The 144,179-nt window shown below is 36.1% G+C and overlaps 5 pseudogenes; 2 read left to right on the top strand and 3 right to left on the bottom strand.

Annotated features, from left to right (window-relative positions):
* Positions 1-3,431, bottom strand: part of LOC124089364 (tripartite motif-containing protein 43B-like) — a 6,517-nt pseudogene extending 3,086 nt beyond the window's left edge.
* A 15,265-nt stretch (positions 3,432-18,696) lies between these two features.
* On the bottom strand, positions 18,697-22,730 carry LOC124089363 (tripartite motif-containing protein 64-like; annotated as a pseudogene).
* A 17,680-nt stretch (positions 22,731-40,410) lies between these two features.
* Positions 40,411-40,893, bottom strand: LOC124089343 (large ribosomal subunit protein eL21-like; annotated as a pseudogene).
* Positions 40,894-53,706: 12,813 nt separating this feature from the next.
* LOC124089362 (tripartite motif-containing protein 51-like) lies at positions 53,707-96,635 on the top strand (annotated as a pseudogene).
* A 6,927-nt stretch (positions 96,636-103,562) lies between these two features.
* LOC124089361 (tripartite motif-containing protein 43-like) lies at positions 103,563-105,432 on the top strand (annotated as a pseudogene).
* Positions 105,433-144,179: the final 38,747 nt, after the last annotated feature.

The following is a 144,179-nucleotide window of genomic DNA, read 5'->3' as shown; positions in this document are numbered from 1 at the left end:
ATTTTTTTTTTAATTGAGACAGAGTCTCCTAAATTGCTGATGCTGGCTTTGAACTCATGATCCTCCTATATCAGCCTCCTGAGCCACTGGATGACAAGGTTACTGCACTGTGCCTAGGTCAGGATTGTTCTAGTATTAAAAAATCTTTCTTACTTTTTTCTCTGCCTACTTCTCTCACTTATCACCTGGTAAAGACTATTCCATGCACCTCAATTTGTTTATGACTTGAAGTCTAAAATTATAGACAGCTGTCTTTAGAAATGTCTGCTTAAGTTCAGCTCCAGGAAGGGAAAAGCTATGTTTTGATAAAAAGGGAACAAGAAATCATATCCAGTAAAACACAGACACATAGAAGAAATGTACACTATCTCAATCAGTACTCTCTTCATTATCAGAAACACCTTGGTATTCACAGACTTTGTGGTGTCCCAGTTTGCATTAAAAGTAAAACTTAACATTGCCAATGTATCTTCTAAATTCTGTAAAGAAAAAAACAAAAAGAAAGAAAAACTTAAATTTCATCAGAATTAGCTATTCTACCATTAAGACTTTGTATTTGAGAAACTTAAAAAATTACAGACACCACCCCAACACTCCTTGTAAATCAATTTTCTATCATAAAGGTAAAACAGGAAGAATCTGATTTTTGCTAAATTCAGAACCCTGAGAGTTACTGTGTGAGGCTGCAAACCAGCAATATTCTGAAAAGAGGTCTTTTACAGGACTTGTTCACAAAGTGACATGTGGACATGTGCTAAGCACAATTTGAATGAAGGATATTCAAATCAAAAAAGAATGTAATATGTGTTACGTATTTTCAATTTTCTTCATGTTGCTCAACTGGACAAAAATGAAATACCCATGAATAAATAGCTCTTTCTATTTATTTTAAAAATATTTTTAGATGTTGATGAATCTTTATTTAATTTACTTATTTACGGATGGTGCTAAGAATTGAACCAAGTGACTCACATTGTCTAGGCAAGTGCTCTACCAGTGAGCCCTAGCCCCAGCCTGTTTCTTTCTATTTCTTAACCTACAAAAGGATAATTTTAGAAATAAACATATCCTGATGAACCCACGGTCACAATTTAATAAAGCTTGCTTGCTGTATGAAGATAGAAGTCAGAGTATGTCTATTATTCCCAAGTGGGGAAGATCTCACCAAAAATACAGAATGCAGAGAAATATATCTTTGGTACCAAATAATGTGGTCAAGACAAAAACCATTTTCAGTCACGTTCCAAGTCCTTACCTCAAACAGCTCCACATCTGTTTTATGGCACATTTTCATTAGCTCCTGATAGCCTTTCTTTAGTTGTTTCCTCTTTTGAAGCATTTTGGCTTTGCTTTTCTTAATTTGCTCTATAGTCATTTTGCATTCCTTCATAAGTGTCTCCAAATGTTCTTTTTCTTCCTCATGGACACTGGGATGCAGCATTCCATAAGCTGCCTATGTATTCTCTCTGTGCAGATACATACCACTGCAAGGACATGGATTTCTTAGATCAAATATCAGGTCAATTTTATCCTCCTCCACTTTATAACATCATCTATTCATTTTGACTCATGTCTTATGCTAGTAAACTATGTACATAAATTCATGTCTTTCTGCTTCTCATTAAGCATTAATTTATTCTTCTCTTCCCTTAATTTATTTTTTACTCATTATTAACTAGGTTAACATGCAGAGAACTCCTCTCTCAAACTCATCTACTTCATGACTTGTTGAAACAACTGGAAAGAAAGATTTTAATTGGTAATTTCTTTATATATCTTCTCAAATCAGAAAGTCTGCAATGCAAGCCATTTGGTATTCATGTATAACTCATAAATAATTGTATACAACACTTTCATTTCTGTTAGAAAATAAGTTAATAATATAAAACTTCCTGCTCCATAGCCCACAATTCTCCCTGAACATCAATGCTGTGTTGTACTCCAACAAGTAGAAGCTATCAAGAAAGATCTTCCTAAAATCCTGTGAAGATTCCAACTCACTTGATGATTAAATAAATGTCTATCTTTTCTGTCCTATGTTGATCCTGAGAGAAATAGACTCTCATACTTACAACCCATAGGTTAATTTTTCTGATCTCTTTCAGATTTCTCTAGTTTTCTTAGATCTTTTTCCAAAGAGATCTCATTTGTTTTAAAAACTTCTTCTGTAAGATAACAAAATTTGAGCACTGGACAATCAAGTTGATTATGATTTCAGGCCCACAATGACAGAGAATTTCAAGCAATTTAGATTGAAAAAAAATGTTTTAGGGATTGCAGAGGCTGGGGTTTCCCTGCTTGGTGATTGTAATTGTCAGTTTTAGGGGTTTCAGACTATGGAATCACACAATGTAATAAAACCAATTTCCTAGAGAAATTGGCAAATACATAGGCATAGTTAACTCTTAGGTAGGTGGAAATTTGCTTCAGAATTTGGATCTAATGACACTAATGTTCTGTGAGTTTCATTGTATATCTTATATAGAAGCCTTATGAATTTGTGGCACCATTTCCCTGCCCACCGTACTAGCAATTAAACCCAGGGTCTCATGGATGCTAGGAAAGTGCTATGCTACTGAGCAACAGTAACAGTCCTTTTTAAAAGTTATTATTATTATTATTATTATTATTATTATTATTTTTAGAGAAAGGGTCTCATTTTCCCAAGCCATCCTCCAGCTGATTATCATCCTTCTTCAGTCTTGTGAGTATCTGTGTTTGCAGGTGTGTACCACCGCAACCAGCAGAACATTTAGTTTTGTTAATTTAGATATTCTTTATAATCATGAGAACTTTAAAGTGCTATAAGCACTAAAACCATATCATCAATTTACTGAAATAAGTTATAATAAATTAATTTCCTCACTCTCTCAGTTTCCATGAATGTAGATACTCTCACATACTTTATTCATAATTTTATCACTGGTACCAATACTTGTATATGACACTCAGTAACAATGGTTCTTGTGTCTTATAGTCTTAGTCACCCTGCCCTCTAGCTATCTCAGAAGCATTACTTACCCTGTACTGCTCAGCAGCCTCTTCAAAGGGACAGTGTCTGTGAGCCCTGTGCTCCTGGGAGTTGGAGCAGAGCAAACACAGCAGGGTCTTGTTCTCTTCACAGAAGATCTTCTTTCTCTCCTTGTGGGTCACACACACATGGTCCTTAGAGCTCAGAAATGTCTGACACTGGCTTTTATGGCAATGGATACCAGATTCTTCAAACGAATATTGCTCTTGAAGTCAATCTGCTGTTATGGCTCCCTGTACATAGGGCAATGTGCAGGAGTTTGGGCTTCTTCCCAGAAAAGGCAGAGACAGGGCCAACAAAAGCTGTGCCCACAGCATATGGTGACTGGGTCTATAAGATAATTCATGCAGATGAAGCAGGTGAGTTCTCTCAGGAAGGCTTGAAGGATGTCTGACTCCATTTTTTTCCTTCTTTTTTTTTCTATTCTTTTAAAGGAAGAGAATCAGAACAATTTCATATATGTAGTCTGAAAAGACAAGTGTGCAGAAGTTGTTTTCCATCAGTTTACTTGATGTTTGATAATGCAGCAGATACAATCATAGGAAAGTTATGTCTATTTATTAATGGTATCAAAAATAAGACACGAATAGTTTCCTACTAAAGAAAAAAGACTTTGGGGTGTTTTCTGAAATAAACAATCGAAAAGTGTATATTAAATCACCCCTTCACAGGCGAAATGCCTTTAGTTTTCTTTTGTTTGCCAGTGTAATTTAAAGATTTCGCGGTGCTAAAGAGGGCATAGGAACCATTTTCCATACATAAATGAGTCTGATATTTCTCTGCTCTCTACCATTTCTTAGAGGAGGAGCAAATAAAGAGATTGATTAGGTAGACAATCATAGCCCAAGACATGAAAATGCCATTTACTGATCTGATATTTGAGGTTCTTTTATAGTGAATAATGGAATGATTCAAGGAGGACCAATCAATATACGAACCTTTCTGATGAAGTCAGCAATAGAATATCTGGAGACAATGATGCAACTGAAGATCCCCAGACATTGGGGAGTTATGTTATACTACCATAGGGCTCACCAACTTGCCATGCTTAACTTATTATGTGAAAAGGCCTGAGGATCAGGTTGAGGTATTTCTGGATTATGACAATGCAAGCATGAGCTTCTGTGATGGTAACCAAGGTTCCCTCATACACAGTTTTCTCTCCTTCCTCCTTCAGCTCCCCTCTGAATCTTTTTATTTTCTTTGGTTTTCCATAAAATTGAGGTTTTCCTGGGCATGATGTCACAAACCAATAATCTTTGCTACACAGGAAGGAGGACCACAAGTTTGAGGCCAGAATGGGCATTTAAAGGAGAGATAAAAATGGGGGTAAAAGGACAGGTGTAGCCTATCCTAATTATATCTGTAGCACTTTCTTAACTTGTGTTAGGCTCTAGGTTCATCCACAGTACTGAGGAAAAAAAGATGAAAAAAAAATTTAAAAGAAATACAAAATAAAGAAAATGAGAATTAATTTGTGAATGCCCATGTCTGAAGAAAATGTGTTCTTGGGACCTTTTCATGTTATTTTATAAGTCTACACTTGATGTCTGTGAGACTGTTTTAACTTAAGGAAATATAATAATTTTATTGTCATAAATTGTGATAACCATATTGAATTTATAAATTTGTTCATAATTTTATTTTAACAGTGTTTTGAAAGCACCATGATGTGATTTGAGGTTATTTTTTTTTTTTTAGTTTCTTCAAGGAAATTCAATACCTATTCACATTAACTCCCCATTCACACACAGTCGGCACCACATGGGAATTGCTTAACTATTTAAGTCTTTATGGATTTATGTATTCCAGAAAGTTCATGAAAATAAAATTATATCTGTCATTCTTTGGGTTTTCTTTCTATCATTTAGTATAAAACTTTCAAGACTCATCCACATTGCAAACTGTTTTAATCAACATATTTGAGCCAAGCTGTGGCTGAAAGATACTCTGACTTGTATCATAATTTCCTAAATGACAGAAAGCAGTTAAAGGTGCTTAAATTTCTCTCAAATCTGACCTAGCTGAGTAGATCCAGGTATCTGACAGATTATTATTTCTCCAAGTCATAGTCATTCATCACATCTCAGTTCAAAGGTTTTTCAAGGAAGCCATCCCTGCCTCTATAGACCATGATAGTTTCTTTTACTCCACACTCCAATTGTATTATACCATCTCCTAATATTCAACAAACTGTCATCAAATTGATAGTTACTTATTACTATTAGACTCTAAATTCCCAGATCAGAAGGGTAGTGTTTGTCCTATTTACTACTGTATTCTCATTACCCAAAATGTAATGCTTAGAAGGGTAGTACATGGTACAAATATATTGAAAGAGTGCATTATTTTTTAAAAAGTTAGTATTAATAAATACTATTATAACATTAAGAACACTTCCCAAACAATGCAGCTAACAAGATAGGAGATATGATAATAATGAATGATGTCAACAAAAAACAACCAATAGATTGATTTCCAGATTCATAGTCTCCATGGGTTGGATCTGAAAGAGCCATGTGTTTAAAGGCTCCTTCCTGAGATGTGCTGTTGGTTCAACAGGTATACAACCTTTGTTGTAGGCAAGATGAAAAAGGGTTCCCCAGGTGGGTGGACTAGCACTGTGAGTAGACACTTTAGGACTGAGTTGTAGACAACTTAAAAGTCTTGAATATAGGACACGGATTGTTGTCATGACAGTGAGACAGATCCCTGAGCCCTCATCATGTAGGCGCTCAGTGCACTTCTTGCAAATCCATGAAGAAAAGTTCCATTTCAACAGGATTGCAATTGCTTAAAAAGGAGAAGGCAACAACTATTTGCTGCCTCCTGTGGCCTCTAGCACCCCCTTTAGTAGTGACTGCATGTGACATACTCATGATTAACACTGAGAAGGAATCTGAGCTGCTGTTCTAAGAGGACCACATAGAGGAGGCTCAGGTCATCCAAATGTGGGGCAAGAGGGCTATGATCAAGAACGTATTTAGAGGATTGGTCTGAGGAAGCTCAGTGTCACCTACAGGTGGAAATTGATTTGGTCACACACCTTGGGCATCACAGTGTATGGTATCTGGAACTACTGGGATAATAGAGCCTTTGGCGTCCACAAGACTTCCCAGAGGATGCTGATATCTGAAGAAGTACATAGGGCCAGCCCTTCAGAATGTCCTGAAATCAGCCACCTGATATGTTTTGCTGGGCATATGGAGATTTTTATGCTAACTTGTAGGTCATAGACATTCCTTGCATTATCGCATTTGATCACTAGAAACATAAAGGTAAGAATATGGATACAAATGTAGCCATATGCCAAACAGGACTGATTGTGGAATCTGGCATTGAATAGTGATTTTGAAATAGTAGCCTTGGCAGTTGCAGAAACTGATCGTTAGGGGGCACCCGGTAACCTCAACTTTGGAAATGCTGATTTCATTTTTAGCTTTTTTTGGATAACATGTATGCAGAATTTTCTTTTTAACACATCGGAAAGATTATGAGACAGATATGATTTTCAGAAGTCACACACATGGAATCTACACTTTTATGGCTCTATAAGCACATGAAAAAAACAGTATCAATTATTTGATTTTGTAAAGACTTTATAAATGAAAGAGCTATGGCTGAGAAACATTTTTAAAAATGCCATGGTTGCAGTATATTAAATCCTTACTTTTCCTCGAGGAGACATTCTTTGATGTGTAAAAAAATATTTTTAAAATTTATTTTTATATTGGGAGCATAGGTTTGTCTTCCTTATTTATTTTTTATCATCAAATCCTCTACTAAAGAAATAATTCTCAGTGAGGTAGTTAAGCCTCATAACCACATTGAAATTACAACTCTCTCTCTCTCTCTATATATATATATATATATATAGAGAGAGAGAGAGAGACTAATATATATATTAGTCATGCCAGGAATGAATTCAACTCAGGGCCCATTAGGGCCCAGAGCTCCCTACATTAGGCAAGCACTCTGTCACCAAACCCCAGCCCCAGCCTATCCCATGCACCTTTAACAGATTTATCCAAACTGGGTTGGGTGGTACACACCTGTAATCCCAGCTGATGGGAGCCTGAGGCAGGAAGATTGCAAGTTCAAAGCCAGTCTCTGCAATTTAATGAGGAATTAAGCAATTTAGTGAGAACCTGCCTCAAAATAGCAAATATAAAGGGCCAGACATATGCTTTAGTGGTAAAGTTCCCATGGATTCATAGTCCTGTGAGCTCAAAAAAAGGAGAAAAATATTTATCCATCATGCAGCTTGTGGAACTTTTATTCTCTTGTTCTCCCAAGAACTGTTTTGAGATAATGAGTAATACTTGACAGAGTAAACCATCACATAACTAAAAAGCAAAGAAACACAAACAAATCTCTGAAATCTTTGTTTTTAAACTGAAGTCTCTCTGTGTTGCTCAGGTTTGTCTCAACTTCCCTGGCTCGAGGCTGGATTCAAGTGATCTTCCTGCCTAAGTCTCCACAGTAGATGGAATTATAGGCTGCCACTTCATTTCAGTGTTTCTTAATCTTTGGCTTGATCAGAATCCTCTTGTGGTATTTGATATACATAAATTGCTTTATTTCTGATTCAGTAGTTCAGGATTGGCCTGAGACTTTTCATGGCTAACAAGTTGCCAAGTGATATTGATGCTATTGGTCTAGAGATTTTATGCCAGGAACCGCTTCCCTAGATAATTCATACATTTTTTAATATATGGTTTGAAAAAGGGTAATTGTTTAGTTTGTTAAGTGTGAACACAAGAAATAATTCCAGGGATTACAGGTGTACACCACCATGTCCAGCCAATTTGCCAGATATTTGAAATTCTACAAAAATTAAAAGTCCTCCCCAAAATCAAACATTTTCATTCCTTTTTTAAAAACTCTGGCCTATTAGATCTAACAATAAGAATTAAGTTGTTTACATTACAAGGAAAACTAATTATAGAGATCATATATTCTCAATTTTATTTTGACCTAATTCTCTTTCATTTTACAAGAATTTCTTTTTTTCAATTACCTGAAGAATATTTTGAATCCATCTTAGAGAAGTTTCAGTTAACCAGATGCCTGAAAAAAAGTGTCTTAAGGTTCTAAAACTAGAAATAATTGGGAAAAAAATGTAATTTATAAGGTCTTGAGAATTAATGGCAAATTAGTTTGATTCAAACAGCAATGCACTATTTTCTTCAAAGGATGCTGGAAAAGTATAGCTATCAGGTCAAGTAGTTTTAGTGAGATTATTTTTTCCAATAGAAAAACCTATCTTGTCCACTTTCCAACTTTGAAAGAAAAAGTGAAAAGTTTTTCAACAATGTTGCTTTGTTAAGTGTGTTTTGCAAGATGGAAACGATACTGTTAAAAACTATTTTTTAGATACTGTTGGAAACTATAAATGGATAGTGCCCCTTCTGGTATGAGCTTAATTAAAATGGAATTTTGAATGCTTGCATCTTCTATTATTAACAAAAGGCAAAGATGTATTGAACAAGATAACTGGACTTTTCACATTGGATTGTCAAGAATCTGATTGCAGATGGTACATCATAGGGCATTAAGAATGTTCATATTTGAGGAAATACAGGCACTTCTGGAAATTGATACATTTAATTACATATTCATTATCAGTCTTCACATACATTTTAGGTTTTGTAAAGGAAATGATCATAATGATCACAATGAGTAGCATGCTGTATCTTCTCAATAAATGTTGGTTCAGTTAATAATATAATTTTTTTAAAAATTTTCTTCTAATTTGTTATATATGAGAGCAGACTGCATTAAAATTCATGTTACACATATACAGCACATTTTTTTTATATCTCTGGTGTATGTAATGTATTGTCACTTCATTCATGTCTTCATACATCTACTTAGGGTAATGATGTCCATCTCATTGTACTGCCTTTCTTACCCCCATACCTTCTCCTTCCCTTTGCACTATCTAGTGTTCGTCTAATCCTCCCATTTCCCCCTCCAACCCCATTATGAATTAGCATCCTTATATCAGAGAAAACATTCAGAATTTGTTTTTTGGGGATTGGCTTGCTTCACTTAGCATTATATTCTCCAACTCCATTCATTTGCCTGCAAATGCCATGATTTTATTCTCTTTTACTGCTGAATAATATTCCATTGTGCATATATACCACATTTTCTTTGTCTATTCATCTAATAAAGGACATCTATGTTGGTTCCACTGTTTAGGTATTGTGAGTTGTGCTGCTATAAACATTGTTGTGGCTGTGTCACTGTAGTATGCAGTTTTTAAGTCCTTTGGATATCAATGGAGGAGTTGGATAGCTGAGTCAAATGGTGGTCCCACTCCCAGTTTTCCAAGGAATCTCTATACTGCTTTGGATATTGGCTGCACTAATTTTCAGTCCCACCACCAATGTATGAGTGTGGCCTTTTTCCCCCACATCCTCACCTGTGGGGAGATTTGGATCACTGTATGTATGGAGTACTGCATACATGGCATATGTTAAGGGCGTCTGAGTGGCAGGCCACTCTCCTCCTGCTAGGTACATGAGCAGCAACCTGCTTATTCCATAGGCACAACCTTGGGCATGAGGCCATGTGTCGCTGCCCCTGGGCTTGCTCCACCGCCCACTCCTCGATTGGTTGCTGCTGGGATAGTTAGCAGAAATTGCATTGGTGCCTTCCTGTAATCTGCTTAGGTACTGCCTGAGTGTAGATATATATAGTAACTGTACAATAAAATTAGACCTACTTCCTGCTTAGTCATTGGAGGTCTTGATTAGCAACTCTACAGCCACACTTTCCTCTACCCTGTTCTGTGGACCTCCTTGATGGACAATAGAGAGCCACACACTCACCAACACTTATTGTTGTTTGTATTCTTAATAGCTGCTACTCTGACTGAAGTGAGATGAAATCTTAGAGTAGTTTTGATTTGCATTTCACTAATTGCTGGACATGTTGAACACTTTTTATTTTCATATATTTGTTGATTGATTGCATATCCTCTTCTGCAAAAATGTCTGTTCAGCTCCTTATCACAATTATTGTTTTTTTTTTTTTTCTGGTATTAAGATTTTAGGATTGGCCTCTCTTCTTTGTCTATGGAGAGATGGCTTTTATTTGTCAGCTTTGACAAACAAACTGTAGTGTATATCTCCAGTTCTTTATATAACCTAGAGATTAGTGCTCTATCTGATGTATGCATGGTAAAAATTTGCTCTCAGAATATAGACTCTCTATTCACCTACAGAATGTTTCTTTTGCTGAAAAGAAGCTTCTTACTTTGAATCCATCCAATCTATTGATTCTTGATTTTAATTCTTGTGCTATAGGTGTTTTATTAAGGCAGTCAGGGCTTACTCTGACATGACGGAGTTTGGGGCCTACTTTTTCTTCTAGTAGGATCATTGTCTCTGATTTAATTCCTAAGTTTGTGATCTACTTTGAGTTGAGTTTTGTGCATGGTGAGAGATAGGGGTTTAATTTCATTTTGTTGCATATTGATTTCCAGTTTTCCCCACCATTTGTTGAAAAGGCTATCTTTTCTCCAATGTATGTGTTCGGTGCCTTTGTCTAATATTAGAAAACTATAATTATATGGGTTAGTCTCTGTGTCTCTATTCTGTACCATTGATCTACAAGTCTCTTTTGGTGCCAATACCATGCTGTTTTTGTTACTAGTGCCTACACTTTAGTTTAAGGTCTGGTATAGTAATGCCATCTACTTCACTCGTTTTGCTGGTCTCTTAATTTTTCAGATATATTTCATGATTGATTTCCCTATTTCTATGAGGAATGTCATTGTGATTTTGATTGGGATTGCATTAAATCTCTGTAGTGCTTTAGGTAGTATGGTCATTTTGACAATATTAATTCTGCTTTTCTAAGAACAAGGGAGAACTTTACATCTTGTAAGGTCTTTTTAATTTTTTTTTTTTAGAATTCTGTAGTTTTCATTTTAGATGTCTTTAACCTCTATCATTAAGTTGATATCCAATTATTTATTTATTTTATTTTTTGAAGGTATTGTAAATTGGGTGGTTTTCCTAGATTTTCTTTCAGAGGATTTTTTCACTGATGTACAGAAATGCCTTTCATTTATGGGTGTTGGTTTTACATCCTGCTACTTTGCTGAATCCATTTATTAGTTTTAGAAGTTTTGTGTTGGAGTTTTCTGTATCCTGTAGGTACAGAATCCATGTTGTCAGGAAACAGTGATAATTTGTATTCTTGTTTTCCTATCCATTTCCCTTTAATTTCTTTCATCTAATTGCTCTGGCTAGAGTTTCTATTCTTCATTTAGAATGATGTTTGCCTGAGGCTTAGTGTACATAGCTTTTACAATGTTGAGATATGTTCCTGATGTCCCTAGGTGTTCTAGTGTTTTGAACATGAAGGGGCTGTATATGTGTAATATGAATTGAAATGCATTCTGGGGTCATATATAACAAATTAGAATAATTAAAAAAGAATTACAAATATATATATATATATATATATATATATATATATATATATATATAATTAAAAATAAATAAATTTAAAAAAATAAATTAAACTTGGGGAGTGCTCATTTCAGGAGACCAAGAAAGAAATTCAGAAAGAAATTGAGGCCTGATTGCAAGAGGACTATTTCTTACCTCTGAAGCTTTTCAGCATGTCCAAGATTCCAGTGATGTGCCCTGAAGTGAGCTCTCATGGTTTACCGGCTGAGGCATTTAAATTTGCAACAACTCTGTTCAGTAAAAATGACAGAATTTTTTCCATTTGGGGTTAGTTTTATATATATTTTATTCTAAACTCCTGGTGATATAAGAAATATTATGTTTTTTGTAAATTTAATTTATATTAAAATTTAATGCCTTCATTCTTCTCTGACATTATCCTACTTCTAAAATTATTTAATATCATTCCCTCCCTGTATTTCTCAATGGACATTGGAAAATACAAAGATCCTGGATATCTTACAGAAAGCAGAAAGTTCAGCCTTTACAACTTCAGTCCACAGAAGTCAACAATGACATAGTCATCAATTACTAAACGGGAACGTTCCTTGGATCAGAGACTTTACTCATCTTTGCCTATGGAAGGGTTCTAGTAGAGCATTGTATTCCTGATCCTGAGGGTTCTCAGGTAACCCTTCCACTTTGTGTTCTCCCTATACCTAGGGCATGCAATGATACAACAGCATCTGGATATTGCTACCATCTACCATCGTGATGACCCCCCACCCCACTTCTCATCCTTAGGGAATATTTCTTTTTTTTTTCTTTTCTTTTTTTTTTTCTTTCTTTTTTTTTTTGTGTGTGTATGTGTTCAACTTCTACTTCTCAAAAGTATGCGCTCTCTGGGGTTTCTGTGAACAAATCTCTTTTTATGACTGCTTAGGTGCTACTGGAGATGATAGTACAAGTGGGTGAAACCAAGCCCAGAATAAATAAGTATATTTAAATTCACCCACAAAAGGAGGAAATTTCTGAATCAAATTACCTATTACCTCACAGCCTACTTTCAGAGAATTTGTTAAATAGCCACAGAGAATGATTAATAATTCAAAACATAACTTCACTATCAACAAGAAAACACATTTCTCAAAAATCAGAGATCATGGTGTAAAAATACCTTTTCTATGTGCTTTGCAATTTCTGCAAGAAAAAAAAATAATGTTAATCAAGAGAGTTCTGTCCTTCTGCTTCTTTAGTATTACTTATTTATTTTAATAAGTATTTTTTCTTATTTCCTTGTAATTTTAGTCAGAGCTTTTACTGATAGAGAACTAGCCCATAAGAGACATCTTTGGTATGCACTGAGAATGAGGGAGCTCAGTAAGAAGTTGTACATTGAGGTGATGGGACCCAGGAACCCAGTGTCACTCATCTAACAGTCTTATTCTCAAGGAGAGGTCTGACCAAACTGACAACAATTAAAACCAAACAAGGAAGCACATAAAACATAAATCATGGGAATTGGTTACAAATTCTGCAACTTTGCTTAGGCATGGATGAATGCTCAGTGTCTTCAGAAATTGCTTTCTGGTCATACAAGAGAAGGTGTTGAATGAAGTAACAGAATTTGAGAAAAAAGAATGAAGTTAATCTCCCCTTAGCCAGAGTTTTCTGTATGAATAGTCTTCTGGACATAGAGAAAATAATTGTGTCCTGTGTTAGCTACTAAAAGGCCTAATATTTTCCAAGATTACCAGAATACACAGAAACAAGTGATTGACCCAATGTAGGGTTGGGTATGAACGATCCCATGTTTCTCCACTGAGCATAGTGGTCTGAGCAAGCAATGTTGCCCAAACCAGGATTTCTATCTCTGAGGATGGATCCTCTCTCCTCACCTGGAACAACTCATTTAGGGTTTGTGTCACATCTCATTCAACTGTCTCTACATTTGCTTCAGTTTTTCCTTCCTTGGGGCCAATCTGATTTCACTGCACTTGAAATTGAAAAATTTTCTTTGCTTCTCTGTCCAGTGTCACCAGTTGAAATTGCTCTTCCTCAAGGAGAAAGTGATGCATCATTTGATATTGAACTTGGATCATGTTCTTCAATAAAGACACACAGTCATGCAGAAATATTCATTTAAAAGGATTACATGTCTTTATTCCCAAAGAAACTTTAGTAGTTCAATTTTTTTCCTTAGCATCATCAAGAAAATAATTTATGGATTAGAAGAGAGGACCCAGATGTAAGCCCACACATCTAAAATCAACAGATTGTTGGTAAAGGTACCAAAATCAAACATTGCATGTTTTTAATTATATGAAAATTTATTTTCTCATACAGTATTCCTCTCTGAACAGTTCTTGGGAGAAAAACAAAAAAATATGTTTCATACGGTGCATGTTGAATAAATGATTGTTTTTTGTAGCAGGGATTGAACCCAGGGGTTTTTAATTACTGAGCCACATCCCCAGTTTCTCTCTCTCTCTCTCTTTCTCTCTCTCTCTCTTTCTCATATATATATATATATATATATATATATATATATATATATATATATATATATATATATATATACCATAAAGGTGCTCATCACCTTGCTAATTTGTGGAGGCTACCTTTGAAATTGCAACCCTCCTACTTCTAACTCCAAGCTGTTAGGGATTACAGGTGTGCAACACTCACCAGGCATGGCACAGAAAATTCTAAAGCTGAGCTCATTGATAGAGTGCTAAATCTAGAGAAGAGTGGATTCTGGTGGAACTGAGTTGAATTCATTTCCACCACCACTAAAAGAATAATAATAAAAAAAAGTCTCATGAGTTCTAAACATGGTCATGGGGCCTAATTATCTCACCCAAGGCTTATTTTAGTGGAAGAGTTGATGACAAAAAAATTAAGTAAAAAATGGTAAGCCTATAGTCCCAATATATACATATGGTAATTTTTCCATATAATAGAGTGTGTTCTCAAAGAAAAGTAACAGTTTGATGTGTTTGGAAACATGACTTTAAAAATTATATTTCTCATCTGCAGCTCTTCCAATCATAAATTGGAGATTATGTTTTCATTGCCATCCCTCACCATTTTCTAAGTCATTACAAAATTACACTGTTGACACTGTTTTTTTTTTTTCATATGGTTATAAGTCACTCAAAGTGTAGCATCCCTGTGTGTAATTTCTAAAAATCATACAGTTCACTTTACCTTTCTGATCTGTTAAAAAGAGAATGCTGAACACATGTGATACAAAAAGGCTAAAAATGAGATCAGCATTTCCAAAGTCAAGGTAACAGTGTGTCCCCTAGCATTCAGTTTACTCAATTACCAAGGCCTATTTCAAAATCGCTGTTCCAACTTGGGTACCACATTCAGTCCTGCTTGGGCATATGGTGACATTCACATCCATATTCTTATCTTTATGTTTCTAGTGATCAAATGTGATGGTTTACAAGTTTGCATAAAAATCTCCATATGCCGAGCAAGACATATAAGATGGCCAATTTCAGGACACTCTGAAGGCTGGCCTTATGTATGCCATAAGATTTTAGCTTCCTCTGGGAAATTGTCTGAAGGTGGAATGGCTTTGTTATCCCAGTAGTGCCAGATTCCATCCACTGTGAGATGTGTGAGAAAATCCATTTTTCCTTAACGCAACATGTAGCATCTTCAGTTCAACCTTCCAAACACATTTCTGGTCGTCAACCTATGCCCCACATTTGGATGACCTAGCCTTCCCTAGGTGCTACTCTTGGAACAGCAGCTCAGATTCTATCACAGTCTTACCCATGCTTCTATTTTTACCTCTATCCTCTGAGTATGGTGCATGGCAGTCACCTGATGGAGGAAGTGTGTGCCATAGCAATCAGGAGAAAGCAAAGTTGAGGTGTAGTTGTCTTCACCTTTCTAAGAAAATGCAACCAATTGGAACTGGCATGTTTTTCTTCATTGGATGTGGATTTATAAGAAAGTGAACAGACACACTTAGGTGAGGATGGCTCAGGGATATGACTCACTGCTAAGACAAAAATCTGCATCCCATCTTCAACACTTCTAAGTCATCTGCAGTTCAATCCCAGAGGGGCTATTCACCACGATGTTCTGGGCCACCTACCTGGTAAATCCTTTTTCTTTTTGCATACCACCAAGGTTGTATAACTGGTGAACCAATAGCAAATCTCAAGAAGGAGTCTTTAAACACATGGCCCTTTCAGGGACTTTCAGATCCAGCCCATAGAAGATTACAAATCTGGAAATCAACCTATTTCTTGTCTTTCATTAAAATTACTTATTAGTATTTTCTTCCCTTGTTAGCTCCATTTTGGGAAGTGTTCTCAATTCTATACTGGTATTTGTTGATACTAACTTTTATTAGTTTATTAAACTAATCCACTCTGTCACTCCATTGTATCATGTTTTAACTTCTAAGAACTGCATTTTGGATAATGAGAATATGGTAGTAAATATGACAAATACTACCCTTCTGATCTTGGAATTTAGAGTCTAGTGGCAATAAGTAAATATCAATTTGATGAGAGTTTGTTGAATATTAGGAGATAGTATAGTATATTTGGAGTGTGGAGTAAAAGAAACTACCCTGGTTTATGGAGGCAGGGATGGCTTTCCTGAAAAAACTTTGAACTGAGATGTGATGAATGACTAGGACTTTCAGAAATAATAATCTGTCAGATACCTGGATCTACACAGCTAGGTCAAACTTGACAGAAATCAAATTACTTGAGCTGCTTTCTGTTCTGTAGTAAGCTAAGATATATATCATTTCATCCTTCTGCCACAGGTTTGATTAAGAAAGTACATTAAACACATAGTTTGCAATGTTAATGAGCATTGGAGGTTTTATACTAAATGATAGAAGATACAAAGAGCAACACATATAATTCCATTTTCATGAATTTTCTGGATACACAAATCCATAATAACCTAAAGAGTTAAGAGAATTCCAGGTAGTGGGAAGTGGGAATGAATGGGGAGTTAATGTTAATAGGTATTGAGTTTCTTTGAAGGGACTGAAAAATAACCTCAAATCACATCGGGGTGGTTTCACAATATTTTATTAAAATAAAATTTAATAAACAAATTTGTAAATTCAATGTGGTTGTCACAATTTATTACCATAAAATGATTATACTTCCTTAAGTTAAAACAGGCCCCCAGACATCATGTGTGTACATGTAACATAACATGAGAAGCTCCCAAGAACACAGTTTCTTCAGACATGGGCATTCACCAATGAATTATCATTTTTTTGAATTTTCTCAGTTTTTCTTTTTTTAAATATTTTATCTTTTTTTTTTCTTTTCTCATTACTGTGGATGAACACAGAGACTTACACAAGTTAGGAAAGTGCTCTACTATGGTCTATATCTGACCTTTCACCCCATTTTTATCTCTCTTATAAATTCCCATTCTTTCCTCAACACTTGTGGTCCTCCTGTCACAGCTTCCTGTGTAGCAAGGATTAAAGGCATGTGACACCATGCCCAATAAAACCTCAATTTTATGGAGAACCAAGGAAAATAAAACGAGTCTGAGGGAATGTGAATGAGGAACAATAGAAACTGTATATGAGGGAACCTCGATAAACATCATAGAAGCTCATAGTTTCATTTTTATAATCCAGAAATACCCCAACTAGACCCTCAGGCCTTTGCAAATAATGAATTAAGGATGGGGAGTTTGTGGATAGACTACAGTGGTTGTTCTTCTTCAAGGAAAATAAGACAAAAACCTTTCTTACCTTCAAAACTGTCACTTGTAAAATCTTTTTTTTTTTTTTTTTAGAGTGGAAAGTAGAAGCTTTATTAAGGACAGCAGAAAAGACTTCTCCTGGAGGAAGAAGGGGACCCAAGAGGTGGAATCCCCACTTGCAAAATCTTTACAGACTACTATAATCCAGTTAGAGGTGTTCCCCACATCCACCTCCCAGTAGTGTCTACCAGAGGTAAAGGCCTAAACAACCCATATAACATAACTCTCCAGTATCTGGAGATTTTCAGTTGCACCATCACCTCCAAATATCCCATTTCTAACTTCATTAGAAAGGCTCATATAGCAATTGACCCATCCTTTAATCTTTCCACTGTTCACTGAAAATAAAATCAGATTAGTAAATGGTATCTGCATGCCTTGGACAAAGATTATCTACCTAATCAATCTCTCTATTTACTCCTCCTCTAAGAAACTGTAGAGAATAGAGAGATTTCAGCCTCACTCATATATGAAGAATGGTTCCTGGGCCCTCATTAGCATGAAGAAATCTTTAAATTATCCTGGCAATCAGAAGAAAACTGGAGGTATTCTGTGCTTTGTGAATGGGTGATTTAATATCTACTTTTGAATGGTTTCTTCCAGAAAAGAACCAAAAATCTTTTTTCTTTAGTAGAAATCTCTTCTTGAGTTGTTTTTAATACCATTAAAAAATAGACATCACTTTGCTATGATTGTGCCCACTTCATTATCACACATCAAATAATTTGAGGGAAAGCAACATATGCACCCTTTACCAAAAAGTATCTCTGACTTACATTATCTCCAGAGACCATACATTCAATCTAAGTTGGATTTCAGCCTTCTGATATCTAGACCTCTTCTCTAGTAGGACACCAACATGGCTGGGTCACATTTTCTGATCACATACCTTTCAGCTGTTTTGAAATCCATCTGATGGTATTAAAATTGTTCTATTTATGACAAATTTAGTCATTTTTTTGTTCAATAAAACTTATATTTTGGGGCTGGGATTGTGGCTCAGTGGTAGCGCGCTCACCTAGCACCTGCCCAACCCGGGTTCAATTCTCAGCACCACATAAAAAAATAAAGGCATTGTGTTGTGTCCATCTTCAAAAAATGTTCGTATTCTCTCTCTCTCTCTCTCTCTCTCTCTCTCTCTCTCTCTCTCTCTCTCTCTTTATAAAAAAACTTATATTTGCCTGTTGCATATCATAAATGCACTTGGAATAGGTTAAAACTGAAATAACACAGAATATGACAGCTGCTCTGAAAAGTAAGCATTGAACTGCTTAATAGCCTCAAAAATCCATGAATATTCCTTCTCTTGTACTGTCTGTATCAGAACTCAAATATATATCTCAGGTACTAGTTAACAAGTGTGGTCTTGATCATTGTATTATGACTAGACAGGGAAAGAAGATATGTTTCATGTCAGAAAATTAAAAATAGGAATCATCTTCTTTGAGGAGCCTACTAAAGTAATTAAACCTGACTGCCAAAGGTCCCTTTCTTATCTGGGAACTTATTCAGCATGTCCAGGATTCCAGTGATGTGTAATGAAGAAAGGTCTGGGTTTTCTGGCTGGGGCTTCTGCATCTCGAACAACATTATTCTATAAAGAATGACATCAGTTACACTTTTGAACCAAAGGTTCTCTACAAAATCATTACAACTATACCAGTTTGATTCCAATATATTGTAGAAATTACCTATTTGGGTGAATTAGGTATTTATTTTATTCAACACTCTTGGAATTATGTGATACTTTTTTCTAAATTTGATGTTCTAAAATACAGTCTTTTTATTCTTCTCAAACATTATAGAACTTAAAAAACATATTAATTGCCATCCCCTCCCTCTATTCCTGAATCAACCTTGGAAAATGCAAAGATCCTGGATATCTTACAAAGAGCAGAATGTTCAATCTTTGGGACTTTGGTCCACCTACGTTACCAATGATATAATCATTGGTTTCTAAAGGGGAAAGTTCCTTGAACCAGCAACATTGATCATCTCCGCTCATGGAAGGAATCTAGTACAACCTGTAGCACTGATCCTGAGGGTTCTCAGGCACCCCTTCCCCTCTGAGTTCTGCCCACACCTAGGTTGTGTGATGATACAACAGGATATGGGCATTGTTACTCATGGTAATGAAGCCCCATCTCTTTCCCATCCTAGGGAGTATTACTATATCCTATCTTGTTTACCTTCTACCTCACTAGAATTGGATTCTTTTCTGTGATTCCTCATGAAAATCTCCTTAGAAATGTTTATTGGGACTGGGCTAGAGAGGATACAAGAAATGGGTGAAACAAAGCCCAGAACAACAAATCATTCTTAGGTATGGTTAAATTCAGCCACATAAGGACATTTTTGAAACCAAGGAACATATTACCTCAGAGCCTCTTTTCAAACAAAATATTAAATATCTACAGACAAAGATGTTAATAACTGAAAATATAAAATTTCTGTTCTTAAAGATAAAAAAGTTTCTCATAAACCAGAGATTACTGCATAAAACTCACCTTTCAAATATGTTCCCTAAGTTCTAAAAGGAAAAAAGAAAGAGGTAATATTAATAATGGGAACACTGTCCTTCTGCATACTCTCTGGTACATTGGTGTGTGTGTGTGTGTGTGTGTGTGTGTGTGTGTATGTTAACATTCTCATTTTCCACTGAGAAATCATATGAGACCATGTTAATACCAAAGCCTAAATTAAATGTGAATGACAGCTTTGGGGTGCACTGAGAAGGATGGAGCTTAGAAAGAGTCTGTGCAGTGATGCAAAAGAACCTAGGTTCCCATGTCACTTGACTCCTGTTTAGTTCCCAAAAGAGATTTGACCATCTCTGAAAATTAAAACTAAATAGTGAACTATTTTAAAAAATAGTGCATTATGATTGATTAGCAAACTCTGTACAGCTTGTCTAGGAGAGGGGCAAAGCCTCACTGCTTTTGTTCAGGAGAACAGAGTGTGACAGTGGAGTTGGGAAACATAAACTGAATACTTCCTCAACAAAATTAACTTTCCTGTGATCACTGAGTTTTTGGATAATTCTTTGAGGGTAGCATAGTCTTAATGATGCAAGAATTTTGTCTAGTTTACCTTCTACAAGATTTAAAATCTCTCAAGATTACCATAATATACAAAGACAAGTGATTGGATAATGATGGGTGTAAAGGAGCTCTTGTCACTCAGCTGAGCACAATAGGCTCTGCAACCAACATTGCCCAGACAAGAATTCCTCTCTCTCAGGAAGGATGCTCCCTGGTCACCTGGAGCAACTCCATGTCAGATTTGTGGCACAACCCAGTCAGCTCTCTGTACATTTCCTTCAGCTTTTCTCTGTGTTGGGCCATTCTGATTCCACTGTCTCAGAGTTGCTGGAAAATTTCCTGTGCTTCTCTTTCTAGTGTCTCCAGTTGAAATCTCTCCTCTTCAAGGAGAAACCAATGCATCTTTGATATTGAACTTGGATCATGTTCTTCCTTAAAACCACATAGTCCTGCAGATATAGTCATTCAAAATGATTATATTCAAAAGAAAATGTAAAACTTCAAATATTATTGTCTTAAAATCAAGCAAGTACTTTATATACTTTCCATCTCATGTCTGCAAAGAATCTTAAGTATTTAATAATACTATCTACTGGACCTTCTCCTTCTTGTCTCTCTCCTGCTTAAATTAAAACCTCTGCAGGATCCCAGGCTAACTCCCTATGATGCCACTTCAGTGTTCTTAATGAATTATTTCCTCTTTACCTCATCTTCTCCTTTATTTTTGTTCCTTTGTCTAATTCTTCTATATATTGTAAAATATTTATATACACACTGTTTTGTAAATTTACAAAATACCCCACTTTTTCCAAAGCTGAAAATCTATTTCTCTCCTGACTCCAGAACTAAGTTAATTTGGTACTGTCTTATGCTCAGTTTCTGGGAAGATTTATCCAAATCTCCAAAGTTAGACAAGGAATACCAGTCATGCCTCATTCACCCCAGTTACTAGTATTCTTCACACTAGCTTGTGTTGGCCAGTATATTTGTAATATTACTGGATATCACTGCATTGTCTAAGAGGAAAGCACTATCCTTCAATGTTAACTCCACTTTAGTGGATAGCATCATTATAATCTGCATAAAAATAAAGAAAACCTTTTCAAACTTACCACAAAGGACTGAGATTTTCTAATTTCTTCATTTAGATTACCTTGCATCTCCTGAGTCATTTGCCATAAAGGATCCATTTTCTTTAGAATTTTCTCCTGCAAAATTACCATAGGCTTTAGTGATAAAAAAGACAGTCTTGTAGGTTTCATCTTTTGTATGCTAGAATAAAGCAGGGTTTTGGAGAACAGTAATCTTGAGTTTTAAAGAGTCAATTTTTACAAAAGAGTCTAAATTAATTTTACTATGGGGTATAGTAAAAGAAAAATAATAAGACTTTTAAAGGATCCCATAAATAATAGAGTCCATTTCCTGAAAAAGCAGTTTTTATATAGCCTCACTATGAAAAGGTCTAGGCTTCAGTAAAAGAAGTTTATATTCCTAGTGCTAGCCATCTGCTGTACTGCTGCTCCAATTCCACGTATTTGGGGAATATATTTACTTCTTTATTTATTTTTCAGTACTGGAGACTGAAACAAGTTTTCACACTTGTAGTACTCATTAATTTACCTCTGCACTATATACCAGCCCCTTAAAAAAAGAAGAAGAAAGAGGAGGAGGAGGAGGAGGAGGAGGAGGAGGAGGAGGAGGAGGAGGAGGAGGAGAGTGTCTTGCTAAGTTGCCCAGGTTGGCTGCAAACTTAGCATCCTCCTGTCTCAGTTTGCTGAAGAGCTAGGATTATTGGCATAGCCACCATACCCTGTTTTTTGGACAATATTTCTAGGGGGACTTTTCTTCATGAGCATTCAACTTATTTATGCTTTTAGTGTCAAATTGACCAGAATTTAAACATCATATTTACCTCTTGAGATTTACACTGAAACTTCACCACCTCTACCATCTGCATGCTCATCTCCCTCTTTATCATGGGTCTTCATCCTTCTCTTTGATCTGGACCCCACTGGTTCTAGGTTACTTCATGGCCATCACTCACCCTGTTTCCCTCCCTGCTGCACATGACACTGAGCTGTAGCTGTGAACCATGTGTTTGGGTGATTCAGAGCGGGGTGCACAGAGCAGACTCTTGTCCACCTTGCAGAAGAGCCCCTTTGTCTCCCTGTTTCTCCTGCAGAGCTGCTCCCCAAAGCTGCTGTCCAAGCGAGGTCTGGCCTGTCTAGCAAGGTAAGCTAGCTTCTTGAGGACGATGTTGGTCCTGAAGTCTGACTTCTCTGCTATTTCTCTGCACTCAGGACAGCACATTGGCATTTGAGATTCCTCCCAGCAGAGATAGAGACAGGGTCTTCAAAAGGTGCATCTACAGTCTATGGTGATGGGTTCTAAAAAGTAATTCATGCAAATGGAACATGTGAGTGCACTCTGGAAGTCTTGCAAAGCATGGGAATCCATTTTTCTGAAACCAAAAATACAGAGAGTGGAGTGAGAGTAAAGAGGGAGAGGAGAGAGTGTTATTCTTGTGCCTTGATGAGAGAACAAAACCACAAAAGGCTTTTAGTCACCCTGCTTGTTTAATTGAGTTGTGCCTAATCTTTCTATTAACTTCCTGCAATAGAAACCTAGATATGTGACAGAAAGGCTGAGTTTGCTTTATGACACAAATGACAAAATGAGATAAGCATGGTCTTCATTTTAAAAAAGCAACTCTCTCATTCATTTGGGCAAGTTTAGTATTGAACAAAAAAAGGCTTAGAATGGTTCCAGACTTACTTGCATTAGCTGATTGCTCCAGCTGCCCACCTAACATATTTCTTTCTTTTTTTTTTGTCTCTCTGACTCAATGATGGTAACAAACATAGAGACATTTAGTTTTCATGCGAAATGTCTATGTTCTCTGCCTCTCAATCCACAGATGGACATTTCTAAAATACAATTAAAATTAAGTTTAATTCTCTTGAAGATGGCTTGACTTAATCACTGTGGGGTTCAAATTTTAACCTTAATTGAATATATCTTTAAAAAAATAAAATGAAGTGGGGTTTATCAATGCATGTCTCTTGTCCCAGCTATTTGGAGGCTGAGGTAGGAGGATTGCAAGTGTGAGATCAACCTCAGGAATTAATTGAGATTCTGTCTCAGAATAAAAATTTTAAAAAAGGGGTTGAGGATGTAACTCAGTTGTAGAGCAACCCTATGTTCAATCTTCATTACCAATAAAGAAATTAATTATGTTTTTAAATTGAAAATTGGAATGTAATACTTGGGATGTAGTAAGTTGTAGAAAGCTTTCCTGGCACATGTAAGTTCCTGAGTTTTAGCCCAAGGACTGAAGAGGAAATCAAAAATTAAAATTTGTCAATTACTTCTCAATAAAGAAAATAATATTTCGCAGAATCAGTTGTGACCATCAGAGTGCCACACATGTTGTAGTAATAATCAGCAATAATTAATCCATTGTTATTTGAAACAAAATCAGCTGGAAAGCCCAGTACAGTGGCACATGCTTACTATTCCAGCTTTTGCGGGGACTGAGGGAAAAGGAAACTAAGTTCATGGCCAGACTGGACATGTTAGTGAGACCATTTCAAAGTGGGTTGTAATACAGTGGTAAATTAGCCCTGGGTTCAATCCTCAGTACAAAAATAAATAAATAAATATAAAAATAGAAATTGGTGAGAGAGAGAGAGACTGAGCGAGCACATAATTCAACAATGGTGCTTTCCTTTTCCTGAGACTACCTACCCTTCAGATTAGAGATGCAGCTGATGAAGCTTGATAAATTCATCTTAATTTATATTATTTTTCTCTTTTGATCAAATTTACCACTTGGAAACTTCCACAAGTCTGTTGCATCTACTGGAATACTTTTCAGAAATACCTGGCAAACTGAAGATTTTAAAGGGACAGAAGATAGGACTTTCATATCAAGAGTTTTACAGTCAAATCTATACATAAAAATTCTAAGCCAGGCCTGGTGGCACACACCTTTAATCCCAATGGCTCTGGAGCCTGAGTCCAGAGGATACAGAGTTCAAAGGCTGCCTCAGCAAAATTGAGGCATTAAGCAACTCAATAGGACCCTGTCTCTAAATAAAATACAAAATAGGGTGGGCATGGCTCAATGGATGAATCACTCTGAATTCAATACCTGGTACCCACTTAAAATAATCTAAATTGATGTGCATAAAAACTACTACATGCATAAAGTATATGAATATTTTAAGCATTTTATGGGTTCAAAAATTGATAAGAAAGCAGAAATATTTCATTTAAGACCTGCAAAATCTAATAAGACACAAGGTTATAGAATAATATTTACTTAGATCACTTTACAGAAACCAATATTTTAAAAATGGTCTAGTTATATGTATTTTAAACAGGAAAAAATACAAGTAGGCTTTTTACTTGGAGAAAACTTGCAATAAAGCAATCTTTTTTCCGACATGAAGGTATCTCGACCACCTTCAATTTAACCTTTTAAAGCCTTTTAATTATCATCTATACTGTACTTTTAAATGTACTTTTTCACCACCTACAACTTCACTCTTTTAAACGAGGCTTAGATTCTGTTTAAATCGCTTTAATGTTAGTTTACATGGCTGCCCTTCAACCAAAGGCTTTTTTTTTAACTCCATTGAGAAGCTTTGTCTCAATCTGCCATGTACAAATATCTTTTTCTTCTTTCTTCCTTTCTCAAGCTTTTAAATTAAGTCTAGTTTCCTCAAATTCTTTTTAAATGGCATTTTACAACTTTTTACTTTACCACACAGATTATATCATCTAGAATCATTTCTTTTTCCTTTAACCTTTTATATTAAAATATATTCCCACATCTTGAATCTTTTTATATCTCTTTTTTAACCGTTAACCCTTTTTACAAATTCATATTTTGAAACAACTCTTATAAAATTTCTGATTTAGACAAATTACTCCACTTTAATAAGATGAAAGACTTTCATGTTTTTGATACTATAATACTACAATTGAAACCCAACTGAAAATTCTTATACTCTTTGTATATAAATTACACATGATAGAATCTTAACACTTAGTAACCTTGTTTCAGCAAAGACACAGACACAAAGCAATATTAAACTTTTTCCATTCACCAATTTATGAAAACACACATGCTTAAATATATTACCTTATGTAACTTAATAAGTAAAGAGTGGTTGATGTTTCAACATTTTAGCTTTGTAAATTAATCAGAACTTTGTAGAAACCAAGATCTTAGACAAGTGTAGCAAACAGAACTAGCCATCTCTTTCTTGTTGAAGAAAAATCCTTCTACAGGATACCATGATGGTCCCATTGATATACTTAATAACTTGTCTTTAAAAAGCCATGGGCTACATTTTTGTATTGTATCAACATATGCCCTAATTGTTCTTGGTCTTACTGGGGTGCCTCCTTCCTCCAACAATTTATCTTGCTCGGAGGCGAACAACTTCAAACCTTGAGTCAACCATTTTCCCCAGTTTGCCTGAGAAAGTTCTAGGAACAGGCAACTTGAAATAAAAACAAAATAAATCAAAACAATAACACATTGTTTTTTGAAATGTTCACCCATTCTTTCTCTCTTCCTCAAGGGTGAGAAATTTCACTTACCTCTAATCTTCAGAAGTTCCCCGTACGGGCCACCAAATGCCACAGTCTGGCTGGGCACAAATGCCGCAGTCTGGCTGGGCACACAATCACGAGCCACCACACAGCTTGTAGATTCAAACAGCAACTCTTTTTTCCCGAACTCACACCAGCCGTCTACAATCACGTTCTGGAGAAATCCACGTTCTCTGCCCAAATCCACGTTCTCTGCCCAAATCCACCTCCACTGGGATTCTATCTCCAAAATATACTGTCTGAATCCCGTGAGAACTCAAGGGGAACTCAGGCAGCAGGATACGCCCTATTCCCAGCAGGAATAATCTTAAACCTTAAACCTGGAACCTAAACTGGGAACGCCCTAAACATGATTATCTTAAAACCGGGAACACCCTAATCTGCCTTGGTCCTTGAGCAAGGTCACGTACATTCAATGTCACTGCAACATGGGGTACGCTGGCAAGGAAATTGTCATACTTACTTGGCTAATGGCTCCCAGCAAAGTTGAAAAGTAAATTCAAACAATTTTTAGGAAAGAAAATAAACTTGAAAGCCTTCTAGATTTCCAACTCAGAAGAGTCAGCTCTGGGAAAACTCACTTCTGGAAGTGTGAAAATTTTGTCAGTATCACGGTATCAGTAACACTGAGGGCTCCAAAGCTCAGCAGCTGAAAATTCAGTTGGCTCCTTAGAAGTACCTTAGAAGAAAAAGCATTCTCCAGAGAAGTGTCCTCCTTAAACACCTGGGACTCATTTAAGACCACACCCACTTTCTGTTACCTCTTCTGAAAGTGGTGGAAAAGACTGATGAGATCACACTGATTAGGTTTTAAAAATATAGTAAACAACTTTGATAAGGTTTGGGGTCAGACACAAGAAAGTTCACATGACTTAGGATTTGCAAAGTGATATTTTAACCAAAGCAATTATTTTATTAAATAACACTTTGTTTTACAACAACTTCTCAGTTTTTTTAAAATTGATTTCTTCCTCTACTGATGTTTAAGTTTTAAAATATTTGATTTATTTTTATTCATTGCTCTTCCTTTCTTTCCCTCCCTCCCTCCCTCCCTTCCTTCCTTCCTTCCTTCCTTCCTTCCTTCCTTCCTTCCTTCCTTTCTTGGTGCTGGGAATTGAATCCAGGTGTTCTTTCCTACTGAACTACATTCCTCCTCTTTTATTTATTCATTTATATTTTTCATTTAATTTTTGATACAGGGCTTGCTAAGTTCCTTAGGAACTTGCTAAATTGCTGAGATCCATCTGCCTCAACCTCCTAAATTACTAGGATTTCAAGCATGTGCCACCACAACTGGCTATTTTTCTGCTTTAGATTTTTCATTCCTACCTCAGACATGTTTGCTGAGGACTTTTTGGTGTATTTTTTTTTAATTAAACTGAGGACAATGTTCTAAGATTAGGGACTAAAATTACAGTGAATGAAAATAGGTACTCCCAGTTCTTCCAGAAAATAAAGACCAGTGAATGAACTGTAGTGGCAATCATGCTACTTGGGAGGCTGATGGAGAAGGATTGAAAGTTTGAGGTCATCCTGGACAATTTAGCGAGTCCCTGACTGAAAATAATATGAAAAGGCCTGGAGATGTACCTCAGTGGTAAGAATGCATTCATAGCATGAACTTAAGGCCCTGCATTCAGTTGCCAGTACTGAAATTAAAAGAGAAAACAAAAACTGACATGAACTGCTCCTTATAAGGGCATTTTAGAATATATTTTCCACCACTACCATAACCTTTTCTTTGTGACTCTCTACCACTGAGCTTGAAAAGGAGCTACCTACATCATATAAAGACATTACAGAAAAAAACTATCAGGAAAAATTTGAATATTTACAACATGAATTGGATTTTAAAAAGACAAAAAGGAATTCGGTGTGGACACACACACACACACACACACACACACACACACACATGATTCCCAGCTACTAGAGAGGCTGAGATAAAAGGATCCTAAATGTGAGGGTAGCCTGGGAAACCTACTGAGAAGCTTTCTCAAAATAATAATAAAAAGTGGTACCCAGAGCATAACTTAGAGGTAGAACACTTGCCTTGCATGTGTGAATCTCGAGTTTCATCCCCAGCACTGGAAAAAAATAGTTTGCAGTGGTGGTACATGCATTTGACCCCAGTTATGGAAATGTAGCTCATGGGTAGAACATCTGCCTACCATACTGAAGGCTCTGGGTTTGATTGCAGCACCACCAAAAGTATTAAGGAAATAAACCTCCTCAAACCTACAGTAAATTTTGGGTGAATTTTTTTCTACTCAACTTTTAACAAATGCTTAGTTAACCAAAGGCAGACCTGTGGCAGAATTAAGTTTTAGACTTTCTTTCATTATAAACTGTGCTGGAGCTTGGCAGTGGGATAGATGTAAACTTTCAAGCTCATTCACCTTGTGCTTCTTTGGCATCTTACAAAAATCATTTTTTTATAAAACCAAACTGACATAGGTAATTTCATAAATAGAAAAATCTGCCCTAAATCTGATGGACTGATTTTTTTAAATTGCAGCTAGGGAAACAATAAGATACACCCACACATACAGTCATATATTACAAGAAAAATGAGGTATAAGAGTGTTAGAAACATAGTGAATGATTCTACTTCCATTAAAGCATCAGAACTATTTTTCAGTGTTCTTCATGTTCTCAAGTATTTTTCTTATTCTCAAATGTTTGATTATTTTTTTGTTTGTTTAGGGTTTGGGAACTGGTACTGGTCCTAGTGTTGCTTTGCCATTGGGCTACATCCCCAGCCAGTTAAAGTTATTTATTTTGAGACCAGGTCTCATTAAGTTGCTTAGAATCTCACAAAATTGCTTAGTCTGGCATCAAACTTGCAATCCTCTGTCTCAGCCTATTGAGTTGATGGAATTAAAGGCATGTAGCACCAAGCCCATCTCTAGTCCTCAGTCTTAAGTAAGACTCTGGTTACAGGTTTTCAGAGATGTAAGTATTAATGAGAAGCTTAATGAAGTGCTCCTATACTTGATTTTCTAAGTTAATCCCAAGACATTGTTGCATTACCAGGTAGACTTAAACTTTGTAGTCTCTCTTAATTTTTAAAAACTACCTTGTTATTTTTTTTCAAGCTTAATATCTTTTTTAAAATTTAATTCCTTCCTAACTTCAGTGCTTCAGAAAGGTGTTCTGAATATTAAATGAGCCAGGATTAATGCATTTCCTGGTACACAGTAAGCATCCTATAAACATTTAGCTGTCATTAAGACAGCAAAAAATGCTAGAGACTTTAAAATCATTTATTTACAGATAGAAAATTTGTTTTATATTGTATAATTAGTTTATGTTAAAGAACTAGAGCAACAGTTCTTATTTGATTCTGGCAACAAAGACCCCTGGAGATGATCTTGTGAGGTATTTATGAAATGGAATCATCCTTTTATGGTTAGGAATCTGAATATATATGTTGACAATCTGTGGGGCAGTGAACCTCTGTTGTCTGTGTAGCTGGGCTGCTCACTTACACCCTCTCAAGAGGGGAAAATGAGAATCAAATGACCCAAGGGCAAGGAATTATGACCTGCTCTAATAGAGACGGCAAGGTGTTCTGGCTCTGAGTGGAACACTGTCATCAGGATTGGCAGAGTTTGTCTTGGTGGAGAATCAGTATCCTTGTCTAGCAGTTGCTTAGGGAGCAGATTTCAAATTATTCCATTTAACCTAGACCCATTGGTACTTATTTTGTCAACACCTATGGATGACAGAGCATTAAGCACAACATCCTTTGAATTAAATTACAATAAAAGCATTGCCTAGAGTGTGTCAGGGCAGCTGTGCAGTAAAAACTTTTGTTTTTCCTTTACTGATTTTTGGCTTGTTATAATATTAACAAACCCTGGATTGAATTGTCAGGACCAAATATAAGTAAACAAATGCACGCATAAATGCTGTATTAATTCAAAGAAGTATCACTCTCTCCAATTACATGATTAAACTGATATCTACTGGAAATTAATGGTTTAATGTGTGCTGCTTTCATTGTAATTGAAGCATTTTTGTTAGTTAATATGCTTTTTATTCAGTGAGTGATAAATTGGAATGCATTCTTTTATTCCTTATTTAGTAACAACATGTTCTAGGCATCAAGGACAGAACCAGTAGAAAGGAGGCTACTCTGTAGAAACTAACTGCTCTCATGAAAGCTAACATCTACTTCTAGAGCAGGGCATTGAGTAGATATGGTATAGGAGTAATCAACTTCACTTTCAATAATTGAGTGTTCTGAAGGAAAATACTGGTCACAAGGTCATAAAAGGTGAAGAGTGTACCCAGACTAGTGTAAGAAAGAAAAATCTGACCTTAAAGAGAAAATATAATTAGGTATGGTGGTCAGGGATGATTAAGTGGGAGGAAGTGTAATTCAAATGACTGAACTAAACCATTGAGTGTGGAATGAGCTGACACAATACTGGAATAAAAGAAGGATATAAGGTTAGGCACCAGCCAGAGTATTCAGGACCATGCAAGTCCTTGGAAGTCGTTCACTTTTGAATATATTTTCCTAATTGTTTCATGTGTATAAAAATGACTCGTTAATACATACACACCCAAGAAGACAATGCAACCTAATTAGAGAGTGAGATCCTTGAATATTTAAATAGTTCATTCAAAGCAACAACTTAATTAAAATGGGCAAAGGATATAAAATATTTCCAAATACATGAAACGATGTTCCCTCTGATGCATGAAAGGACTCAAAATTTTCAAACACAGAACAGAGCAGAGCGGGAAAGACCCCGCGAAACACGGGTTCGGAGTCGGAGTGCACACAGAGCGCAGGCAGAACTAGTGCCCCTTTGCTGGACCCAGGATTTGGTGTCCTGCATTCAAACAGCTGCTGTGACACAACTATGGCTCAGCTAGCCCAGCCAAGCCCACGGGCTGTAACCTTCATATGGGAGAACCTGGAGAGCTCACTGCAGGAGAGCAGCGTTGCTGGGCTGCTCTTCTTGGTTGGGGCGGCAGAAGGAGTTTTATTTAGGAGTAGCCCCAATTTAGGACCCAGATCTGTGTGAAAATATGCAAATCATTGTACATTATTTGCTTCTGTCATCCACCCAGCTGCAACTTTTAAACAATCTTTATTTTAGGCTCTGGTTCTAAGATTTACAGGGGGAAAAAAAGTAACATGAGGGTTTGAGGAGATCATTGCCATGTAACAGTCCAATCTTTTCCTCATTTGTGTGGTGGCAGTAGACACCAGTGAAGAGTTCAAGGGAAAGTGAAACACACCTGAACCTGTCCTCTCTCTCAGATATCAGCCTTCAGATGCATTGTGGGTAAAAGGAACTTGGATAGATTTTTATCAGAGAAAGATGCTCCTTATTTCTCTAGGCAGAATTAAAAATTAGCTTTACAAGCTTTGAAAACTCTAAGTGAACTATGATTGTTTTCTCCCAAACAATGCAAACACATACTTAGATTTTACTTTTCAATTAAACAAGAACCAGAAACTAATTATCAGGATTTTTAAAAACACCGAAAAACACAATAATAAATTTAAATCCTTTTACTCTCAACTTCCCTACAGGAACTTTATAAATACTTTGGGAAAATACATAGTAGTTTCTTTTTTCTTTTCTTCTTCTTTTTTCCTCACCTAGGGGTGTTTTACCACTGAACTACATCCCAGACCTTTTTTACATTAAAAGTAATTTTATTCCTTTATTTTATGTTATTGGTACTGGGAATTGGACCCAGGGGTGATTTAGAACTGAGATACATCCCCAACATTTTGTGTGTTCTCTCTTCTCTCTCTCTCTCTCTCTCTCTCTCTCTCTCTCTCTCTCTCTCTCTCTCTCTCTCTCTCTGTCTCACACACACACACACACACACACACACACACATACACACACAAACACATATGAATATATGTGAATATATATTTTTATTTTTAAATTCTAAGACAGGATCTAACTCAATTTCTTCTGTTCTCTCTAAATTGCAGATGCTGGCACCAAACTTGTGCTTCTCCTGCCTTGACTTCCTTATCGACTGGGATTAAGGGCATGCACCACAACTCCTGCTTAGATTGTCTTAATAAACACAGGTTTTCATACTTTACACAGGAGTAATTGCTGCTAGAAAATTTGATTTAGAAATGGAAATAAAGCCTTTATATTTAACAATTATGGGCCCCCAGAGTGCAGCTGAGCTTTTAGAATCCAAGATCATTTCTAGAAAACACAGTTGTAGAAACTAGCCAGACCATAAATTGTATATGTACATATGTGTATGTTGGAAGACTAAAAGATCAGGTTAGCATTCTTATTCCTTCTAAAACCCTTGCATTCCCACAGCTGAATCTTGGTGTGAAATATGCTAGGAAAGAGAGGCACCCAGATTTAAAGATCATGTTTGGTAGGTTGGGGATATGATTTATTCCTTTTTAAAACAATATTGCTGAAAATAAGTAAATAAAGAGATTATTTCATATTTTCCCATTTTCCTTTCCTTTTTGTAAAAACAAGCAAATTACAGCTGTAACAGTTGTACACACCTGTAATTCCATCACTTCAGAGACTAAGGCAGGAAAGTGTGAAGTTTAAGGCCACCCTGAGCAACTTAGACTATATCAAAAAACAAACAAAAAATTATAATGTAAATTATTAATTAAATTGCCCCAGAAGGTTCCCTGAGCTAGGAATAATCTTGGCCTTTCTCCCACATACTCTTGACATGAGTCCCAGTCTGAATTCCTGTCCTTACTGAAGGCTTTGGGAAGCATGATATGGAATGGGAGGGCTGGAAAAAGTGTCCACTGTAGAGGGTCAAAGATATACTTGGATTAAAATTTTAAAAAATCAATAACTGCATCACTCTATACTGGACAGGATAGAATTAAAGCCGATCTGGAGCAAAATATTTCCAAATTTCCTAAAACACTTCTAAAAGCAGAAATCAATGACATTTCTGCTCTATCATTTCATAAACAAAAAATAAAAATATTCCAAAAAATTATACTTAAAATTGACCTTTGAAGTTTCAATTATAAAATCAATGGCTGTTAATAAAATAAAGTTTTACAAGATTTTTTTTTAATGGAGATTAACCAGGTTGTTCAATCAATCTTTATTTTTCAAAACCTAATGGATCACCCATTCAAGCATCTAATCCATGCTTCAAAAAATGCAATCTCTTGGTGGAAGTGGGTGTCGTTTTAGAGGAAACAGGAAAAAAAAATCTTAAAAAATAGAAAAAAAAATTAAAGAATTTTGCAATGTTAATTTTAATCACTCATAGTGCAGTTTTGATTTGTATTTGCCTGAAGGCTAAAGCTATTAAAATATTACACATTTCTTTTTTGTGTTTGAAGAGTGGGGAAGTACTACAGATTGAAACTAGAGGTGTTTTACCAATGAGCCACATTCCCCAATCTTTTTAATTTTCATTTTGAGACAGGGACCCATCATGTTACTTAGATCCAACTGCATTGCTGAAGCTGGTTTTGAATTTGCAGTCCTCTTACTTCAGCTTCTCCAATCTCTGAGATTACAGGTGTGCACAATGTATACACTGAGCATGTTTTCATATAATTATCCAGCCATTTGTACCTCTTTTGAGAACTGTCTGTTCAGTTCATATGCCTACTTTGTTAATTGAGGTTTTTGTTGTTGTTGTTGTTTTTTTTTTGTTTTTTTTTTTAATAGTGCTTAGTTTTCTCATTTCTTTCTGTTCTGGATGTTGAGCTTCTGTTAGAAGAAATGCTGACAGAAGTTTTCTCCTGCTCAATATTTTATTTATTTTCACTCTGTTGCTTCCTTGTTGTGCAGCAAGGTCTTAGTTTGATGCCATCTCATGTATTGGTCCTTATTTTCTGAGCTATGTGGGTACTGTTCAGGAAGTGTGGCAGACCACATTCTGGCAGAAAGCACTGCTTGTTTCCTGGAGTCAATTAGGATAAATACATGTTTTTCTAATATGAAGTGTACATTGCCGCAGTCTGTCTGGGCACAAAATAACCAAGCCAACACAAAAGCCTTGTAGATTCCAACAGCAACTCTTTATTCCCGAACTCTCACAGGCACTCTACACGCACGTTCTGAGAAAAAAAATACACTCCCTTCACTGGGTTCTGCATACCAATTCTCTCAGAACCCCCCCGGGGAACTCAATGGAAACTCAAGGAGCGGGCGCCTGAAGCAGCAGGATATGCCATATTCCCAGCAGGATGCACCCTAAACCCAGAGCCACCCTAATCCAGCAGGATCCACCCCTAAACCCGGAGCCACCCTAATCTAGCAGGATCCAACCTAAACCTGGAGCCACCCTAATCCCTGAGCAGGGTCACCTTTCAACCAAAAATGCCATGCGTCCTACTTGGCTATGGCTCTCAGCATCTCCCCCATTCTGATTAATTAAACAACAAGCAATGTGGCTTAGGGACAGTGCCTGTTAGGTTGTCCAATTCAACATATGGTTCTTACCCGTCATCAGATGAACTGACCTCTAGGCGTCAGCCTCCTGTCTTAGGTTGATACCACTGCAATTGGATCATACCCATCACTGACTACCAGTCCAGCATACAGCCATACTTGTGGATAGGCCTATGCACCAGTGGGGGGGGTGAGGTTCTTTGCCTCACCTCTGTTGGCCCCCAAATTTTAGACCATCACAAGCAGAAGGGAGGAGGATACAGAAATGCCACGACACCAAGCCAATTGATGGCTCCTTTGGAAAAATTGTATCACCGGTGACACCATAAGCAAAGATACCCCAGCACTACCACAATTCGCTGCACCAACAGATAGTTCACAATGCATACAAGTGATACATAGCCCAGGCAAGTTCTGCAAGCAGTTCAAAGCAGAGGAATCTATCAATATGTCCATTTCCTTCCAAAGTAAATTGACTCCTTGATTGAGCATTACTTGTTGAGTTATTATTCATTGATGCATCAGTTTATACAGTTTACTGTGATAGCTATCATAGAAGCTGTAGTTTGGTTTTATCTTTGTCTTCACCGGTGCTGGGATGAAGATAGGAATTCTGGCAATGATGCTAAAAAAACAAACAAAAAAAATATGTAACATTCAAACAGATACTAAGAAAACAATTTTCTGAACAATTTACATTATCCTGAACAGAATTATTAAATATAATGAAAAGTAAAGGTGAAAATAAACAAACAGATCTGTTAACCACCTTTAAATACAATTCTTAACAGCTGTTTACCTAATTTAAATTAAACCATTTAAATCACGTGAATTAAAAAAAAATCAGATCCATTTTTTTAGTGAGCACTCCTCATATATATGGACATACACACACACAGACATACAACACAAAACACAAGAGTGCACACAAACGTACAACACATAACACAATAGTAAAGGCCTTGTAGCTTTACACAGGTGAAATCTCCATTGCAATGTTTAAAAACTCCACAGTCAAAAAATAAAACTGATCAGAAAAATATTAACCTAGGTTTGTATGAGCTCAAAAAATAAAATAAAACTTTATGATGTGGGAAAAGGCAATAATAAAATAGATATTGAAAAAGGCATCCTGGTTAATCACTGTCGCAGATGTATTAGTAGCCAAGCTGGAGCTTTGGATATCAGCTGTTATGGATTTGAGTCAAATCATCTTCTTTTTGATCTGTAGAAATTGCTTTGGTTAGTCTCTCTGGAATCCAAATTGACTGCTGTTCTCCCTGTGGAAACACACAAACAGAACCCCGACTCCTGACAAACACTGGGTCAGGACATTTCCATTGTCCTGTTAGAATATTCTTCCAAAGTACCTTAGGGTTATGTACATTTTTTTGGACACATATGCCTTTCCACAGCACTGAGCCTTGATGAATCCAAATTTAAAAATTTTAGAGTAAAACGGGTTGTTTTAAGTTTATCTTTGGGCGATATATACCCCTTCCCAATTCCCTCTTTTTGCTTTAATAAGTACATTTTAATAGTTTGATGAGCTCTTTCAACTATGCCTTGTCCCTGTGGATTGTATGGGATTCCTGTTAAGTAAAACATTAACTAATTTTTCTTCAGGGATGATGTTCCAAATATCCTATATGCATCCTTTGGAAATTTAAAGATCCTTTTAAATTCAAGTCTTCCAAAAACATTTTGCCTTAGTTTTTAGAATTACTTTAGTCCTTTTAATTTTTTGATGTGGTTTTAAACCAATTTCCTTCTAGTTTAACGTTTTCTAAATTGGCTCTTGTCTATAAATTTTAACACCTTCATCTGAGACTTCTAATATCTGCACCACCAAAAATTAAAGTTGATGGGCTTTTTGAAAAAAATTACTAATAATCTTCTTGTTCTTCTATTTTATCCAAGATTTGACTTTAAACTTCTCTCTTCCACCTTTTTCTATCTTGAATGTCCATATTTAATAGTTGTCTTAGCTTTTTGTATTTTTTATCTGAAATACATTTATTTGACATTTTTAACCATTTTTTATCTTATTTCTATCTTCTAATTTTTTTTCCTAAGGTTTGTACATTCACCCTTAGTTGCTTTTTTTCCTCCTAGTTTTCTTTTGTTTCCTATTTTGTGGGTTTAAAATTCTTGTCTTCCTACATCCTCTCTATCTTCCTACATCTTTTCTATCTTTTTTTTCACCTTCCTGTACTTCTGTCTTCAAAGTTTTTCACTTCAAATTTCTAATATTCTTTCTCCAAATTGCTTTTATCCTATTATCTTCCCATTTTCATGTTTTTTTTTAAGTAATGCTTTTAAGATTAACTAGGCTTCTAATGACACAATCTTTCCTCTGTCATGAAGGCATCTTAACCACCTTCAATTTAACCTTTTAAAGACTTTTGCAAATTACTTAGACATTTTACAACTTTTTACTTTACCATACAAAGATTATCTCATCTAGAAACATTTCTTTTTTTCTTCAGCTTTCATATTAAAACATATTTCCACATCTTGAATCTTTTCATATCTCTTTTTTTAGCTGTTAATCCTTTTATAAATTCACATTTCTGTACTTTTAAATGTACTTTTTCACCACCTACAGCTTCAATCTTTTAAACGAGGCTTAGATTCTGTTTAAATCGCTTTAATGTTAGTTTACATGGCTGCGCTTCAACTAAAGGCTTTTTTTTTACTCCATTAAGAAGCTTCGTCTCAATCTGCCATGTACAAATATCTTTTTTTCTTTCTTCCTTTCTCAAGCTTTTAAAGTAAGTCTAGTTTCCTCAAAATCTTTTTAAATGGCGTTTTACAACTTTTTACTTTACCACACAGAGATTATCTCATCTAGAAACATTTCTTTTTTTTTAACCTTTATATTAAAATATATTTCCACATCTTGAATCTTTTTATATCCCTTTTGTAGCCTTTAACCCTTTTTAAAAATTTACATTGTGAAACAACCCTTATAAAATTTCTGAATTTAGATAAATTACTCTAAATATTTTCATTTTTTATGGTACTATAATACTATAATTGAAACCCAACTAAAACTTCTTATACTCTTTGTATATAAATTACACATGATAGAATCTTAACTCTTAGTAACCTTGTTTTAGCAAAGACATAGACACAAAGCAATATTAAACATTTTTTTTTTCATTTACCAATTTATGAAAACACACATAATGTTTAAATATATTACCTTATGTAACTTAATCAGTAAAGAGTACTTGATTTTATATTTAGTGTTTGATATTTTAAAACTTTAGCTTTGTAAATTAATCAGATGTCTGTAAAAACCAAGATCTTAGACAAGTATAGTAAACAGAATTAGCCATCTCTTTCTTGTTGAAGAAAAATCCTTTTACAGGATACCATGATGGTCCCATTGATATACTTAATAACTCATCTTTAAAAAGCCATGGGCTACATTTTTGTATTGTATCAATATATGCCCTAATTGTTCTTGGTCTCTAACAATTTCTCTTCCTCGGAGGTGAACAACTTCAAACCTTGAGTCAACCATTTTCCCCAGTTTCCCTGTGAAAGTTCTAGAGACAGGCAACTTGAAATAAAAACAAAATAAATCAAAACAAGAACACATTGTTTTTTGAAATGGTCACCCATTCTCTCGCCTTCCCTCAAGGACGAGTAATTTCCCTTACCTCCAAGCTTCAGATGTTCCCTGCATGGGCCGCCAAATGACACAGTCTGTCTGGGCACAAAATAACCAAGCCTACACAAAAGCCTTGTAGATTCCAACAGCAACTCTTTATTCCCGAACTCTCACCGGCACTCTACACGCACATTCTGAGAAAAAATACACTCCCTTCACTGGGTTCTGCATACCAATTCTCTCAGAACCTCGCAAGAACTCAACGGAAACTCGCAGGTGCCTGAGGCAGCAGGATAAACCCTATTCCCAGCAGGATCCACCCTAAACCCTGAGCCACCCTAATCCAGCAGGATCCACCCTAAACCTGGAGCCACCCTAATCCCTGAGCAGGGTCACCTTTCAACCAAAAATGCCATGTGTCCTACTTGGCTATGGCTCTCAGCAGTACATGATAATAATTTTAACCATTGGCTACACACACACACACACACACACACACATACACACATATATAAATATGTTGTAATTTGTGTGTATTTAGTTACAGAAGTATAGATAATAAAGGTAGGAGGGCATCACAACAGAATAATATGTTTTTCAGTAGATTTTGGCTGAAATTTGATTCATTTTTTATGTTAATGTTAATCAATAGCCCCCATGCATTTAGAAATTGTCTTGAGATAGTAGATTCTGATTGAAATACTATAAGAACAGCTACTACTACTACTACTACTATAACTACTGCTAATACTAATTATAATATCCAATACAATATTTAAATAAAATAACTAAGGTAAAAGTTCAATGGCAGAGCCATTTATTTTCTATTCTTTTTATGTTCTTTCTTTTTGTTGTGGTGTTGGGAACCAAATCCAGGGCCTCCACCATGTTGGACAAGGATCTGCCACTGAACTAAGTTCCTTGTCCTTACATGCCCTTTTCTATATCAAATACTGGCTATAATCATTATGATTGATGTTAAAAGTATTCATAATTCACACTATAAAAATGTAAATTGGGTCAAACACCCATGCTTGAAGCTATTTAGAAGAATGTCACCTCTCCATGAAAGTGAGGTTCTTTTTTTTTTTTAAAGTCAGTTTTATATCTTCATTTGACAATTGGCAGTTAGTTCTCATCCACATTGTCTGTAGGTTTTTTAATGGTACAACTGGGATATAGTTTACCAAAGTATAATTATTATTTGGTGAATCTTCATCCTCCTTTTGTTTTCTGGACAATTGAACATGGATAAAAATTTCACATATTTCATGGTATTCTTTTCTAGTCAGCTTTGCTAAGCAGGGTATCCATGTGCATATCTATAGTCTCCATCTCCTTCATAGCAAATATCTGGATCTTGAGTGCCTAAGGACATGCCTTGAAGCCCAGTTTCTGTATCGGCTTGTGATTGCTGATCGGGCATTCTGTGGTCACCATTTTCTTAATGGCAGAACAGCCCCTATACTTATCATGCTTCTTTGTGGTAGGCATTCTGCCTTGGACCAAGATAGAAAGGAAGAATACTAGGGATTATAAGATTCTATTTTATGCATAAACATATATGATGGGGATGCACATGACTAGACAAGCAATAGTGTTTTATACAGATTTTGAAACCACTCTTTGTGCCTCAATTTTCTGTTTGTGTTATAGGCAAAGTGAAGTCTAGTCTTCTTTAGACATAGGTTTATTATTACATCATAATTTGAGTAATTTTTTTCTTAGTTCTTTGTCTTTTCTAGGTAAAAAAATAAAATTGTTCTGATTTCCATCCCTTAAAAAATAGAAAAGAAAGCAAAGACAAAAAAAGAACAAAAATGGACTCAGACATTCTGCAAGCCTTCTAGAGAGAACTCACCAGTTCCATCTGCCTGAACTACCTTGTAGATGCAGTCACCATAGGCTGTTGGCACAGCTTTTGTCATCCTTATCTTTGTCTTTACTGTTAAGAAGCCCAAACTCCTGCCCATTGCTCTGAGAGCTGGGAGCCATCACAGCAGAGAGACCACAAGAGCAATATTCATTTGAAGAATCTGATATCTATTGCCAGATAGCCAGTCTCAGGCATTTCCTAAGCTCTAAGAAACACATGTGTATTACCCACAAGAAGAAAAAGAAGATCATCTGTTTGCTCTGCTCCAACTCTCAGGAGAACAGGGCTCACAGACACTGTTCCATCAAAAAGTCTGCTGAGGAATACCTGGTAAGTGATGCTTTGGAGGACACTGAGAAAGCTAGAGGTCAGAATGACTAAGACTGTAAGGCACAAGAATCATCATTATTTGCTGAGTACTACAAAGAGCTTGAGGGACCATTGATGAAATTGTGAATAAAGTATGTAAGCATATCAGCCTTCATGGAGCCTGGGAGAGTGATGAAGCTAGTTTATTACAAAATTATAATAAGTTGATTATATGGCATGCTGCTTAAGACACTTTTCATTTTTATAGTCCATGGCCCTTTATTTATTTATTTTTTACATTTATTATGCCATTAATTCATAGGGAATAGGTTCCCGCAGTTCAGGCACCTTTCCATTTGTTCTCACAAAATGTGCTTCTCTGGGTGGGGCAGGCTGGCACTTCAGCTGAACCCAGGTACCTTTCTCTTTGGCTTCCTTCTTTTTCTGATCATTTTTCCTTCATATGTTTCAGGAAGCTGTCTCGGTTCTTAGATGCTTAATATGCTCAATAAGCACATTAATTCTCTTGGCAAGAATCTTGCCCTTAACGTGCTTATCCACAACAATGCCAACAGCATTCTGGGTACCATTGTAGACTCTCCCAGTTTTGCCATGATAACATTTGTGGGGCATTCCTTTTTGAACAGTACCCATTCCCTTGATGTCTACAATATCACCCTTCTTGTAGATTCACATATATGTGGCCAAAGGAACAACTCCATGTTTTCTAAAATTCCTAGAGAACATGTATATGATTCCTCTCCTTTTTCCATTTGTGTTCTTCATTTTGGCAAATTACTGGAAGATGGTGATTCCCAATTACTGGAAGATGGTGGTTCCCAAGACACTTTTTAAATCTCTTATGAGTATAAAGATTTTCTAAACTAATAAAACTAGATGTTCCACTATATATAGTGTTGCTCAATGCAGTCACAGCTATTCATGAGACTGAGGTAGAGAGGAAAATAAGGGGGAAGATGGGAGGAAGCTTACACCTGTCTCTAAACAAAATAGTATTAACTTTTAAAAATGACTGGTGATGTAATCAGTAGTATAGCACTTTATTAGCATGCAGTACTTCCTGGGTTCTATAGCTAGCACAGTGGGTAGGGGAGTGGTACTATGAATTCAAAGTGCCTTCATATAGGATACAATACACTGGAACTCACAGAACATTAGTGTCAGTAGATCTAAATTCTGAAAATTGCCAAATTCATAAGAATTAACTAAGCTTATGTATTTGCCAATTCTCTAGGAAAATGGTTTTATTACATTGTGTGATTCCATAGTTTGAATCTCCTAGAATTGATAATTATGCATACTAAGCAAGGAAACACCATCCTTCTGTTCCCCCTAAAGCTTTTTTTAAAATCTAACATCACTTGAAATTCTCCATCATTGTGGGTCTGAAACCAAAATCTACTTTCTTGTCTACTGCTCAGATTTTGTTCTCTTACAGGAGAAGTTTCTAAAACAAATAAGATCTCTTTGGAAAAAAGATCCAAAGAAACCAGAGGAATCTAAAAGAGGGGAGCAGGAAAAAAAATGAGTTGTAAGCATGAGTGTTTATTTTCTCAGAAACACCTTAAGATGGGAAAGTTAGACTTTTATCAATTAATCAATTGAGTTGGAATCATCACAAGATTTTAGGAAGAACTTTCTTGATAGCTTCTACTTCTTGGAGCACAGCACAACACTGTTGCTCAGGGAGAATTGTTGGACTATGTAGAAAGAAAGTTTAATATTATTGACCTATTTACTAACAGAAAGGAAATTATTGCATGCAATTATTATGAGCCATGCATAAATTCCAATGGTTTGTATGCAAACTTTCAAATTAGAGAAGATATATGAAGGAATTATCAATGAAAATTTTTATTTCCAGTTTTTTCAGCAACTCATGAAGTAAATGAGTTTTAGGGAGGACAGTTCTGGCTCTTAATATAGTTAATAAGGAGTGAAAAGTAAATGAAGGGAGGAGAAGAATTAATTAATGGTTTATGAGAAGCAGAAATACATGGATATAAGTATAGACCTTACTAGCATAAGACATGAGTCAAAATGAATAGATGATGTTAAAGTGGAGGAGCATAAAGATGAACTCAAATTCAAACTAAGAAACCCATATCCTTGCAGTATGTGCATCTTCATGGAGAGATGACCAAGGCAGCTCATGGGATGCTGCATCTCGCTGTCCATGAGGAAGAATAAGAATATTTGGAGACATTTGTGAAGAAACAAAAAATGACTGTACAGCAACCTAAGAAAAGCAAATCCAAAATTCTCCAAAAGAGAAAACAGCTAAAGAAAGGCAATAAGAAGCTAATGAAAATTTTCCATAAACCAGATGTGAAACTGCTCAGGATAAGAATGGGGGCATACCTGAACATGTTTTGTGTTTTGAACACATTATTTGGAACCAAAAGTATATTTATATGTATCCTGAATTTTGAGTGGGATCTTCCCCATTTGGAAATAATAGACGCACTGTAGTTTCTATCCTCAGGCAGCAAGGAAGCTTAATTAAATTATGACAGTAGGTTCCTCAGGATATATTTCCATCTAAAATTATCCTTTTGTAGGATACTTCAGTAAGAAACACAAAAGAACTATTTATTCATGGACACTCCATTTTTTACTCCAATTAATCAACATAAGGATATATGGAAATTGGTAACAATTATTTCATTATTTTTGGTTTGAATATCCATATTTCAAATTGCCCTTAGTACATCAGTCTTTGTGGACAAGCCCTGCAAAAGACATTTTCTTTTTTTCAGACAGCTGCTGGTTTGATGCAATATACTGTCACTCTAAAAGTTCTGAATTTAGCAAGAATTTAGATTTTGCCTGTTTTGCCTTTATGGTAGAAAATTAATTTACAAGGAGAGTTGGGGTGGTGCTTCTATTTTTTAACTTTCTCAAATGCAAAGGCTGGATGGTCAAATAGCTAATTCTGATGAAGTTTACACTTTTCTTTCTTTCTTTCTTTTTGTTTTTTCTTTACACTATTTAGAAGACTCATTGACATGTAAGTTTAGCTTTCAACACAAACTGGAGCACTGTGAAGGCTGTGAATACCAAGGTGTTTCTGACAATGCAGAGAGTACTTATTGAGATAGTGTACTTTTCTCTGTGTTTGTGATTTAGTGAATGTAATTTCTCTTTTAAAATTAATTAATGCATTTAATTAATGAATTAATTAAATTATTAATTTCTTCTTCTATTTCTTTCATTTATTTTTTACTCCTTATTAAGTATATTAAAAGTCAGAGATGGCCTCCTTCAAGCTCATCTAGTTCATGAGTTGCTGAAACAATTGGAAACAAAAATTTTCATTGATAATTCCTTTATATAGTTTCTCAATATAATTTCTTCTTCCCTTTTAAAACATGTTTTTTAGCTTTCTAAAGTCAGCTATGTATGATTTAAGATTTCAATTCATAAACATATCGAGGTGCATGGAATAGTTATTCCCAGGTGATACGTAAGAGAATTCAGCAAAGGAAAAAAAGAAATAAGAAAGATTCCTTAAAACTAGAACAATCCTGATCTGGGCATGCCTGTCACCCCAATGGCTCAGGAGGCTGAGACAGGAGGATCATGTGTTCAAAGACAGCACTGGCAACTTAGAAAGACCCCATCTCAATAAAAAATTAAAAAATGACTGGGGATGTGTTCAGAACCTCAAGGTTCAATCCTTGGTACAAAAAAGAAAGAAAAAGAAAGAAAGAAAGAAAGAAAGAAAGAAAGAAAGAAAGAAAGAAAGAAAGAAAGAAAGAAAGAAAGAAAGAAAGAAAGAAAGAAAGAAAACTACAATAAGACTACCCCATGATTCTGTAGTTACAGTAAGTATCAGTGTTGGGTCAGCTGTTAAGCTATATAGGCACCTTCAGAGGAAAACACCTTTCCTTTCTTTCAGCTAAAATTTTTTGTGGAAATTCACAGTGACTCAATCATGTCAAAGATGGCTGAGTTTTCTTTTAGACTTATTATAACATTTAGCTGAGCAAGCCCAGAAATATCAGCCATCTTTAAGTGTTCTCATCTGCCATTTCAAGAATTTTTGTGCTCCATGACCTCCACTTAAGCATATCAAGGAATATATGCCATCTTTTCATCTTAAACTATGTTTCTTAATTAAGCATGCCCAGAAAGGTACATATTTTGGCTGGACACAGTGGTGCAAGCCAGTAATCCCAGCAATTTGGGAGGCTAAGGTTGCAATTCAGAAAGACGGCACATTTGAGCCCTGCTTCAGCAACTTAGTGAGATCTTCAGCAACTTAATGAGACTCTGTATCAAAATAAAAAGGGTTGTATGTGTCACTCAGTGGTAAAGAGCCCCTGGGTTCAATCCATGGTCCTAAAAAGAAAGAACAACCAAATGTCAGAGAAATGTACATTTTTCCCTTCTTTTCTTTTTCCTTTTTTCCTTTTTATTCATGGATATTGAAACCAGGGCCTCATACATGCCAGGCAAGTTCACTGAACAACATCCCCAGTTCAGAAATGTACATCCTAAAGTGAATATGTACAGTGTCCCCCAAAGTGATTATGTACAGACTTGCAGAATAAAGTGCCAAAGCTTTATTTCTTTGAGGAGAGTTTTGTTTTTCAGACAACTACCATCCTGTCCTTACTCTCTGTGGGTAATACATGTTTATCCATTATGGTGTGCTCCTTGACTTTGCATCAACAAAAATTCAAATGCTTTTAATTATGTTTCACTAGAATATAATTTTAATGAGGAATCTCCTGTTGAGCCATTATTTCATTCTTAAACACTGTTTGAATCCATTGATGAATTTGTTGGTGACAAAAAGATCAATTTAATTTCTTCCCTTGCAGGTGTGAGTTAGTGCTGCTGTACATACCCCAGTCTGTGAGGCCCCAACTCAGTGTTCAACCCTCACTGGACTGGGGTGATAGACAGACTTAACTACTTCCAAGTTGAGTGTTAGCCTGTTTGAGGTACAACTGCCAAGTGCCCTTCAATGATATTTTTCTGTGGGTGATCATGCTGTCTTTCTTAATCTTTCACCTAATAAAAGAGAACAGCTGGCAACTAAGAATGCAAATCCTATTTAGCGAGATATATACCATGTGATCATATGGGATAATGTAAAGAAAAATAAATAAATGAAGCTGGTGTAATGTCACCAAGACCTGCCATAAAAGTTATAATTAGGAAAAGGAAATAAAAAGTCACACTAAGACCTAAAAAACATCATCAATACAATATCAATTGTTCACTGAGTCACACTAATAGAGTCAATCAAGACATTTCTATTTCAAGTGCAATTAAACATAGTGATGGCTATATTGATTTTATATTTTAAAACTGCTTTCCTTTAATATTTCTCAGTAACTGAATTTATAATACATTACACTTGATATGATAAACAGTACAAAAAACATAAAATAAAAAATACATAGAACAATTTATGAACAATAATAAACTAAGTCATCACTTGGTGAAGCAGTATATGGAACTCCATTGTAGACTTAACCCTGACAGTTTAGTTTAGCAGAAAAAGATTAAGGGTCAAATGGAACTACACATAGAGGCAGAAAATTCTTAGAAGGAAACCAATTCTGAAATATTTAGATTTTCTTAAACATGAAATTTTGACTAAAATATTCTCTTAATATTAATGTTAAACATGAACATTTGACTGAAATATTCTCTTCTTTTCACAGTGAATGTTACTTTTCGTAATGAAAGAAACAACCTCAATGTAGTGCTGTGTGATTATTCAGGAACCTGACTTCTTTGCCTGGGAATCCATATTTGTTTCTTAACTAGAAGATTGTGATATCCCTCATACAATGATTGCCTTTATTTTGCTGTTATTTGTTTTTTTTTTTTCCTTTTTCTTTTTCTTAAGAAAGACAAACAGAGGTTAATTTCATTCCTATGGAGTTGAGAATGCTCAAGTCTTCAGATGTTGAGATGTCATGAACAGTAACCAGCAGAAGTAAGCTTTATAAGATCTGATTTGTTAAAAACTTAAGTTGTTGATAGACTTTTATTTTATTTATTTATATGCAGTGTTGAGAATCGAACCCATTGCCTCCCTTGTGACAGGCAAATGAGCCCCAGACTCAGCCCCTACAAGAGCTGACTTTTTAGGAATATTTCCCCCTGTTAGTAAATGTTCAGATTTGCTGGTAGCCCTTGAATCTGATGTTTCTCTAGTAAGAGCTGTTCCACTAATCCTTGTTTGTTTTTTTTTTTTTTCTTTTAAGTCTCTAAGTAGACTCTCATCTCATATAAATTTTAAAAAGAAAGGTTGACTGAAATATTCTCTTTTCAGAGTGAACCTTTCTTTTCATAATGAAAGAAACACTCTCAAGGTAGTGCTGTGTGATGGTGTGAGAAGACAAACGTTTGGACAAGACAATGAAAATGAATCTTTGAATTCTGACAGATCAAACTATTTTGCTGCATGGGGAGAGCAGGTCATTGCTTGTGGGAAACATTTCTGGAAGGTAGATGTGAGTGACTCTTGGAACTGGGCTCTAGGAGTCTGTAGGGATTCTGTGGTAAAGAAGAACCACACACTGAATTTGAGTATATGTTTCTCCTTTTATGTATGAAGAAGGATAAACATTTTAGTCTCTTGACCACCTCCCAGATATTTTCTCTCTATATAGAGAGATCTCCGGGACATGTTGGTATGTTCCTTGATTTTCAAAGTGAAGGTGTGAATTTTTTAAATGTTGCCAAGAGTTCCCAAATGTGGTTTATCCTACTGGGTCCCTGAATTTTCCTCTCAGGCCATTTTTCCCCCACAGGCCACACATAAGTAGGGATAATTCAGGCACCTGACTTCTTTGCCTGCATATTCCATATTTGAGGGACTGCTTCTCAGTGGAAACACAGCAATAATACTGTAGCTGTCTTTTTTTACCTATCTTAATGTAATCTCATCTTATTAAATATGAAGATAGGATATAATGCAAAATTTTGTTTGTTGGATCAATTATTCTATAATAAAAATCATATTTAGTGGCCCTTATCTATTATAGAGTCTGTGGTTAATTCAATGTTTGTTGACTTTGTGTGATGTCAAATCAATATCTAATGCAGAAACACATGAGTTTTCACATCTAGACAGAACTGGCTATTCACAATGCTCCTGTCAATTTGAAAAGACCACTGAATGAGGTAGTCATTCATGCTACTTGGGAGGCTAAGGAAGGAGGGTTGCAAGTTTGAGGTCAGCCTGGGCAATTTGGGAATATCCCGACTCAAAAAGAAAAAGCCTGGAGATGTAGATCACTGGTAAATAATCTTTCATAGCATGAACTTAAGGCCCTGCATTCCGTCATCAGTACTAAAATAAAAAAAGAGAAAACAAAATCTAAATGAAGTACCCCACACAAGAGCATTTTAGAATATCTTTTGCAACTAGAGGTCACAGGTGGACCACTAAAATAGCCTTTTGTTCATTACTCTCTATCTCCCAAGCTTGAAAAGGAGCTATCTATGTCATATAAAGAAATTTTAGAAAACTTACCAGGAGTAATTTGAATACTTTCAAAATGAATTGGATTTTTAAAAGAAAACAAAGGAGTTGGGTGTACACACACACACACACACACACACACACAAACAAACACACACACGATTTTCTGTTACCGGGAGACTGAGACATGATGATACCAAATTTGAGACCATCCTGGTAAACCTAGTAAGAACCTGTATTATAAAATAATAAAAAAGAGGAGTCCTAGAGCATAACATAGAGGTAGAACACTTGTGTTGCATGTGTGAGGCCCTGAGTTTCATCTCCAGCAGTGAAAAAAAAAAAATAAGTTTGGAATGGTGATGCATGCATTTGACCCCAGCTATGGAAGTGTAGCTCAGTGATAGAGCACCTGCCTAACATTCTGAAGGCCCTGGGTTTGATTTCAACACCAGAATAAGTATTAAGAAATTCAAACCTACATTAAATTTTGGGTAAAATTTTTCTACTCAACTTTTAACAAATGTTTATTTAACAAAAGGCACAATTTAATTTAGGGCTTACTTTCTTCAGAAACTGGAAAGGAGCTTAGAAGTAGAATATATGTAAACTTTCAAGCTCATCCAATTTGTGTTTCTTTGGCCTTCTTCCAAAAATCTGTTTGTATAAAACAAAAGTGACATAGGTAATTTCATAAAGAGAAAAATCTGTCATAAATCTGAAGAACTGATTTTTGTTAAAATTGCAGATAGGGAAAAATTATATATATACACATACACATACATACACACACACTCCTAGTCATATACTACTAACAATGATGAAATAATTGAAATAAGCATATTAGAAGCACAATGAATGATTCTACTTCCAATGCAGCATCAGAATATTCTTCAGTGTTTTTCTTGTTCTCAATTCATTGATTCATTTTTGTTGTTTGTTAGGGGTGTTGGGAACTGGTCCCACTGGTGCTTTGCCATTGGGCTATATCTGCATCCTGTTAAAATTACTTATTTGAGACCAGGTCTCACTAGGTTGCTTAGAATCTCATAAAATTACTAAGTCTGGTTTCAAAGTTGCAATCTAGAAGACAATACAGCCAGTTGAGATTCTTTAATACTCGGAGTTCGTACAAAACAACTTAATTAAAATGGGCAATGGATATAAAATTTTCCAAATACCTGAAAAGATATTCCATTTGATGCATGAAAGGAATCAATGTTTTTCAAACAAAAAAACAGCAGATCAAGGAGGACAGTGCGAAGGATGGGTTCCGGATCTAGGTGTGCCCAGAGAGCGGGCAGACCTCGCCCCCTCTAGTGGAGATTTAGTGTATTGCATCCAAACAATGAGATGACTCCACAATCCTAGCTCTTCAAGCCCAGCCTAGCCCGTGTGCCATAAGCTTCAAGTGGGTGAACCCAGGAGAGCTCGCTGCAAGAGAGCAATGCTGCTGGACTGCTCTTCATGGTTAGAGCCATGAAAGGAAATTCCTTAGAAGCAGCCCCAAATTAGTACCCAGTTCTTTCTGAAAATATGCATACTATTGTCCATTGTCGGCTTCTGCCATCCACTCACCTGCAACTTCTAAACAATCTTGATTTCAGCGTCTCTGGTTCTAAGATTTACGGGGGGGGGGGGGGGGGGGGAAGTAACATCAGGATTTGTGGAGATCATTGCCATATAATAATACAATCTTATTCTCATTTGGTGGCAGTAGATACTAGCGAAGAGTCCAAAGTAAAGTGAAACAAACATGAACCTTTCCTTTCTCTCTGATATCAGCTTTAATATCCGTCTTGGAAGGAACTTGTGTAGATTTTCTCAGGGAAAGGTGGCCCTGATTTCTAGACAGAATTAATAGCTTTACAAGCTTTGAAAACCATCAATTGCTTTCTCAGGGGGAAAAAAAAAAGCAGATATTTAGAGTTTATTTTGCAATTACACAAGAACCAGAAATTAATTATCAGAATTTTTTCAAATACCAAAAAAAAATACCCAAAATAATAAATTAAATCATTTTTTTCTCAACACCCCCACAGCAACCTTATAAATACTTTGGAAAAATAATAGGAGGTTCTTTTTTCTTTCATTCCTCTTTTTACTTTTTTTTTCCTTCTTCCTAACCCAGGGGTGTTTTACCACTGAACTATATGTATCCCAGCTTTTTATTACTTTAAAGTTCAATTTAATCGTTTTTGAATTTTTTATTAATTAATCAATTTATTTAGATACTGGGAACTGAACCCAGGGGTGATTTAGAACTGAGTTACATCCCCAGCTCTGTGTGTGTGTGGTGTGTGTGTGTGTGTGTGCGTTATTTTTAAATTTTAAGAGAGGATCTAGTTCAATCTCTTTGGCACTCACTAAATTGCAGAGGCTGGTCTGAAACTTGTGGTTCTCTTGACTTAGTCAGGGAGTGGCTGGGATTACAGGCTTGTTCCACAAGTTCTGCTCAGATTTTCTTAATAAATAGATTTTTATACTTTGCAGAGTAGTGGATCCTGATAGAAAATTTGATTTAGAACTGGAAATAAAGCCTTTGTGTTTAACAATTATGGGACTCCAGAGTGCAGCTTGTGCTTTTAGAATCCAAGATCATTTCTAGAAAGCAGAGTTGTGAAAACAAACCAGACCATAAATTGTATATATACATATATGTATGTTGGAAGACTAATAGGTCAGGTATGAATTTTCATTCCCTCTAAAACCCTTGTATTCCCACAAAATTGAATCTTCACACCAAAATTGAATCTTGGTGTGAAATATGCCAGTAAAAGGGAGGCATCTGTATTTAAAGATCAAGTTTGGTATATTGGCAATATGATTTAATTCTTTTTAAAACACTATTTCTCAAAGTCAGTAAATAAACTATTTCATATTTTTCCATTGTTCTTTCCTTTTTGTAATAATAAGCAAATTACAGCAGTCCCAGTTGTGCACACCTGTAATTTTACCACTTGGAAAACTAACACAGGAAGATATCAAGTTCAAGGCCAGCCTGAGCAACTCAGACTATATAAAAATTAAACAAATAAATAAATAAGTATAATGTAAATTACACATTATATTGTCCCACAAAGTTCACTGAGCAAGGAATAATCTTGGCCTTTCTCCCATGTACTCTTGAATGGGTCAGGAACTGCCAAATCAAATTCCTTCCCTTGATGGAGGCCTTGGAAGGAAGCATAATCTGAAATGTGAGGGCTAGAGATATCTCCAGTGTAGAGAGGGATCAAAGATATTCTTGGATTAAAAAAAAAAAAAAAAACATAAATAAATGGATAACTGCATAACTCTCTACAAGACAGGATAGAATTAAAGCCAATCTGAAGCAAAACATTTCCAAGTTTCCCAAAATGCTAGCTAAAAACATAAATTTATGACACTTCATTTCTATCATTTCATAGACAAAAAATAAAAAAAAAATATTCCAAAAAATTACATTGAACATTGACCTATGAAGTTTCAAGTGTTGTAAAATCAGTGGCTATTGATGAAAGGAAGTTTTTACAAGATTGTTTATGGAGATTAGCTAAGGAGCTTAATCAGTTTCTTTTTTGACAAACCTAATGGATCATCCATTCAAGCATCTTCCCCAAGCTCCAAGGAAAGCAATCTCTTAGAGAAAGTGGGTATGGTTTTAGGGAAAAAAAAAAAAAAAAAACTTGAAAAGCCCTACTCATTCTTCTCCAGAACCCACAGAGTGCCTTTTGGACTGGCTGGAAGATTTCTGAAGCCTGCCAGTACCATACACAATCTTCATATTATTACTTCTGCAGCAGGTATTGGTGAGCCCACACACATATTTCTTAGATTAGTATACAGAAGAGCAATTCCTCCTACTTTCCCATATCAAAGAAAGCAAATATGTGAACTTCAATTATAAGCAAAATAAACTTATTTTCTGTGAAGTGATATAATTTTCTTTCTTAGAAATGATTAGACTGCTGTTTTCTTAATTTTGTACATCCCTTGGAATTAATTTGATGATTAATTTACTTCAATAATTTATGTGTTGCATTATTGTTCCTTTGTATTTAAAAAAAAAATTACATCCTCACCAAAGGGTATAATATTTTCTTTCTTCACATCCCTACAAGAATTTGGGTTATTTGTTTTGTATTCTTGATAATTTCCATTCTCATTGGAGTGAGAATCACAGTGTATTTTTTATTTGAATTTCCCTGAGGGCTAAAAATATTAAATATCTCTTTTATCCTTCCTTGGTATTTTTTTTTATGAAGTTTGGGTACTAGAGACTTAACCTAGAGGTGTTTTAACACTGAGCCACCTCTCCAGATCTTTTTAATTTTCATTTTGAGACAGAATCTCAACAAGTTACTTAGAGTCTACTGAGTTGCTAAAACTGGTCTTGAATTTGCAAACCTCTTTTCTCAGCGTCTCCAATCTCTGGGATTACAGGTGCACATCCTGTTCACACTGAGCATATTTTCATATAGTTGTCAGACATTTGTATTTCTTTTGAGAACTGTCTGTTCAGTTCATATTCCTACTTTGTTAATTAGATTAGTTGCTTTTATAGTGCTCAATGTTTTGTGTTCTTTCTGTTCTGAATATTAATACTCTGTCATAGAGATGATGACAAAATTTTTCTTCAGTTCAGTAGTTTCTCTTCATTCTGTTGGTTTCTTGTTGTGCAGAAAGTTTTTAATTATCTGTCATCCCATGTATTGGTTCTTCTTTTTTGAGCTATGGGGTCCTGTTCAGAAAGTGTGAAAAAATACATTCCAGCAGAAAGAAAGCACTGATTGTTTTCTGGCATCAATTAAGATAAATACATATTTTTCTAATGTGAACATTACTTGATAATAGTTTTAATGATTTGCAAGATGTTCCTGTTGTAATTTGTGTGTATTTTATAGGAGAATATATAATAAAGGTAGGATTTTATCACAATAGATTAATATATTTTTCAGTAGACTTTTGTTAAAATCTGATACAGTTTTGCAATATTAACTTTAATCATTAGCCCTTAGACATTTAGAAATTGTTTGGGAGTAGGGGATTCTGGTTGAAATCATAATACTATCAAATTTAATATTTAAATAAAATAACTAAGGTAAAAGTTCAATGGCAGGGCCATTCCTTTTCACTTTTTTTCTTTTTTCACTTTCTTCATTTTTTTTTTTTTTTTATGGTGCTGGAAACCAAACCCAGGGCCTCCACAATGATGGGCCTGACTCTTCCACTGAGCCAAGTCCCTAGCCTTCACATACGCTTTTCTATGTGAATTACTGGCAGTAAGTATTATGGCTGATGTTAAGGGAATTCTGAATCCACACTATAAAATTTTAAATTGGGCTAAACACCCATGCTTAAAACTGTTTAGAGGAATGTCACATCTCCATGAAACTGAGATTCTTTTTTTTAAAAAAGGCAGCCTTATAACTTCATTTGACAACCAACCATTTGTTTTCATCCATATTGTCTAGGTTTTTGAATGGGACAACTGGAATGTAGACTACCAAAATATAATACTTGTTTGGTGAATCTTCATACTTGTTAGGTTTTCTGGACAATTGAACATAGATACAGAATTCAGACACTGTGTATTCTTCTTTTCTAGAAATTTTTTTCTGAGCTTGGAATCTTGGAATCCATGTACATATCTAGAGTCACCATCTCCTTCACAGCAAATTTCTGGATCTTGAGTGACTGAGGTACATGTCTTGAAGCCCACTCCCTGGATGGGATTGTGATTGTTGACAGGGCATTCTTTGGTCACCACTTCCTTAATGGAAATACAGCCATTCTGCTCACCATTCTTCCCTGTGGGAGCCATTCTGTCTCATCTTAATTTTGGAAAGGAAGAGCACTAGGGATTATATGAAACTGGTTTATGCATGAGAAAAATATAGAATGAGAATGTTGATGACTAGGGAAGTCATAGTGGTTTCTACAGATTTTGAGAGATCTTTTTATGCCTCAGTTTTCTGTTAGTGTCATATAAAAAGTAAATTCTATTCTTTAGACATAAGATTATTATTACATCATAACTTGAGTAAAACTTTTCTTAATTCTTTGTTTTTTCTAGGTAGAAAATTAAAATTGTTCAGATTTTTATCCCTTAAAAATAAAAAGAAAAAAGACAAAAGAAATGAATGGACTCAGACGTCCTGCAAGTCTTTCAGAAAGAACTCATCTGCTCCATCTGCATAAATTACCTTATAGACCCAGTCACCATAGGATGTGGGCATAGCTTCTTTAGTGCATGTCTCTGCCTTTACTGAAAAGAAGCCTAAACTCCTGACCATTGTCCTATGTCAGGGAGCCATCACAGCAGAGACACTTCAAGAGCAATATTCCTTTGAAAAATATTGTATCCACTGCCAGATAAGCCAGTCTCAAGCATTTCCTGAGCTCTGAGGATCACATGTGTGTGACCCATGAGACAGAAAGATCTTCTGAGAGGAGGACAAAAACCTGCTCTCTTCACTCTGCTCCAAGTCTCAGGAGCACAGGGCTCACAGACACTGTCCCATTGAGGAGGCTACTGATTAGTACCTGGTAAGTGATGCTTTGAAGTCACTGAGAAAGTTGGAGTGCAGGATGACTAAGAATATAAAGCAAAGAATCAACAGCTTAACTTAGTGTCCCATAGAACTGTAAATACCAGTGATAAAATTCTGAATAATATATGTGTTTGTATCTGCCTTTATGGAGATTGTAAGAATGATGAACCTAAATTATTATTCTTTATTATAATAAATTGATTATATGGCATACTACTTCAGAAACTTTAAAGCTATCATGAGTATTAAAGAGTTTCTAAACTAACAAAACTATTTAGTACAGCTAGAGGTGGTAGTGCACTCCTGCAATCCCAGCTACTCATGAGACTGAGGCAAGAGGTTACTCAGTTTGAGGATACCTTAGGGAGCTTAGACCTTAACTCTAAACAAAATAGTAATAACTTTAAAAAATTACTGGTGATGTAGCTCAGCTGTAAAGCACCTTCTTAGCATGCAGGAGCCCCTGGGTTCAATTGGTAGCACCATGGGCTGGGGACAGAATCAAAAGCCTTCTAAAGAGGATATAGTACATTGAAACTCATAGAACATTAGTGTCATTAGATCCAAATTCTGAAGCAAATTCCAAACTACCTAAGAATTTACTAAACTTTTGGATGTGCCTGTTTCTCTAGGAAAATGATTTATTAAGTTCTGCGATTCCGTAGTCTGAATCTCCTAAAATTGATAATTACCCATATCAATCCTGGAAACACCATTCTTCTGTTCCCCTTAAAACTTTTTTAAAAATCTATCATTGTGGCTCTCAAATAAATATCTGTGTGCTTGTCTAGTCTCAAACTTTTTTGTCTCTCAAGAGAATTTTCTAAAACAAATGAGATCTTTTTGGGAAATGATCCAAGGAAACCAGAGAAATCTAAAAGAGAAGAGCACAAAAGTCAATTAATGGTGTGTAAGTGTGAGAGTCTACTTCCTTCAGAAACAACTTAAGACAGGAAAGGTAGACATTTACTAATTCATCTCATGATTGGAATCATCACAGGATTTTAGGAAGATCTTTCTTGATGGCTTCTACTTGTGGGCATACAAAGCAACACTGCTGTTCAGGGAGAATGGTTGGGTAATGGATCAGGAAATCTTGATATTAATGACATATTTACTATCAGAAATCAAATTGTTGCATACAATTATTTATGAATTATTTGTGAATAATATAAAGATATGAAAACAAATATTTTCTCTCTAATACAGAGAGACCTCTGCATCATGTTGGTGTGTTCCTTCATTTGCATAACGAAAGCATGAGTTTTTTTTTAATAGTGTCAAAATTTCCTTTATATAGAAATATCCTACAAGGTTCCTGAATTTCCATGTTAGGCTGGGTTTTTTGTTGTTGTTGTTTGCTTGTTTTATTTTTGCTTTCTGTTTTTTGTTTTGTTTTGCACTTGACATATAATTAGGAATAATTCAGGAACCTGACTTCTTTGCCTCGTAACTCCATATTTGAGGTATCCCTTCTCAGTTGAAGCAAAGCAATAATATTATACTTCTATCTTTTCCTTATCTTTATCTAATCTTATTTTATTAAATATGAAGATAGGATACAATGTAAAATTTTGTTGGCTCAATTTCCCTTTAATAAATTCATCTTTAGTTGTCCATTATCCATAATATAGGTTGTGGTTGACTCAATGTTTTGTTACCTTTGTATGATTACAGAAACATGGATTTTTGATTCCAAATCAAATTCTAATACATGAACACAAGAGTTTGCGTATCTACCCAGATCTGGCTATTTACAATGCACCTGTCAGTGTGAAATGCCCCTCTATATCTAATAAATCCTAGTAATCAATTCACCCAAAATGGAGAAAAGGTAGTATAGGTGTGTGTGTGTATGTGTGTGTGTGTGTTTGTGTGTGCATATGTGTATGTGTGTGTGTGTGTGTGTTACAATCATGGTGGGTACACATAATCTTTTTATGTTAACTTAAGGAGCTAAGACTATAGCTCAGTAGTAGGGCAAGTCAAGAGGATCATAGTTCAAAGCCAGCCTCAGCAAACTACTGATTCCCTCAACAGTTTAGTGATACCCTATCCCTTCCCCCCCCAAAAAAAAAAAAAATCAAAAGGACAGAGGCTGTGGTCTAGTGGTTAAATGCTCTTGGGTTCAATCCCTAGAATTTAAAAAAAAAACATACCTTATTGAACTAAACATGAACTCTTTTGAGTGTTTATTCTATTGTAATTATCATTTTTTCCTTCTATATAAATAAAATCCCTGTTATTGTGAATGCAGCATATTCAGAAATATCTTGCAGGTTGGTGTGTCATAAGGATGAACTTGAACTTATAGGATGAAAACAGATATGCTGTGGAAAACACCAAGCCTTTTCCCAAATCAGGCCCCCTTCATCACAATATTTTTCAGCTTTCCTACTGGATGGCACATGGCAACAATTTGCCCATTTTTGCATCCACAGATAAAAAATCCAGTTGTTGAAAATCTTTCTTTTGACTATCTCCTATATTTGGAGAAAAAAGTGAGAACAACACACTTTCCAATTCTTTAAAATTGCCCTCTATGTTAAGGCAAATTGGCTTGTGCCCTAACAGAACCCATAAGAGGCTTCAACTTATGAGTGTCTGTGAGAAACAAACCATGAGGCCACATGTTCACATCTGTAATCCCAGTAATTTGGGAGACTTAGGCAGAAGAAGCACAAATTTGAGGCCACACTCAGCAGGGTAATGAGGCTTTAAAAGACCGTAGTTGGGGATAGAGCTCAGTGGTATAGCACCTGCTTAGCATATGTGAGATTTTGGATTTGTTCCATGCACTGCAATCAATCAATCAATCAATCAATAATCAAAGATATGTTTCTCATGTATATTCATTTCTTCTCTGCCCTCTCAGCTTACTCTCTGCTGAAGATTTACCTCAGGGCCTCATGTTTTGTAGGCAGGAACTCTATCACTGATCTGCACCATCAGAGAAATACCTGAATCTTTTTACTCTTTTTTTTTTTTTTTTTGAGTATTTAGGAGATCTTTGATGGTTTTGCTACATATATGCCAAATAAATACAATGAGACTAGAGTCTTCTCCATGTTAACCAGCCTTTCTTTAAAAAAGTGAAATTATATGCAATAAGTGAAAATTTTGATATTCTTGTGTTGTAAAGTGGGGGATTGGGGATGTGCTGTTTGTATTTTCATTTAATATAGAATTTTACCATGGTTGTGAACATACATTACACGAACTTTTTTTTTTGTGTGTATGTGTGTGTGTGTGTGTGGTACTAGGGATTGAAACCAGTATTATGCATGCAAGTCAAGCACTTTAAATTGCAAGGCACAAGGTGGCAGTAAGGCTGATAGCAGAGGTTAGAAAGTGATGTGTTTCTGGAAGGATAGTAGAATGAAACAGACATTATTGTTGCTGTGTGTATATATGTGACTGCATGACCAATGTGATTCTGTAACCTCTACTCTCAGAAAAATGACAAATTATGTCCCATCTGATTCAAATGTATGATATGTCGAGGTCATTGTACTTTCATGTGTAACTAATTAAAACAAATAAAAAAATTAAAAAAAGAAAGTGAGATATATGACTTCAAATGGAGCTCTTCATGCATTTTTAAATAATGCATTTTAGAATTCATTTAGCATCTATTGATTTTTAAACCTTGACCTCACTATATGGGATGCAAAGATAAAAATAACATTGCTGACATTACCACACACTAAGAGGCAGCTTTATTCATTCAATTAAGTACAATACTGTAATCCAAAAACTATAAACTTCTAAATTTGCTGTTATAAAAAGATGGCATTGCTTACAAGAATCAGCTCTTTGCTTATCTGTTTCTTAACTCATACATTCATGAATTAGACATAAAATTACAATTACATTTGATATAATATTATACTTTATGTTTATAAAGTGCTTATCTCCCAGAAAACATTAGGTTGATTCCTACCACAATTTCTTCCTTTATTCTACCCATCACATACATTTCTTTTTAATTCCAACAAAAAATCTTAAAGTAACACATAGTAAATAAAAAATAAATTACATTAAAATGAACAATTTTATCTCTTTAATGGATATGTCATAAAGAACTATAGCCCTGCTACTTCACTCAACTTTGACCTAAAGTAGTACTCAAAAACTTTTTAAAAAATGTACTATTGAAGCATACATAAACACACAGACAATAAAAAGAGAGCCTTATCCACAATAGCAATAGCACTTGGTAGAAAGTGCCCTGTATTTTTAAAAATGTACAATTTTTTTTTCAAAAAGGCAATTAACACAGTTTTTTCTTAATCAAATAAATGTTAATTAGGAGAGAAGTATTGAAAGTGATATGAAGACAGTGGCAACTAAATTCCCCAAACTTGCATAACAATTTCTACAATTTATTTATCCTAGTTATCTCTTGTGCACAACTTGTAGGTACTAAATGTGCTAAAAACATTAAGATCCAAGTTGTAAGAATTATTAATTCATATGTTTATAGTAGTTATATGTGGGAGTTCTGAAAAAAAAGAGATGTAGAGTACTTTTAAAACATTTCCAAATAGATAAATAGACATAAAAAGAAAAACCAAGTTAACAAAATCAAAGCCTATGAACCATGTCTATAATAAAACTGGAGTACAGCATGCTCTCCAAAATGCCAAAATGGGTGCAGGTACAGGCAAACCAAAGATATCTACAAGATCCATGGGGTACCAGAATCTTTTCAGGATGAAGCACAAGAACATAACAGAACATCTGGCAGATTTGAAAATGTCAAATTCAGCAACAAGGATTCATCAAAAAGTGTGGAGGAAAAATTTAACAACAGCTTAGTAGGGTCAGGGTTCATTCCAATGTGCAAGAAGTCCAGGATAACACGTGAAATGATTGGGACAATGTGGTTAGTATAATTCTCATACATAACTAGCCCTAAAAACCTTCCACAACAAATCTCTCTATGCAAAAAAAGGTACTAAGAGTAAAATGCATATTTAATGGAGGTGGTATAAAATAATCAGAGGTAGAAGATAATCTGACAAAATAAGTGGGAGAAAGAAACAGAATAAAGAGAGTGTAAAAAGTAAGATGTCAAATATTGGCATCTTCACAACAGGTTAGCTCTAATTTGAGGATCCTAGAAAAGCTATCTTGACAATCCTTGTCCCATAAAAGTTAAAAAGACTAATTTCATAAAGATAATTAGAATAGAGAACATTTTCATTCATACTTACAAAGATTGTAAAGAAAGGACCTTTCAAAAATAATAGACCTTATTTTTAGTAGTGGCCTCTAAAATTCCAGAAAGAACATATGATTATAATGATTATAATGAGGTTGTTGACTGCAGTCCCAATCCTAGAAGAATTACATTTGAGCCATCCTGTCAGTCCTCTTCTTGGAAACTCTGACCCCACTTCACTAGGTCAACTGTAATTATTCACCTCAAGCAGTTCCTGACAGTTAATTCCTGTACTCTTTCCTGATCTTCTCCTCCTCAAACTTCCTCTTTTAGTTCTTACTGCAATACACCCCACCCACACTCTTTCTACCTGTCCTTACTCAAAAAATACTTCATTCAAGAATCCCTGATATAGATCTCTATCTATCTACTATCTCCATCTATCCATCCATCATTCTATCCATCTAGATTCACATGTAGAGTGCACAGGATCCTAAATTATATGATGCTGCCACCCCCAGATCATTACTTTTCTACTTCATACAAAGAAATCTGGTATGTGTAACTGGAGATCAGAAATCAGCTCCAGCATCTAACCTGTAATTCTATCACAAGTTTTTGGATTTAGGAAATGATTCAAGTAAATCAGCTATCCTTGGATATCTGATATCTACAAGATATCTCTTTTAATCAATTTGATTACAAATCATTCCCAGGCCTTTATATCATTATATACAATATAATATTAGATTTTAAACTCTAGCCAACTAGAGGATTCAAAAATAAAAGCCAATAAAATGTATTTTGGGGTATTATTTTCCTTGCAGTACTGGAGATTGATCCCAGAACCTCGCATATACTAGGAAAGCGCTCTACCACTGAGCTACATCCCCAGGGGTTTTTTGTTTGTTTGTTTGTTTTGACATAAGGCCTCACTTAGTTGCTCAGGTTTGCCTCAATCTTGGGCTTCTGCTGCCTCAGTGTCTGCAGAAGCTGGTATTACACATGGGCACCGTCCCATACCTGGCAATAAAAAGTCTTAATATAAATAGTTTATTCATACCATGCCATAGAAGAGAATTTCCTCACTTCCTTCATTCATTATACTTTACCCTTGTAGTTTTTTGAGCTCTCATAAATAGTATGATTTCTGTTGGTGAAAAGCACAAATGCTCTCCAAGGGTGCATATGGTTACTATTTTCAAATTTCTAATCCAAATTATTGGTGGTTTTCATTTTTGCCTTAAAATGAGAGAAGAGAATGGAAAGGGAAGAAATAATTGACATGCAGCTGAGATGGTTGAAATCTGTGGAGTAGGCCAAGGAAACAAGGTTAATGGTCCTTCCTATGTGGCTGATTCTAAAGAGGAGCTTCACCAAAATCCATACAATTGAAAATGATATGAGCAGTATGATATTTTTGGCAAGGATGTGTGGAAAAAGGTACATTCATACATTGATAGTGGGACTGAAAACTGGTGCAACCAATCTGGAAAGCAGTATGAATATACCTCAGAAAACTTGGAATGAAACCAACATTTCACCCAGCTATCCCACTCCTCAGTTTATACCCAAAGGAGTTAAAATCAGCATACTACTGTGATGCAGCCACATCAATGTTTAAAACATCTCAATTCACAATACCTAAAGTATGGAACCAACCTAGATGCCCTTCAACAGATGAATGGATAAAGAAAATGTGGATGCACAATGGAATACTACTTAGCCTTAAAGAAGAATGAAATTGTGTTTTTTTACAGGTAAGTGGATGGAGCTGGGGAATATTATGCTAAGTAAAATAAGCCAATCTCCAAAATCCAGAGGCCAAATATTTTCTCTGATAAGCATACATAGATCCATAGTGGACTAGTGGAGGCAGGGAAGAATGAAGGAACTTTGGATTATATAAAGGAGAATGAGGGGAGATGTGGGGGGAGGGGATAGATGGTAGAATGAGACAGACTAATATTATTACCTTATATACATGTATGATAATACTACTTGTGTTACTCTGCATGTGTACAACCAGAGAATGAGAAGCTCCATTTGTGTACAATATATCAAAATGCATTCTACTGCCATGTACAACCAACTAGAATATATATATATATATATATATATATATATCAAGTGGCATAGAAGAAGTGAAAGAGGGGAAGTAGGAGAGATAAAAAGAAGATACTGGGGAATGAAATTGATCAAATTATTCTGTTTTATTGTGTACATGTATAAATATATTAAAACAAATGCCCCCCCAAATAAAACACACCCCCAAAAAACTAAGATGAACACCTTCCATTGAACTTAAGAAAATATGTTCAGCTTTATTACAAATATAAAAGAGCAAACATAAGTAGGTTCAGTCGCACATGCCTCTAATCTCGGTTTGAAGGCTGTGGCAGAAGGATCTCAAATTCTAGGCAAACCTGGTCAATTTAGGGAGATTCAGTCTCAAAATGAAATATAAAAATGGCTGGTCATGTAGCTCAGTTGTAGAGTGCCTCTGGGTTCAATATCCAGTACCAAAATACAAAAACAAAACAAAATTATACAAACAAATAAAACAAGACAAAACATGACATATCTAAGCAATTGCATATAATTTGTAAACAATGGGATTTCAATTGTTAAGAATTATTCCCACTGATACTTGGAATGAGATGATCAAGTCATCCTTTTACAAGCATTTGGTTGCAAACTGCCTAAGTGTTCTAAAAAGAAATAAAGGGAAGAAACAGATATAGATTCAGACAGAAAACTAAGGTTTAGGAATAATAATAGGATAAGACAAGAGATTAAAATAGAATTTCCCAAAAACAGATATGACATTTTTGTTTGGGGTATTTATTTTTTTTAATTTATTTTGGGGGATACCACTAATTGAACTTAGGGGCACTTGGTCACTGAAACACATCCCCAGCTATATTTTGTATTTATTTAAAGTCAGGGTCTCACTGAGTTGCTTACTGCCTCACTGGTTCTGAGGCTGATTTGAACTCATGATCCCCCTGCCTCAGCCTCCCTTGCTCATTTATTATTACATATAACAAATTGTGGTTTATGTAGATTAATTTAAGGGATGGCTTAATGCTAGAGATTGGATTTGGAAACTTGATTAAATATGTTAAAGGTTTTTTAATAGACTCTTTGAAATCATGGTGTGTCTGCCATTGGAAAATCTAATCCCATTCATCTATACTTTGATGAAATGGGTGTGGTCATTAGAAACCATAAAACCTTTTATAAATGACCAACTTTGTTCTTTTCTAGAGCTACTGGGTTTGGATTTGGCTGGACTGTGGATACCTCTGAAGTTTAGTGAAACCATTAGTTGAACAACTAAGCAGATTTTAACAGATTTCTTTTTGAATGACAGTGGAAAAACCCATTATCAATACCCACAGGTAAATGCATAATTTGCACAAAATGATTTTTCTGGATACGTTTTTTTTTTTTTTTTTTTTTTTGTACAAATAATTGAACCTAGAGGTATTATAACACTGAGCTACATAGACAGCCCATTTTTAATTTCTTTTTTTGATTTTGCTAAGTTGCTTAGGGTCTCACTAAGTTGTTGAGGCTGGCTTCAAACTTGGAATCATTCATCCTCAGCCTCCAGAATTGCTGGGATCACACACATGTGTCACCACATGAGGATGGGTTGTTTTCAAATTAAAAATTTAGTGCTTATAAATTCTATGTGCTTAGAGCCATAGCCAAGTAGGAATGACATAGCATTTTTGGTTGAAAGTTGATGCCAGCAAGCCATTGAGATGATAATGATTATGTTAAGATGGGCATTCAATTGGAAATTAGACCCCTGCTATCTGCATTGGCCTGCTACTTTGGAGCTCTCAAGGGACTCCCCAGAGAGTTCCCATTGGTTGGGGAAGTGCAGTAGGAGGGATTTCTGGTTGGAGTAGTGTGTCCCAGGAGAAGGCCAGGTGCTTGGCATTCCTGGTACTTTTGGAAATAAAGTTTGTTCCTGCTTGAGTGGCTCCTCACTTTGTGCCCAGCCAGACTGCTGCATATATGATTACTTTAAACTTAATTTTTGTACATTTGTAAATTTTTCTGTATATTTTTTAATATTCCCTTAGCCAGAGTTTTCTGTATGAATAGTCTCCTGGACACAGAGAAAAATATTTTATACTCTATTAGCTACTAAAATATTCCCCAAGAATACCAGAAGGCACAGAAACAAGTGATTGACCCAATGTAGGGTTGGGTATGAAGGAGCACATGTCCCTCCACTAAGCTTAGTGGTCTCTGCAAGTAACATTACCCAAAGAAGGATTCCTATTTCTGAGGATGGATCCTCTCTCCTCACCTGGAACAATGCCATTTAGGGTTTGTGTAACATCTCATTCAACTCTCTCTACATTTCCTTCAGCCTTTCCCTCTTTGGGGCTATTCTGATTTCACTGTCCCTGAGTTGTTAAAAAATTTCCTTTGCTTCTCAGTCTAGTGTCACTAGTTAAAATTGCTCTTCCTCAAGAAGAAAACGGTGCATCATCTGATATTGAACTTGGATCATGTTCTTCCTTAAAGACACATAGTCCTGCAGAGATATTCATTTAAAAGTGTAAGGGTAAAAGAAATTGAAGTTAAAGTGTAAAAGTTAAAGGGTAAAAGACCGGGTGTTGTAAAAGTTTCTAAGCTGCAAGGTCTGAGTTAAAATGTAAAGGAGGTATTGTTAGGTTTCTATGCTACCTGCAAAACCTGAAATTTCTGTAGCTGTTAAGACAATGCTTAGAACCGCCCAGTAAACATTTCCCCTGATTGTCTGGTTGTTTAATAACTGAAGGGGTCTGTGTGGTTGCACGTAGGCCTTACAGGGCCTGAACCAATCAGTTTGAATGACCTATCACTCCAGCCTGACCTGTTCCCGCCAATGAATGAACTAATCATGTTTAGGAGTTGTTGTTCAATTTTCCCACGCCTCATGATGATTTGTTCTGATGTATACAAAGCCCTCCACCCTCCCCAAAAAGTGTACTTAAGCAGTGCTCAGCCTCTGCTCAGGGCTCTGGGCTGCTTTCCCTTCTGAGTGGGCACGGAGCCCCAGCATGCTGGTTCAATAAATCCCCCTTCTGCCAATTGCATGAATGGTCACTTGGTGGTCTCTTTCTCCGACATTTCACGGGACCCTTACAAAAGCATTACATGTCCTTATTCCCAAAGAAATGATGAGTTCATTTTTTTTTCCTTGGAATCATCAGGAAAATAATTTATCAATTAAAAGAGAAGACCCAGACATAAGCACAGACATCTAAAATCAACTGATTGTTGGTAAAAGTAGCAAAATCAAATATTGTGTGTTTTTAATTATATGAAGGTTTATTTTTTCATATAGTATTCCTCTCTGAACAGTTCTTGAGATAACAACAGAATATATAAGTTTCATAAGGTGAATGTTGGATAAATGATTTTTTTTTATAGCATGATTGAACCCAGGGGTACTTCACTACTGAGTCACATTTGTGAATGGGTTTCACAGATGTGCTCAGAGCCTTGCTAATTTGTGGAGGATAGTTTTGAAATTGCAATCCTCCTACCTCTATCTCAAAGCTGCTAGGGATTACAGGGGTGTGCCACTCACCAGGCATGACAGAAAAGACTCAGGCTGAGCTCATTAGTGGAGTACTAAATCTAGGGAGCAGTGGGTTCCGGTGTAACTGAGTATAATTCATTCCCACCACCACTATAAGAATGATATAAACAAAAAAAATGTCTCATAAGTTTTAACATGGTGATGAGGCCTAATTATCTCACCTAAGGCTTATTTTAGTGGAAGAGTTGATGACAAAATTGAAGTAAAAAACGGTAAGCCTATATTCCATATATATAGTAATTTTTCCATATAATAGAGTGCATCCTCAATGAAAAGTAACAGTTTAATGTATTTGGAATCATAACTTTTTTAAATCATATTTCTCATCTGCAGCTCTTCCAATCATATATTGGAGATTATGTTTTCATTGACATCCCTCACCGTTTTCTAAGTCATTACAAAATTACATTGTTGACACTTTTTTTTTAATGCGGTTATAAATCACACAAAATATACTTTCTGTGTGCGCTTCTAAAAATCATGCAGTTCACATATCCTTTCTGATCTGTTAAAAAAGAGAATGCTGAACACATGTGATACAAAAAGGCTAAAAATGAGATCTGTTTTTCCAAGTCAAGGTAACTGTGTGCCACCTAGCGTTCAGTTTCCGCAACTGCCAAGGCTACTCTTTCAAAATCGCTCTTCCATCCTGGGTTCCAAAATCAGTGGCGCTTGGGCATATGGCTACATTCACATCCATAGTCTTATCTTTATGTTTCTATTGATCAAATGCGATCGCGAAACGGATTCCCATGGTCTACAAGTTTGCATAAAAATCTCTACATTCAAGAAAGACTTATAAGGTGGCCAATTTGAGGACACTCTGAATGCTGGCCCTATGTATGACATAAGACTTTAGCTTCTTCTGAGAAATCTTCTGTATGTGGAATGGCTTTGTTATCCCAGTAGTGCCAGATACCATCCACTGTGAGGTGTGCAAGAAAATCCATTTCTTCCTTAGCACAACACATAGCGTTTTCAGTTTAACCCTCCAAACACGTTTCTGGTCATCACCCTCTTGCTCCACATTTGAATAACCTGAGCCTCCTTCCTCTAGGTGGCCCTCTTGGAACAGCAGCTCAGATTCCACCTCAGTCTTATCCGTGCTTCTATTTTTTACCTCTATTCTCCAGTATGAGGCATAACAGTCACCTGGCAGAGCGGTGGGGGGTGCCACAGGGAATAGGAGAAACCAAAGGTGAGGTGTGGTTGCCTTCTCCTTTTGAACAAAACACAACCACTTTGAACTGGCACGTTTTTCTTCATTGGATGTGGATTTGTAAGAAAGTGAACAGATTTGCTTAGTTGAGGAGAGCTCAGGGATCTGACTGACTGCCAAGACAAAAATCTGCATCCCATCTTCAATACTTCTCAGTTGTCTGCAATTCTGTCTCAATAGGTCTACTCATAGTCCTGGGCCACCCACCTGGGAAACCCTTTTTCTTCTTGCATACCACCAAGATTGTATAACTGTTGAACCAACAGCCCATCTCAGGAAGGAGCCTTTAAACCCTTAGCCCTTTCAGGGACTTTCAGATCCAGCCCATAGAAGATTATGAATCTGGAAATCACCTATTACTTGACTTTTATTAAAATTATTTATTAGTATTTTCTTCCCTTGTTAACTGCATTTTGGGAAGTATTCTTAATGCTATACTGGTATTTCTTGATATAACTTTTATTGGTTAATTAATCCACTCTTTCACTCCATTGTATCATGTATTACCTTCTAAGAATTGCATTTTGGATAATAAGAATATGGTAGTACTACCCTTCTGATCTTGGAATTTAGAGTCTAGGGGCAATAAGTAAATATGAATTTGATGAGCATTTGCACAGGTTTGATAAAAAAATGTACATTAAACACATAGTTTGCATTGTTGATGAGCCTTGAAAGTTTTATACTAAATGAGAGAAGATACAAAAACAACACATATCCATTTTCATCAACTCTCTGTAATACACAAATCCATAAAAACCTAAAGAGTTAAGAGAATTCCAGGTATTGTGAAGTGGGAATGAATGGAAAGTTAATGTTAATAGGTATTGAATTTTTTTGAAGGGACTGAAAAATAACCTCAAATCATATCATGGTGGTTTCACAACACTTTATTAAAATAAAATTTAATGAACAAATTTATAAATTCAATGTGGTTATCACAATTTATGGCCATAAAATGATTACAGTTCCTTAAGTTAAAACAGACCTCCAGACATCATGTGTAGGCATGTAACATAACATGAGAAACTCCCAAGAACACTATATCTTCAGACTTGGGCATTCACCAATGAATTATCATAGTTTTTTTTGAATTTTCTCAGTTTTTTTCTTTCATTTTAATTTTTTTTTCTTTTCTCATTACTGTGGATGAACACAGAGACTCACACAAGTTAGGAAAGTACTCTACTAATTCAACTGTCTTTGATCCCCATTTTTATCTCTCTTTTAAATGTCCATTCTGTCCTCAAAACTTGTGGTCCTCCTGTCACAGCTTCCTGTGTAGCAAGGATTAAGGGCATGTGAAACCATGCCTAGGAAAACCTCAATTTTATGAAGAACCAAAGACAACAAAAGGAGTTAGAGGGGATGTGATGGAGGAAGAAAAGAAACTGTAAATGAGGGAACCTCGGCAAACATCATAAAAGCTCATAGTTTCATTTTCATAATCAAGAAAGACTCCAACTCGACCTGTAGGCCTTTGCAAATAATGAATTAAGGATGAAAGATGGGGAGTTGGTGGAGAGAATACAGTGATTGTTCTTCTTCAAGGAAAATAAGACAAAACTTTTCTTACCTTCAAAACTGTCACTTGTAAATTCTTTACATACACCTATAATCCAGTTGGAGGTGTTCCCCACATCCACCTCCCAATAGTGTTTACCAGATTTAAAGGCCTCAACACCCATATAACATAACTCTCCAGTGTCTGGGGATTTTCAGTTGCACCATCACCTCCAAATATCCTATTTCTAACTTCATCAGGAAGACTCATGTAGCAATTGGCCCATCCTTGAATAAGTCCATTGTGTACTGCAAAAATAAAATAAAAAATCAGATCAGTAAATGGTGTCTGCATTTGCCTTGGGCAAAGATTATCTCCCTAATCAATCTCTTTATTGACTCCTCCTAAAAGAAACTGTAGAGAGTAGAGAGATTTCAAACTGAATCATGTATGAAGAATGGTTCCTATGCCCTCATTAGCACCCAGAAATCTTTAAATTATCTTGGCAATCAAAAGAAAACTGAAAGTATTCTGTGCTGTATGAAGGGTGACTTAATATTTACTTTTGGATGGTTTGTTTCAGAAAAAAAAAACCAAGAGTCCTTTTTTCTTTAGCAGAAATCTCTTCTTGAGTTGTTTTTAATATTGTTAATAAATAGATATGACTTTGCAATGATTGTGCCCGCTTCATTATCACACATCAAATAATTTGAGAGAAAGCAACATCTGTACCCTTTACTGAAAAGAATCTCTGACTTACATTATCTACTCAGACCATACATTCAATTAAAGTTGGATTTCAGCCTTCTGATATCTAGACCTCTTCTCTAGTGGGGCAAACATGTCTGGGTCATGTTCAAAGATCACTTACCTTTCAGTTGTTTTGAAATCCATCTGATGATATTAAAATTGTTCTATTTATAACAAGTTTAGTCATTTTTTGGTTCATTAAAAACTTGTATTTTATAAATAGTAATTATTATTTGCTCATTGCACATCATAAATGCACTTGGAATATATAATAGATTGAAAACCACCAAAATCATATTTAAACCTTCAAAATTAGAATAAACTGAAAAACACAAAATATTGATGGCTGCTCTGAGAAGAAAGCATTGCATTGCTTAATAGCCACAAAACACCAATAATATTCTTTCTCTTGTACTGTCTGTATCAAAAATAACATATGTATCTGAACTACAAGTTAACCAATGTGGTATTGATCATTGTATTATGACTAGACAGGAAAAGAAGATATAAATGATTTCATTTCAAAAAATTAAAAATGGAAAGCATCTTTTTTGAGGAACCTACTAAAATAATTGAACCTGAATGCCAGCGGGCCCACTCCTACCTTGGAACTTATTCAGCATATCCAAGATTCCAGTGATGTGTAATGAAGAGTGCTCTGGGTTCACTGGCTGGAGCTTCTGCATCTCCAGCAACTTGATTCTATAAAGAATGACATCAGTTACACTTTCAAACCAAAGATCAAACACAAAATCATTACAAAATTACCACTTTTAATCCATGATATTGAAGAAATTGCCCATGTTGGTGAATTAGGTATACATTTTATTCAACACTCTTGGGATTGTATAATACTTTTTTTCTAAATTAAACGTACTAATATCCAGTCTTTATTTTTCTCAAACATTATCAAACTTAAAAAAATGGATTTTCATCCCCTCCCTGTATTCCTGAATCAACCTTGGGAAATCCAAAGATCCTGGATAACTTACAGAAAGCAGATTGTTCAATCTTTGGGACTTTGGTCCACAGAGGTCACCAATGATACAGTCATTGGTTTATAAATGGGAAAGATCGTTGAGCCAGCAACTTTGATCATCTCTGCCCGTGAAGGGAATCTAGTACAGCCTGGTAGCACTGATCTTCAGGGTTCTCAGGCAGCCCTTCCCCTCTGAAAAAGGGCTTTGCCATGATGAAACAGGATCTGGTCATTGTTACTTATGGTAATGAAGCCCCCTCTTTTTCCCATCCTAGGGAGTATTATTCTTTCCTATCTTGTTTATATTCTACCGCACTAGAATTAGATTCTTTTGTGTGATACCTTATGAAAATCTCCTTAGTCATGTTTATTGGGACTGGGCTGGAGAAGATAGAAGGAATGGGTGCAACAAAGCCCAGAACACCAAATCATTCTTAGGTATAGTTGAATTCAGCCACAAAACGACATTTTTGAGACCAAGGAACATATTACCTCAGAGCTTCTTTTCAAACAAAATATTAAATATCTATGGACAAAGATGTTAATAACTGAAAACAAAAATTTATCTTCTTCAAGATAAAAACAAGTTTCTCATAAACCAGAGATTAATACATAAAACTCACCTTTCAAATATGTCCCATAAGTCCTAAAAGGAAAAAAGAAAGATATAATATTAATAAAGTAAACACTGTTCTTCTGCATTCTCTCTCATACTTTGTTGTCTGTGTGTGTGTGTATGTGTGTATATGAGTGTTTGTGTGTGTGTGTGTAACTTTTTTTTTCTCTGAGAAATCACGTTAGACTATGTTAATACCAAAGCCAAAACTAAATGTGAAAGACAGCCTTGGTGTGCACTGAGAAGGATGGAGCTTACAAAGGATCTGTGCACTTATGCAACAGGACCTAGTTTCCATTGTCACTCAATTCCTGTCTTAGTTCCCAAAACAGACTTGACCATCTCCAAAAATTAAAACTAAACAGTGGCCTATTTGAAAAACAGTGCATTGTAATTGATTAACAAACTCTGTACATCTTGTCTAAAAGAGGGGCAAAGCCTCAGCTGCTTTTGGGCAGGAAAACAGAGTGTGATAATGGAGTTGGGAAACATAAACGGATATTTCCTCAACAAAATTAACTTTCCTATGATCACTGAGTTTTGGAAAATTCGCTGTGGCTATCATAGTCTTATTGATACAAGAATTTTGTCTTGTTTACCATCTGAATGACTTACAGTCTCTCAAGATTAACAGAATATACAGAGACAAGTGATTGGACAATGATGGGTGTAAAGGAGTTCCTGTCACTCAGCTCAGCACAGTGGGGTCTACAGACAACATTGCCCACACAAGAATTCCTCTCTCTCAGGAAGTACCCAACTTGGATACCTAGAGCAACTCCATGTCAGATTTGTGGCATAACTCAATCAGTTCTCTGTACATTTCCTTCAGCTTTTCTCTGTGTTGGGCCATTCTGATTCCACTGTCTCTGAGTTGCTGTAAAATTTCCTATGCTTCTCTTTCTAGTATCTCCAGTTGAAATCTCTCCTCTTCAAGGAGAAACCGATGCATCATTTGATATTGAACCTTGATCATATTCCTCCTTAAAACTACATAGTCCTGCAGATATATTCATTAAAAAAGATTACATTAAAAAGAAAATGTAAAACTTCAAATATTATTGTCTTAGCATCAAGCAAGTACTTCATATACTTTCCACCTGATGCCTGCAAGTTGTCTTAAATATTTACTAATACTGTCCACTGGACTTTCTGCTTCTTGTCTCTCTCCTGATTAAATCAAGACCTCTGCAGGATCCCAGCCTATCTCCCTATGATGCCACTTCAGTGTTCTTAATGAATTATTTCTTCTTTACCTCAATCTTCTCTTTTATTTTTGTTCCTTTGTCTGATTCTTCTACATATTTTAAAATATTTTTATACACACTGTTTTGTTAATTTAAAAACTACTCCACTTTGCCCATAGCTGAAAATCTATTTCTCTTCTGACTCTAGAACTAAGACTGTCTTATTCTCAGTGTCTGGGAAGATTTATCCAAATCTCCAAAGTTGTACAAGAAATAACAGTCATGCCTCATTCACCCTTTATACTAGCATTCTTCACACTAGTTTGTGTTGGCCACTACACTTTTAATATTACTAGATGCCACTGCCTTGTCTGAGAGGAAAACACTATCCTTCAATGTTAGCTCCAATTCAGCTGATAGCATCATTTTAATCTGCATAAAAATAAAACCTTTTCAAACTTACAACAAATGACTCAGATTTTCTAATTTCTTCATTTAGATTACCTTGCATCTCCTGAGTCTTTTGCCATAAAGGATCCATTTTCTTTACAGTTTTCTCCTACAAAATTACCATAGGTTTTAGTGATTGGGAAGACAGTCTTGTAGGTTTCATCTTTTGTGTGCTAGAATAAAGCAGTGTTTGGTAGAACAGTAGTTTTGAGTTTTAAAGAGTCAATTTTTACAAAATAGTCCAAATGAATTTTGCTATTGGGTAAAGTAGAAGAAAAAATAAGATTTTAAAGGAGTCCATACATGATACAGTCCATTTTCCAAGAAAGCAGTTTTTATATAATCTCACTATAAAAGGGTTTATGCTTCAGTAACAGAAATTCATGTTCCTAGTGCTAGCTATCTGCTGTACTGCTGTCCAATTTCACACATTTGGACAATATATTTACTTTTTAATTTGTTTTTTAGTACTGGATACTGAAAAAAAAAATTCTCACATAGTAGTCAATAATTTACCTCTGCACTATATCCCAGCCCTTTAAAAAAAGAAAAGAAGGAGAGTGTCTTGCTAAGCTGCCCAAGTTGGCCGCAAACTTAGCATCCTCCTGCCTACATTTGCTGAAGAGCTAGAATTATTGGCATAGCCACCATGCCCTGTTTTTTGGACAATATTTCTATAGAAAATTCCCTTCATGAGCATTCAACTTATTTATGCTTTTAGTGTCAAATTGATCAGCATTTATACAGCACATTTTCATGGAAACATCACCACCTCTACGATCTGCATGCTTATCTGCCTCATTATCAAGAGTCTTCATCCTTGTCTTTGATCTGGACCCTACAGGTTCTAGATTACTTCACTCACTCTGTTTTCCTCCACCATGCAGGCCACTAGGCTGTAGCTGTGAACAGCGAGTTCGGGTGATTCAGGGCAGGGTGCAGAGAGCAGGCTCTTGTCCACCTCGCAGAAGAGCCCTTTTGTCTCCCCATTTCTCCTGCAGAGCTGCACCCCAGGGCTGTTGTCTGAGCGAGGTCTGGCCTGTCTGGCATGAGAGGCCAGCTTCTTGAAAACAGTGTTGGTCCTGTAGTCTGTCTTCTCAGCTACTTCTCTACACTGAGGGCAGCACCTGGGTGTTTGGGCTTCATCCCAGCATAGGTAGAGGCAGGGTCAACAAAAGGTGTGTTCACAGTCTATGGTGACAGGTTCTAAGAAGTAATTCATGCAAATGGAGCATGTGAGTGCACTTTGGAATCTTGCAAGGCATGAGAATCCATGTTTCTGAAACCAAAAATATAGAGGGTGGAGCGAGAGGAAAGAGGGAGAGAAGAGAGTGTTTTCCTTTTATCTTGATGAGAAAAGTACAATTTTAAAAGGACTTTGGTCACTGCTATTTCAGTTGAGTCATGCATAATCTTTCTATTAGCTACCTGCAATACAAATCTAGATATAAAAAATATAGAGAGGTTGAGTTTTTTCTATAACACAAATGACAAAATGAGATGAGCATGATCTATATTTAAAAAGAAAAACAACTTTCTCATTAATTTGGGCAAGTTTAATACTGGGACAAAGAAAGTTTAGGATGATTTCAGACTTAATTACATTAGGTGTTTGCTCTGGATACCCATTTAAAATCTCTCTCTCTCTCTCTCTCTCTCTCTCTCTGATTCAATGACTATAGTAAATGTAAAGACAGTCTTTATGACATATGTCTGCGCTTTCCACTGCTCAACCCATAGATGTACTTTTCTAAAGACGATTAATATTAAGTTTAATTCATTTGAAGATTGCTTAACTTAATCACTGTTGGCTTCAACTTACAACTCCTGAAACTATAATCAGGTGAATTTATGATTCTAACCATAATTAAACAATATATTAAAAAAAAGAAAATGAAAGTGGGGTGTATCAGTGTACTTCTTATCCAGCTATTTTGGAGGCTGAGGCAAGAGGATTAAAAGTGTGAGGCCAACCTCAGCAATTTATTGACATACTGTCTCAGAATAAAAAATAAAGGGTTGCAAATGTAAGTCAGTTGTAGAGTAACCCTGTCTTCAATCCTTATTATCAATAAGAAATAAATTAAGTTTTAAATTGAAAATTAGAATGCTGGGAGCCATTAGCCAAGTAGGTATGACAATTTCCTTGCCAGCGTACCCCATGTTGCTGACATGTTGCAGTGACATTGAATGTAAGTGACCTTGCTCAAGGACCAAGGCAGATTAGGGTGTTCCCGGTTTTAAGATAATCTTGTTTAGGGCGTTCCCAGTTTAGGTTCCAGGTTTAAGGTTTAAGATTATTCCTGCTGGGAATAGGGCGTATCCTGCTGCCTGAGTTCCCCTTGAGTTCTCACGGGATTCAGACAGTATATTTTTGGAGAGAGAAGCCCAGTGGAGGTGGATTTGGGCAGAGAAAGTGGATTTGGGCAGAGAACGTGGATTTCCCCAGAACGTGTTTGTAGACGGCTGGTGTGAGTTCGGGAATAAAGAGTTGCTGTTTGAATCTACAAGCTGTGTGGTGGCTCGTGATTGTGTGCCCAGCCAGACTGCGGCATTTGTGCCCAGCCAGACTGCGGCATTAGAATATAAGTTCTGGGGATGTAATCAGTGGGAGAGCACTTGCCCAGCTTTTGTAATGTCCTGAGTTTTAGCCCAAAGTCTGAATAGGAAATTAAAAAGAAAATTTCTATTACTTCTCATTAAAGAAAATAATATTCCTCAGAATCAGTTCTGAACATCAGAGTGCCTTCATATTTTCAGAAGGTGGATGCACATTCTACAGTAATAATCAGCAATAATTCATCCATTGTTATTTAAAGAAAATCAACAGGAAAGCCCAGTGCAGTGGCACATGGCAACTATTCCAGCTGCTGGGGCGACTGAGGCAAAGGGACACTAAGTCCAAGGCCAGCCTGGGCACCTTAGTGAAGCCATTTCAAAATGAGTTGTAACACATTAGTAGATTAGCCCTGTGTTCAATCCCCAATAACAAAAAAAAAAAAAAAAAAAAAATTGGTGACAGTGAGAGATAGAGAGCATTAATTAACAATGGTAACATAGTGCCTTTCTCTCCAGAGATTACCCTTCAATTTAGAGATGCATTAATGAAGCATGATCAATTCATCTTAATTTCTAGTTTTCTATCTAGTGATCAAACTTCCCACTTGAAATATTCTACAAGTTTGTTGTATCTACTGGGATACTTTTCAAATCTAGTTTGCAAACTCAAGGTTTTAAAGGGACAGCAAATAGCACTTTCACATCAAGAGTTTTACAATCAAATCTATACCTTAAAATTCTAAGCCAACCATGGTGGCACACGCCTTTAATCCCAGTGGCTCTGGAGCCTGAGTCCAGAGGATGGAGTGTTCAAAACCTGCCTCAGCAAAAGCAAAACACAAAGCAACTCAATAGGACCCTGTCTCTAAAAAAAAAAAAAAAAAAAAAAAAAAAAAATACAAAATATGGCTGTTGTCATGGTGTAATGGATGAGTGCCTCTGAATGTAATACTTGGTCCTCACTAAAAAAAAAAAAATCTAAATAGATATGCATAATACTATTACATCCATAAAATATGTTGAACATTTTAAGCATTTTATGGGTTCTAAATTTGATAAAACCGCAAAAATATTTCATTTCAGACCTGGAAAATCTAATAAAACATAATATAATAGAATGAAAATTATTCAGATCATTTTACAGAAACAAATATTGTTGAGGGCCACAGCCGAGTTGGGATGACGCATGGCATTTTTGCCAGAAGTAGTTGTTGAGAGGTGATGCCAGCAAGCCATTAAGATGATGACTTTTGAGTTCTCTCGGAGTTCCCATTGAGTTCTGGTTGAGCTCTCATGGGGATTCCTGAAGAGTTTGCATTGGTTGGGGAAGTCCCAGAGGAGGGATTTTCCAGTTGCTGGTTCCTGGACGAGCCGCTTGGCATTCGGGGGAGTTCCCGGGAGCGTGTGTGGAGTGTGCTTGTGGAGTTCAGAAATAAAGTTTGTTCCTGCTTCAGTGGCTCATTATTTGTGCCCAGCCAGACTGCGGCATTTGGTGCCCTGTATGGGGAATGCCTGAGGGTAAGTTATAAGGTAAATTGCTCGCCCCTGAAGGAAGGCGAGAGAATGGGTGACCATTTCAGAAAACAATGTGTTCTTGTTTTGATTTGTTTTGTTTTTGTTTCAAGCTGCCTATCCCTAGAAATTTCTCAGGCAAACTGGGAAAAATGGTTGGCTCAAGGTTTGAAGTTGTTTGCCCCTGAGGAAGAGATAGAAATAGACCACAAATGCACATGTCAAGAAAATAGAAAAATTGATACAACTATTTTTTGTTCCGTTTTTGTTTCATTCTGTTTCAGTTTTGTTTTGTGTTATCTTGTTGGGTTGCATTATCTTTATTGTAGATTAGAAATTAGTAAAAAACAAACTGAAAGAATTTTAAGTAATTTGTTAGAGGTTCAGACCATGGAGAAAGACATTTTATATCAAGCAAAAGAGAAGGCCTCTTGAGCTAGTCAGATAGAGGAAGAAAATTTAAAGGAAGAAAGCTTAGAGGAGAAACAGCTATCGGGGGGAAGTTACAACAGGAGGTTGCTACTAACTCTATTCTATCACTAGAGGGTGTAATTCAACCAACAGCTTCACCTATGGAGACAGCTGAGTGGCCCTCAACCCCCATAGTTGATAGATGGGATCGTGAGACAGGACCTCAAAGATTAGCATGCCCTGTACTTGAGCAGGCAGGAGGGCAGCAAATTCACTGTGCTTTAGATTTCAAAACTGTGAAGCAATTAAAGGAGGTGTAACAACCTATGCTCCCTAAGCACCGTTCACTGTAAGCATAGTTGAATCCATTACCAACTTGGACATGACACCAGCAGACTTGGCTAGCATGTGTAAATCTGTGCTAAATGGAGGACAATATTTGTTATGGAAGGTTGCCAATGAGGAATTTTGCATGCAGCAAAGAAATCTAGATATGTTGTTAGGAAAAGGACCTTATGAGGGTCAACAGCAACAAATTGAATATGATCCTGCTATATATTCACAAATTGTTGCAGATGCAGTTAGGGCATGGAAGCCTTTACAAGGACATGGAGATTTACAAGGTCAATTATCTAAGGTAATACAGGGAGCTAATGAACCTTATGCTGAATTTGTAGATAGGCTTATCCAAACAGCTACCAGAGTTTTTGGGGATACAGAACAAGCAATGCCATTAATAAAACAACTGGCTTATGAGCAAGCAAATCATTGCTGCAGAGAGGTTATTAGACCATGGAAACATGAAGATTTAAACACATATATTAAATTATGTAGAGACATTAATGAACAAGGGCAAGTCCTGGCAGCTGCACTACAACAGGCTTTAGATGCCAGGCCAAAAACATGCTACAATTGTGAACAAACAGGACATTTTAAAAGGAATTGCCCCATAGGAGGAGGGTTTAACAAAACTAGGTATCAAAGGGATAGAATACCAGGTATTTGCCCACGATGCCATAGAGGGAGACATTGGGCTAATGAATGCCATTCTCAAATCACCATAGAGGGTACTCCATTATCAAAAAATGGACAAGGACCATGATATCATGGAGAAAGGCATCGGGCTCCATGGCCAAAAAATGGACAGGGGGGCCCAATGCTCTGGGGCCCATGACCACAAATATGTGGGGCACTGGAGGAACCCAGAAACACCATGGAGGAACCCAGCAACACCATCAGGGTAGTGCCCAAGACACATTATTCATCAGATCTCTCATCAGACAAACCAGAGGGAGCGCAGGGTTGGACATCTGTGCCTCCACCAGAGTAGTACTAACTCCAGAGATGGGAGTTCAAATCATTCCCACAGGAGTAAAAGGACCTCTTCCCCAAAGAACAGTAGCCTTATTGTAAGGACACAGTTCTTCTACTCTAAAAGAACTTATGATAAGTCCTGGGATAATTGATCCCCATTATGAAGGTAAAATAAAACTTATAACTAGTTCTCCAAAGTATATATCAGTAATTTCACCAGGAGAGAGAATAGCACAGTTATTAATAATACCCAGCCTACACGATAAATTTTCCAGTAGTACGATAGAAAGATGTTCCAAGGGATTAGGCTCCACATGTGTAAATTGGGCTATGCTGTCTTTAAACTTAGATTCTCACCCCATGCTAAAACTAAATATTCAAGGATATGAATTTAATGGGCTACTGGATACAGGTGCAGACCTTAGCATCATATCTCGTCAAGAATGGCTGAAACATTGGCCATTACAACAGGCCACTCAAACGCTTCAAGGCCTGGGAGTGGCAACTAATCCCCATAGAAGTGCAATGGTATTAGATTGGAAGGATCCTGAAGGATGTGAAGGAATTATACAGCCATATGTATTGGATCATCTTCCTATAAATTTATGGGGACAAGATGTCCTAGATCAATTAGATTTGACATTAACAAATAACATCAATCGAAATGTGCCCATTATTAGGGCTAGACAAGGTTTTAGGAAAGTAAAAAGATTAGGAGAACAAGAACAAGCTATAGCAGTACCAATTCAAATAGATCAAGGAATAGATAGACATGGATTGGGTTTTCAGAAGGGGTCACTGAGACAATAAAAATTACTTGGAAATCAGAAAGACCAGTATGGGTTCCTTGGTGTCCCCTGACTAAAGAAAATATACAAGCAGCCCATGACCTGGTCAAACAACAATTATCAGAGGGACATATACAACCTTCCATATCTCCCTATAATACTCCCATTTTTGTCATTAAAAAGAAATCTGGTAAATGGAGATTATTGTAAAATTTAAGAGCCATTAATAATGACATGATTATTATGGGACTTGCTCAATACAGGATTCCTCAATTGTCTGCTTTGCCAAAAACCTGGCCTGTTTTAGCTATAGATATTGAAGTTTTGTGGTTTTTTTTTTTTTCAATTCCAATTCATCCTGAGGATAGTCCACGTTTTGCATTTACTATCCCTGCACTGAATCATGAAGGTCCTGATCAGAGATATGAATGGAAAGTACTCCCTCAAGGGATGGCTAACAGCCCAACTATGTGTCAAATTTATATTAACAAAGCAATCCAGCCACTTAGAAATCAAAATCCTGAACTACAAATATTTCACTGTATGGATGATGTATTATTAGCACATGAAGATAAAAACACATTGCTAGAATGTTATGCCACACTTACAAATTTATTAAAAAATATAATCTAGAGATAGAAATAGATAAAGTACAATTAAATTTTCCAATTAATTATTTAGAAGTTCTATTATCCTCAACCATGTTCTTTCCACCAAAAATTCAAATACAAGTAGATCAACTCAAATCACTTAATGATTTTCAAAGGTTATTAGGAGACGTAAATTGGATAAGGCCTTATCTAGGCATACCAACAGGAGAGTTGGGACCTTTTTTTGATATCCTAAAAGGTCCATCAGATCCAAATTCACCTCAAATGTTAACACCTGAAGCAAGAAAGGCATGAAAAATTATTGAAACCTATATGGAAAATATGTATTTGGATAGAATTGATATAAGTTTGCCTTTATTATTTATTGTACTACCAACAAAAAATATTCCTACAGGAGTATTTTGGCAAGAAGGTCCATTATTGTGGATACATTTATCTTATTCTCCTAACACTATTCTTACTCGGTATCCTGAGGCTGTAGGACAATTAATACTCAAAGGAATAAAAGCAGGAAAGGAAGTGTTTGGAATTTCTCCCAATAAAATTATTACTCCATATACTATGGATCAAATTGATGTTAGCTAATGAGTTAAATATTTGGGCAATAATCATGTGTAAATCTAATATTTCATTTGATAGCCACTTACCACCTAATCCTTTATTGTCTTTTTGGTCTTCACATCCTGTAGTTTTTCCAAAAATGACAAGAAAAACACCTATCCTGAATGCTCCAAATATATTCACCGATGGGTCGATTAATGGTACGGCAGCAGTAGTTACCCCTGATCAAACCTTTACATTTTTAGTTCCCAAACAATCAGCTCAAAAGGTAGAGCTTAATGCAGTTTTACAAGCTTTTTTGATGTTTAAAGATTCTGTATTTAATTTATTTTCTGATAGTCAGTTATATAGTTAATGCTATAGTATCCCTTGAAGATGCTGGTAGGATTTCCCCTTCCTCTACTGTTTTCTCTTTGCTTTCCACTATACAAAGTCTAATCTGGGACAGAAAAGATCCATTCTTTATAGGACATATCAGGGCACATACAGGATTGCCTGGAGCCCTTAGTTTGTGTGGTGAGCCGCTTCTGCCGTTTCTGCAGATTATGGTCGCCATTACAGGATGACGCTGGCTCCGCTGTGGTCTGTGACAAACAACTCCTTATCTGGGAGAGTTGGCACATGATTTTTCACCACCCTGTACACCACCCTGTGAGAAAGCTCCACGCGGCAGCTTTGCATTGGGGCTTGGGATGCTTTATTAAGGCTGGGAGGGGCATCCGAGAGAGAGAGAAGAAGAAATATCAAGGGCCTGAATAGACTGCTGAAAGAAGATTCCTGAGTTGCGTCTTCCTTGCGGGCAAGGGGTCGCGACAAGTGGTGCCGAGACCCGGGAACCAGAACTTTCAGCAGTCAGGGGTGGTGCACCGGTTAGTCCCAGGTACGTGGGATCCGCGACCAAAGCGGGGTTAGTCCCTAGTAAGTGGGATCCGCGACCAAAGCGGGGCAGCTCCTCTGTAAACACAGAGAGAGCCTTACATTTTATTGCAGCTGCACTGTGTACTTTCGCTTCTACTTTCGCTTTTGTTTTTTGTGCTTCTTTTGTTGTTGTGACGACAGGGACGCTCCCCTGTAAAAGGAAGAGAGCGGGGACTTTTGTACTTTCACTTTCTTTATAGCTCTAAAAACATTATGGGCGTTGCTTCTTCAAGCCCAATTTTGTTGGCCCTAGATGGGTTGTTACATTCAAAAGGACTTAAGATAAAGCAGAGTACTTTGCAGATGTTTTTAAGAGAAGCTGATATAGCGGCTCCTTGGTTTGCTTTTTCAGGGAGTCTTACGGTTCCCAGCTGGGACAAATTAGGGAAAGATCTAGATTTCGCTCATGAGCAAGGTACCTTGCAGGGTGGCATTATACCACTTTGGAAGTTAGTTAGAGGATGTATAACAGATGGTAAATGCCAGGAAGCTGTGAGTGAGGGTCAAGCTATTCTTGAGCAGCTGCAAGAGGAAAAATCTGAAGGATCATGTAGTGAAGTGGCAGAGAGTATTAAAAGTAACAGTAGTGAGAAGGCAAAAGAGCCTGAAGATAAAAATAGGAGAAGGCTCTACCCAGACTTGACCGAATGAAAAACGCCTGAGAACACAAGCGACTCAGAGAGTTCTGAGGACCTTGATATATTGTTACAACAACTACATAAGATAAAAATGAAAAAGAAGAAAAAGGAGACACAGGGCACGCAGGCCTACTGTAAGAAGGGGAAGGGAGTTAATATCGGTCAACAAAACTCTGAGGAGGAGGAGGTAGAATATCTAGAAGAAGATATGGTGCCGATTGCCCCACCTTCGTATGTGGGGGGGAACCAAGGTTCCGGGAGATCTTTTCATGCACAAGTTTGGAGGACAGTTAATACAGATATGGGACTTGCATACCCTGTATTTCAGGACAATAACAGGGGAAGATATCATGAGCCTTTAGACTTTAAGATAATTAAAACCTTGGCAGAATCTGTCCGCACTTATGGCATAGATGCCGCTTTCACTCTCACTCAGGTGGAGGGACTTACTAGATTTTGCATGACTCCCTCAGATTGGGCTAGTCTAGTCCGCGCTTGTGTTTCCCCAGGGAAATATTGGGAGTCCAAAGTTGACTGTTTAATGTTTCTGGCAGGACCCAAGACTCGGAGCGAGGTAGGAGGCTTAAAATTTCTGCAAATAATTCACAATTGTTTAATGCTACATTACCCTCCGCAGCAGTCTGTCTCCAATCTCCGTTCCTGTTTCTTTTGGCTAATGTTACATCACAGGGGATGCTTAATTGCTCTAATATTACCTGTTATTTGTCTGAGTGTTGGAATGGATCCTGGCCTATGGCAGTGGTTATGAAAATTCCAACCTTTGTCCCGATCCCGGTTACTGCAGATCCAGAGTCATTTCCTATTGTTGAACTGATTAGAGCCCGTAGAGATTTTGGAATTACGGCAGCCATAGTGACAGCTGTGGCGGTATCTGCTGCTGCAGCAGTTACAGCTGGAGTAGCCATGGCCAGCCAAGTACAAACTGCTGCCACTATTAATCAGGTTATTCAACAAACATCCACCATACTTGAGTCCCAAAATTCAATTAATCAACATATTTTGTCAGGGATTTTAGCTGCCAACCAAAGAATAGATTTACTCCAAGCTCAGGTAGAAGAATTGGCTGACTTGGTGCTTTTGGGTTGTGTTGACCAACGTGCACATTTATGTATAACCTCTGTCAGATTTTATGATTCCAGAAATGCCTCCCACATCATCGGGGAATATCTATCCGGAACCTGGTCCATGGAAGCAGAAAACTTGATCCAGTCTCAACTAACTCAGATTGCTGTTTTAAACAGTACCTGTGTCGATCCCGTGACTTTGGGTCAATTCACTGATTGGATATCTTCTGCTTTTTCCTTCTTCAAAGAGTGGGTGGGGGTAGGCATTTTTGGTGCAATGTGTTGCTTCGGTATGTTCCTTTGTTTGTGGCTTCTCTGTCGCCTTAAAACTCGCCATGCACAAGAAAAGGCTATGATCATACAAGCTCTTGCAGCTTTAGAAAATGGCAACTCACCTCAAGTCTGGCTTGCACATCTTAAGCAGTAAACCTTTGTCATGGTCGTTACACCCCAAGTTATTATAACATTGCACTGGGATCGACATGACTTTCCTTGTTATTCTCTTAGTGTTGGAAAGCCCTTGCACTCTGCCGGTATTACTGCCATTGCACGCAGATGGGTTTCCACACTAGTGCTTTTCTATCGCCTTAAAGTCCGTGCCTTTCTTTCAGGGTGCTGTCAACTTGTTTGTCGTTATAAACAGCCACAGTTCAGCCTCAGCTATCCCCCTTCGTCCACCATCGTCACGATACAGGATGCGAGGCAAGGCACTGCACTTGAGTGATCCTTGACGTGGACCTCAAGGAGAGCATGTCCTATTGCATGCGGGTTAGACGCGTTCACGCCCCGCCCCACGAAAAAAGGCGTCGGCTGATATGGCCTCAGATCTGGGGAAGGGCCCTCCTTAGGACTGAGTCATACTATGCAGCCACTTCTGCACAGTGGGATAGGACCTCTACTCTCGCCTGTATTGTTTTAAGAAAACAGAAAAGGGGGAACTGTGGTGAGCCGCTTCTGCCGTTTCTGCAGATTATGGTCGCCATTACAGGATGACGCTGGCTCCGCTGTGGTCTGTGACAAACAACTCCTTATCTGGGAGAGTTGGCACATGATTTTTCACCACCCTGTACACCACCCTGTGAGAAAGCTCCACGCGGCAGCTTTGCATTGGGGCTTGGGATGCTTCATTAAGGCTGGGAGGGGCATCCGAGAGAGAGAGAAGAAGAAATATCAAGGGCCTGAATAAACTGCTGAAAGAAGATTCCTGAGTTGCGTCTTCCTTGCGGGCAAGGGGTCGCGACAAGTTTGGGCAATGATTTAGCAGATAAAACTACACATGACATACATATTTTCTCTACACTAGAAGAAGCTACAAATTTTCATAAAGGTTCCATGTCAATGCTACTACTTTACAAAAGCATTTTAAAATAACTAAGGAACAAGCTAGACAAATAATAAAACAATGTCAAAATTGTGTGACCTTTTTACCACAAGTTAATCTTGGAGTCAATCCTAGAGGACTGATACCTAACCATATTTGGCAGATGGACATCACACACTTGCCAGAATTTGGAAAATTAAAATATTTGCATGTTACAGTTGATACTTCTTCTGGATTTTTGATGGGATCCCTTCATGCCAGGGAAAAAACTAAAGATATTATAGCTCATTGCTTAAAAAATTTTGTCACTGTGGGCGTTCCAAAACAGTTAAAAGCAGATAATGGTCCTGGTTATGCTTCTACCTCTTTTAAAAAATTTTGCTCATCATTTGCCATTACTCATATAACAGGAATCCCATACAATCCATAGCTACAAGGTATGGTTGAAAGAGCTCATCAAACTATTAAAATGTACTTATTAAAGCAAAAAGAGGGAATTGGAAAGGGGTATATATTTCCCAAACATAAACTTAAAATAACCCTTTTTACTCTGAACTTTTAAAATTTGGATTCATCAAGGCTTAGTTCTGCAGAAAGGCATATGTGTCCAAAAAATGTACATAAGCCTAAGGCACTTTGGAAGGATATTCTAACAGGACAATGGAAAGGTCCTGACCCAGTGATTGTCTGGAGTTGGGGTTCTGTTTGTGTGTTTGCACAGGGAGAACAGCAGCTGATTTGGATTCCAGAGAGACTAACCAAAGCGATTTCTGCAGACCAAAAAGAAGATGATCTGACTCAAATCCATAACAGCTGATATCAGAGCTCCAGCTTGGCTGTTGTTACATCTGCAACAGTGGTTCTCCCACACCTGGAGGCTAATGTATAATGAACACCATTGAAGTCTATTTCAAATGTAAAAAAAAAAAAACAAAACTTGGGGCTTGCTTGTGGGAATACCTTCAGACCCATATGCAAGCTACAGGAAAAAGGATGGGATATCTAAATAAGAGTCAAACCCAGGTGGTAACCAGGACACTTTTTTCAATATCTATTTTATTATTGCCCTTTCTCACATGATAAAGTTCATTTTGTTTTTTGAGCTCATACAGACCTAGGTTAATGTTTTTCTGATCAGTTTTATTTTTTGACTGTGGAGTTTTTAAACATTGCAATGGAGATTTCACCTCTGTAAAGCTACAAAGCCTTTACTATTGTCTTATGTGTTGTATGTTATGTGTGCACACTTGTGTTTTGTGTTGTATGTCTGTATGTGCGTATGTCCATATATCATATATGAGGAGCGTTCATGAAAAAATGGATCCAAATATTTTTTTTTATTCACATGATTTAAATGGTTTAATTTAAATTGGGTAAACAGCTGTTGAGGATTGTTTTAATATGTGAACAAATAAGGAGGTTAACAGATCTGTTTGTTTAATTTCACCTTTCCTTTTCATTTTATTTAATAATTCTGTTCAGGACAATGTAAATTATTCAGAAAATTGTTTTCTTAGTACCTGTTGGAATGTTACATATTTTTTTTTAAGCCATCATTTCCAGAATTCCTATCTTCATCCCAGTGCTGGTGAAGACAAAGATAAAAACCAAACTACAGCTTCTTTGATAGCTATCAGAGTAAACTGTATAAACTGATACAACAATGAATAATAACTCAACAAGTAATGCTCAATCAAGGAGTTGATTTACTTTGGAAAGAAATGGACATATTGATAGATCCCTCTGCTTTGAACTGTTTGCAGAACTTGCCTGGACTATGTATCACTTGTATACACTGTGAACTATCTGTTGGTGCAGCGAATTGTGGTAGTGTTGGGGTATCCTTGCTGATGGTGTCTTTGGTGGTACAATTTTTCTGTTGTCAGTGTGGATGGGCTGCTCACTCACACACTCTCCAGAGGGGAAAATGAGCATCAAATAACCCAAGGGCAAAGAATTGTAATCTGCTTTAACAAAGAAGGTACAGTGCTCTGGCTCTGAGTGGGGCACTTTTCTTAGGATTGGCAGTTTGTCTTGGTGGAGAATCAATAGACTTGACTGGCAGTTGCTTAGGGAGCTGATTTCAAAATACTCAATTAATGCTTAACCTAGACCCACTGGTACTTATTTTGTCAACACCTATGATGACTGAGCATTAAGCACATAGTCTTTGATTTAAGCTACAATAAATGCATTGCCTACTGGGTGTCAGGGCAGCTGTGCAGTAAATCCTTCTGTTTTTCCATCACTGATTTTTGGCTTGTTATGATATTAACTGGATTCAACTGTCAGGACCAAAAACAAATACGCAAGTACATACATTAATGCTGTATTATTTTAAAGAAGTGGTACATTCCTTCAAATTTCATGATTAAATTAATATCTACTGGATATTGATCATTTAATGTGGGCTGCTTTCACTGTAATGCAGGATTTTTGTTGGTTAGTATATATGGAAAATTTAGCTATTGTCCAACATGGTGAGTATATTTAATAATAATATATTTTGTGTTTGGAAAATAGTATGGCAGTGGATGTCAAGTATTTTGTCTATCTATCTATCTATTTATTTATATATACATACATACATAGATACATACCAGGGATAGAACCCAGTGGGACTTAACCGCTGATCCAAATCCCCAATTAAAAAAAAAATGAAACAAAGAAGCTCTTACTGAGCATTTTTCGGACCTCACTGTGTTACTGAGGCTGTCTTTGAACTTGTGACCCTCTGGCTTCAGCCTCTTGATCAGCTGGGATTATAGGCCTGCACCACCATGCCTGGAGGATGTTAAGTATTCTTATTACAAAATAGCTATGTGATGAATAGATTATGCATAGATTAATTAGATAGATTTGGTGATTTTACAATGTGTCTGTACTTCAAAGTATCATGTTTACATGAGTTTATATGATTTGATTTGTCAAATAAAAATATAAAGTTAAATTTAAAAGTTTTCTGAAATAGATTATGTAACACTGTGCTATATTTGATTTTTTTTTTTAGAGAGAGAGAGAATTTTATTTATTTATTTATTTATTTATTTTTTAATTTTTTTAGTTTTTGGCAGACACAACATCTTTATTTTATTTGTATGTGGTGCTGAGGATCGAACCCAGCACAGCACGCATGCCAGGCGAGCGTGCTACCGCTTGAGCCACAACCACAGCCCTGCATTTGCTTTTTAAAATATTTTTTTTTAATAGTGCCTCACTGTGTTGCTCAGGTAGCCTCTAATTCCTGTGCTCATTTGAGTTAGAACTACAGGCACACACCATGATACCCACACTATATGGCTCTTAAAATATTCATGTTTAGGTATGACAGCCTCTGCATATAATTCAGCTACTGTGGAAGTTGAGGCAGGAAGAATGTACAGTCCAGGCCAACTTTAGAAATTTAGGCAGGCCCTAAGTAATTTAGGAGACCCTGTCTCAAAACAAAATAGAAATAGTTCTGGGAACATGGATCAGTTGTTAGTACTCCTTGGAATGGGAATTGTCAGACCTAAAGTAATTAAACAAATACATATATAAATGCTGGATTAGTTCAAAGAAGTGCATCACTCCCTCAAATTACATGACTAAGTTGATGTCTAATGGAAATTGAGCCTTTAATGTCAGCTGTTTTCACTGTAATTGAAGTCTTTTTGTTGGTTAGTATGAATTTTATTCAGTGACTGATGAATTGGAATACATTCTTTTATTCCTTATTTAGTAACAACATGTTCTAGGCATCAAGGATAGACCACGAAAAAGCATACTACTCTATGGAAACTAACTGCTCTCATGAAAGAACTAATATCTACTTCTAGAGCAAGGCATTGAATAGATAGGGTAAGGGATAATCACTTACCTTCAATAAGGTTGAGTGTTATGAAGGAAAATACTGTTACTGTGATCATAAATGCTGAAGAGTTTACCCCAACTAATATAAGAAAAAAAATCTGACTTTAGAGATAAAACATGATTAGGGTGTGGTGGGCAGGGATAATCGAGTGGGAGAAAGTGTAAGTTCAAATGACTGAACTGAACCATTGAGTGTGGAGTGAGCTGACATAAGAGTGGAATAAATGAAGGATATAAAGTTAGGCACAGCCAGAATATTCAGGACCATGGAGATCCCTGCAAGTCTTTTAATTTTGAATACATTTCCCTATTGAAAATGGAATTTTGAATACATTCCTGATGCCCATTGTTTCATGAATATAGAAATGACTTGTTGATATATGCACAACTTAGAAGACAATACAACCTATTTAGAGACTGAGATCCTTCAATATTTAAAGAGTTCATTCAAAGCATGACTAAATTAAAATGGGCAAAGGATGTCAAAAATTTCCAACACATGAAAAGATGTTCCATCTGATGCATGAAAGGACTCGAAATTTTCAAACACAGAACAGAACAGAGCAGGGAGGACAGTGTGAAGGATGAGTTCCAGAGTCGAAGTGCATGCAGAGCGCAGGCAGAACTCACGTCCTTTTGCTGGACCCAGGATTTGATGTCCTGCATCCAAATAGCTTCTATGATGCCACTATGGCTCAGGGAGCCTATCCAAGCCCGCACGCTGTAAGCTTCAGGTGGGAGAACCTGGGAGAGCTCGCTGCAGGAAAGCAGTGCTGCTGGATGGCTCTTCTTGGTTAGAGCTTCAGAAGGAAATTTCTGCTGTATCATTTCATAAAAAAATAAAAATATTCCAAAAATTACACTTAAAGTTGACCGTTGAAGTTTCAATTGTTGTAAAATCAGAGGCTGTTGATGAGAGGAAGTTCTTACAATTTTTTAAAAGATTAACCAAAGTGTTAAATGAATCTCTATTTTGTACTTACTTAATGGATCACCCATTCAAGCATCTAGCCCAATATTCAAGAAATGCAATCTCTTTCAGGAAGTAGGAATTATTTTAGGGGCAATAGATAAAAAGAAAAAGAAAGAAAATAACTTGAAACACTAACTCATTCTTCTCCAGAACTTACAGAGTGTATTTGGGACTGGCTGGAAGATTTCTGAACTCTGCCAGTACCACATGAAAGCCCTGATCACTTCATATTTATCATATTATTACTTCTGCAGCAAGTATTGGTTAGCCCACAGACATCTTTCTTAGGGGAGTATACAGAAGAGCATCTCTGGCAACTTTACCCTATCAAAACAAAGAAATATGTGAATTTTATTTATCAGAAAACTGAACATGTTTTCTGTGAAGTGATGTATTTTGCTCTCTTAGAAATAGTTAGACTGCTATTTTCTTATCTTTGTACATCTCTTGGAATTAATTTGATGATTAATTTACTTCAATAATTTATGGACTCCATTGTTGTTCCTTTGTAGTACAGTAACCAATTTACATCCTCACCAAAGTGTATCATATTTCCTTTTTTCCTCACTTCCCTACCAGAATTTATTGTTTTTATTGTTTTGTTTTGTTTTTTTATTCTTTATGATTGCCATTCTCATCAGAGTGAGACTCACAGTGTAATTTTGATTTACATTTGCATGAGGGCAAAAAATAATAAATATTTATTTATTTTTCCTTCCCTCTTTTTGGTGAAGGGTAGGGGAGTACTAGAGATTCAACCTAGAGGTGTTTTTATTATTATTATTATTATTATTATCATCATCATCATAAATAATAATATCAACTATGATAATTAAATAAAATAACAAAAATAAAAGTTCAATAGCAGGGCCATTTCTATTTTATTTTTCACTTTCTTTTTTTAAGATACTGGGCACCAAACCTAGGGCCTCCACCATGCTGGGCAAGACATTAACACTGACCTAAGTCCCTAGTCCTCATATGTCCTTTTCTATTTCAGTTCCTGACAGTGAGCATTATGATTGATGTTAAGAGTATTCAGAATCCACACTATAAAAAGTGAACTGGTTAACATCACCTTACTTTTCTTGTAAGGGTTAACACAGTGAACATTCTCTTAACTGTGTTGGCAAAAACTGGCTTGTTTAAGTGATTGCCATTCTCTCCAAGTTTCCCAAAAGGTTAAATGAACAACTGGTTTTCATTTAGTGATGTGGAACATTAGTACAAGTGGATCTATTTTGGTTTGGACCATTGGAGAAAGACCAAATCAGTGAATACCTATTCAATTTATTTAAGACATAGAATATACATTTGAAAAAAACATTTAATTATTTACAACTATAGTGCACAAATTAAAATATGTAAACATATTCAAGAGTTAAATTTTTATGATTTGATGAGATTTAATTTTCCATTTTCAATTCTTCTGTTCTTCTGTTATAAAGCTTGAGGGAGGAAAAGAAGGTTGAGTTCAGTTCTTCCAATTGAGAGCTCAGATATTTACAAGGATGTCTTTGGTTTAAGTTGGAAGTTCATTTCAGCAATTCCTTAGTTGGTAAATTCTAAGTGCTATTTTGAAAGAGACAAAGAAAATTTAGTGAGAACTGGTGGGAAATATGATATGGAAAAGAGATCAATGATAAGTAGTTTCTTCAATTAGTATCCCAGTCTCCATTTTTTTTTTTTTTATTTTGAGACAGAGTGTTGCCACATTGTTCAGGCTGACTTTGAACTTGCCATTCTCCTGCTTTAGCATCCTTAGCAGCTGGGATTATAGACACACACCACTGCTTCCAGGTGTTTCAATTCAATCTTGGAGAAAGTTCAACTGTTTACTCATGTGTTCCCTTACCCCCACCACCTTAAATATCTTTGGGCTTCTTCCTGCATCTCTAGTTCATTTCCAAATATATTTGGGATACACCCATAAGTTACTTTAAGTTACTATAATTCTATTAAGAAATAAAAAAAAAAAATTGACTCCCATTGGCACATTCCTGTATTCCTAGTGACTCAAGGTTGACACACAAGGATCTCAGATTTTGAGAACACCCTTGGCAATTTAGGGAGGCCATAAGCAATTTAGTAAGGCCCTATTTCAAAATAAATAAATAAATAAATAAATAAATAAATAAATAAATAAAAAAGGTCTGAGGATGTAGTTCAGGGGTAAAGTGCCCTGGATGTGAACTCAGTCTGCTTACCCTTGAGCTACATCTCGAGTCCTTTTTGTTTTGTATTTTGTGATAATCTCTTCCTAAATTGCTGATGCTGGCTTCACACTTGGGATCCTCCAGTCTCAGCATCCTGATTTGATGGTATTACAAGTGTGACTCACCTCACCCAGCCAAGGAAGCCTCCTCTTTGGAGTGAAGGAAGTACTACTTCAGTAGAAGTTCAGAGCAATATGACATCATTTCTAATATATTTTACTGACATTCTTCTTGAAAAGTCAGGTAAGAACAAACTCTAGAGGCTGTTACTTTTCCCAACATGCTTTTCTTAAATATGTTTCTGTAGTTCTACATACTATGTATCAATAAATTCTTCTTTTTTCTAGAAAAATATTTTGCTAAGTTTTAAGTAAATGATGTTTATTTTTTGACAATTATGCTTATTCACTGGCATGCTTATATTGTGTAAACAAAGCTTGTGCTGATGATTTTATATTATAAACAATTCTACTGTCTTATGTGTTACTGCTGTATCTGTTCATCTAGATTTGAAGAACCAGTTCATATGTCTAAACTGTTTTTAAGACCTTATAAATGTCATATGTTTATTTTTTTTCTCAATAGGTAGTATGCCCATTTTAATTGGAATGATATGTCTTTCCAGGGCACATTTATAGGTATCTGAAAACATTTATGATTGCTATAGTGTGATGCTTTCCACTGATATCTAATGAGTAGAGACCAGGGATTATGGTGAACATGCCACAAAGTATTGGACAGCCCCCTGAACAAAGAATGTTACCTACCTCTGCTGTTGAAATATTTTGAAGTAGTGTATCTTAACTTAGGTTAATAGTAATACTCAAGGGGCTGGGATTATGGTCCAGCAGAAGCACACTAACATAACATGGGCAGGATCCGGGATCAATTCTCAACACCACATAAAATAAATAAATAAATAATAAAGGCATTGTGTTGTGTCCATCTGAAAAAAAAAAAAAAAGATTCTCTCTCTCTCTCTCTCTCTCTCTCTCTCTCTCTCTCTCTCTCATCTCTCTCTCCTTAAAAAAAAAATAGTAATACTCAAAGGCCTAGAGATGTAGCTCATTAAAAAAGCCCTTGTCTAATATGCACAAGGTCCTCAGTAATAAAGCCCTTGTCTAGTATGCTCAATGCCCCAGGACTTCAATTAATAAAAAAAAATAATAATAATAAATAACACTTAGCCATCAATTGGAGAAAACAGGTAATTAGTTGAAATCCTACATAAATTGCAAGCTAATGTCAAAAACCAAAGTTACAGCAAATTAGTTTAGTGATTAATACTTCATTTTATAAAATAGAGAATAATTATTCCCAAAAGTTGAGCAGAGGAGTTTGGTATTTTAGATAGAAAAATGCCAAATAAAGCAGAAACAAAAAGCATGTGGTTGTCTTCGAATTTACTGACCTTGTATGGTGGGAACAGACATGGAGCAATAGAAAAATAACATATTTTTTAGTATTCAATTGGCTTAAGATTATATTTTTTGTGTAAGAATTAAGATGGAGAAAGCTTCATTTTCATGCCCATGAAATTGCCCTGCATGGGATATTTGGCCTTTCGTCCTTAATCTTTTTAAGGGGAGTAGAGGTGACATGGGACTGAACTTAGGGATACTTAACAACTGAAACATATCTCCAGTCCTTTGTATTTTTTATTTGGAGAAAAGGCATGACTAGGTTACTAAGGGTCTCACTAAATTGCTGAAGCTGACCTTGAATTTGTTGTCCTTCTGCCTTAGGCTCCAGAGGCAATGGGATTACACACTTATGTCATGGAGCCCACTTCTTTAATCCAAAGAAAAACAAAAACAAAAACATAACAAAAGACAAAAAAATACAAAATAAAACACACACACACACACACACACACACACACACAAAGAGTTTCTATCTTTTCTTTCCCTTGCAGAAAACCTAGGTTGTGTTTATTTTTATTTTTTGTGTGAATTTATGTTTTGTTTGTTTGCTTCATATGGTGTAATTGTCAATGTAAATCATCATCATGATTGGATTAAGAGATGCAGATGACTTAGCAGATTCTAGATATGCCAATGAGGGTGTGTCTAGTAATGATTAACATGTGGAATAGCCAAATGAAATGGAGACACTCCCTAAGTGGGGCAACACCATCTAATAGAGTGATGGCTTGGGTGGAATAAAAGTTGGAAGAACAAACAAGCAGCAAGCAGATGCAAGCTTGATTCTTCTTGAACTGTTTCTTGATTGCTGCTGTGAGCATCTGATAATATATGATTATTGCTTCTCTGCTCTTCTAAAGCAGACTCTGCCAGTGATTTTCCAGGGAGTTTCCAGAAAGTTTCAGTCTTGGACTAGGAGAGAAAAATTGATCCCTCTTGTTCTGAGGATTGACTGCACAGCTACTGGTTCTTCCAGCACGGGTGACCTTTGTGGACTATTCACCTTCTGGTCGCGTAAGCCAACCTAAAATATCCCTTTTTATAATTATACTTCCTATCGGTTCTCTTCCTCTAGATAACCATAATACATATGGGCTTTTGTTTGTTTGTTTTACTTTTAAAGAGCTGGGCTTCTATGCCTGGCTCTACAGAGATATTTTATAAAACTTTCTTGTGAACTTCTCATACTTCATTGCCCCAAATAGATTTTTTCTCCCAATCCTGCTTTCATCTTCCAGTTATTAGAAAGAGTAACGGGGACAATTATAATTGTAGACTTCTTTTTTTAAGAGAGAGAGAGAGAGAATTTTTTATATCGGTTGTTTAAAACATTACAAAGCTCATGACATATCATCTTTCATGCATTTGATTCAAGTGGGTTATGAACTCCCATTTTTACCCCAAATACAAGTTGCAGAATCACATCGGTTACACATCCACATTTTTACATAATGCCATATTAGTGACTGTTGTATTCTTTTAATATTTATTTATTTATTTTTTTTTTAGTTTTCGATGGACACAACGTCTTTGTTTGTATGTAGTGCTGAGGATCAAACCCGGACCACACTCATGCCAGGCGAGCGCACTACCGCTTGACCCACATCCCCAGCCCGATTGTAGACTTCTTATAACCCAATTTCTATACCTAAATTCATAAGACCAATACTCAAATTTCAATTCTGTGGGAACAGGAACTCAGTGTGGAAGGAATGTGAGTCATCTAGTCAGAATTATGCCAGATATAAAGCTGAAGGCTCTCCTTCTGCATCAGTTCTTCTTTTGTGTCATAGAATATAGTTTGTATTGCTTTAATGAGCATTTTTTTAAGAAAATAAAATGTAGTTATTACTCCCCAGGCATAGTTCTTGAGAACCTTTTAGCCTAAGCAGAATCAGAAGTGACCTGTTTTTTCTTCCTCAGAAACATGGATTCCAGAATCATGGAAGCTTTCCAAAAGGAAATCACCTGCCCTCTCTGCATGAAGTACTTCATAGATCCAGTCACCTTAGCCTGTGGGCATAGCTTTTGTAGGCCCTGTGTCTACTTTGGCTGGCATGACCTCCCAAATCATATTACCTACTCTGAATGCAAGCAGATGGTACAGAAGAGGAACTTTAAAACAAATATTTGTATGAAGAAACTGGCAGCCTTTGACAATTTCTTCAATAAAAATGTGGCAAAAGACACACCATCTAAAAATCCTTCCATTCCTTGTTTTCTTTCCAGTTCTGGAAATCCTATGCAGATAAAGGAGAAATACTAAGTGTTCTCAAGGGTGATGAAGTCAGACACCTCACAGAGCTAATAGAGGGAACAGTGGCTAACAGGAGAGATAGAGTGCTCCAATGTGTGAAACCTCTAGAGATATGTTATTTTTGTATGTATAAGTTGACAGTTTTAAATGACAGTTGAAAGAAACTCAAAGCATTAGAGGTCTCTGGGTCCTCCAGAGTAGCTCAGCTCCAGGAAGCAGATATCCCTGCCTAAGATTCTTAAGAAATTCTCCCTGTGTAGGAGGCAACAGCCAGTTCTAGTTTTTAGAGAAGCTTGTGTCTGCAAATAGGGAGATTTCAGTGCAAACTGGAAATGGACACCAGATTTTCACTCTTAAATATACACAAGTGAACAGAAAACTAAGTATGTTTACAGAATTTGAGGAATAACAGAAAGGATTAAAGTGGATTCCAACAGCATTTACAATATATTTGAATATTTAGGAACTCTGAATAAGAATTAATTTCACAACGGGACAATTTCTGTATTTCCACATCTGTGTGTTGCAAGAATTCTTATAAAGTGTCTCATCAAGAGAAGTCATGATTTTCTGACTGTACATATGTTAACTGCATCTTCTTTCTTGCAGGATTGAATCTATGCAGAAGTATATAGTCCAGCCTGTGAATCCAGAACTCAGTGCACGGCCCATCACTGGACTACTTGACAGGCTCAACTTCTTCCAAGGTAAGCATAAGCCCATTGGCAGTGTTCTCACAATCTATTATTTGTTGTTAGGACGACATGGGTTGTATTTCCCTTTTATTAAATATTTTACTTATTTTTACAAATAAGTAATTTGACTGCAAATTCTTGAGTATATACTATAGTCAAATTTACAGTATAAAGAGTGAAAGATTAAAAAAAAAAAAAAAAAAAACTACTCAAATATAATCCAAGCTTGTATGTCCTAAGGTATATATAAAACAAGTGATATAAAAATTGGAAATTTTAATAAACAGAGCTAAACTCATATTTAAGTTTCATTATTCAATTCCACACACAAATTTATGCAGTTGTTTAGTATGTTCATTATTGAAAAAAAAAATTTGTCCTGGCATTTTAACTTAGGGCCTCACACATATTAGGCAAGCGCCCCATCACTTAGCCAGATATGCAGCCCCCACTTTTTTTTTAAACAGTCTCACTAATTTGCCCAGGCTGGCCCTAAACTTTTCATCTGCTTATCCCAGTCTTCTGGGATTTTTGGCATAAGCCACATTATCCTGCTAAATTTGAATTGTTAGGAGAAGCTTTGGGGGTAAATAGTTGACTAGAATTTTATGTTGTTTTCACCATGGGTATATATGATTAAATGACATAAAATTTTGAATAGCTATAGGAAATCTAAGAGAAGAAATCAGCTTTGTCAACAAGAAAGGAAAATACACATAAAATTGATTTTGGTTTGCTCAATATAAAAAGCTATATGTTAAATCTCAGATATGCAGGGCAGTGCAGAGCACGCAAAAAAACTTAGGGATAGTGAAAAGTTTTGCATAGATAAATTTTAAATTATTCTTTCTAAAATTACAGAATTTATTGAGGAATAACAGAAAGGATTAAAGTGGATTCCAACAGCATTTATAATATTTTTGAATATTTAGTAACTGTGGATAAGAATTAATTTCACCAAGTGATAATTTCTAATATATATACAGTTATCTAGAAAAGGTTACAAGAGAGAAAATCTTCACCTCTCATCCAAATAATGACACCATTTTTTTGAAATAGGAATGTTTTTCTGATACTCATTTTTGATGCCTCCAGAGAGTTCAGGGCATCCTCTCTGTAGCTATTTTGAAATAAAAATTAAATTCAAAGACAATAGTTTTATATTTGACTCAACATTTGATTTTTCACATTTTCAACAAATTTCTGTATCTGTGGCAAGGAATTTGTTTGTTCTGTAGATTTACTATTCATGCCCATAATTTATTAGATTTTATAACCACAATCATTGTTGCTGCTACAATTTCACATTTTTCAGTAGTATCATTTCTTCTCAGAAAGACTTTTTTTAGAACTTTAACTTCTTATTATTTACATACATGTCTGCAATATTTTTCTTACAGTTGATATTACTCTGTGTCGTGAAAGAGCCAACAGCCATATCTTCCTGTATGGAGAGTAGAGGAGTGTGAATGTTGGATGCTATCCACAAGGTGCCTCCTGGATCACTCCAACATCAGAATGCTTTCTTGCCTGGGGTACTCAGACTTTTACCACTGGCAGATATTACTGGGAGGTGGAAGTGGGAGACTCCTGGAACTGGGCTTTTGGAGTCTGTAATGATTATTGGAAAAATAACAGAAATTACAAGATGGATGAGGTGGAGGGGCTTTTCCTTCTTGGATGTGTTAAGTAGGGTTCCCATTACACTCTCTTTACCACCTCCCCACTTGTACTTCAATATGTACCAAGGCCCATTGGCTGAATAGGAGTATTCCTGGATTATGAAGGTAGAATGGTGAGCTTCATTAATGTTGCTCAAAGTTCACTGATACACAGTATTCTTTCCCTTTCTTTTTCTCCCCATCTCAAGCCTGTTTTCTGCTGTAGTCACATCTGACCAGACATACAGAAGGACTATACCAAATGTATGGAAAATTAAATATCTAAGGAAGCCCTCTTCCTTGGGTACTTTCAAACATGAGAAACAAGTTATATTTTATTAACTTTACATTCCTTCTAATGTTATGAAAACCTATTTACTCTGTTATTAATTATGGTGATAATATTAAAAGCCCATATATTCCTAGAATTTGGTTTTTTTAAAATTTATTCATTTGAGGAATATAATTGCCTATGGTACATGAAATAGAATATATTTTCTGGTTTTACTTTATTCCTGGACTGTCACAAATGAAAGAATAGATAAAGTATGATTTAATAAAGTTAAAATTCAACCTAAGATAACATGTCTCTTTCTCTACCCAAACAAGCATGACCATAAAGACTCAATGGTTATAAGAACATAATTTTCCCTCTTCTGTTTTTATTTAACTTTAATTTTCTCATCTTGGTCCATTTTCTGTTGTTTTTACACAAAACCTGTATCTGAGTAAATAAAGAGAATATTCATTTACCTCACAGTTCTGAAAACAGGTAAATTCTAGTTCATGTTGCCTCTGTTTATGGTGAGTTTTATGATGAATCTGCTCATAGCAGAGAAGCAGAAGGAGAAATCGTTCAGTGCAGAATAATGGAGCACATGGATGGCATTCTTCATAACAACCCACTGTCTTAAAAATAACTCTCCAAAGGCCCAAAATTCACTCTTTCGTTCAGGTTTAGTCCCAGGAGAAAGGCACTGATCCTTTTTAATGACTTAAAGGCCCCATCCCAAAACACCACTGCTCTATGAAATTACACTTTAACTTGGTTTTTATTGAGGACAAACCATATCCAAAACATATTACTATATATCCATCCTGTCCATTATTCTGAGTAATCATGCTTAATCATCTGTGTGATGATTTCCTTTCTAAAATTATAATCATGCATGTGAATATTTACAATCATTGTATTCTCCTCTGCATTGGAAATCACAGGACAATCAATCTAGTGCTGAATCAAATGGTTATACAGGTGGACAAATAGGAAACTGAGCCCTACCTATACATAGTCTTTTACAGGTTGACTTAAGAGAAAATAGTAGTCTCATAGAAAAATTGCCTAGACAAGACCTGAAAACAATAATCAATGAGGAAAAATTTAATGGGTCTGCATTAAAATTAATGACTTTTTGCTTAAAGATAATATTTCCCAAGTGTAAACATACAAAACTGGAGGTGGAAAATTGCCATGCACTATGAGCTGTTCCTGTAAATTCACCTACTTGGAAGCCAAATAAGGTGGTTGGTTTGAGTTCATGTATTCAAGGCAATAAACAAGATCTTTTCTCAATAAAAGCTAGAACAAGGCATGATGGTAGATGCCTATTATCCCAGCCACTTGGAAGGCTAGGGCATTAGGTCAGATGTTTAGCAAGGCTCTAAGCAACTTAGTGGCATAATTTCTCAAAAAATATAAGTGATATGGTATGTGACTCAGTGGTAACGCATCCCTGGTTTCAACTCCCAGTGCCCCTCCACCAGAAAAAAGAATATATTTACCAAGTATGTATCAAAGACACAATATATATGCATCATAGAGCTATGTTAGTTGATCTGAATTGTCACTTTGGATTTAAGAATACCTAAGATTAGCATACTTCTGGGCATGTCAATGGGAGTGTTTCTAGAAATGATTGACATATGGGACAGCAAACGGAAGTACAGATTCAGTACAGATTCACTCAAGTGTGGTTGAAGCCCTGGATGGAATAAAAGTTGAAAATATGAGGCATCAGTGTCCTCTAGCTTGATTCTTTTGAGGGGTTTTATATTGCTGCTGAAAATTCCTGAGAGCATCAGATTCTAGCTCCTTCACTCTTCCAAAGTGGACTCTGACCACTGACTATCAGGTTGTTTCCAAGCCTTTTATCCCACTAGGACTACATCATTAATCCATCTTGTTCTGAACCTTCAGTATCTTAGACTACGCAGCTACTGGTTTCTCCAGCTCTCCAGCCTGTAGACAGCCATTGTGGGATTATATAGCTTCTGGTTCTGTAAGCCAATCTAATAATCTCCTTTCAATAATCATATATTCCCTGTTGGTTTTGTTCCTCTATAGAGCCCTGACTAACACAGATGGATAAAGTTTGGTAAATAAAGAAAAGTGAACCTGTTGAAAAATTAGATAAGTTTTCTTGAATGGTAACATCACAAAACAGAATACACATATGTAGTCAGTGAAAAATGAAAAAAAATACTCACCTTTATGAGTCATTAAATTATTTCAAATTCAAACCATAAATTGAATAACTAAACATTAGCAAGAATAAAAAAATTAAAGATGAATAATATATGTTGACAATAATGTAGAATAAATGAAGTTTACTCAAGGCTAGAGAAAGTATTAATTGAAAAAAATAAATTTTGGCTTACTTACTGAAAGCATTTCCTAAGGCCTAGGTATTCCAGTAGGATAAACATATATTATCAGCAGTTTCTACATAAACTTGTTAGGTAAAATACATAGGCAATGTTGTTCCTTTAATCATTTCTCATAATACCCTAAAATTTGGAGCCAAAGACACTTACCAACAGTAGAATAGCTAAATTGTTGTACACTCATACACAGCAATTCCAAGAAGTAATGAAAATGAACAAACTCTCATTGCATCAATGTGAATAAATCTCAAAAGCATAAGCTGAAAAAAATACTCAGTTTTCCACTGTATATAACTAAGGAATGATATATTAGATATTTACTAAGAGAATATGTTTTAGATAATTTTACCACACACACACACACACACACACACACACAATACCAATGGCACATTACTTAAATAAATTGTAGACTCTATGATGTAACATTAAAACTTAAAATATTTTGGGGAGGTCCTGGGGATTGAACCCAGGGGCTTGTCCATGCAAGATAAATATTCAATCAACTGAGGTGTATCCCAAGCTCCAAACTTAAAATAGTAAATAACTTCATGAGAAAATAATTATATAGGTCAGTAATAACTGGGAATGAAATATAGTACAAATTGCTATTGAGGGGAAGATATTTTGTTTCACCAATAGGTAATTCTCTCTCCTGTTTAGCAAAACTTTAAGCCACAAAGAAAAGAGCAAAATATATTATTGCCTTTGGGAAAGGGGAAATAAAGACATTTAAAAAGCAGAGTGAAATTTTAAAGTAGATACAAATATGTGATGTGTCTAGAACTACAGCTGAAGGTGGACATGATCACTGATAAAGCCCCTCTCAAGACTCAGGGACATGGGATGTGCTTAGGATCACAGATTTATCATCAGAATCACAAAGAATGCTTCTACATCCTTCATGTTGCCATTGCCCAATGAGACTAGAAAGTGATGAGTAACATGTAAAAGCACTGTGTCTGAGAGTCTGAAAAGAGTTTGTAGGAAGAACTAGAGTGTGGAGCAGATATTGAGACAAACTGGTGAGCCAGTCCAACCCTGAAAACAAAGCAATGCTAGGTGAATATGCAGCCAATGCAGCACTGAAATAATGACATCAGTAATGAATCTCAAAACCAACTCAACTTCCCACCAGATTGATTCAGATACAACACACACAAGTAAAGTCTAGTATGAGAGAAAGCATGTCAATTTTCATCTTACATTATCAAAGAATTGTTACATTTTCATAAGAAAATTATAATATATAAAAATAAACAAGAAAAAAGTAAAAGAAACACCATTCATCACCAAGCAATCAACAGCACTATATTGAGGTGTGGCACAGGTGTTGGAACTCTTTATACTTAGATCAGTTGGCACACTTCTCCAAAAGGTTGGTAAGCTGTCCTTGCAAATTGTGACTTTGTTATCTTTTGGTGTAACTTTTAAGATTACTTATACAGAATGGAAAGGGAAAGGAAATAATTTTCTTTTTGAGTATGTGTGGTACTGGGAATTGAACTTAGTGATCCTCTATCATTGAGCTACATCTCCAGCCCTACTCATGTTTGAGTTTGAGACAGGAGCTTGCTAAGTTGCCCAGCCTATAAACAAACATGTGATCCTACTGCATCAATCTCCTGAGTAGCTGAGATTACAGGAGTGTGCCACCATGCTGGCTAAATATGACATTTTATACAATGTTTTTGTAAATAGGTGAGATTTATTACTTTTCTACAGATCACTCATTTATTTTAGTTATTTAAAGTTTGGTAAAGTCTTCTATTTATTATTCTCTTTGATATTAAAAGGCAAATTTTAAATTTAAGATAGTGATATAAACTTTTAAAAATAAAAATCAAGGGGAAGAAACAAAGATTGAAGTGTCTTCCAAAGGTTCATGCTGTTGGCTACATGCAAAAGGATTAACAGTGTCCCACCCTGGCTGTCTGTGCAGAAGGTCTGGGTCTTCAGCTTGTAGCTTCCACTTCCTGCTTGTACCATGCCTCCACCATCATAAGAGATAGAAGCAGTAAAAGGCTCAGAGGTTAAGAATCTTGACATCAAGACTCTGAGAGTATTGGGCAGTTTTTTGTCTCTCCCCTCTTCTACTCGAAAACACTTCAAGAGGAAGTGGTGAATGCTCTGCTGGTTCCCAGGTGAAACTCAAGTTCATGGATAACATTTTAGCAGCATTAACATTGTCTGAAAAAGCCCCCCTCCCCAAATATTTTTTGAGATAATCATGCTCAGTTTCCCAGTCTTGCCTTAAATTCTTTATCCTTCCAAGTAGCCTCAGCCTCCTGAGTAGCTGGGATTATTGACATGAACCCCTGTGCACAGCAGCTGTCTCACATTTTTTGCCTGAGCTAGATGTTATATAATTGCTTTATCTAGGTGTCAGAAATCACTATGACCACACTGCATCTTCCAGATAGAAAGTATGGAAGCCCAAGCCAGTATCTGAGAGCTTGTATCTCCTTGATTTCTCTTTTAGGGAAGAAATTTAGCAAATATGAACTTGAGCTCCCCAGAAATGAGGAGTTTTTCTCATCTAACACTTTGAAAATCTGGGGGGAAAAACACAGCCTCCTGGACAGCCTAATGCCTTTGTAGCTAAGGAAATCTCAGGGCAGCTACTTCTCCTGAACAGTCTCCCTTAAAGCCCAGGATTCTTGCATTAAAACTCTTGATTTTGTATCCTAAGATCATAATTAGTAACCACTGGACAAATTCATCCTTGATACTAATCTGTGTTCAAGGGAAGTTCTAGAAACATCCATCCAGTGTATAAAGAGTCTGTAGAGGCTTTGTGGTGGCACCTTTTGTGTTCCAAACAGGATGGGTTGGAGGTGTGGCCTCATCTGCTCTTGCAGCAGTTTACACTGAATATGTGTCATTCCTTAAGAAGCACTTGCAAGGCAGGACCCTAGGTCTCTTACTGGGAAGCATGAAATTGAGATGAGAAAAACAAAAATGATTTTCTTTCTTTTCATTTTCTTTCTTTGTGTGTGTGTGTGTGTGTGTCTGTGTGTACCAGGGATTGAATCCAGGGGCACTTAACCACTGAGCCACATTCCAGACCTTTTTCATATTTTAGTTAGAGATAGGTTCTTACTGACTTGCTTAGGACCTTACCAATTGCTGAGGCTGGGGTTTGAACTGCTGAGCCAGCCACCTCCCTCAGCTTCCCTAGCTAGGAATATAGGCATGCACCTCCACACCTGGTGAGTAAAATAAAATTTCTAAATTAAATCCCTCTTTAAGTGACAGAATAAAATTAAAGTCAATCTCAGATAAAATATTTATAAATGTTCAAAGATATTTACTAAAAATCATATATTGATGACACCCTCTTTCTATGTTTTTAAAGCAAAAAAAAATTAAAAGAACACAACTAAATAATTAGATACAATCTGAAACTGAGGATTCATTTTGTTTTATTTTTTAATTGATAATTGTTGGTAAGCCTGTGGAGGTTTATTTATGAAGATTAGATAAGGTGATACATCAATATTCTGTACCTGAAAAATAATCACCCACATTACCTAACCACCCACACTAATTCAATCTCACACACTAACCCAATTACCTACACTAACACTGATTGGAAACGTCTTGAAATGTAATCAAGGAAGAACTGGGTGTGGTCCTCAGGCAATCAGTAAAAGGGCACTCCTGGAGACAAGCTCATTCTTCTCCATAGCAGAGTTTGGAACTCACCTGGCTGAGGGACATTTTAATCTACCTCCTCTACAAATAAAGCATGTAATCCTAGAGCTGACTTCATATTTTTCCTTCTGCAACAAGCAGAGGTGAAACCATGGACCCACTAGTTAGGTAAGTACACAATTTATAGTGGAACTGTAGCTACTTTCCCAAGCCAAATCAAGTCAAATTTCATATTTTAAATGATCATAAAATTAAGTTATCTCTATGAAATGATGCTGTTTCTCTACTTAGTATAAAAAAAATCATTCCTCGTCTGTCTTAACTTGAATATAGTTTGGAATTAAAGTGATATTTAATTTAATTTTGTTAGTTTTGTATCCCTTAGTTGTTCCTATGTATTTATAAGGACTCAGAAATTAGTTTCCAGATAACTTGTACTTTTGTACTTGTAGATCTAAAAATATATTTAGGAATATTTCTTCCCTTTAATTTCTAGAAATTCAACCACTTGTGCATATGAGAATCCAAATCATTAGCAAAATAAAATTATAAATGATGCTTTGTTTTATGGAACAGATTAAAATAATTGCATATTTTCACAGTTTGAAGCAGTGCTTGGTAATACTTTGGTCTTGGTATGGAGAGATATTCTCTTAAATGCATAATATATTTGAGTTATCTATTTATTTATTAATTTTTGTATCTGGTCATACATAAAAGGAAGTCTATTTTGGCATAGGCAGAAGTATGCTATTCAATAACAACTTGAGTAAAATTTTGTTCAGGACTTTTTCTATTCAAGGATAGATGAATAAATTCTATTGATATTCTTCCCTCAGAAAATGGACTTAGAAATCTCATAAGCCTTCCAGAAAGAAAGCACCTGCTCTATCTGCCTGAAATACCTTATGGAGCCAGTCACCATAGGCAGTGGCACAGCTTTTGTTGGCCCTTTCTCTGCCTTTACTGGGAACAAGCCCAAACTCCTTCCTGTTGCCCTGCATGCAGAGAGACTTCTCAACAGAAATATGTCAAAAACAATATTCTTCTGAAGAATTTGATGTCCACTTCCAGAAAAGCCAGTCTCAGGAAATTCCTGAGCTCTGAGGAAAATGTGTGTGATCCACACATCAAAGAAGATCTTCTGTGAAGAGGACAAACCCCTGCTCTGTGTGCTCTGCTCCAGCTCTCAGGAGCAAAGGGCTCAGGGACATCCTTCAGTAGAATGGGCTGCAGAGGAGTACCAGGTAAGTGAATTCCCTGAGAACACTGTGAAGGGTGAGTGAGGGAGCTCAGGAATTATAAGATGAGGATCTCAACAATGATTGCCCAGTTTTTTTTTTTTTAATGCATGCTACAAAATTTTCTAAGTATCAAGGAAGAAGCTAAGTACCAAAGGTGTAAGCAATAAATAAAGTATACAAATATACCTGCTGTAGTAGAACTTGCTTCTACAGGCCTAGTGATAAGGTACATGCTTACTGTAATTATGAGTTAACACTAAAGCATTAGAAAGTTCTCATTTGAAAAGGGTTACAGGATACTCCAATAATAAATGCAAAACATTTCTATATAGTATGCATATATACTAACACAAGGGGATAAATAGGATAAAGTGCTTTGGAATTAGTGGAGGAGAGCATCAGAAAAATCCAAATTCTGATGGACTGCCACTCTATCTGAAAGCTATATATCACTATCCCTGGCTACATTACATTTTGCAATTTTACAGCCTGAAATATTCTAAAATTCATAATCATCAATATAAAAAAGGAAAGTGTTATATTTTTTTTCATACAAAGTACTTATGTCTTTTTTATTGATTTTATCATTGTGAAATTGAAATAAATGTATTTGCTTCTCAAGTGTAATATATATATATATATATATATATATATATATATATATATATATAGTACATATATACATACGTATAAAGAGGAAGCTGCTAAAGCAAATAAGATCATTATGGGAAAAGATCCATAAAATTCAGAGAAAATCTAAATGAAGAGAACAAAACTTTCAGTCCATGGATTGTCAGTATAAGTCTATTTTCCTAACACTCAGCTTGAGACAGACATACTAGAAATTTATTGATACTCTCTTTAACATAATAGTTTAAGGATATTAGGTATAGCTTTTCCAGTGGTTTCTAATTCTGAAAGTAAAATTCAACTATGTTGATCAAACAAATGATCAAGCTGTGTTGTAGGGAGGTTTGAGATTAAAATTAATTTACTAACCATAGATGAGACTATTGCATATAATGATGTGTGACTCATCTATAAATACCAATTGCTTGCATAGATGCTTTTGTATGTGAGAGGATTAATTATCAATCAAAACTTTTTTCTTCAGATGTTATATACACTCATGAAGCAGATAAAAGTGGATAAAAGCAGATAAGAGGATGGCTTGGTTTCTTCCATCATTATAAAGAATAGAAAAACAATCAAGAGTAAAGAGGAGTGAAATTTTAATTTCTGAGAAATGGGTAGATATGAATTTATGGTGTATGTATGTAACATACTGATAAAAGGTACTGCCCAAGAGAGGTTTAAGTGGAGGAGGATAAAATCATGCTGCAAAGGTGATCTAGACAACCTATTCCTAGAGTGCTACATGTATCTACAGGAAGAGCTGATGAGGGCTGAGTATAAGTAACTGTGTCCCATTCTTCATGAGGAAGAAAAACTACATGTAGAATCTTAAAAAGAAAATCAAATTAATTTTAGAGCATCTCAAAAAAAAAAAAAAAAAAAAAAAAAAAAAACAAAGCCAAATGGTTCAAAAGCAGACACACCTCAGAGAAATACAAAAGAAGCTGGTGAAAATGTCCCATAAACCCTATGTTGAGCTTCTGCAGGTAAGCTCTGAGATGCAGGTGAAAGTGTTTTATATAATCTTAGGTTCTCAGTTTTGAACACATTATATAGTGCCACATCTAAATTTTCACATCTCATGCAAAATTGATGGGGTTCTTTCCTTTTTAGATATAATCTAGGTAAAGCTAAACTTTTATTCTGACTACAAATAAGCAAAATTTATGGAATTTTGTGAGTAGCTGTCCTAGGAAATGTTTTCTTCTTGAATTGTTGTTTTGAAGCTTGCTTTCCTAAGAACCAGAAATAACCATTTATTCATGAACATTCCATTTTTGCCTGCCACTGGTCAATATGAAGAAAATTTGGAAAACCTAATGGTTTCTTAATTCTGTTTTGAAATTGTGGGTTTGAAATGCCCTCATTAGAGACATTATCTACTATGTGCTACCCATGTCCTTCCTTCTCACTCTTTTCTCACCCTTTGGGTGCTGAATTCTTCTAGAATTCAGTTTCTTCAAATATGCTTTACCAGTATTGTCCTGAGACATGAAAATGCATTTATAACAAGGGTTGCTGTGATGATATTTGATACTTACCTGAACATTCCAAAAACAAAATACCATCCTATTTCTTAAGAAATTTAAGCCTTTCTGGTTTTCTTTCCAGGACTTGGGAGATCTATTGACAAAGTAAGTTTAGTCTTTAGTGCAAACTAGGGCACCATGTGAGCTATGAAAAGGATCAAGCTGTTTCTATGGAAGTGAAGAAATACTTTATGTAGATAATAATCAACTGTGTGCACATGTGTTTGTGTGAATATGATTTCCTTTTCCCTTTATCATAAGTTAGCTTCTCTTTTCCCCTGTGGTTGAAGAATGTATGTTTTGCTGGGCTGAATGTTGACATTCATCATTACAACTCTGTATGATTTTAAATGGTAAATCAGAAACACTGAGGTGCATGGAATAGTTTTTCCTAGTTAGAAAACGAGATTGGCACCTCTGAGAAATGAGTTGTTAACAGGCAAATAAAGTAAGAAAGACTCCTAGGAACAGTCCCTTCTCATGAAGATGGAGGTACACTCTGATGAGGAAAGGTTTCAAGAAATATTTTCAGTGGAATGGTTGTTTAGTTTCTTAAAAACTGTGATGACATCTTTCACACCACAAGATTCATGTTCTCTTCCTCCTTACAGGAGTGAGTCAGTGCAGCTGCACATGCCTTAGCATATAAAGTCAGCACTTTCTGCCCAGACCATCACTAGACTGATAGGCAGCTCAACTGCTTCCAAGGTGAGTATCAGCCCACTGATTGGAATATAGTATAGCACCTTCAGTAATGATTTTCTGTGGGAAATCTTTAACTTTATTAACCTTTAATATCCCAAAAGGAAATGGCTTGTCAATTGGTATCTATAATCACATTTAGTAATCTGGTTACCATGATTAAATAAGAAAAAAATAAGTGCAGGCTGATATAATAATAAATGTGATTCAGGGTATAGATACAAAATCACTTAAGTAAGTCATACAATTATAAATTAGTTCAGAATTTTCTCACTTTAAATTAAGTTCCAGTAATCATGGAGATTATTTAAATATTTTCCCTTAAAATGCCTTTGTAATTGAATGTTTCACATGTATTATATTAAATATAATATACACAAATACATTAAATTTAATATATTAAAATGCATGAACAAACATAAAATAAATGAATGCACAGAGCAATACTTTATGAACATCAAAAATAAAATGAGTTGGTAAAGTTGAGGCAGTATGTAGATTTCCATGGTAAACCTAAATAGGAAATAAGCAAGTGGTTATTTCTTTGGATTTAATGGCAATGCAGACCTCCAGTTCTCAGGTAAAATGAAAATCAGTGAGCTTTTTTATTCTTGATGATTGCCATTCTCATTGGAGTGAGACTCACAGTATTGTTTTGATTTGCTTTTGCCTGAGACTAAAGATATTAAACATTTCTTTCTTCCTTTTTTTTTTTTTTGTTTTGGTTTTTGGTGAAGTCCACGGGAGTACTAGAGATTGAACCCAGGGGTGTTTTACCACTGAGCCACATCTCCAGAACTTTTTATTTTTCATTTTGAGACAGGGTCTCACCTAGATGCTTAGGGCCTACTGAGTAGTTGGAGATGGTATTGAATTTGCAATCTTCTTGCCTCAGCCTCACTAATCTCTAGGATTACAGGTGTGCACCCAGTGCATATTGGGCATTTTTTATACACTTGTTTACCATTTGTACTTCTTTTGAGAACTGTCAGTTCAATTTATTTATCCATTTATTAATTGGGTTATTTGATTTTATAGTCCTAATTATTATTTAGTTCTTTCATTTCTGGATATTAATCCTTTGTCAGAAGTGATAATTACAAAGATTTTTTTTTTTTTTTACTCAGAAGTTTCTCTTTACGGGAAGATGGCCGCTGCGCACGGGGGTTGCTGAAGTGCTGAGCGTGGTACTCAGAGCAGCGGCTTTAATCGAGATTTCGCACAGTGTGTAAGAACTCCTTTCACTGTTAATCTGTAGCAGACCACTTTGCCAAGCAGCAGGAAGAACAAAGAGATCGAAAAAGAGACGCTTGGCTCCCGGAAGCTTTGCCGCCCAGAGCCTCGGGCGCTTTGCTCCCATCTGCTTCCTCTTTCGCTTCGCTCCGGGCAGAAAAGGTGAATGTGTAATCAGCAGTTGATTGTAAGTTCCCTAGGCAAAGAAAGCTCAGTGCGCCCCGCCTTTTCTTTTTTTTTTTTTTTTGAATATTTTTTATACAGGGAGAGTTTGTGGATTGGGATTGTTTGCTGGGCTGCGGTTTCTGTGCCGAAAATCCACTCCGCGGGAGCCACCATTTGCTTTCTGCCGGCTGTCTTGATGGCTATGGCTACATTGTCCGGCAGCCGCACCTAGAGGTTGGAGCTGGGCTGCGTGCCGAGCCCTGTCCTCCAAAGGCTGGACCGCAGCCTTGAGCGCCTGGGTCGCCTGTTCGCCGCTGCACCCTCGGGCAGAGCCTGCTCTGGGGTCGTTCTGCATGCCCCTGAGAGGGGACCCGTGTTTCAGAGGAGGGAGCTGGAGAGCCGCGGAGGCAGCCGCTTGGGCCCCGGGGGCTGGGCACCGGTCGGCAGCGCAGTTATGGTCACGGACGAGTGTGGCGCCCCTGAGCGTGGCCCCGGGGAAGAGGCAAGGGCAGGGTTTAATTTCTAGAAATCTGGACTGGAAACAGAAGCAGCAGTTTGTATAATCCCAAGAACTTGCTTATGCCAGGAAGCTGTAAGGGCAACATGAATATCATTGAGGAGATCTAACATGGCAGAGGGCAGGAGAGATCAAGTCTCTGACCTCTTCAACTGCGCGGGCATAGGGAGCTGTAAACTGTATAAATGCTGTTTGCTCAGGATCACTAGGCAATGCTGAGCTGACGTGGATCTGGGGTGTACAGTCTGGGCTCCTCAGAACACACACATCAAGCCCGGATCAGCTGCATCCAAGCTCCGCTTCGCCTGCTTCTCGTGACTCAGCACTAACAATCCGGCTGAAATAACTGGTTGGCCCTTAGGAACTTTCAGAGGTAAAAACCAACCAAGCCTTCATAGGCAGTGGCCACAGGATTGAAACGGGGATTGGGAGAGACAGTCAGGACCCACCCGTTGCACTGGTCACCCGGCAAAGGGAACGAACGGTCACCATTTACATGTGATACCACCTTGGCAGAGAACTGACGTCATGGGCGGAGGAGATAACTGCATTGAAACCAGCGCAACAGGGCTCCCAGGAGCAGCAGACATGGCGTGTAGCCAGTATTGTGGTGAGCATCACAGGTGAGCGCGGCCTGGCTTGAGGAAACACAAGAGAAGGCCCTAGGCACTCAGGATTGGAGACCCGCCCCGTCTGTGAGGAAGAGCTGCTACACAGTGATTGGTTCCCACTTAGTGAGAGGAGAAGCCTGACCCAGTGGGCACAGCTCCACCTACTGGAAGAGAAATTAAACGAACTCTATGACTGCATTTATTATTATTATTATTATCATTTTTTTTCTTTTTCTTTATCTTTTCTTTCATTTTCAATTTTTTATTGTTGTTGTTCTTTAACTTTTTTTAATGTTTCTAATTTTTTTTAATTTTTTTATTATTATATTTTTTTAATTTTAATTTTCATTATTTTTATTATCATTATTATTTTGTAAAAAAAATTTCTTTTCTTTTCTTTCTTTATTTTCTAACTTTTTTTGTGTGTGTTTTGTTTTTGTTTCTTTTGTCTTTTCATTTCTTTTCAATTTTCTTATTCCCCCTTCCTTGAATTCTAACTGCCTACTCTCATTCTCTTTAGTGACTTCTTCCCTTCTCTTCTAATATCTTTCCTCCCAAGCATCAAATAAATTTATAAGAGTAAACAGTAACTCAGCAGTCAAACAGAACAAGAAGTAACATGAGCAGCATAAAAAAGCAAGGAAGAAAAGGGGTACAAACAATGAAGGACAGCCTAAATATTCAGGAGGACCTAGAGTCAGCAGAAAAATGGTCATATAAAGAACTCAAGGAACACCTTAGACAGATGGAATGGAACCTTAAAGAGGATACGAGACAGAAAATCCAAACAGTGAAAGAACACTTTGAAAATCAATGACATAAACAGATAAAAGAAGAAGTTAAGCATCTTTATCAGGAGATAGAGATTATAAAAAAAAATCAAACAATAATTCTAGAAATGAAGGAAACGATAAACCAAATTAAAAACTCAATTGAGAGTATCACTAAGAGAGTGGAGCAAGTAGAAGCCAGAAAGTCAGATAATGAAGACAAAATATATCATCTTGAAAAGAGCCTAGCCAACTCAGAAAGGCTGGTTAAAAATCACGAGAGAAACATCCAAGAGATATGGGATAACATAAAAAAACAAACCTACGAGTCATCGCGATAGAAGAAGGTACAGAGATTCAAACCAAGGGAATGAGTAGCCTGCTGAATGAAATAATTACGGAAAACTTTCCAGAAATAAAAAAGGGAATGGATATACAAATTTTAGATGCATACAGGACATCGAGCACACAAAATCACATTAGACCAACGCCAAGACACATTGTTATGAAGATATCCAATATACAGAACAAAGAGAAAATATTAAAAGCTACAAGAGAAAGGAAGCAGATTACATTCAGGGGTAAACCAATAAGGTTAACAACGGATTTTTCATCACAGACGCTGAAAGTGAGAAGATCCTGGAACAACGTATTTCAAATGCTGAAAGACAATGGATGCCAACCAAGAATTCTGTATCCAGCAAAATTAAGCTTCAGGTATGACAACGAAATAAAAATCTTTCATGATAAACAAAAGCTAAAAGAATTTGCAGCCAGAAAACCAGCATTGCAAAGCATCTTGAGCAAAACACTACACGAGGAAGAAATGAAAAACAATAACCAAAACCATCAGTGGGAAGTGCCTCTATAAAAACAGAGGGCAGGGGGAAAGCTAACCATGGAGAAACAAACTAAATTAAATTAAAAAAAGAAGATAAATAATCAAACATGGCTGGAAGTACAAACCATATATCAATAGTAACTCTAAACGTTAATGGCTTAAACTCTCCAATAAAACGAAATAGGCTGGTAACATGGATTAAAAAAACAAATCCAACAATATGCTGCCTCCAGGAGACACATCTGATTGCCAAAGACATACACAGGCTTAAGGTGCAAGGTTGGGAAAAAATATACCACGCACAGGGTCCTCGTAAGCAAGCAGGGGTGGCCATCCTCATATCAAATAAAATCGACTTCAAGACTAAGTTAATCAAAAGGGATAAGGAAGGACATTATATACTGTTAAAAGGAACCATTCACCAACAAGACATAACAATTATCAATATTTATGCACCAAATAATGGTGCTGCGATGTTCATAAAACAAATTCTCCTCAAGTTCAAGAATCAAATAGACCACAACACAATAATTATGGGTGACTTCAACACACCTCTCTCACCATTTGACAGATCCTCCAAACAAAAGTCGAATAAAGAAACTGTAGAACTCAATATCACAATCAACAACCTAGACTTAACTGACATATATAGAATATATCAACCATCATCAAGTGGATACACTTTTTTCTCAGCAGCACATGGATCCTTCTCAAAAACAGACCATATATTATGCCATAGGGCAACCCTCAGTAAATATACAGGGGTGGAGATAATCCCATGCATTTTATCTGATCATAATGGAATGAAACTGGAAATCAATGATAAAAGAAGGAAGGAAAAATCCTACATCACATGGAAAATGAACAATATGTTACTGAATGATCAATGGGTTACAGAAGACATAAAGGAGGAAATCAAAAAAATCTTAGAGATAAATGAAAATACAGACACAACATATCGGAATCTATGGGACACAATGAAAGCAGTTTTAAGAGGAAAATTCATCGCCTGGAGGTCATTCCTCAAAAAAAAGAAAAACCAACAAATAAATGAGCTCACACTTCATCTCAAAGCCCTAGAAAAGGAAGAGCAAAACAACAGTAAATGTAGCAGAAGGCAAGAAATAATTAAAATCAGAGCGGAAATCAACAAAATTGAAACAAAAGAAACTATTGAAAAAATTAACAAAACTAAAAGTTGGTTCTTTGAAAAAATAAATAAGATCGACAGACCCTTAGCCATGCTAACGAAGAGAAGAAGAGAGAGAACTCAAATTACTAACATACGGGATGAAAAAGGCAATATCACAACAGACGCTACAGAAATACAGAAGATAATTAGAAATTATTTTGAAAACCTATATTCCAATAAAATAGAAGATAGTGAAGACATCGATAAATTCCTTAAGTCATATGATTTGCCCAGACTGAGTCAGGAGGATACTCACAACTTAAACAGACCAATATCAATAGAAGAAGTAGAAGAAGCAATCAAAAGACTTCCAACCAAGAAAAGCCCAGGACCGGATGGGTATACAGCGGAGTTTTACAAAACCTTTAAGGAAGAATTAATACCAATACTTTTCAAGCTATTTCAGGAAATAGAAAAAGAGGGAGCTCTGCCAAATTCATTCTATGAGGCCAACATCACCCTGATTCTGAAACCAGACAAAGACACCTCAAAGAAAGAAAACTACAGACCAATATCTCTGATGAACCTAGATGCAAAAATCCTCAATAAAATTCTGGCAAATCGGATACAAAGGCACATCAAAAAAATTGTGCACCGTGATCAAGTAGGATTCATCCCTGGGATGCAAGGATGGTTCAATATACGGAAATCAATAAATGTTATTCACCACATCAATAGAATTAAAGATAAGAACCATATGATCATCTCAATAGATGCGGAAAAAGCATTCAACAAAGTACAGCATCCTTTATGTTCAAAACATTAGAAAAACTAGGAATAACAGGAACTTACCTCGACATAGTAAAAGCTATCTATGCTAAGCCTCAGGCTAGCATCATTCTCAATGGAGAAAAATTGAAGGCATTCCCCCTAAAATCTGGAACAAGACAGGGATGCCCTCTATCACCACTTCTATTCAATATAGTTCTCGAAACACTGGCCAGAGCAATTAGACAGACGAAAGAAATTAAAGGCATAAAAATAGGAAAGGAAGAACTTAAATTATCACTATTTGCAGCTGACATGATTCTATACCTAGAAGACCCAAAAGGGTCTACAAAAAAACTACTAGAACTAATAAATGAATTCAGCAAAGTGGCAGGATACAAAATCAGCACGCATAAATCAAAGGCATTTCTGTATATCAGCGACAAAACTTCTGAAACAGAAATGAGGAAAAACACTCCATTCACAATATCCTCAAAAAAAATAAAATACTTGGGAATCAACCTAACAAAAGAGGTGAAGGACTTATACAATGAAAACTACAAAACCCTAAAAAGAGAAGTAGAAGAAGATCTTAGAAGATGGAAAAATATACCCTGTTCATGGATAGGCAGAACTAACATCATCAAAATGGCGATATTACCAAAAGTTCTCTATAGGTTTAATGCAATGACAATCAAAATCCCAATGGCATTTCTTGTAGAAATAGATAAAACAATCATGAAATTCATATGGAAAAATAAAAGACCCAGAATAGCAAAAGCAATTCTAAGCAGGAAGTGTGAATCAGGTGGTATAGCGATACCGGATTTAAAACTATATTACAGAGCAATAGTAACAAAAACAGCATGGTACTGGTACCAAAACAGGCAGGTGGATCAATGGTACAGAATAGAGGACAAAGAGACTAATCCACAAAGCTACAGCTATCTTATATTTGATAAAGGAGCTAAAAGCATGAAATGGAGGAAGGATAGCATCTTCAACAAATGGTGTTGGGAAAACTGGAAATCCATATGCAACAAAATGAAATTGATTCCCTTTCTCTCGCCATGCACAAAAGTTAACTCAAAGTGGATCAAGGAGCTAGATATCAAATCAGAGACTCTACGTCTGATAGAAGAAAAAGTTGGCTCCGATCTACATATTGTGGGGTCGGGCTCCAAATTCCTTAATACGACACCCATAGCACAAAAGTTAATAACAAGAATCAACAAATGGGACTTACTTAAACTGAAAAATTTTTTTCTCAGTAAGAGAAACAATAAGAGAGGTAAATAGGGAGCCTACATCATGGGAACAAATTTTTACTCCTCACATTTCAGATAGAGCCCTAATATCCAGAGTATACAAAGAACTCAAAAAATTAAACAATAAGAAAACAAATAACCCAATCAACAAATGGGCCAAAGACCTGAACAGACACTTCTCAGAGGAGGACATACAATCAATCAACAAGTACATGAAAAAATGCTCACCATCACTAGCAGTCAGAGAAATGCAAATCAAAACCACCCTAAGATACCATCTCACTCCAGTGAGATTGGCAGCCATTATGAAGTCAAACAACAACAAGTGCTGGAGAGGATGTTGGGAAAAGTGTACTCTTGTACATTGCTGGTGGGACTGCAAACTGGTGCGGCCAATTTGGAAAGCAGTATGGAGATTCCTGGGAAAGCTGGGAATGGAACCACCACTTGACCCAGCTATTGCCCTTCTCGGACTATTCCCTGAAGACCTTAAGAGCGCGTACTACAGGGATACTGCTACTTCAATGTTCATAGCAGCACAATTCACAATAGCTAGACTGTGGAACCAACCCAGATGCCCTTCAGTAGATGAATGGATAAAAATATGTGGCATTTATACACAATGGAGTATTATACAGCACTAAAAAATGACAAAATCATGGAATTTGCAGGGAAATGAAATGGATGGCACTAGAGCAGATTATGCTTAGTGAAGCTAGCCAATCCCTAAAAAACAAATACCAAATGTCTTCTTTGATATAATGAGGGCAACTAAGAACAAAGCAGGGAGGAAGAGCAGGAAGAAAAGATTAACATTAAACAGAGACATGAGGTGGGAGGGAAAGGGAGAGAAAAGGGAAATTGCATGGTAATGGAGGGAGACCCTCATTGTTATACAAAATTACATATAAGAGGTTGTGAGGGGAATGGGAAAATAAACAAGGAGAGAAATGAATTACAGTAGATGGGGTAGAGAGAGAAGATGGGATGGGAGGGGAGGGGAGATAGTAGAGGATAGGAAAGGTAGCAGAATACAACAGTTACTAATAGGGCATTATGTAAAAATGTAGATGTGTAACCGATGTGATTCTGAAATCTGTATTTGGGGTAAAATTGGGAGTTCAAAACCCACCTGAATCAAATGTATGAAATATGATATGTCAAGAGCTTTGTAATGTTTTGAACAACCAATAAATAAATAAATAAAACTAACTCTGAAATTCTATCTGAAAAAACAACAAAACAAAAAAAAAACTTTCTCTTTACTCTGTTGTTTCCTTACAGTGCTGAAAATTTTTTATTTGATACCATCCCATGTGTTGGTTCTTATTTTCTCTGCTATGGGGGTCCTATTCAGGAAGTCTGGGAAAAAATATGACAGAAAACACAGCTTACTTCCTGGTGTAAATTAATATAATTATGTGTTTTTCCAATATGAAGGGTACTTCATCATAGTTGTAAAAACTTGTTAGATATACCTATTTGTTGTAATTTTTCTGTATTTTGCTACTACAGGAATATAGATAATAAAGATAGGAGGGCACCACAACTTTTTTCAGTAGAATTTGGCTGAAATCTGATCCAGATTTTCAATGTTAATTTTAATCATTAGCGCTCATGCATTTAGAAATTGTTTTGTGGTAGTAGATTCTGGTTGAAATAATAATAATAAGAAGAAGAACAACAACAATAATAATATAAAGTGTGATATTTAAATAAAATGACTAAGGTAAAATTTCAATGGCAGTGCCATTTCTTTTCCTTTCTCTTTCACTTTCTTTCTTTTTTAATGGTGCTAGGAACCAAACCCAGGGCCTCCTCCCTGATGGACAAGATTCTACCATAGAGCTAAGTCCCTAGCCCTCACATGAAAATATTACCAAAAAAAAATTGCACTTAAAGTTAACATTTGAAGGTTCAATTGTTGTAAAATCAGTGGCTGTTCTGTACCAATTACTGGCAGTGAGCCTTATGATTGATGTTAAGAGCATTGAGAAACCATACCATATGCCTGTAAATTGGGTAAAAAACCATGGTTAATGCTATTTAGAGGAATGTCACATCTCCATGTAACTGAGTTTCTTTTTTTTTCTTTTTCTTTTCAAAGGAAGTTTTATTCTCAAATCAATTTGAGAATCTACAGTAAATTCTTACCCTTATTGTCTGTTGGTTTTTGCATAGGACAACTGAGATTAGGCTACTAATGTTTAATGATTGTTTGGCAAATCTTTGTTCTCATTAAGTTTTCTGGACAATTGAACATGGATAGCAATTTCAGACAATGCAGAATCTTCCTTTCTAGACAGCTTTGCTGAGCCTGGTATCCATGTGCATATCTAGAGTTCCCATCTACTTCATAAAAATTTCTGGACCTTTTAGTGTCAGAGGTATGCGCCTTGAAGCCTATTCCCTGGATGGGCTTATGATTGCTGATGGGGCATTCTTAGTTACCCCATCCTTGATGGCAGAACAGCCCTTCTCCCCACCACTCTACATTGTGGGAGCCATTCTGCCTGGGCCCAAGCTGGAAAGGAAGAATTCTAGGGATTATAAGGTTCTGTTTTATGCAAGAGAAAAAAAAAATAGGATGGGGACGCTGATGACTATGCAAATAATATTAATTTTTTTGAGAGTTATGAGAACTCTCATCATGCCTTTGTGTTTTTTTTTGTGTGTGTCATATGCAAACTAAAGGCAATTCCTCCTAGACATAAGCTGATTATTGGTCATACTTGAGTAAAATTTTTCTTAATTCATTCTCTTTCCAGGATAGAAAATAAAATTGTTCTGATTCTCTTCACTGAAGGAAATAGAAAATAAAAAAAAAATGGACACAGACTTCTGGAAGCCTTCCAGAGTGAACTCACCTGCTCCATCTGCATGAATTACCTTGAAGAACCAGTCAACATAGGCTGTAAACTTAGCTTTTTTCACCCTTGTTTCTGCCTTTACTGGGAAGAAGCCCAAACTCCTGACCATTTCCCTATGTCAGGGAGCCATCACAGCAGACTGACTTCAAGAGCAACACTCCACTCGTTTGTTTGAAGAATCTGGAATCCATTTCCAGACAAGCCAGTCTCAGGCATTTCCTGAGCTCCAAGGATCACATGTGTGTTACCCACAAGGAGAGAAAAAGATATTCTGTGAAGATGAAAAGACCCTGCTGTGTTTGCTCTGCTCCAACTCTCAGGAACACGGGACTCAAAGACAGTGTCCCATTGAAGAGGCTACTGAGGAGTAACTGGTAAGTGATGCTTCAAGGGCACTGAGAAAGCTAAAGTGCAGAATCACTAGGACTATAAGGCCAAGAATCACCATTCTTAACTGAGTGTCACATAGAGCTGTGGGTACCAGTGATAAATTGTGAATAAAATATGAGAGCATATCTGCCTTCATGGAGCCTGGGAGAGTGATGAACCTAATTTATTATAAGTTGTTATAATAAATTGATTATATGGCATACTGCTTAAGACATTTTAAAGTTCTAATGAGTATAAAGAGTTTTTAAAGTAAGAAAACTAAATGTTTATCTAGATGTGTTGGTGCACACCTGCTATCCCAGTTACATGATATTAAGGCAGGAGGATACTCAGTTCAAGGATGGCTTGGGAAACTTAGACCCTGTCTGTAAGCAAAATAGTAATAACTTTAAAAGATGACTGGTGATGTAGCTCAGCAGTACAACACTTTCCTGGCATATATGAGCTCCTAGGTTCAATTTGTAGCACACTGTGCAGGGAAGTGGTACTACAAATTCAAAAGTCTTCTATAGAAGATACAGTACATTGAAACTCACAGAACATTAGTGTCATTGCATCTAAATTCTGAAGCGAATTGCCAAACTATCTAAGAATTTACTAAGCTTTTGTATATGCCAGTTTATCCAGGGAAATGGTTTATTACATTGAATGATTTTATAGTGTGAATCTCCTAAAATTGATAATTATCCATATCAATCCTAGAAACATCATCCTTCTCTTCCCCCTAAAGCTTTTTTTTTAACCTAATATCACTTGAAATTCTCCATCATTATGGGACTGAAACCAAAATCTTCTTGCTTGTCTAATGCTCAAATTTTGTTCTTTTACAGGAGAAGTTCCTAAAACAAATGAGATATTTTTGGAAAATGATCCGAGGAAACCAGAGAAATCTAAAGGAGGAAAGCTGGAAAAAATCAACCAATGGGTTGTAAGCATGAGAGTCTATTTCCCTCTGAAACAACTTAAGACAGGAAAGGTAGACATTTATCAATTCATCACATGAATTGGAATCATCACAGGATTTTAGGAAGATCTTTGTTGATGGCTTCTATTTGTGGGAGTACCAAACAATGCTGCCGCTTGAAGAGAATGATTGGGCTATGGATAAGGGAAGGTTTGATAATATCGACCTATTTACTAACAGAAATCAAATTGTTGTGTAAAATTATTTATGTATTATTATTTCTCTCTATATAGAGAGAAAACCATATCTTTTCTTCATCTGAGAAACCTCTGGATCATGTTGGTATGTTCCTTGATTTTCATAGTGAAAATATGAGTGTTTTGAATGGTGCCCAGGGTTCCTTTATATGGAGATATCCTGCAGGGTCTCTGAATTTCCCTGTCAGGCTGTTTTTTGTTTTGTTTTGTTTTGTTTTATGTTTTTTTGTTTTGTTTTGTTTTGTTTTGTTTTTTTCCCCATAGTTCACACATAATCAGGGATAGTTCAGGAACCAGACTTCTCTGCCTTAGAAATCCATATTGAAAGGACCCCTTCTTAGTTGAACAAAGCAATGATATTTTAGCTGTATTCTTTTCTTATCTTAATCTAACCCCATTTTATTAAATATGAACATAGGATACAATGTAAAATTTTGTTGGCTCAATTTCCCTTTAATAAAAACCATCTTTAGTAGTCCATTATCTATAATATAGGCTGTGGTTGACTTTGTTTTGTTACCTTTGTATGATTACAAAAACATGGGCTTGTGGTTCCAAATCAATTTCTGATGCAGGAAAACACGAATTTGCACATCTACATCAATCTGGCTATCCACAATTCACCTATCAGTTTGAAATCTCCCTCTAGATCTAATAAGTCCTACTAATCAGTTCGCCTTAAGGGGAGAAAAGGCAATATAGGTGTGTGTGTGTGTGTGTGTGTGTGTGTGTGTGTGTGTTAAAATCATGGTGTGTACACATGATTTTTTTAAGTTAACTTAAGGTGCTGAGGCTATTGCTCATTAGTAGAAGATTTGTACTGCATGAAGGTTTGATTTCTAGCAGGGGTGGTTGTGTGGGGAGAGGTCCTAAGCAACTTATAAAGACCCTGTCTCAAAAGTAAATAAGAGTTGTGAGTGTAGCTCAATGATTAAGTACCCTGGGTCAATACCCAGTATCAAATAAAACAAACAAACAAAAAAGCAAAATAAGAAAACTATTAATACTACACTAATTATAAATAAGAACCTGGCCAGGGAGAATTGAACTGTCTTGAAATAAGGTTATTTTCTCCAAATGAGCTTTAACTTCGGGTTCTGTGTGTTCCTTCTCAAGTGAATCATCTGAAGTAATAGACCAACATTCATTCCAATGACTATGAGATCAGATAATATAATGTAAGTAGATTTCACCCAAAAACTTAAAAGAGAATCCAAAAATAAATATTGGCAGCATATATTAAAATATAATTAATAGAATCCCCAGCCTTTAATATGCATTTTCTTCACTCCTTTCTACCATTGACTAATCTACAGTGTCAAGTGCTCCAAACAAGCCCAGTTGACCTTCTTTATTCTCAATAGATAAAGTTACAGTTTACCCTGATAATAAGATGAAATTTTTGCAGTTTCTTACATTCATGTTCATATCATGTATTCTTAACATTGACAGTAGTTGCATTAGTGCATTTCAGTTGTGTTCACATAAAAGGAACTTAACATTAATTTATATTTTTTCCTATAGAGTACATGTTTTATGAAAATGGCTGTCTTATGCTTAAAATGAATTGTTATGCCCTAGGTCTATATAGTTTTTAGTATCCCCTTCTCACATTAGAATTAAAGCATAGTGTAAGCATGCTTTCATGTATTTTGCTAGCTCGAAGAAAGTTTCCAAAGTGCTACTAACACAATAGGACAGGAAAATGTCAGTAAAAGGCCAGCAAGAGAGAGATTTTCAGATTTGCATGTTAAAGAGAATCCACTATTTCCAAATTATTACCTTATTTTGTAGTGTAAGGTTGATTTTGACATTTTCCCAGTGATAAAAATATGTACCATTGGAATATGAAGATGTATAGTGATAAGGAAACATAAAATTTGACTTAGTCTGATGTAGACAATCAAAAATAAAATTGACGTATTATTAAATCACTACACCAAAGTTGCTATAAATTTCTTCTATTGTGTCAAACACAAAATGCTTTTACAGTTTAAAGACTAATACAGATAAAAAAGAATACATATTTTTATAACAAATGAGATATCTTAATGAGATATTTTTAAAAGAAAGAAATATCTATTATGGAGGCATATCCATGAGAAAAATAATGATTTGTGAAGAAATTATACAATTCCACCAAAATGAGGTTTCATTTCTCTTTTCTCTCTCTTCTCTGTGCTGTTATTGGGAATTGTACTCAGGGGTACTTCACCCCTGAGTCACATCCCCAGCCATTCTTTTGAGACATGGTCTCAAGTTGCTTAGCACCTCACTAAGCTACTGAGGCTGGCCTCAAACTTGTCTTCCTCCTGTCTCAGTCTCCCAAGTTGCTGGAATTACAGGTGTGAGCATGTGGCCTAAAGGGTTTTTTCTCCAGACACTCAGTATAAGTTAAAGTCTCATATGGGATCTGTTAGGGCACAGGCCAATCAATGTCAATTTTAAATCAATTGGCCAGTGTTTTGTTCTCATTTGTTTCTCCAAATATAGAAGTTGGTCAAAAGGAAGATAACAACTGGGATTTTATCTGTGGATGAAATAAAAGGCAATTTGTTGCCAAGTGCCATCCAGTAGGAAAGCTGAAAAACATCCTTTACAAGGAAGCCTGATGTGGGAAATGGCTTGGTGTTTTCCACAACATATCTGTTTCATCCTATAGGTTCAAACTTATCCTATGACACACCAAGCTGCAAGATATTTCTTGGTATGCTGCATAAACAATGACATGGATTTATTTAGAAGAAAGAAAAGATAGTCACAAAAGAATAAACGTTCAAAAGTTTATATTCAGTGCAATAACGTAAAAATTTTTTTCCAGTATTGAACCCAGGAGCTTTTAACAACTAGACCACAACCCCTGTCTTCTTGAATTTTATATATATATATTGATGGGGAATGGAATCTCACTAAGTTGCTGAGGGTCTCAGTACTTTGCTGAGGCTGGCTTTAAACTGGTAATCCTCCTGCCTTTGCCTCCAGTGTGGCTGGGATTACAAGTGTGGGCTACTGCATGCACCTGAAATTAAGGTGATCTTTTATCAGGAATGTGAGGATACTTGAGCTGCAACCAGGAATGAGTACAATTCAATAGTGAATAAATTCTACTTTTGAACCTTGGTGAAGTGGTTGAATGGTTCTTATATATGGTGTGGGTAAGTGAGGGTCATATGGCAAGGAACAGCTTACTTATTTTTAATTTTGTAACTGAAACTGGATAAATTCTCCAAATTATGAAAATACTTTTCAGAAATATTCCCTTATTCTTTTTTGAGATAATTTGGTTTTTTATTAGTTCTAATCAGTTATACATGACAGTAGAAAGCTCTTTGATTCATTGTATACATATGGAGCAGGACTTTTTGCTTCTGTGGTTGTACATGAAGTAGAGTCATAACATTTGTGCAATTCTACGTGTAACTAGGATAGTGATGTCCATATCATTCCACCATCTTAATTACCCCTTTGCCCCATTGAAAGTTCCTCCACTTATCCCACAAATCCCCCACCATTATGGATTAGCATCTAGTTATCAGAGAATACATTCAGTCCTTCATTTTGGGGAATGGCTTATTTCAGTTAGCATGATGTTTTCCAACTTCATCCATTTACCTGCAAATGCCATAAGTTTATTCTCTTTTAATGCTGAGTAATATTCCATTGTGTACATATTGAGGTAATTCATTTGGGAATAATGTAGACCACAATATTCTGAATCACTTGTGAGCCATCAAGGCTTTGCATACAGTCAATTATATATTCTTTTTTTTAAATTTTTTATTGTTGGTTGTTCAAAACATTACATAGTTCTTGATATATCATATTTCACACTTTGATTCAAGTGGGTTATGAACTCGCATTTTACCCCATATACAATTTGCAGAATCACATCTGTTACACATCCATTGATTTACATATTGCCATACTAGTGTCTGTTGTATTCTGCTGCCTTTCCTATCCTCTACTATCCACCCTCCCCTCCCCTCCCCTCCCCTCTTCTCTCTCTACCCCCTCTACTGTCATTCATTTCTCCCCCTTGTATTATTTTCCCCTTTCCCCTCACTTCCTCTTGTATGAAAATTTTGTATAACCCTGAGGGTCTCCTTCCATTTCCATGCAATTTCCCTTCTCTCTCCCTTTCCCTCCCACCTCTCATCCCAGTTAAATGTTAATCTTCTTCTCATGCTCTTCATCCCTACTCTGTTATTAGTTACTCTCCTTATATCAAAGAAGACATTTGGCATTTGTTTTTTAGGGATTGTCTAGCTTCACTTAGCATAATCTGCTCTAATGCCATCCATTTCCCTGCAAATTCTATTATTTTGTCATTTTTTTAATGCAGAGTAATACTCCATTGTGTATAAATGCCACATTTTTTTTATCCACTCATCTATTGAAGGGCATCTAGGTTGCTTCCACAGTCTTGCTATTGTGAATTGTGCTGCTATGAACATAGATGTAGCAGTGTCCCTGTAGCATGCTCTTTTTAGGTCTTTAGGGAATAGACCTAGAAGGGGAATAGCTGGGTCATATGGTGGTTCCATTCCCAGCTTTCCAAGAAATCTCCATACTGCTTTCCAAATTGGCTGCACCAATTTGCAGTCCCACCAGCAATGTACAAGTGTACCCTTTTCCCCACATCCTCGCCAGCACTTGTTGTTGTTTGACTTCATAATGGCTGCCAATCTTACTGGAGTGAGATGGTATCTTAGGGTGGTTTTGATTTGCATTTCTCTGACTGCTAGAGATGGTGAGCATTTTTTCATGTAATTGTTGATTGATTGTATGTCCCCCTCTGAGAAGTGTCTGTTCAGGTCCTTGGCCCATTTGTTGATTGGGTTATTTGTTATCTTATTGTCTAATTTTTTTGAGTTCTCTGTATACTCTAGATATTAGGGCTCTATCTGAAGTGTGAGGAGTAAAGATTTGTTCCCAGGATGTAGGCTCCATATTTACCTCTCTTATTGTTTCTTTTGCTGAGAAAAAAACTTTTTAGTTTGAGTAAGTCCCATTTGTTGATTCTAGTTATTAACTTTTGTGCTATGGGTGTCCTATTGAGGAATTTGGAGCCCGACCCCACAGTATGTAGATCATAGCCAACATTTTATTCTATCAGACGGCATGTCTCTGATTTGATATCAAGCTCCTTGATCCATTTTGAATTAACTTTTGTGCATGGTGAGAGAAAGGTATTCAGTTTCATTTTGTTGCATATGGATTTCCAGTTTTCCCAGCACCGTTTGTTGAAGATGCTATCCTTCCTCCCTTGCATGCTTTTAGCCCCTTTATCAAATATAAGATAGTTGTAGTTTTGTGGATTGGTTTCTGTGTCCTCTATTCTGTACCATTGGTCCACCCGCCTGTTTTGGTACCAGTACCATGCTGTTTTTGTTAGTAGTGTTCTGTAGCATAGTTTGAAGTCTGGTATCGCTATACCGCCTGATTCACACTTCCTGCTAAGCATTGTTTTTGCTATTCTGGGTCTTTAATTTTTCCATATGAATTTCATGATTGCTTTCTCTATTTCTACAAGAAATGCCGTTGAGATTTTAATTGGTATTGAATTAACCCTATAAAGAACTTTTGGTAATATTGCCATTTTGATGATGTTAGTTCTGCCTATCCATGAACAGGGTATATGTTTCCATCTTCTAAGATCTTCTTCTATTTCTCTCTTTAGGGTTCTGTAGTTTTCATTGTATAAGTCTTTCACCTCTTTTGTTAGGTTGATTCCCAAGTATTTTATTTTTTTTGAGGATATTGTGAATGGAGTGGTTGTCCTCATTTCCATTTCAGAGGATTTGTCGCTGATATACAGGAATGCCTTTGATTTATGCATGTTGATTTCATAGCCTGCCACTTTGATGAATTCATTTATTAGCTCTAATAGTTTCTTTGTAGACCCTTTTGGGTCTGCTAGGTATAGAATCATGTCAGCTGCAAATAGTGATAATTTAAGTTCTTCTTTTCCTATTTTGATGCCTTTAATTTCTTTCGTCTGTCTAATTGCTCTGGCCAGTGTTTCGAGAACTATGTTGAAAAGAAGTGGTGAGAGAGGGCATCCCTGTCTTGTTCCAGATTTTAGAGGGAATGCCTTCAGTTTTTCTCCATTCAGAATGATGCTAGCCTGAGGCTTAGCATAGATTGCTTTTACAATATTGAGGTATGTTCCTGTTATCCCTAGTTTTTCTAGAGTTTTGAACATAAAGGGATGCTGTACTTTGTCAAATGCTTTTTCCACATTTATCGAGATGATCATATGGTTCTTATTTTTAAGTCTATTGATGTGGTGAATAACATTTATTGATTTCCATGTATTGAACCAGCCTTGCATCCCAGGGATGAATCCTACGTGATCATGGTGCACAATTTTTTTGATATGTTTTTGTATCCGATTCACCAGAATTTTATTGAGGATTTTTGCATCTAGGTTCATTAGAGATATTGGTCTGTAGTTTTCTTTCTTTGAAGTGTCTTTGTCGGGTTTAAGAATCAGGGTGATGTTGGTCTCGTAGAAAGAATTTGGAAGTTCTCCCTCTTTTTCTATTTCCTGAAATAGCTTGAAAAGTATTGGTATTAGTTCCTCTTTAAAGGTTTTGTAAAACTCTGCTGTATACCCATCCGGTCCTGGGCTTTTCTTAGTTGGTAGTCTTTTGATGGTTTCTTCTATTTCCTCAATTGTTATTGATCTGTTTAGGTTGTCTATATCCTCCTGACTCAATCTGGGCAGATCATATGACTTAAGAAATTTATCGATGCCTTCACTATCTTCTAATTTATTGGAGTATAAGGATTCAAAATAATTTCTAATTATCTTCTGTATTTCCGAAGTGTCTGTTGTGATATTGCCTTTTTCATCCCGTATGCTAGTAATTTGAGTTCTCTCTCTTCTTCTTCTCTTCATTAGCATGGCTAAGGGTCTGTCGATTTTACTTATTTTTTCAAAGAACCAACTTTTAGTTTTGTCAATTTTTTCAATTGTTTCTTTTGTTTCGATTTCATTAATTTCAGCTCTGATTTTAATTATTTCTTGCCTTCTACTTCTTTTGCTATTGTTTTGCTCTTCTTTTTCTAGGATTTTGAGATGAAATACGAGATCATTTGTTTGTTGGTTTTTCCTTTTTTTAAGGAATGAACTCCAAGCAATGAATTTTCCTCTTAGTACTGCTTTCAATGTGTCCCATAGATTCTGATATGTTGTGTCTGTGTTTTCATTATCTCTAAGAATTTTTTAATTTCCTCCTTGACGTCTTCTATAACCCATTGATTATTCAGTAACCTATTGTTCATTCTCTAAGTGATGCATGATTTTTCCTTCCTTCTTTTATCGTTGATTTTCAGTTTCATTCCTTTATGATCAGATAAGATGCATGGTATTATCTCTACTCCTTTACATTGTCTAAGAGTTGCCCTGTGACATAACATATGATCTATTTTTGAGAAGGATCCATGTGCTGCTGAGAAAAAAGTGTAACTGCTTGATGTTGTGTAGTATATTCTATATATGTCAATTAAGTCTAGGTTATTAATTGTGTTATTGAGTTCTATAGTTTCCTTATTCAACTTTTGTTTGGAAGATCTGTCCATTGGTGAGAGAGGTGTGTTGAAATCTCCCATGATTATTGTATGGTGGTCTATTAGACTCTTGAACTTGAGAAGAGTTTGTTTGATGAACATAGCTGCACCATTGTTTGGTCCATATATATTTATGATTGTTATGTCTTGTTGGTGTATGGTTCCCTTGAGCAGTATGTAGTGTCCCTCTTTATCCCTTTTGATTAACTTGGGCTTGAAATCTATGAGTATGGACACTCCTGCTTGTTTCTGAAGTCCATATGAGTGATATGATTTTTCCCAACCTTTCACCTTCAGCCTGTGTATGTCTTTTCCTATCAAATGCGTCTCCTGTAGGCAGCATATTGTTGGGTCTTGTTTTGTGATCCATTCTACTAGCCTGTGTCTCTTAATTGGTGAGTTTAAGCCATTAACATTTAGGGTTATTATTGAGATATGGGTTGTTCTTCCAGCCATATTTGTTGATTTATGGTACTAAACATGGTTTGTTTTTCTCTTTGATTATTTTTCCCCCCTTTAGTGTCCTACCTCCCACTGTTGTTTTTCATTGTTATTTTCCATTTCCTCTTCCTATAATGTTTTGCCGAGGATGTTTTGAAGAGATGGTTTTCTAGCTGCAAATTCTTTTAACTTTTGTTTATTGTGGAAGGTTTTAATTTCATCTTCCACCCTGAAGCTTAATTTCACTGGATATACAATTCTTGGTTGGAACCCATTTTCTTTCAGTGTTTCAAATATGTTATTCCAGGATCTTCTAGCTTTTAGAGACTGTGTTGAAAGATCAGCTGTTATCCTGATTTGCTTACCCCTAAATGTAATCTGCTTCCTTTCTCTTGTAGCTTTTAAAATTCTCTCCTTATTCTGTATGTTGGGCATCTTCATTATAATGTGTCTAGGTGTGGACCTCTTATGATTTTGTACATTCGGTGTCCTGTAGGCTTCTAGGATTTGGGATTCTGTCTCATTCTTCAAGTCTGGGAAGTTTTCTCGTATTATTTCATTGAATAGATTGCTCATTCCTTTGGTTTGAAACTCTATCCCTTCCTGTATCCCAATGACTCTTAAATTTGGTCTCTTTAAGTTATCCAATATTTCTTGGATGTTCTGCTCATGGTTTCTTAACAGTCTTGCTGAGCTGTCTATGTTCTTTTCAAGTTGAAATACTTTGTCTTCATTGTCTGATGTTCTATCTTCTAAGTGTTCTACTCTGCTGGTAGTATTCTCAATTGAGTTTTTAAGTTGGTTTATTGTTTCCTGCATTTCTAGGATTTCTGTTTGTTTGTTTTTTATAACCTCTATCTCCCTGTATAGTTGATCTTTTTTCTTCTTGGATTTGTTTATGTAATTCATTGTTGAAGTGATCTTTCATTGTCTTATTTTGCTGTCTGATGTCTTCCTTGAGACTCCAGATCATCTGAAGCATGTATATCCTGAATTCTTTATCTGACATTCCATCTGCTGCAGATATTACCTCTTCTAACTTTGAGTTGACCTGCATTGCTTGTGGTCCTTTCTTTCCTTGTCTCTTCATACTGTTCGCATTTCTTTCTGCTTGGTGAAACTGTTGTGCTATTAAATTTTCCCCCTATATATTTATATTGCTCTTGTATAGTTGCAAAGTCTCCCTCGAAGGTGCGGGCGGTGGCTCTGCTCGTCTTCCAATTTGGGCAATGTGCCTACCATGCCGGCTGGCCACTGGGCCTGTTTTGCTGGTCGGTAGCTGGTCCGCCTACCTTGGAGACGCGGGCAGCGGCTCTGCCCCTCTGCAGGCCGCTAGGCTTGTTCTGTCGGTGGTCGCAGGTCCGCCTACCTTGCAGGAGCTGGGGGGGGGGGGCGGCTCTACCCTTCCGCAGGCTGCTGGGCCTGTTCTGTCTGTTGGTTGCAGGTCTGGCCTGTTCTGCCGGTGGGTCACAGGTCCGCCTAACTTCCAGGCGCTGGGGGCGGCTCTGCCCCTCCGCGGGCCGTTGGGCCTGTTCTGTCAGTGGTCACAGTTCCGCCTACCTTGCAGGCGTGGGGCGAGGGGGCGGCTCTGCCACTCAGCAGGTCGCTGGCCCTGTTCTGCAGGTGGTCAGAGTTCCGCCTACCTTGCATGCTCGGGGGGAGGGGGAGGCTCTGCCCCTCAGCAGGCTGCTGTGCCTGTTCTGCTGGTGGGTCACAGGCCCGCCTAACTTGCAGGTGTGGTTGGCAGCTCTGCCCCTCCGCGGGCCACTGGGCCTTTTCCGTTGGTGGTCACAGTTCCGCCTACCATGCAGGCGCGGGGGGAGGGGGCGGATCTGCCCCTCAGCAGGCCGCTGCACCTGTTCTGCCAGTGGATTGCAGGTCCGCCTCATATATATATTCTTTTTTTGATATTTTTTTTTTTATTTTTTTTATTTAGATGCTCAAGATAATACAATGATCTTGACATATCATAAATTTGATTCAAATTAGGTATGAATTCTCATTTTTCCACTTGTATAGATTGCAGGATAACATTGGTTATACAGCCACCTGTATACATACAGCAATACTAGTGTTTGTTGTATTTTGGTGCCCTTCCTATCCCCCCGCCCCTCTCCTTCTCTCCCATCACTTCCCTTTTTCTTACTCTCTGTATCAACTAGACTTAATACTTGCCTGCCTCCTTCTGTTCATTTTTCATAGTCCTTTATTGGCTAAATATATTATTGAACTTTTTCCTCAATATGACTAATATATCTGACAAGAACAACTTAGAGAATGAAGTGTTTTTGAGGCTCACAGTTTTTTCATAGGTTTCAATCTATTAATGGTTGACTTCATTGCTCTGGATTAAGAGTTAAACAGTACATCAGTGGGGGATGGCCCAGCTAGAGGAAAGCTGCTCCCCTTGTGGTGGCTGCAAGAAAGAATTGGGGGGAGGGAATGAGACCAGGAAAGACGTACCTCAGGAAAATTTATATATCAATTTGGTAATTTTTTCCAGCCATTTTAGCAAGAACTTCTTATGCTAATGATGCTTCTATAAATATTTAATTACATTTTTTTAAAATTTTTTGTGATACTGGAGATTAAATCCAAGGGCAGCCTATCACTGAGCCATATCCCCTGTCCTTTTTATGTATCTATCTATCTATTTACTTATTATTTTAATTTTGCTGAGGTTGGCCTTGATTTTGTGATCCTCCTGCTTTAAACTCCCAGATCATTGGCCACATAGGTGTGTACCACTGCACCCAGCTTGCTGCATTAACTTAATGTCTTTCAGTTTTTTAGACCTATATTAGAATTATTATAACCTGGCATACATAACAGAGAAGTGAAATCAAGGCATAACACTGGAATCCTTATCAATTACAATTGTTTATTTATACTCCTTTTTAAATTTCTTTTCTGGCAGAAGAATAATTCTTCATAGAAATAGGAATAAAAATTGATGTGGAAAACATACCATGTTTGAGTTATACTGGAACAGATGAAATTGTGAGAGGGAGAGTTACAAATTGAAAAAGAAAATCTTTGGGACTTACGCAGGACCCAGGCTCACAGTAGGCCTGGGTCCATCCCACCAATTGCAGACACCAGCTGGATTTCAGGCTCTAGCACAGGACTGCCTCTTCTGATCAGCAGACTACCTTGAGAGCACAGGACCAGCCCAGATCTGCCCACACTGGTTTATGCAGAACCCAGGCCCAGGTTAGATCTGATTTCGCCACCCGCCCCCCACACACACACACTTGGGAGAGCAACTTCCATCTTGTGACACTGCAGCCATTGCCATACCCTTCCCTTTAAAGTAGCCCCTACCTTTTTGATAACAGACAGGGATTAGAAGCGGCTATATATCAGAGCAGATATCCCAAATACAGTGAAAGGACCACCCTTTTAACTCCATCTTTGTAAGACACTGCATCAATCTTGGGGAACCTCTATTATTATCTTGAGTTACCTCAGTTATTGCTCCTTTAATTTTTGGTTGCATAGCATACATTGAGGGATACCAGCAAGGTCTCGGAGACCAACATCAAGGTGAGGTACAGACAATCTGCACAGGTACTACAAGAATATAAGGTAGAAAGTCTAATAGCTCAGATCCACACTGCAAGAAAAAAAGATACATAGACAACCTGAAAAACCAAGGGAGCAAAGTACCTCAAACAAACCAGGATACTACAATAACAGAACCCATGGGCAGTGAATTTGATAAAATGTCAGAGGAGTTCAGAAGGTTCATAATTAAAATGATCTGTGAATTAAAGAAAGACTTAATGAGAAAATATGAACAAAAATTTATCACTCCAACAAAGAAATAAGAGAGCAAATACAGGTACCAAAAGATTACTTCATGAAAGAGAAACAGACTCTGAAGAAATATCAGGAATGCTTCAAATGAAGGAAACAATAAACCAAATTAAAAAGTCAATAGAAAGCATAAACAACAGACTAGATCACTTGGAAAGAAGAAGGTCAGATAATGAAGACAAAGTATACAATCTGGAAAATAAAGTTGATCACACAGTGAACATAAGAAACCATGAAGAGAACATCCAAGAATTATGGATAAGCATCAAAAGACCAAATATAAGAGTTATTGCAATAGAGGAAGGCACAGAGTTTCAAACCAAAGGAATGCACAATCTCTTCAAAGACATATCAGAAAATTTCCCAAGCATAAAGAACAAATTGAAAAACCATATATTAGAGGCTTACAGAACAAAAAAATATACAAGATTACAATAGATCTACACCAAAGCACATTATAATGGCAATGCCTAGCATACAGAATAAGGATAGAATCTTAAAAGCTCCAAGACAGAGGAATCAGATCACATATATGGAGAGACTAATTCGTATCTCAGCAGATTTTTCAACCCAGACCCCGAAAGCCAGGAGATTGTGAAACAACATATACCAAGCTCTAAAAGAAAATGGATGCTAATCAAAAATCTTATATCCAGAAAAAATTAAGCTTTAGATTTGATGATGAAACAAAAATGTTCCATGATAAACAAAAATTAAAAGACTTTACAACTAGAAAGCCTACAGTAGAAAACATCCTCAGCAAAATTTTTCACAAAGAGGACATAAAAAACGATGATGAAAATCAACCAAGGGAGGTATTACACTAAAGGAAAAACTAATCGGAGGAGAATTCAAATCAAGTTAAATACCAAAAATACTCAAAAATGGCTGGGGATACAAATCATCTCTCAATAATATCCCTGAATATTAATGGCCTAAACTCACCAATCAAAAATCATATACTAGCAGAATGGATCCAAACAACAACAATATGCTTCCTGAAAGAGACTGATCTCATAGGAAAAGATATCCACAAACTGAAGGTGAAGGGTTGGGAAAAATCATACAACTCACATGCACTGCAAAAGCAAGCAGAGGTTTTCATCCTCATATCAAATAAAGTAGACTTCAAGGTAAAGTTAATCAAAAGGGATAAAGGAAGACACTACACACTGCTCAAGGGAACCATATACCAACAAGACTTAACAATTATAATTATATATGCCAAACACTGGAGCATCTATGTTCTTCAAATAAACACTTCTCAAGTTCAAGAGTCAAATAGTCCACAGCAAAATAATTTTGGGTGACTTTAACACATCTCTTTCACCACTGGATACATCTTCCAAACAAAAGCTAAACAGAGAAACTATAGAACTCAATGATACAATCAATAAATTGGACTTAATGGACATATATAGAATATTTAATCCTTCAAAGAGAGAATACACATTTTTCTCAGCAACACTTGAATGCTTCTCTAAAATACATAATATGTTATGTCACAAAGCAACTCTTAGCAAATAAAAAAAAATAGAGATACTACCCTGCATTCTATCAGATCATGATGGAATGAAATTGGAAATTATGATAAAGTAAGAAATAATACCTATTCCAACATCTGGGGACTAAATAATATGCTACTGAATGAACAATGGTTGCAGAAGACATCAAGGAAGAGTTGTTTTAAAAATTTAGGGGTGAATGAGAACACAGAGAAAACATATCAAAATCTCTGGAACACTATGAAGGCAGTACTAACAGGAAAGTTCATTTTATGGATTACATTCCTTAAAAGAAGAAAAAGCCAACAAGTAAATGACCTAACATTACATCTCAAAGCCCTAGTAAGAAAAGAACAAATCTATATCAAAAGCAGTAGAAGACTGGAAATAAATAAAAACATAATGAAAATCAATGAAATTGAAACAAAAGAAACAATTGAAAAATTGACAAATAAAAAGTTGTTTCTTTAAAAAAAATAATGAATGAAAATGATAAACCCTTAACCATGCTAATGAAGAGAGAGAAAACTCAAATTACTAGTATACATGATGAAAAAGAAAATATCCCCAAAACACAACAGAAATACAAAACATAATTAGAATTTATTTTCAAAATGTGTACTCCAATAAAATAGAAAATACCAAAGGCATCAACAAATTTCTAGAGTCATATGATTTGCCCAAATTGACTCAGGATAATGTATACAATTTGAACAGATCAATTTCAACTGATAAAATACAAGACACCATCAAGAAAAGCCTACCTACCAAGAAAAGCCCAGGACTGGATGGATACACAGCCAAATTTTACAAGACTTTTAAGAAACAACTAATACAAATACTCTTCAATTTATTTAAGGAAATAGAAAAAGAGGCAGCACTTCCAAACTCATTCTATGAGGTCAATATCACCCTGATTCCAACACCAGGCAAAAACACACATCAAAAACAGAAAACTTGAAACCAATATCTCTAATGAATACAGATTCAAAAATTCTCAATAAAATTCTGGCAAATCAAATACAAAACATATCAAAAAGATTGTGTACCACAATCAAGTGGAGTTCATTTCACAAATGCAAATTTGTTTCAACATACAGAAAACAAAGTCAATTATCATGTCAATAGTCTTAAAGATCTGAACTATATGATCATCTCAATAGATGCAGAAAATGCCTTCAATACAATACTGCACCCCTTCATGTTCAAAACACTAGAGAAAACTAGGGATAACAGAATCATATTTCAACATCATAAAAGCTATCTATGCTAAGCCCTAGGCCAACATCATTCTAAATGGTGAAACACTGAATGCATTTTCTTTACAAACTGGAACAAGACAGAATGCCCTTTTCACCACTTCTATTTAACATAGTTCTTGAAACACTGGCCAGAGCAATTAGACAAATGAAAGAAATTAAAAGGACATGGATAGGTAAAGAAGAACTCAAATTATCACTGTTTGCCAACAATATGATTCTATACATAGAAGACCCAAAAAATTCCACCAGTAGACTTGAAGAATTAGTAAATGAATTCAACAAATAACAGATACAAAATCAGCATCCATAAATCAAAGGCATTTCTGCATATCAGTGACAAATCCTGTGAAAGGGAAATGAGAAAAAGTATCAATTTACAATAGCATCAAAAAATAGATGAAATAAAATGCTTAGGAATCAACTTAATGAAAGAGGTGAAAAACCTCTGAAAAGTAAACTACAGAATGTGAAAGAAAGAAATTAAAAAAGACCTTAGAAGATGGAAAGTTCTGTCTTGTTCTTGGATAAGCAGAATTAATATTGTCAAAATGACCATACTATCAAAAGCACTATATAGATTTAATGCAACTTCAATCAAAATCCCTATGACATTTTTCAAAGAAATAGAGAAAGCTGTCATAAAATTCATCTGGAAAAAAAAAGGGACCCAAAATATCTAAAGCAACCCTTAGCAAAAAGAATGAAACAGGTGGCACCATTATTCAAAATCTTAAACTGTATTACAGAGTAATAGTAACAAAAAGAGCATGGTATTGGCACCAGAATAGACTTGTAGACCAATGGTACAGAATTAAGGACACAGAGTAACTCACATAATTACAGTTATCTTATAGTTGACAAAGGTGCCAAAAACATACATTGGCAAAATATAGCCTCTTCAACAAATTGTGTTGGGAAAATTGGAAATCCGTATGCAACAAAATCAAATCAAACCCCTGCCTCTCACCATGCACAAAACTCAGAGTGGACCAAGGACCTAGAAATTAAACCAGAGACACTGCATCTATTTGAAGAAAAAGTAGGCTCAAATCTCCATCATGTCAAGTTAGGGCCCAGGTTCCTTAATAACACACTTATAGTACAAGAATTAATATCAAGAATCAATAAATGGGATGAATTCAAACTAAAAGCTTCTTCTCAGCAAAGGAAACAATAAGTGAAGTTTATACAGAGCCTACTAATTGGGAACAAATCCTTAGCACATGCATGTCAGATAGAGCACTAATCTCCGGACTATATAAAGAACTAAGAATCTTAACACCAAAAAACCCAAATAACCCAATTAAGAAATGGGCCAAGGAAATAAAAGGCACTTCTCAGAAGAAGATATATAATCAATCAACAAATATATGAAAAAGTGTTCAACATCTTTAGCAATTAGAGAAATGCAAATCAAAACTACTCTAAGATTTCATCTCACTCCAGTCAGAATGGCAGCTATTAAGAATGAAAACAACAATAAGTTTGGTGAGGATATCGGGGAAAAGGTACACTCATACAGTGCTGGTGGGACTTCAAATTGGTACAGCCAATATGGAAAGCAGTATGAAGAATCCTTGGAAACCTGGAAATGGAACCACGATTTGACCCAGCTATTTCACACCTAAGTCTATACCCAATGGACTTAAAAATAGCATACTACAGGAACACTGCCAAATCAATGTTAGTAGCAGCACAATTCACAACAGCTAAACTGGTACCAACCTATATGCCCTTCAGTAGATAAATGGATTTAAAAAATATAGCATATATACACAATGGAATATTACTCAGCAATAAAAGAGAATAAAATAATGGCATTTGAAGGTAAATGGATGGAGTTAGAGAAGATAATGCTAAGTGAAGTTAGCCAATCCCATAAAAACAAAAGCAAAATGATTTATCAGATTTAAGGATGCTGATTCCTAATATGATGTGAGCAGGGCGGGGAGGTGGGGAGGATTAAATGAACTCTAGATAGGGAAAAGAAGAAAGATGGAGGGAGAGAAAGGGAGGGACCATATGGGTAGGAAAGATGGTGGAATATGATGGTCATCATTACCCTAAGTACATGTATGAAGACATAAAGGATGTGACTATACAATATGTACAACCAGAGATATGAAAAATTGTGCTCTATATGTGAAATATTAATTGTAATTCATTCTATTGTCATATATAACAAATTAAAATTTAAAATAAAAAATAAAAAAATAAAACCCAACAAGTGAAGGGGCTGTGGCTAAGTAGTAGGGTGTTTGCCTAGTATGCATAAGGCAATGAGTTCAATTCTCAGCACCAAATATAAATAAATGAATAACATAAAAGAAAAAAAAAAGAAAAGAAATACCAAGTGAGAATGTTATGTTAATGGACAATATTTAGTTTTGTTTCAAAATAGTAGGGCTACATAAGCCATGTTTAAATACTAAGAGAAAATAAGAGAAATGAGAAAAGGAAAAATGAATTAATACTGGAAGGCAGTTATTGAATAATGTCTCTGAAGACAGTGTGGAAGTCAGGGAAGAAATGGAACATGGAGCCTTGGACAACAAGAGGCTAGCAGCATAAAAAGAGGCAAGGATCTGAGGAGCATGCCATTGTGGACCTGGAAGGAAAATATTTAGAGAAGATCTTACCTTATCCTATGAAGGAATATTTACCATTATTTTATCAGGATGAAGTATAAGTCTGTAAATAAGATATTGGAAGATAAAGTAGATTAAAGGAATTTAGTAATCAGGCAGTTCCTATATAACATAGAATTATTAATTATTAAATCATACTATTTATTTTTAAATTATAAATTACTATTTTTAATAAAATGTGGATGTTTCATGTAAAGTAATTGAAGGTAAGATATTGCCTTCTGGTACAACACAATAAACAAATAAATAGAAAATAAGGGATAAGAGAAAGAAAAAGAATCCCATTGTCCCCCTTTTTTTAAATGAATGTGGACAGTTGTTGAATATAAGAAGACAAGGTATATTTAGCTTCACTTTCTGAAAATTTAAAATGTTTTTTTTTTTTTCCAGGATAAGATGCCAGTTGATAAGTGGTGTTGTTTACAAAAGAGTATGTGTTTCATGAAGAAAATTAACATTCCTGATATAAAGTTTATATAAAAGTTTATAAAAGACCTGAACAAAAACAGCCTGAATATGTGGTCTAGTGAATTCATTGTCCCATCAGTGTTATGTGAATTTATGGAGGAAGATAATCTATGCTGACTATTGAAAGGTGTGCCAACCACTCTATGAGGAAAGGCATCATCATGTAGCACAATTGGAAAAGCAAAGCAGAGATTTTTCAAAAACTCAAGGAAAGAAGACAGGCTTCCTCTGAAGGGGAGGCTCATAGGAGAGATGTATGAAGAATTAAAGGAAATGTGTCATAAACCAGATATGGAGTTTCTCCAGGTAGGACCTGAGGAAGGGAGGGAGTCAAGGTGTGCTGGGAAATAAGGACCTCATTCTTTTTGCCTTCCATTATGTGTTTGAAAAGCTGCTTCCTCAAGATATATGAAAGTGTTATTACCTTTTCAGGTAATAAACAGAGGCCAAGTAAGATTTTCCTTATTCTGAAGAAAGAAACAATAACAAAACTTACTGGAAGAAATAGAAGTAATCAATCACTCATAGAATGTATTCTTCTAAAATTTATTTGATTGCTCAAAAACAGCAATAGAAAATTTTCTTTGAGGGTATTTGGAGATTTGCTTGAAGACATTGGTTATTTAGAAATTTAAGAACTAATGAACAGTATTTCTCCTATTTCCATGTCCTTGATACCAGTTCCTATAAACTTTGGGCTCTTCCATCCTTAGGAATTAAAAAATTGGGTCTCTACTATAAATCTTGTGCTGGATACTAAGATGTTCTCTTTTCTGTTTATAGCATTTTGAAACCTTGTTGAAAAGGTAAGTTCACCTTTATATTCAAGGACTGAAGGTTATAAGAGTGATCAATCTGTTAGTGTAGAAGTAGAAACATTGTTTATTAAAATAATATAACCTCTTTTTCAGTGTGTGTGTGTGTGTGTGTATGTGTGTATTTGTTTGATTTTGATGTACTGGGATTGAACATAGGGCCACTCCACAACTGAGCTACAGCCCCAGATTCACTTACCCACTTTTTGAGATAGGGTTTTGCTCAATTGCCCAGGCTAGCCTAAAAGTCTGATTCCCCTTCCTCAGCATCCTGAGTTGCTGGAATTTCAACTGCATGCCACCACATCTGATTGTTTCAGGGTATATTTAGCTTCTCTTTCTGAAAATGTATAAAGTTTTTGTTTCCCAGGCTGATTCCAGTTGGTAAATGGTGTTGTTTTCAAGAGAATATGTGGCAGTTTCATGAAGAAAATTATTATTCCTGATGTAAAGTTTATGTAAAGAAGATGACATATAGCTCCAAATTATGCCAGGAATCAGGTGGGAAAAATAGATATTTCAGAAAAGTGAAAGTAGAAGCAGGGTGTCTTTCTTTCTTTCTTTCTTTCTTTCTTTCTTTCTTTCTTTCTTTCTTTCTTTCTTTCTTTCTTCCTTCCTTCCTTCCTTCCTTTCCTAGTACTAGAGTTTGAACACACGGCCTTTCATATCCTAGGCAAATGCTGTACTACTGAATCATATCCCTGGGCCTGAAGCAGGACATAAAGAAATTAGAGGGAGAATACTCCAGGTTCTGACCTTCTTCATGTAGCACAGGGAAGACACAAACTTCATATTGGAAAGCTGTTGATACTTAGGGAAGCTGGATCTAAGTAAGCAGGATCTCTGCCCAGGTTAAGTTTTTAATCCCTGGCTTATGGATACAGACAATGAACATCTCAGTGGGAACAAATATGGGTCAAAATTCAGAATGCCCTTCTTGAAAGTCCTCAAATTCAGGAGACTTTGCACAGTACAATGATTGGGAGTGAAGAAACAGATACACTCATGATTATGGAAATTCTGCAGTAGGATTCAAGAGTTAATACATGAATTGGAGTGGATGTCACTTGATTTTCATAAAATGAATTGGCATTTGCTATATCCTGGAGTTTGTGGAGTTAAATTTATACTCCTGAAACTAATTTTGAGGAGTTTGATGAACATTTTTAGAGGGACAAAAATGTCATAATCTTGATGAAACCTTGAGTGAAGAAAGAGGATTTAGTCTTATCTGATTGAGTCTGTGCAGATGCACATGCCCCAGCCTTTGAACCCAGAGCTCAGCTCATGGTCATTACCTTGACTGATGAACATGCTCAACCAATTCAGAAGTAATAAGCAGCACTTTGGCAAGAAACCTTTAAATTTTATCCATTACACTTCTGTTCTATAATGGAAATCTTTCCCAGATGCTCAAAATATTAAACTATTGTTCCTGAGAAATTTGATGACCAAGATTTCCATTACAGGAAAAATATGTGAAAAAAATAATTGAAATATTTAGAACATCTAAGTTTGTCATTCTATCTCTCCCCTCTGTGCCTTATTTTCACAGACACAAAAACACTCAACAATAGATAAAATCTTTTTTTATGGACTGCTACATGCTGAGATTTCGTTTTCAACCCTGTAAGAAACAAGTGAATATCTATCTACATTTAGAATATTTCATCTTTCAGTTCAACATGGTCATTGTTGAATTGTCAGAAGCTTGTGTAATAGTTAATATTAATTTTCTGAGATGACAAGGTATTTTAATTAATGACATTGAATTATTAATAATTCCATGATTTAAATGTTTCCCAGACAGGAAAAGAGTTTGTCAATGTTCCTGTTTTATATATAATCCAAATAATTGGATTTTCACTTTAATATAAGTTACTCGATTTCTTTCACTTATATGGTTAAAGATTTGATTTTAAAAATATGGACTAGAAGTCCTTGACCATCAGTCAATTTCAAGAATTCTTGGCTGCCCTGATGCACATTTCCAGCAATAAAGTAGTATAACTGACACTATGGAAAACAATGTCTCTCAAAAATTCATAACGCATTATACTGCAATTTTTTCCAGCAGTTACATATCTCCTGGGATAATGAAATAACTACTTGTTACTTTCCTCTGTTTGAAGACCTGAGATGTTTGCTCTTTACTCTGGGTCATCTTGAAGTCACACATAATCCAACAAGACCTGTGTGATTTCTTACATGGAGAGACCAGCTATGCACTTCTGGCTGTATTACTGGTAGGCAGATGTGGGAACTGGGTCATTAGAATTTGTAATGATTTTTTGACAATGGAGAATAATATGCTTGTTAATTCTGAGGGAGTTTTTCTACTTTTCTGTGTCAAAAAGGACAATGGGTGCCATCTCTTTACCTCCTCCTCACTAGTACTTCAGTACATAGAAGGACCACTAGGTCATATTGGGGTAATCCTGGATTATGAGTTTGCCAGAGTGAACTTTGCTAATGTGGTCAATAGTTCCCCTTTTGGTAGCTTCATCCTATGTTCCTTCTCTTTGCCTCTCAGAACTTTTCTCTGCTTTGGGTTCACATGATCAGTCAGAAACCCAACCATGTGTATCAGGAATGCCTTTAAGCTAAGAAGGTCAGGTTAATGCATACTTGATTGGCTTTAATTTCACTATGTCCATGCAACATATCATTTGTACTATTTTTTTCATATTACATTGACATATTATATTTTGTTAATATATGAGAGTGGAATGTATTACAATTCTTATTACACATATAGAGAACAATTTTTCATATCTCTGGTTGTATACAAAGTACATTCACACCAATTTGTGTCTTTATACATGTACTTTGGATGATAATTATCATCACATTCCACCATCATTTCTAACCCCATGCCCCCTCGCTTCTCCTCTAACCACTGTGCCCTATCTAGAGATTTTCTATTCCTCCCATGCAACCTCTCCCTATTCCACTATGAATCAGCCTCCTTATATCAAAGAAAACTTTTGTCATTTGGTTTGTGGGGGGGATTGGCTAACTTCACTTAGCATTATCTTCTCAAAATCCTTCCACTTACCTGCAAAGGCCATGAATTTATTCTCTTTTTTTTTGCTGAGTAATATTCCATTGAGTACACATGCCACATTTTTTTTTTATCCATTCATCTATTGAAGATCATCTAGGTTGGTTCCACAGTTTAGCTATTGTGAATTGTGCTACTATAAACATTGATGTGTCTGTCCCTGTAGTATGCTGTTTTTAAGTCCTTTGGGTACCAAAAACATACATTGGAGAAAAGATAGGCTCTTTAACAAATGGTGCTGGGAAAACTGAATATCCATATGCAACAAATGAAATTAAACCCCTATCTCTCACCATGCACAAAACTCAACTCAAAATGGATTGAGGATTAAGGAATAAAACCAGAGACTCTGTGTCTAATAGAAGATAAAGTAGACCCTAATCTCCATCATGTGGGATTAGGCCCCAACTTTCTCAATAGGACTCCTGTGGCACAAGAATTAAAATCAAGAATCAATAAATGGAATAGACTCAAACCAAAAAGTTTCTTCTCAGCAAAAGAAACAATATGTGAAGTGAATAGGGTGCCTACATGTTGGGAGCAAATTTTTACTTCTCACACATCAGATAGAACACTAATCTCTAGGGTATACAAAAAACTCAAAAAGCTAAGCACCAAAATAACAAATAACCCAATCAATAAATGCACCAAGGAACTGAACAGACACTTCTCAGAAGATGATATACAATCAACCAACAAATATATGAAAAAATATTCATCATCACTAGCAATTAGAGAAATGTAAATCAAAACCACTTTAAGATTTCATCTCACTCCAGTCAGAATGGCAGCTATTATGAAGACAAGCAACAATAAGTACTGGCAAGGATGTGGGGAAAAAGGTACACTCATACACTGGTGGTGGGACTGCAAATTGGTGCAGCCAATTTGGAAAGCAGTATGGAGATTTCTTGGAAAATTGGGAATGGCATATTATATTACACATAGTGGTGGGATTCATTGTTACATATTTGTTCATGCACATACCACAACAATATAATTTGATCCAAATCATTTGCCAGCACCTCTCTTTCTCTCTTTTACTGGTCCCACCACTCTACTGATCTCCTTTCAATTTTCATGAGATTCCCCCACCCACCAAATTTCTTTTTTCTCATCTCCAGCTTCCACTTGTGAGAGGAAACATATCACCCTTGACTTTCCAACATTAGCTTATTTTTTTTTAACAGAATGTTCTCGAGATTTATACATTTACCTTCAAATGGCATAATTTGACTTTTATGCAAGGTGAGAGATAAGAATCTAGTCTTCTTCTGCATATGGATAACCATTTTTTTCCCAAGAACATGTGTTAAAAAGACCATTTTTTTGTCCAGTATGTTTTGGGCACTTTTTATTTTTTTAAGTGTTGACATTGTTAAGTTTATTAATTCTTTGAAGTTCTAAAAATAAAAATTTCTCTCTTAGAATACTTATTCACCAATCTTTATGCTGTGCCACATCTTTTGAATAAGTCAGCTGAATTAAAGGAATAACCTATATCCAATGAGTTCTCTATAACTGTCACATGAACTGTCAGCAGACACAGAACTCAATACAATGACAATGATACAGATAATAAGACTGAAAATATGGAAAACTTTATGAGATTTTACTGATAACATTTCTGTAGACATGGTCACTGGAGACACATACTTAGTAGGAGAGATAGCAAAACTCATATATTGTTTTGTAAACAGAATAATTGGGAGCCACATTCCAATTCAGTTAGGTTCAAAATTTACTTAGATTGTAGAAGTTTTCATAGGACAGGTGCATGAAAATAGCCTTATGACTAAAAATATTTATCCGTGTATCTTTTTCATAATAATAATAATACATATATAACATTTATATGATAAAACATCTATATATTAAATTTTCATAATAATACATATATAACATTTATATGATAAAACATCTATAAATTAAATATATATTATATTCTGGAATATTCATTCCAGTATTTAATGTAACTACTAGAGTTATGGTAGACATAAAATATACTTAGATTAAATATACCAAAAATTATAGATATGTGGTTCTGAGTTTCTTTAAAACAATTCAGGCCTACACATGTATTCCCACTGGCTCAGAGGCCTGAGGCCTAAGGATCACAAGTTCAAAGCCAGCCTCAGCAACTTATTGAGGACCTCAGCAACTTACCAACACCCTGTCTCAAAATAAAACAAAAAGATCTGTAGATGTTGCTTAGTGATTAAGAGCCCTTGAATTCAATCCTTGGCACCAAAAGTAAAAATAAATAATACAATTTAATAAATTCTCTTATTGGATTGCAGAGAGCATAGTAAAAGAAGGAGGGGTGTTGATCCTGTAGGATGTGGAACTGATCTAGAGGTGGAATGACAGATGAGTTGAAAAATAGGTTATATCAATGATCGTAGCAATGCAAACATACAATTGTGTAGTAATTCATATTTCAATATTATAATGTCCTTGACCATCCTCATCTTGAAATAGTCTCATTTATATTAGAATAAAAAGATTAGAGAAATAAAGGAAAATGACTAACAGTGCTTGTGGAGAAATAAATGCTCAAGTCTCTATAAAAATACAAAGATAACCTGTGCAGTTTTTCATGCATATTTTAAATTATCTCTTGATTGATCATACTACCGACTATAATTTAAATGGTAAGGAAATATATACTACGTGAATAATGTCAAGAAAATAAAGTCTGTAAATAGTTATTATAGTTGCAACCATTATAAAATTAACTATTTAGAACAGGTCAGGAATGATTATATATATATATATATATATATATATATATATATATACATATACATATATTTGTATATTTTTTTTTTAATTTTACTTGACAAATAATGATACACATTTGTGTGCTAGAGAATATTGTTTCAGTACATGTATATAATGTTAAAAATCAAATGAGGGTAACTATCACATCCATTACCTCAAATATGTATCATTTCTTGTTGGGGATACTCAAAATCACTTATTCCAGCTATTTTGAAATATGCAATAAGTTACTGTTGACTCTACCACACTCCATGCTGTACAACACTGAAACTTATGACATCTAACCCTATGCTTGATGATCAGCCTCTCTAGTTCCCCTCTATTTTCAGGCTCTGTTAACCATGATTCTACTCTCTACCTGTGGGAGGTCAGTTTTTTTAGATGCCACATGAGGGCAGCATGTGGTATTTGTCTTTCTGTGCCTGGCTTTTTTTTACTTAAAATAAAGTCTTCCAGGCTCATCCATGATGCTGCAAATAACAGAATTTCACTCTTACTAAGGTGCAATAATATTCAATTGTGTCTATATACCATATTTTCTTTTTCTATTAATCTATTGATGAATACCTAATTTGATTTCCTTTCTTGACTATTGTGAAGAGCCCTGTAATAAATATGGTAGTGCAGACATGTCTTTTGACAGCCTGATTTTCATTCTTTTGGAAAATAGAAGAGGGGCATTTTGAAACATTTTGCAAACTCCTTTAATGTCTGCCTTCATAGAAAACATTTGGATTCATTTTTTTTTTATTTTCTGCTCAATCATTTGTGATATTAAGTGTGATGTAGCCACTCTTGCACACTCATTAGACAAATCATGTCTAAATATAATAAAAAAATATAAAAATTATTATGAACCTCCAAGTTTCTCAGAATGATACTTTGATAACACTTGTAGAGCTGGCATGGTGGTGCATGCCTGTAATACCAGAATTTCAGGAGGCTGAGACAAGAGGATCACAAGATCAAATCCAGCAGCAATTTAGTGAGACCTTGTCTCAAAATAACAAATAAAAATGGCTGCAGGCATAGTTCAGTGGTAAAGAACCCCTGGGTTCAATCTCCAATACCTCAAAAAAGAGACAGTACCCTTATAGTAAGTGTCCACCCCTGATCACCTACTAGTTTACTAGCTGTGGGGTTGGGATACAGAATGGAATAGTCCAAAGGTGGGAATGCCTAACCCCTGAACACAGGACCTGTATCTGTTTCCTTCTTCTCCTAGGCCCTACAAATCCATG

Source organism: Marmota monax, unplaced genomic scaffold (genome assembly GCF_021218885.2).
Source record: "Marmota monax isolate L192 unplaced genomic scaffold, Marmota_monax_Labrador192_F-V1.1 WCK01_AAM20220418_F8-fsc00096, whole genome shotgun sequence".
Taxonomy (NCBI): Eukaryota; Metazoa; Chordata; class Mammalia; order Rodentia; family Sciuridae; genus Marmota; species Marmota monax.
This window is presented reverse-complemented; position numbering and strand designations above follow the sequence as displayed.